Consider the following 143,122-nt stretch of genomic DNA (forward strand, 5'->3'; position numbering starts at 1 on the left):
TGACCTGAGAGCTGTCCCTTCAGCAGCATCACAGTGCTACTGTTACTCTCTCTCTGCTACCCAGCTCCCGTCTTAGTAGGAGATGGCCTCTGCCACCCTCTGTGCTTCAGTGAACTCTCTGAAAGAGGAACTAAAATCTGTCCCATGTGAGGGCATGAAACCTAGAACCGTCTCTATTTTACCGTGACATCGGGATCTTCAGTAACCAGGCGGGGGCACTGTGGGATTTGCATCCACTGTGAACACGGTCCCGCTCCTGCGGAGTTACCGAGAATGCACGAAGATAGATCACGAACCACTTTTATCCTATTCAAAGTGTTTGAGTGAGTTCACACCAGATCAGTGTTTCGTGTCTTGGTGGCCATCACATTTTCATCTGACAGCAGAAGTTCTAAAGCCAGATTTACTGAGGTGTCCAGTCCTGGCTCTAGCTACAAGTGATTCTTTTCAAATTTGGGGACAAGTGGGGTAAGAGGAGGGGAAAGTCATTTATCTGCGAGTTTCATTATGGGTTTTGCCTTTTTTTGAATACAATTTGTCTTTATTGTCTGGCAATAATCTCTAAAAGTGGAATCCACTTTACTGAATGAATGAGGAAAAGCTGAAAGAAGCTGCATGCTCCTTTACAAGATCCCCAAGAGATGAAACCTTTGCTACTGTCTCACCTGATTTCTCTTTCACAGTGCACTCTTTGAATGTAATCAGCTTTTGGGGCATGCTCTGCCTCCAACTGTGCCTACAATGCTCACATTGAAATTATCAGAAGCATGATGATACTTTTGAAGTGAAGATCTTGGAAATAAAAGTTCAATTCTTGCTGGTAAAATCAATGGCAGAAGTTTCTTTGACTTTAGTTCTCACTTTAGAGACATATATATGTCTAAGGATGGAAAGAATTAAATTTTATGGGTATATGTGTCTTAGCAACATCCTAAGAATTAAAAAAAAAAAAAAAAAAAACAACAAAACCCAAACCAAATCAAAAAACAAACAAACAAACAAAAACCCCCCATGAACTTGGAAACATTTTATACAAGGATTTTAGAAACATGTCTTTGTGGCCTCCCTCTTAGCAGATATGTGTTGCTGTGTTTAACCCCACTGCCCCAACCCCAGCTCTGCCTGGGGGAATGGGGAATTGTTTGTGTTTGATGGGATCATCATAATACATATGGGCAAGGTGCTGGTCACCAATTTGCATTGGTGACCTCAGATCTGCTATTTAGAAATTTTCCTATTTTGTTCTTGATTTTTCTTTTGAATTGCTAAGAGTCCTTCAGGAGGTCTTTCACATGCTTATCCTTCCATCATACTAGCATGATGGGGCAATGATACTTCCTACACTCATGGTAGAAGCTCAAGGTCAAACTTCCACCATGCCTAGGTGATTGCTCACCCACACACCCAGGTGAATTGGTCTGTGTCATTCAGAAAAGAAATTCAAACCTGGGCTGCTTCCAGTCACTATCCCTGGAAGTGCTCAAAAAAGGAGTAGAGGTGGCACTTCACAATATGGTTTAGTGGGCATGGTGGTATTCAGTCGAAGGTTGAACTTGATGATCTCAGATCCAACATATATGATTCTATGATACTGTGCTCTCCATTCTCTCCCTTTAATGGAGGTGATTTCTGGATAATCACATGTGTCTGCAGTCCTCTAGCTTGACTCAGAGGTGACTGCAGGGGAGCTGGAGGCTGACACACACCAGCTTCTGCAAACACACATCATCTCACACACAAACAGGCTGGGTCCACAGCTGAGACAGTGGCTTACTGTTACCCAGGCAGTCAGGGACACCAGTCCTAAACCAGAAAATAGATTGTCTAACCTGGGAACAGAGGCTAATCACAGCATGGAATTTCTGGATAGTTTTCCAATTTCCTGAGGAATAACTCTTGTCATTGTGTATCAATGAGGTGAAGCTAAGCAGCAAAAGATCTCACACCTGAAACCATCCTAATCTCTTTAAAGGTGGAAGGAAGAGGGAGCCATTTGACTGGTGGGTGCTGAGCAAGGAGATTTTGTGTCCCCTCTTGACTTACCCTTCCAGGGTAGTGAGCAACACAAATCCCAAGGGATCACAGCAGTCAGATGTGGTCCCTGTGGGTGCAGTGCCATCTTTTCCACTGGTCCATGCAGTTGCTATGACCACTCTTATAGAAGGGGAGTATTGATCCTTGACATGCCCCATCCTCGCAAATTTCTCTGCATGTGGAGAACTGAATAATTTCTCACATAATTGGCCTCTCCATCTATTAGAACAGCCTGAGCCCCAACAAAGCTCCCAACAACAGCTGGTTTACAGGACAGAGAAGACCGAACAGACAGGACAACTCTTCTGATAAGCAGCCTTATTCAGAAGGGATGCTATTATCAAGTGTAAGGTTTAAAATCCCTTCCTGGAGGAAGATCCCTTCTCTGTAGGGAGAAATGTGGAGGATCAAAACACCTGGATGCTCTCAAGGCATGAAGTAAGGGGGTGCTTGGGATAGATCTCCACATCAGACTGTCCTGTGCTTCCTGGCACTGACTGAATTGCAACCCAAGCACAGAAGCTGGGTACAGCCCATGCTGGCAGCTAGAGTCCAGGGTCTCTGTGGACTCTCCTCTCCTGTGTTAATAATTTGCCCTGTCATGTCCTACTAGCTAAATGAAGCAAGTGTAGGTTTCCAGGAACAAGCTGCATGCCTGCCACTTCTGCTTTGTAAAATCAGCCAGCAGCAGCTTGCTGCAGAGATTTCATAAGAGGAAGGAAATCATGGGTTAGAGGCACCTGGTCAAGGGTTTCCCTGGCTGCAACTATGCCTGGGAGAAGCTCCCAATCCTTGTCTTATGAGCTGGACCAGATCTGCAATCATGAACTGACAGCAGGGGGAATGGGAGCATGTCCCAGTCAGGCAGAATGACCTTCTGTCTCCATGGGAAGGACAGCTGAGATGCAGCTCCCTGCACCCAAACCATTTATCCTCCCATTACACCATGGCCTCCTACTTAGCCTCCAGCTGTTATCCTGGCCAAAGGGAAGAGAAAAGCAGGAGTGGGATGTAATCCTGTCACGTTGTGCTGACAGTGAGTATTCATACTTTGCAGCTTCCTCTGAACATCTGTAGAACTGATTCCCCTGTCTCTGCTCTGTCCAGCTCTGCAGGTGAATTCCTGAAAGCGCTGTGAACTAACTGTGCTTTCTAAAGGCCTGAAGAATGAGGACATTATTTACTTTGGTTGTCGATGGGCATCAAATGGTGTGAAAGAAATGTATGCTGTAACTCCATTGCTATCTGGGACCAAAATAACAGATAAAAGGAGAAAATCTGTGGGAGTTATCATTATATGGAGTTGCCATGGAAATAGCATGAGAGAACTTGGAGGAGAGCTATCACACCGTGTCTCCAGGAGGGCATAAATCTCCTGCTAACCACACTCCTTTTTATCACATTAACAGGCAATATTTTTTGCTTTAGTAAGAGTTGGGAAAACATCAAAGCACAGTTCTGACATTTTTGTCTATCCCTTAATTTCTCTGACCAAGACCTCTCTGACCCCTCAAGAGGTAGAAAAGTGGACCCTAATGCTATTGGTTAATTGCCCTAGAAACCATTTGATAATTTCGGTAAAATGAAAGAAGGATGTCATTTTCCCCAGAAAATATTACTGACTTTCTGAAATCATGTGAGGAAAAAAATGAAAAAAACCCATCCTTTTAAAAAATGTACTATTCTAAGACTTATTTTCAAATTAAAAAACTACATATTTCATTAAAAAGTTTTTTTAAATGCTGATTTCTAAGGAAAAGTGTTACAATTTGAAGGATCTCAGAATTTCAGTGAAGTTGCTGTCCTGCACCACTGCATTGTTCTGGGAAGCCCATTTTCTTCTCCTCTCTCAGTTGCCAAACTCCACTTTTAATCTATCTCATCCCCTTTGATTAGGACAGGACAACCAAGTCTGCTCATACAGTATAACTTGAGACCTCACAAACACAGCTCCAAGGCATGATGTTGTATAGGGGTGGCATCCTCCAGCACACATGTCCAGCTCTCCACCCTGCTCTTCCTGGCAGGCCATGGGTCACTCCTCTGGTGGGCAGTCCCCACTCGGGACTATCAGTGATGGCTGTGGCAATCTGACCCAGAGTAAACTACCACTTGGATCCATCTGTTTCTGAGTACAGACATGCAAATGTGAGTGAATGAAACTAGTTCTGTTCTTTACCAAAATTGTTGTCCACTCCTATAAGGCCTCACATTTTGTTTTGCTATGTTATTGCTCCAATGCTGCAATATTTTTTCCCACCCCTTCTCCTACCCTTTTTCAGGGCTTTGGGCACTACAGACTGTATCTGAGACAAAGAGGACCCTCAGCCTGCAGCCAGGCTCCACAGGGTAGAGAGCAGACAGGAAAGCCTGGAGCAGGGCAGCAGCAAAGCCTTCATATTTGCACCTGCTCCATTTCAGCAGAGCCAATAAGTGGGAAAGGAAAGATGCCCAGGAACCTCCAATGAGACCTTATCTTCTCCACCCACCAGTACCAATGCTTTGGCCCTGCATCAGTACTACAAGGGCAAGTGAGACGAAAGGAAGCAGAATAACGAGAGAGGAAGCCAAAGAGCATGGTCCCCAAACACCCCTTTAGGAGTCAATTCAAGTTATGTTCCAGTTATTGACCCCAATTCTGGCTCAGACCACCAATCTCAACAACTTAATTTCTATCACAGTTGTGACTCCACCTGCAAAAGCTGGGACCTCAAGTGATATAAAGGTCTGCATTTCTAAATGTCTCTCCTATAGAATAGCTGAAGCCATGGAATTAATTTGCATGGGGTGACAACTTTGGCCCAGGCTTCTTCTTTGCTTATAGCTATCAGGTTTGCCGTTATGGCAGTAATTTCAACTTTTTTCCCTAAAGCTGTCTTAAAGAGAGAAAAGAAGAGAGGAGAGGACAGGAAGGTCTCTTTTGATATCTTCATTTCTCAGGCAGAAGTCTTACAATTAGCTAAGAAAGAAAACTTTTGTGTTAAGTTCTTGTAGATTGTTTTGTCTTTTTGCTCAGTGGCAATTTAAGATAAAATTATATACATAATTTCATAAATGCTATTTATAAAGTTGTGGATACATATTATGCATATTTTGTGCCAAAATGAATCCATTTTTACCCCTGGGAAATGACAAGTCCCAAACACTGAATAAGGGGCTATTTTTAAGGCATTTGTTGCTGAGTAGCATCTCTCTGTCTATAGCCATGGGAATAGACACCATTTTTAGCTTCTCATAGTTCTGGAGCTGGATTTGTTCCAGAACAGTTTGTCACAACAGAGGACCATTGGATGTCTATTTATGATAAATGGATTTGTGGATTATGAGATCAAACATTTTAGAAAACAACTGTGCTTACCTTCACATCAGGACTGTTTGGGGAGCTTCTATTCATACCCTTGCTGCATCTCCCAGGAGCAGGAACTGAAGTCACTGAGAAACACTCTGTCCAGGTGACAGTTCTCAGGACAGTTTCCTCATCTCCCGGTGTGCCTGCTTGTATCTTAGTGCTTTTAACAGAGTTATCTGGAAGCAGCTGCCTCCAGCATTGCTTCAGGATTGTTACTTTCACATGTTTCATTCCAAGGAAAGGGAAAACATCCAGAGCCTTTTCAAATGATACTGCCTTAGCATCAGGAGTGGGAGTAACTTGAAAGGTGAAACAAAAATCCCTGTCTGTATCTGCAATTTTTGCTACATTCTGTGCATTCTGGGCTTTCATTCAAAATAAACAAATTTTTAAAGGCCAAAAATTAAATCATATGCTAAGAAAAAAACTTTATTTTTTTTCTCTTATTCAGAAATAGCATCATTGCAATGAAAAATAAATGAACTCTTGTTGCCTGTTAACAAACCAGCTCTGTGGAGAGCTGTCTCCAGCCAAACAACTCCCCTGGCTCAAGATCTGGCCTTTATTCCTGGATTCAGAGAGAAGTCCTGTGCAGCCATTTAAAAGCTGATACCAACCATGCCTGGAGCATGCATCTGAGAAGCAAAGTGGGGAACAAGGCACTGCTGGCCCCACAGGTGAGCAGTGCCACTGCCATGCCCAGTGGGATGGAAGAGGTGAGGCATGAAGCTACATAGAGTCACAGACAAAACAACAAATGCACCTGGGAGGAACGAAGCCACCCTTGGGCACCCTGTGTGCTTGAAACTGTACCCATTTTTTCCTTCTCTATTTGCTCCAGACCCTGTTTCCCCATTTGGATCAAGCAAGCACTCCAAAACCTACAGGACTGCTTTCACAGTTTTGAAATCGACTGGGCAGGTTGATTCACACTGGAGGGTGTTTTAGACCAGGTTCCCAAGATGCTGTCTCTCATAAAATTGTCATTTCTGTTTCACTCCCTGCCTCGTGACAGGGAGGGGTGCTCAGAGCAGTCTCAACTGCTCTTTACAGCTCAGGATTTCACCCCTCCTGGGAAGCAGCGCCAAAGATGTCCTCAGAGGAAGAGCCTTGCTTTCCACAAAGGCGTATCCCAGAGGCTTGTGCAAAGCAGATGGCAACACAGCAGGAGGAGAGTCATGTAGGGGATTTCCAGGGAGATCTTTGTTCCCTGGGGCCTGCTGTAGGGAGGAGACACAGTCTTTCTAAGGCAGGGCTGGAGAAGCTGGAAAGAATCTCTGGTTCCTTTTCTGTCTTTAACTTTGCTGCAGCCATCAGGGCATAAGCCCTATTGAAAGGGATTTTTCTGTCTCCCCTGCCAACCTCTGCCAAGGTGAAGGGCCAGTGTGTAAGTCATGGGGTACCCAAGACATTATGTTCAACCAACCCACCCTCACACCACTCTCCCCTGAGTCAGCACAACCAAGACATCAACCTTCTCCTTCCTACACCTCCACAGGATTTTTTTCCTCTAGCCTGGGTTTCCCATGCATAGGTATTAGTGTGCAGATGTGCCATGGTTTAACCCCAGCCAGCAATGAAGTACCACACAGCTGCTCACTCTTCCACCCACCCTGACGAGATGGGGAAGAGAATCAGAAGAGTAGAAGTGAGAAAACTTGTGGGTTGAGATAGAGACAGTTTAATAGGTAAGGCAAAAGCCATGCATGCAAGCAAAGCAAAACAAGGAATTCATTCACTGCTTCCCATGGGCAGGTAGGAATTGCTTTTATCACAGAATATTCTGAATTGGAAGGCACCCATACTTCAGTGAGCCAGCACATGTTGATTTGGAAAGATGTTCCTTTGCAAAGCTGAGTCATAAAGAGTATTGAGAAACTCTGCAATCAGTGATTAAACAAGAAGAAACATCCACCAGCAGGGAAGTGCCCCAAACTGTCATGCTGAACTCTACTTTTTATTTCAGTGCTTTGCTTTGGGTAAAAGGTTTCGTTTGTTTCATTTGTCTGAGCATGATGCATTTCAAATTTCAGATCCTCTCCTCTTATCTTACTCACAGCAACATTCAATTATGTTGATCTTGTACTTCTACAGTTGCGTGGGAAGGTGTCTGAACTTTTTGTTTAATGGTAGAAGATATTTCAATCGCTTTTTTGGACTCCAATTAGGAAAGATCTTAAATTAGACACTGGGGATATAAAAAAAAAATTGAACAAAACTGGAAAACAAGGGAGAATATTTGCCATGGCAATCCTTCTCTATTTTCTTTTGGGACATAAAAAGTATGTGCTGAAGAAGACACATCCCCAACACACACATCTCCTAGACTCAAATTCACCTAGCTTCCCAATCCAGACACGGGTGGGGTGGGTGGTGCAGCCATCCACACAGCACAGGTATGGGCTCTGCTATCCCACCACAAGGAGCCCCAGAGTCCTATCACACTGTCAGTGTCACACTGCACACCCAATGCCAGACTGTCACTCAAGTCACAATGCAGGTCAAAGTGCTGCAGCACGTGGTATCTTTCAGGATGTGGTTTCTGGGATATTTTACTTCCACTGGTACTTTTAAAAATCTGCACATTAGATTCAGGCTCCTCAACCCAGTCTTCTCACAGGGATTGCACAAAAGATACGCCTGAGACTTGCCTGGAACCTTGAACTGCTGATCAATCAGACCTCACACTCTAAAAACATGCAGCCAACTCTCACCTAGGCATAGGGTCTGGATGTGGAATTTAGCAGACAGATCCTCAGGAATCAAGCAGTATTTGCACTGACCCATCTGCTGCTGCAGCAACTCCCACAAAGGACTAGAAAAAAAGCATTTGCCATTGTTGAAATCTGTCTTGTGCAACGGATTCCGCTGAGAGCAAAGCAGATATTATGAACGAGCTGACAAAACCAGCCTGCTGTTGGCATAGGCACCAAGCAGAGGCAGAGTAGCTACACTGGAAGTGTTTCATCCATTACTGTCAGAGAAGTCCTTTTACCACTGATCTTGCTCAAATAAATCATGTTGCCAAGCAGTTTTATAGAGGCGTTATACATCCAAAGCTACTTATGGTCCTGTTAAAAGAGATGCATTTCTTTTTTAGCTCAATGTGGCTGAAATGCTGCCACAGAAGAAAGAGTTGTTGCTCAGAGTGCTATTGTAAAAGAGGTATTTTTGTAATTACAATAGGGAGGGACCATGTGAGCTAAGGAACCACTCTCTTCTTCCCCTGACCCATCGCCTCCGGGTAGCATTGTAAAGCTGAAAATTTGCTACCACAAGCACAATAGCTGCTCACACAGTCTTTGCCATGGGGATTGATGAAAATGGGGAAATAATGATGTTACTTCCTCATTCACCATAAATCACCCATCCCCTCAAAGTGACTGGAGCATTATAAGTCTGGTCAGATTTATACGGACAACTTAACCAATTAGCTCTTTTATAAAGGCTGTCATCTTCTTAATGCAGTGTTAGATACATTTAGGCATATATCTACAAAAGAAAGTATTTCTTTCTGAAGCTAACAAAGCTCTCATTCTAGCAAACTTGAAATTTTGGTCTGCAAATGTTCACCCTGTGGCTGTGTTCGCACTAGCGAGTTATTCAGTGACTCCAGAAGCCAACCAATAGATCAAAGTAGCTGGTCTAGATGCACACTACATATACACATATTTATACACATAACACATGTACATATATATACATGGATATGGTTTGCCACCATTAATGCCAGCAGGAAAATTCCTTACTAACGAGTAGAGCAGCTTAGGAAGACAGCATATCCAGCACAGCTAAATCTACATGGCACATGTATAATTTCCATCAAGATTATGCTTTTGAAAATGTAGCCCTTCCCATGGCCAGTCGTATTGCTGTCATACTGCTGCTTTGCATAGCACCGGGAGGGATCTGCCCATCTGCTAATAAGCATCAAGGGCACTCCTGTCTCTGGAACGCAGAGATAATTCCCAAAGCCATTACCCTGCTGAGCCTGTCCAGCCCAGCAGGCAGCACAGGCAGCTGTGGAGCTGCTCCACTGCACTGACAAGTGAGGCAATGGGAACGGGGCCACAGACAGCGATGTGGTCTGTGACACACAAACCCACTGCATCCCAACAACTCAGCAAGGCATCCTCCAGCAGTGCTGAGGTACCTTAGCAAGAAGAAACATCCATCTTCATTTCCCCAGCACTGTTTTTTTAAATCCACACACAACAGGTAATGTCACGCTGCCCTGTCAAACAAAAGTACCAAAATCTCTTCATTTCAGCATTTGCTTGAGGCAGAAAAGGGCACTGGACAGGCACAGAAGAGAAGTAAGGAGGTCTCTAGGCAATCTGCAGTGCTATTATCTCTTGGAGAACAAATATAGGAGGGAACAGAGAAAAACTTTTTTTTTTTTAATTTAACATCAGTTCAGGAGTCAATTGTGTGTAACACAGTGCCTGTGGCCACACTGGCTTCAGGTCAAAATCCAGAACACACCTCTGGCTTCTGGCCCCAGCACAAAGAGGTTTCTGGAAATCCTCCAATGTCAACAGTGAGTCTGGCTGTCCAAACAAACATGCACTTGCAGTGGCAGAGGTGTATCAAAAAGATGGCTGATGCAGCTGCCTAAGGAGCAACCTGCTGGAAACCATCCGCCAAAGTGTATTTCTATCCTTCCATATGTAAGGAATTCCTTCCCATAGGACAAAAGAATGCCATGGATAGTAACTGTAAGTCTAGAAAGCAACTGGACAAATGCAGGGGATAAAGTCTACCTGAGTCCATCAAGCACAACAACAAAAATCCCTCAGCCATGTTGTACTAGAGATAGAAATATTTAGAGGAGGTATCAGCCCACAGTTGCACTGATTCTGTAATCTGTCTCAGGTGTCCACTACTGTCCATCACTGGCAGCAGGGCACTGACCTACACAGGCCTCAATGGCACAAAATGTGTAACATTTCTGGATTGTAGATCATGTTGAAAATCAGTCATGAGTATTTGCTTGAACACTCGTGTTCACTGTCTGTGAACCGCAGCCCCAGACACACACCATTTTCCTCAGGTGAGCAGGCCCCTAGTTTCTACATTAACACAAATGCATCACTCAAAGCCTCTCAGAGGAAAAAATGAAGATTATTTCATCAACTCCCATCTTGCACAGTCAAATAATGCAGGGCCACACCAGGATACCTAAAATAGCAATTTATTGGAAAAAGCATTATGACTATTTATAGATGCTGTGACATGATTAGTGCCTGAAAAAGAAGAATAAACTGGCAACCTACAGTCTAGCAAATCAACAATTCCCACTGAGCTCACAAAGTCAATGATCAACACAGAAGTTGTAAATTACAATATTATATTTATTTCAAAACTCCAGAAAATGCAGACAAAACACAGGCATCTTTGCATACAGGAAAGGCAATTCAGTTTGCTTAAGGCTTTGATATAATTTAACACTGTTTATGAAACTCTATTCTGCCTGCCACATGCAAAAGGCCAGTAGCAGGGCTGCCGTAGGCAAAGCCTACAGACGTGATTACTCTTATAGTTTGTTCAGAAGCTCTCGCTCTCTGTTTAGAGTGTATGCATGTTATGGAAAAACCCACCATGCTGCTGAGATGCACAGTTCTCTTCAAGGTTTATAACTGGCCTTCCTAATATCTGAGATTTCACAGGATAAATTTTGAGAAATGTCAAGGTATCATTGCAGGACATTCACCACTGGTAGCCAGAAAGGACTGTATCCACAGTCTAAACACAAATTCCAAAATGAACCTGGGAACACATAAATCAGACAGCACTGTGCTCTTCCATTCCTTACCCACACAGGTAAAAATAATGCAGGACATGAATAGGTCCCTTTGGATTTAGGAATGGGCTTAAAAGGGCATTTGCTGCTTTAAAAATTCCTTCAAAAGCTAATCCTTTGTCTGTCTTGATTTCTCTTTTGATTCTCACTCCTCTGCATTGCAATCATTAACTGCAGCCAATAGCTTTTCCCTTGTTGTTTGTTTTTAATTAAATGATATCTGCTCTTTTTACCCATCATGAACTAGCTGCTCTTGCACAGTCCCCTCAGGTGACTGAAACTCTCTCATGAGGTCCACAGCAAAGCTCTTTTATGGCAAGAGAGAAAAGGAAAGCACATCAGAAACTCAGGTTTTCTCCTTTCACTCCTGAGATTTGTTCTCTGTAAGCAAACAGCTTGATCAGCCAGAAGCCAAGATACCATCTGACAAATGTCTCTTTCAGCTCCAGGGGAAAATGGCCTTTGGAAAGCACCTGAGCTTTCGGGCACTTAATCATCAGAGGACCACACCTCTTTTAGTAGAGGTAATGAATTATACAGGCACCCACAGCAGCATGGTGTGGGAGTGCGCTCCCACTGAGGGCATTCTGCTGCGTCCCTGGCAGAGCCCACAGCTAAAATGCTGGTTTGATGCCTGACAGTTCAATATTGTTGGTCTTCTTGAAACAAGACCCACACTTGGTATTGTATTTGAAGTTTCCAAAAGGCTATTATTCATCATTTTATATAAGTCCCAGTTTTCAAGAACAGTCATGTTCTCCTTCTCCTCTAAAGAAAACAGCTGCTCTGAGTAGCCCTTCAAAAACAGACACCACTTAAGAAAAGTTTTTTTAAAGATTGGCACCCACAGTAGTTTCACTATATGTTCACTATTCTTCAAATGCACCCTCAGATCACAAATGATAAGCATCTGCTTTCTTCCCAGCCTGTATTTTTCTAATTCAATTAGATTACCAAACACATTTTAGCTTTGGCCCTTGTATAGGCTGGTTTTAAAGAAATGTTACACAAAAGCAACAGGAAGGTGAGGAAATGATCTTGGGGTCTCCAGGTCACATTGTCCAGCTGCTAGCTGAGATCAAGACATAGCATGCCTCAAAATGTCTCACCTCAAACAGAAGAACAGCTGCAAACAGAAACCTGGATCTTTCTCTAAATGACATTTCTCAGTCAGATGACAGAAGCGTTGATCTCCTGCACACTCTGAATTAAAGGATGTTTATTTTCACTGCGCTGTGCTGGCAGCAATGCCTGTGTCCCTTTAGACTGCTTGTGGAATGGCAAAGATAAAAGCAGCATTTTACAGCTGCAGAAAACTCAAGGAGATAAAAAACTCACTGTATGACTGTATGCACTTTCATCATGTTCCCCTGTCCGTCTCAGGTGAGACTAATAGTCTGCCAACACTTGGACGTGACTCCTGTCAGGCACCAGTCTTGCTAATTAAGTACTTTTGGCTTTCTCAGCATTGAACTATGGGAGCACAAAGGAGATAAAAGCAAGCCACAGAGAGATCAAGAGAGTGTGTAGCTGAGGACCTGGTCTGGAATGAAGGAGCAGGACCATCAGGAGGGTCAGCAAGTGTTCTTCTAAAATGGCTGGTCAATAAAAGACTAAGGCATAGGTGTGGAGAAAGGCAATGATAGTTTTTTGCCTCTGCTGAATTATTAGTTTATTTTAAAGAAAACAGGGACATAGGGTGGGGAGGTTATCAGTGCAAGGCAGCAGCACGGGGAGCCAGATGTTCACTCTTTCACAAACCAGACCTCATTGCGTCGTCCATAAGGCTTCATAGGGGGGTCATAACCATTGCACAAGTAGAAATCCTTGCGGTATGCAGCTTCACTCCCCAGAGCAGCCTTCAACTTGGCAGCATAGTTCACATAATCCGTCTCTTTGGCATAGCCACCAAACTGCCTGTAAAGAAGTCAAACACAGAGAGGTGTTGAGCAGTCCTGGCAAAGCACAGAAAGGGAGAGAGAGAGAACAATATATAACCATGGTATATTTAGACACGCATTTTGGTCCAGGTCCTGCCAATATGTACTCATGCATGCCCTGTTCATTGTGAACCAGCACCACTTCAACTTCATCTGTGATAGATGACGTCTCAACGGTTACACAGCCAGGGTGCAATCATCCACTGGCAGACCCCAAATGGATCCCCCCAAACATCCCCATGTGTATCACTCAGCAGAATGGCCCTGCCCTTTGAATCAACACTGTATCAGAGGAACAACTTTCTAAGACACAAGGTTATGTCCGTCAGCTCAGCCCACAGTCCTAACACCAACGCTATCAACAACCATATTCACTGTGGTGTTAACAATCTGCTGAAAGCCTGATCATAAAGGAAAGCCAAACTCTAGCTAGCCCAAGAAAAAGGGGAGGTTATTGCCTACAACAGAGACATTGGCAATTATAGCATATGATGCTATTTAAAAGGAGTGGGCTGGAATGAGTCTGGTTTATGTCGAACTCCCACCAAGAGGAACTGTTTTCACATCAGCCTGCACCTCACCACCTTGCTTCAGGGCCAAGCTTTGAGACAAAACAGCCTGATATTGCAGAATTGGCCCACGCCCAGAGCAAAGGCCAAGCAGCAATTGCAGGCAAGGGACAAGCCAGTTCAGAGTCAGCCAAAATAGTTCAAGCAAGGAAGCAGAGGAACTTTCAAATGGTTAAAGACAAGGTGAAGATCTTAGTGCTAATGTTATGCTAGTTTTCATCTAGGCTGCCAGTCAAGAGCCAAAGACATCCAAAGGTGATTTGAAGCAATGAAATGGTTGCTTGTTTCCACGGTGAACTCTAGTGTGAGTCCATCTAAATGAGACTTTAGCTGACACCTGTAGTTTGACGTGAGCCACACCAAAGAATGTTCCCCAGTAAGTGGGGAAAATAATAGTTTTTGGATAACAGAAATGACTCAGTATCTTTCAGGGCTAACCTCCACACTTGTTTAACCAGTGGAAAAAAGTACATATTCCAAATCAGTGAAACATGACTAAAGGTAAGAAATTAAATAAAACACCTGTCTTCAGTGTAGACATATCCGTCCATCTCTACCACATGCACCCCTTGTCCAGCAAGTCACTGGTAAAACAAACACTGCACTTCAGAGCATGCTAAAAAGACCTCAGCGCTTGGGACTGGAAATCCCAGGATGCATTTCTTACGTGGAATAAATGGTCATCCCCTGTCTCTCTTCAATCTTAATGCTTTCATCGGTAGGACAAGGAGGGTTGTCTTGAAACTGGCTCGGGATTCGCAGAGACACTTTCACTTTCTGCTGAAAGGAGCCATCTTCAGCAGGAAAAGCAGTGATGGAGACAGGAGCAGTCATGCCCATACCAACCCCTGAAAGAGACCACAGACACTGCTGAAGAAGTCAAGGTTCTCAGGAACTCACAAAATTAACAGGAGATTCACAAAAGCTAATTTTAGTTTAGGAAAACTCCTCATACTGAATTTCTTGTATATTCAATCAGGAGTGGGCCCCTCTGGGGCATGCAGGCAGAACAGTCATATCAGGCTTCTCCTTGGGCCAAGCTCTCTCTCCACACAAGGACCCTGGGAGACAAGGGCCCCAGGTGATCTCCAGAGTGCTTTTTATTAATGGTGCTGGTTTTGTGGCTCTTGGAGACACTCTGTTCTATTGACAAATCACTTCTAACACAACAGGGTCTATAGTTCTGGGGCAGGCCACTGGCACATAGAAATCTAAATCAGCATTTAAATTTATACTATCTGCACTTAGTCATGAACCCATAGCCAATACTGGGCGACAGAAGCTTTCTCTTAAACCCTTCCAAATCCTTCCAGACATCCTACAAGTTCCAGTACCCCAAAACATAGTGCTGTTATGGCTTTAAACAGAACTGACCATGCTGTCCACACTCCAGGAACAGCATGCTTTTTCCCCGCTCATTAGCACCGAGAGGCATCACATGGTACTGAAGACCATTTTTCTTCACTCTACTTGCAGCAGTAAGGAACCTTCAAGCCTCAGGATCAGGCAGCCACAAAAACAGCTGAGATCAAGCCATCTTTCTCATTTATTTTCCTTTGATACCATAGCTGTGTTTGTGTCCCATGTTATAGAAGGCACCTTTTCTGCTACAGCAACAGGGATCATCACCTTTCCAAAACACACTGCTGTAAATGTCATTTCCCACTGCATCCAGCTCCTACTCCCACGGAGACTATACCAGTACCTCTACTAGATGCTGGAGAAAGGTGTGTGAGCACATGTATACACCTCAGAACTACTCTGTAGTCGTCTCCTGCTATAAATGGTTAAAATGCACTTACTTTAGTAAAATGAGAATTAGAAGCAATCACCTGGAAGCACTGTTATAAAACATTATGAAATACCATTAAAAAGGAAGCTTCAATACCCTTTCATGAATAAAAACTGCTAGATAAAATGTCAAGTGCGTAACAGCTATTTCACTGCCTAAAAGGCACATCACAGAACCTGTGTCCCAGATACCCTGGATTTCATCAGCTACTGCTCACCCAGGGAGCTGTGATAGATACATGTCTGCCTGTCCTCATGTTGTACCAGCTGCAAGGTAACTCATTCCTGCTTAAACAAGTAATTTTTGACATTTTACTCTGAAACAGAGATGGGTTATAAGCGGACTCATAGCATGAGTTGGTTGGGCACGATTTAAACTGGCAAGTTTACTTCTCCCAGTGATGAGCCATGCCCATCACAGACTCCCAGCGCCGGGAGCCACAAGCCAGGCGGACCCGCGGCGCCATCGCCTCCATCCATGCTGCCTTCACCAAGCCTCAACCACAAACATCCGCCAAGCCCCCTGGGGCAGGCAGCATCTCTCACCCTTGTCGTTGCTCCCTCCGACGTACTTGAGGAGCTTGACTGCCCCTTCCTTCGAGGCTTCGTCGAACGGCTTCCCCACCACCTCCACCGCCGCAAACCGCCCGCCCTCGCACGCTCTCTCCTCGTAGCTGACCTGCTCCTGGGGAAGGAGGTGGGGGATGGAGACGCTGCCAGGAAGAATGCGCTGCCCGGAGGTGATACTCTCTTCCCCGCACAGCGCCTCATCAGTCCCCGCTGGCGCAGAACCCCCGCAGGGAACAGCGCCGGCCGCCCGCCCCGCCACAGACCTTCTCGCCCTTGCTCAGCACCCGGCAGGGCCATGCCTCCACCGTGCTCAGCAGGGAGTTCTTCACCATGCCCAGCATGGTGCCGCGCCGCTCGCTCCGGTGCCGCTCGGGTCGGCTCTGCCCCGCTCGGCTCGGGTCGGCCCCGCTCGGCCGTGGTGGGAGGGCCCGGGGGACGCCCCGCCGCCTGGAGCGCGGCCATCGCCCCGGGCCGCGCCTGGGGCCGCCTGAGCCGCGGGAGCGGCAGGGAGCGGGCACGGCGGGGCTGGGGCAGCGGGAGGCGGCCCCCGAGGGGGAGGTGATGGAGGGCGCCGAGAAGTGTGAGGAGTAACGAAGTGCGGGAGCAGATGGTACTCATCTGGAGGAGAGAGATAGAGGGGAGAGGAAGTACTGGCGAAGCTCGTAGGGTGGCACAGTGCTCCTGCAACTGCAAAATCATAACCTTTTTTTTTTTTTTTTAAATTTAATAAAAAGAACTAAAGGGGAACACAGGCGGTTTTTAGGTTTTTAAGACAGTGAATTTGAGGCAGTGCTCTCTGTCTCTGGATGTTGTAAGGTTTAGGAGAAGGGTAGATCTTAGAAGCCCCTAATGATACTTGGTCTCCCTTGACTGACCACCCAGCCACCTCTGCTTAAAATTCCGTCCAAATCCCTTCCCAGAAATACACGTAAATGAACACAACAGGGAGCTTAGATGGCTTATGTAGCTGGATATATTTATATGCATAGAAGACTTAGACACTTCATGACCACAAGTGGTTTTTGTTGTGTAAGCCATGTCAAAGGACAAGTACTACCTAGAGAAAGTGTCTTGCACAGGATCTTTTAAGAAGAGCTTAGCAAAGGCAGAAATCAAATACCGGTCTCTGGGAATCAGTCCCATGGATCAGACCAGCTTCCCCAGGCAGATGAGACAGTCACCTCGAGATCGTTGCTCAGCTGGACTCCTGCCTACTCAAATAGAAGGTGAGAGGTGCAGAAGTAGGCTGACACATAACTTTCCTATACTCTTAAAGAGCAAAAAAGAAAATTGCAAAAGAAATATGACATTAAAGCTTTTCCATCTAAAGAGAGAGGGCCATGCAAAGGCAAAGAAGTTACAGAAGCTGGCTGTGATCATCAGATTGAACAGGCCGTGTTCGGGTCAGGGAGCTGGGCTGGAGCCTGGCATGAACTTTCACAGAGTGAATGATGGGCTGCTATCAATGGTGACAAGGCCACAGACCTGGTAATTTATTAACCATTTATATTTTTTTGTTTATTCACCATTATGCAAGAAATTGCAGAATTGTAGTATACGTACATTGTATACTGCAACTTATTTTTTCTCTTTTAAAGCAAATGGTGAGTTTCTCCATTGTGCTCAGAAGTTTTTGCCAAGAGTACCAACTTGCACATATAGGTAGGAACACATGGACTCCTTTGTCTCTGGCAGAAGCTGGTGGTAAAATGGTAAAAAGTAAAAGCATACAGTGATCTGGTCTGGCCTCCCATCTCCAGCCATCTGTGACTGAGGGAAGTCTCATCTTTCTGTTTCAAGTAGTCCTCAATTAATTTTATACAAATTCAGGTTGCCTGATAGAATGCTCATGTCTAAGATATATCATGAAAGCTGACATTTATGTTGTATTCTTCCTCCAGATAGGCCAAAATAACTAGCAGTCCCTACAGTCCCAAACAAAGCATCCCCTGGAGGGACCAGCAGTGTGTGCAAGCATGCAGCTGATTCTACAGCACAGCCTAGTAGCTCTAAGTGCAGAATAACAAGAAGTTAGGAGCCTTTCTCTCCTGTTATTCCTTGTAATTTATGTAAATATATTCTGGGATCAAAATACTGTACATTTCCTGAGAAATTATGATGACAACTTCAACAAAGGCACAATTGTATCCTTTTATCTGCCTTTTCACAGTCTTGATTTTTCCCTTCTTTAGCTAAGCTGTGTTTCAAATTGTCAAGCAAAAGCCAAGGAGAGAGTTTCCAAGTTAGAGTTTTGTTATTTTTTGAGAACTTGAACTCGGAGAATTTACATCCGGGAAATATTTATCAGATTGTCTCATACACTCCTCATACCTGCCCACTCAACTAACTCCCAGGTTGCAGCCAAAATTCTTACTGTGTTATTTTTTCTGGTTCATTCTAAAGATTTCATATGAAACTAGTTTTTTCCCCTTTCCCTCTGGAGGTTATTGTAATGTCACCGAATTTCCTTCCATTAACTCAGGCTTTGGGAATCCTTAAATAGCTTGTCTGCATCCTCAGTGCTTATGACTGGATAGTGTTTGCGAAACAACTGTCATGCCAGCCACCCCCACAATCACTTAGACATAATCCATTCTTTATTTCTGTTCTCATAAATTGCTTCATCCAGACCTTAAAAAAAATAGTTTCTTTTCCTCCCTGCCTCTCCTGTCTATGTTTCAACAGATTTCACGTACACAGTTGACTGCTGTGTGGAAATCTCTGTATTGGTTTTATCTTCAGAGACCTGAAGGGCAAGCCCACTCTATCCTCTGTTCAGTGCATAATTTGATTTCTGCACTCTTTTATATCACCAGCTTTATTGTCAGGAAGCCACAGGCAAGGACAAGCTGAAGTCAGTGTATTCTGGGTAATCCCCGAGGGACCAAAGTCTTTGGGGTGCGTAGTTGTTAATTTTCTACAGATCTTAATTGTGCTAAAGGGTGTTGGGAAATGTCTGGAGGTCAGTGCTTGCATGTGGAGAAAATACTCTGTGAGTTAGATACATTGAAATCTGTGATTTTGGGGATTGAACAATCTCTTAAGCTATTTTGGAAAATCCTTCTAGACACCTATCTATGCCATTTGATGTCTAGATAGTTTTGAAAAAAAAAATCCTGTGGTTCCATGGGTCTTGGCAGAAGTCAATTCAAAGTCTTTCAGAGTGCTGGAAATTCTGAACATATCTGCTGAATAACATGGTTCTGAGTGCACAGTTTCAGGTAGCTAAAAAAACCACTTTTGCAGAAGGCGGATGTTCAAATTTGGTCCCTAGCAACTAACATATCTTCAGTCTTGAAGGATGATGCACAGACCGAGGTTATCCAACCCTACCCACCCTCTGAACATGTGAACACGGAGAATAGGTTAAGGCTATATTTTGAAACAAAGCTTCCTCTCCCTCTCCCTGCCCAGCTGGAAGTGCCAAGTACTAATCCATCTTTCTGCATTCATCAGTTGTTCAACTCTTTTGAAGTTCAAAGTCCCCAGCTGTTTCAGATGGAGTGCTTTAAAAATAGGATAGAAAGAAATTCACCTGATCTTTATAGAAAGAGCTTCCTCTGGTAAGCAGAAAGAATGACTGTATAGCCTAAAGGTATTCATGCACAAGTGGACTGAGCTTGTCAACTCTTTTTGCTTGGGACACAAACAGCCATCTCTGAAGAACAGGGTCAAGTCTCACCTACTGACCTAGGTTTGGAAGGCAGCAGCAAAATGCAGAAATTCTGGTCTCCTTCGAGAAGCTGACTTGCGTGTGCTTTGCTTTATTCTCTCCAACAGCATTCCATTGAGAAAGGCTTAAGCAGATGAAAAAATTAAAGACTTGCCCTTTTTTTCAGGTAGACAATTAATTAACTGCTCTGAGGTCTCCTGCGAACATATAACCTTCTCCTATGCATCGGAAGTCTCCGCAGCTGAGTATTTCCACGCCTTTGGCTCTGCAGAGCATTCAGTCGAAGGGGAAGGATGGTTTTGCTGATGACATTGAGGCGTTCATTCAGTTCTTCCAGCCTTTTCCTTATCGACTGGACTTCCCTCACAAGATTGTCCACAGCCGCAGAGACAGGGCGGAGACTACAGATAGAGTAATACAGGAGAGTAACTCAGTTTAGGGAGTGTTCCTGAGCATGAAATGTAATTTACCATGACCTTGTGTTTCTTAACAGGTAAGGGCCCTTAATGAGGAAAGAGCTGCAAACAACCATTAAAAGATGCTTCCAAAACTACCCTTCCCCTTGGGTATTGGGAATTCATCTGAACCCAGGAAACCACAAGCTTCAGGATCAGCATGGGCAACATGGTCTTTCTACCATCTGATTTTAATTAGTATTATTTAACTAGGAGTAGACATGTAGTCTGGGCCAGAGATACCCATGCAGTACTGTTAGTCTTCTACATTTCCAATGAACCAGTCTGTGTCCTTGCCAGCAAACTCTTAATTGTAAACCCAATGCAGGAAAAATGGCTGGATAGTCTCATTACATCTTCCTGGACTAGAGTTAGAGCTTTCCAAATACAGGATTTAATATCATCCCTGTTAATCTTAGGCACCAATGAATTTCAGCGCTGTCAGTGTAAAAGCTGTGATGAATTCTGTACTAGAATCAACGGCCATCATGCAACTAGGGAGAAATCCACTTGATGTCAAAGGCAACATATAATCTATGAACTATATCCTCCTGAAACCCTAATTTGTACAGATATTGTGTGACCTTTTGACTAGTGCCTTTTGTATTCTTCTAGCCTTTTCAACTGGTTCAATGGGTAGCAACTGCAAACAGATTTTTTTTTATTGTTCCTAAAGAGAAAGATGAATTATGGAAGATGACCACTTGCTTTATGAACAATTCTGATTTAAGTTATATTAGGTTTCTAGTAATTCCCACTATTACCCTCTCCTCTCTCTCTTTCGTTGCCTTTCCCACTCTGTTTCCAGAAATATGAGATTGAAGTAAATTTTGTGAATGTGCTCAACAGTTAATATTTTCTGCAATGCAAAGGGGGAATATGATGACATGAACTAGTGAATGGCTTTCTCAGACCTGTGTGTTAGAGACTGAAATAAAAAAAATCACAGGCCAAATTAGCTTCTTCTCCCTGCCTTGTGGCCAAATCCATGTCTGGGTTTGTAGCACAATTCATTTTTTCCAGCCTGTTCTCACAGGCGTAAGGTGCCAATGACATTTTCTTTAGGATAATTCTTGTTATACAGTGATGGCAATTGAGAACATTTCACAATAAATAGTCAGCAGAATATTCAGTTTACTAATCTGACCAGCTAGCACAACAGATACCAAGACAGTGGGTTTCATTTCCCCCCAGCTGAGCAATATGAAAATTCATCTTAAAGCAGATGAATCCTGCTCAAGGAAGAACACCCAGGAGAGGACTGAATCCCACCTCCAGATCAAGGCAATTACCTGGAGAACTCAGGCAGTAGAGCATTTGGGTTGTTCAGCAGGTTATGCTTCATTTGCCAGAAGATGTCATTTCCCCATTTCTCAAGGGTTTGAGTAATGCTGTTAATACCTTCTATGTTGACCTTGTCAGCTAGGTTAGCAGGATGTCCATGGAAGAGAGGAAATAAATGTGACAGAACAAGAAAACATGAGCCAGTGCTCTGAGTTTGATTCCATTCCCCATCACAACTCAGTTGCAATGAAATGCCAAATATTAAACATATGGAGGATCTAAATTAAAGAGCATAATTCTCTGCCTCCAGGTGCCCAAATTTTCTGCTGTCACTGGTTACCCCAGCTGATTATTTCTAAAACCATTTTTTTCACCAGAAGCCTCAGCAGCTACCCAGGAATCAAAAAAGAGCAGTCATGAATAGGCACTGTGTATCTCACTCCAAGGACAAAGTAGGAAAATCTGCAGCTCTGAGTTACTAAATGCCTCCCATGCTGACCCACCACCATCCTACCGCCTTCTCTGTAGTCCCATTTCTGATGCTGGTCCAGAAAGTCCTCCTGGGATTTACTGCAGGGCAAAAGGATGAAGAGGAGGAAAAGAGTAAGAGTCGCCATGATGGTTGTTGCAGGATCTTGACTTCCCTCTGCTCTGTGGAAACAAAAAGTCTTGCTTACTGCTTTATTTCTTTTTTTCCTCTCTTTCACCACTTCCCATCTGCCACCACAACACCAAATTTCTCTCTGATGATGTTTAAAGGATCTCTCTGATTCTTTAAAATGTTGTTCAAGTTGCTCAGTATAGCTTTTACAGAAGCACAGGGACTTTTCTTTTTCACACAAGTACAAACCCTACTTTCTTTTCAAGCAATCAAGTGCTACAGAGATGCTTCATCATCTGGCAGCAGCTGTGAAGATAGTTTTGCTTCATATGTAGCCGTGTTGGGATAGCACCTTATAGCTGTAATTGTTCTATCAATGTCAGGAGTAGGCAGTGCCAGGTATAAAAAAAGCCACATCCCCACTTTTTGGGGAAACAAGGTAAAATACAATGAAACAATTTATCAAGTGTTTCATAGTGGACAGGATAAAAAAAATTATCTTTTTGATCTGATCCATTAATCAGTGGCAACATCTTAGATGCTGCCCAGTAATGGAGCCTCAAAGGCAACCCCACCCTCATGTACTATCTGCACCTTGCCCTGGTGTCAGGGGGTCAGTTCGTCCTGAGCGAAGTTGCAGAGTAGGCAAGACAGGTAAATGAACTGATCTGAGCACTTACCTAAGCTTCTTGTTTTCTTTCAAGTTTACCATCATTCTCAAGCCAATGGAAGTCAAACCCTAACCTACAAGCCCTCCTGGACAAGTACGATCTCTAAACGTAAGAGGACAAATCAGTCTCTCCACAGCTTATTCATGCTGATTAGTTACTCTGTCCTAGTTAAATCGTCCCTCAGTGTTGAATCTGGTATTTTTATTTAAAAAAAAAAGTAATGAACAGCTGTTCTGGTAGAAATTGGCTGGAAATATCAATTATGCACATATTGCACATAGCAAACAGAAAAAATGCATTGCCAAGTTCATGTGTTTTAGTGATGATTTCAGTCATCTGTAGTCACAGTGATAGAGGGGATCATGTGAGAAGTAGGCACATTCAGAAAATCCAAATTATTCCCCTGTTTAGGTACATGCATCAAAAGCCTAAGGCCTCACTGCAAACTATGAGGATATTAAATTGCTTTTTGAATATCATATAATCCTCGTCTAGCAATCTGGGAAGAATTCAGTCACGTCAAAGCCTACCAGGAGCTGTAGCAGATAAAGCAGTAACTATATAATTCCTTTCACTCTGTCCCTTTCTTACATTCGATCACTAGTGTATTCTAATTGCAACTCCATTTATTTTCCCACTATTTAAAACAGCAATATGAATATAGCCATACATCATGATACTTAAAAAATATTATGTTTCGCCTGTTGGGATGTAATTTGTACTTAGTATTCTTCTAATTGAAGTATTCATTTAAGGGGAGAAAAATTACCTTCTTCCTATCTCACACATACACACACCTCTTCTTTGGCTCAACTCAGAGCTGTTAAAATGAAAATCTCTAAGAAGGTCTGATGATATCACCAAGGCTCATAATGAAAAGGTCCTCATGGACCTTCTTCAAACTATTTGCATTGACACCATAGCTCCTCTGCCTCTCAGCTTTTCCAGATAAATACTCCAGCCTTTACACCTTTTTTTTTTCCTCTCTTTCTTTGAATGACTATGCACTGCACATGCCTTTTTAATCTTCCCTGATGGGAAAGGACTTAACAGACACCAATGTGTCCAATTACAAATTATTTGAAAATGCTGCTAACATCAAGGAGGCACTGTGGCTTCCAGGCTAATTTTAAAACTTCACGAAGAGATTGTCCATTCCTTACTCTTTCCACCTCCCACTTGTTTCAATACCCCACAGCTGAGATACTTTGATCTTTCTCTATTTGTTAAAAGAAGGGTGATAATAAATTCCACCTACATCTGATACTGAAAATCCAGCCTACTTGAGCTCAAACTTTTTAAAACATCAGGTGCCCAAACGAATCACAATACCCACATGTTCTATTTGCAGGGCCCTTCACAGACCAGTTTCCTTGTAGTTTTGTTCCCTGCATTCCTGAGGGCCTACTGGATTTTATTATCACAGTAAACATCAGGTTATAATCATCTTTGAAATAGATTCTCATACCTCAGACACACAGAAAATGAGCACTCTTCCCTCTGTTAGGTGGAACTGTAGAAGGCAAATGGATATTCACTAATAAGTTTCTAGCTGAAAAGGTCTGCAGGGTCATCTGTAATAGGAACCAGATCCTAAGCCCATTCAAATATGTCTTCTGATCTGTTGCAGAGTTGAACTTTAAAGTACTATCAGGGTAGAACACATTGATAAGCAGGGAGAACTCTCTCACAGCCTCAGATGGAAACTTTTTCCTAAATGCAGAGGATAACAATAACAACATATTAGCTTTGTCATTGTTACTATTAATTACAGTAATATGGAGAGCTGTCAGAAAATTACATCACATTCTGCCCTTGAAGCTGGGTAGGCTCAGTGATTCACTGGACAATTCCTTCATCTGCAAGCAATGAAGACAGATGCATTTGTCTCATTATTACCCAATATTTTTTTTCAGCTTTTAACCTTTTGATTCCTCGCTTCAACACAATTAAAGAGCTCAGCTAGCTCAATACCCTGAGCACAGCCCTGCTTGGATCAGCAGCTGTGCCATCCAAGCCAGAATCCCTACCCCAAAGCAAAGCAGTATTGGCAGTATCTGAGCTCCCATAGCTATCCTTCTCCTGTTAACCCCTACAGTTTCTTGTCGACCTAGTATACTCCGTTTCCGATGCTCCTCCCTCCTTACACGTAGTGGGTAATCACAACAGAGCACTGAGATTTCACTGGTATCTGCCCCAGACTTTGGTACACCGAGTTCAAACGAAATGACTGAAGTTCGCTGCTCACGGGTTGTGCTGCCTGCTAGGATACAGGGAAATTGCCTAGGTTATCCATTCCTGGTACCAAACACAGCTTCAGTGAGAGAGCCCTCTCTCCCACGAAGCCTGAGGAGAACATACTCATCCTGTTGCAGACGTGAGTTGTTGCATTACAATGCAAAGCTTGCCTACCCCTTGTATATCAGGAGGGCTTGAAACCTTCCCCTGTACTTCTGACTGCTCTAAACACATACACTCTCTTGATGTCATGCATGAGCATCCCAAGGTTGTTAGCTCAAGCCCATGCTTGCTTTGAGAAGAGGGGTTTGTTGATTAGTGTTAGCAATCACTGTGATGATATCTAAAATGAAGGATTCTTTTTTCTGCAGCATTGAACTGAAAGTGAATTACATTTGTGCTTTTCATTTGAGGTTCATTCTCCTCTCATAGCTTTCCCAAGTTCCTTTCAAACTACTTTCAAACTAGAGCTGAAGAGTGATACTCGATTTTGGGTTGTTTGCAGAGAAATAAAATATACTTTTAAGTGAATCGGAGTTTGATCTCAAGTAAATAATAAATAAAAAAAATGTATCTCTCACTACAACAGTAATGGATATTTAAACATCAAAGTAAGTTTAAGATTCTCTCTTTCATAAAGGATCTTAATAGATAATAAAGCTATTTTTGCAGACTACTGGAATTTCTCTATCTTTATTTCCATATGCAGCATTTTAAGAATATGATAAGGTTATATTACTTACACACACCCAACTAAAATGTTCTGGTTTATGTATTAAGTTCATGAAGGTTTAAGAGATATAAAACAAACAGCTTCATGTTTAAAAAAAGCATATTGTAGCTGCACACAATTTATAAGTTAATGCCAGTTCTGCAAGAGCTCCCAGCCTGGGATCCTGAAAAGCCTCTGAGCTTTTAGAGGAGAAAGCTGCCAAGACTATGAGTCCAGAACAATTAAAGTATTTGCAAGCTCTGCTTGCAAAGCGGATGGCATTTTCTAGCTCTCCAAGCAAAAAAAACCAAAACAAAACCAACAACAAAAAAGCATATGCTTATAGTATTATGTAATGATGGAAATATAATGAAAAATGCCAAAAATAATTTTGAAAAATTGGGTCTTACAATATTAACCCACCCACAGTAGTACAGCTAGAATATCACCTATTTCAAAAGTCTTTATTATAAGTCCATTGTAATGTATTATTCTTCAATTTATGTGTGTGTGTGTATAATGCTGTATGTTGGCACATGGACACACTCAGCTTTGGTTTGGAATAACAATATGTAGGAATAACAATATCTTGGATTTTTCAAGTTTGGCAACATATTTGAGTTAAATAGCGCCTTTTCATATAATTAAGAGCTACACTGCTCATTTTCTACCCGTATGTTGTGGGAAAGCAAAGAGCATCTGAATTCCTTGAATAGTCTGACCATCCTGCTAAACAAAAAGATCTGATTGACAACCCTGATGACAGAGAGGTAGGGTGATGCTGTTCTCAGCAGCCAGCCATACCAATGATAAAGAAGAAAAAAAGTTAACCAGGTGCAAAGCACACATCTACTGCAATTTGTAACATTAGTAAAGGACTGTTGGTTTTAAGGAGGTAATATGCACCTTTTGCCTCTTCTCCAGGTGCACCTGCTTTTTCAGGATATGTCTTCAACTCTCTTGTTTAGTGCTTGGTGCTTCCTCTTAAGAAATTTCCTCTCTCTCCTTGGATAGGCATCCACAGACCTTGCACTCTCTGTGTCTGCCTGTCTGCCTGACTCTAAAGATTTGCTTGCTCTTTCTTTCTACCTCCTTCTCTCACTCTGAACACTCCTATTCTCTGGAAACATAAGTAACAATCCTCCAACTTCCACATCCATGCTAGTCTGCACATGAACTCTCCTCTCCTGGCTCTTCCCACTGGTGCCTTTAGAGTCCCTCAACTCAATAAGCTCTTTCCGAGGTGCATGAATGTGTCTCCTCTGGAGGAAGAAACAAAACATTCCTGGGAAAGAAGGCAGAGAATTGCATACAGACATTACCTTTGCTCTTGAGGTCAGTCCTTCTGTGACGAGGCTTCCAAATCTCTGCCTCCCTGCTCCTTTCTTCTCCTTACTACCCCCTCTGCATTTCAGCTTGCAACGAGTGACGTGTCCCTCTTCATTTCCCTGCTTTCCACATTTCCAAAGTCTTTCCATGGAGCCTCCTCCAGCTGTACCTCTCTTACCCCTCCCTCCCACTCCTGTGAACTAGCCTTCTCCCCCCACACATGGGAGCCTTATGGGAAGGAAAGCCTGGGCGATGGAGCCCTTCTCAAAAACAGCTCCATCTGCAAGGACACCCGTGTATTTTTGCCCCCGGTTCTTTTGGGCAGCTCTCAACTGCTGGCTCCTCGGCACAGCTGTATGACTTCTCTTACTAGTCACAGTTTCCACTATGCAGTGCTTCTCTCTGGCTGCTTGAACCCTCCAGTCATCCAGTCATGAATTTGTTCACCACGTTGTTCCTGCCTTTTAACTAACATGCCAATTAATTCCCTGCTGATTAGTTCATTCCTGATGCACTCTGCCAAATCTATTTCTAGTGGAATAAACAAGGAGGGATGAATCGGCTGCAGTGTTGTTGTTTTTTTCCCTGACCCCCTCCCCCGGATCTGCGCCTGCCAAATCAAACAGGCTCAGGTCTGGTCGGTACTCAATAAAGATATTTCCAAAGAAATGCAAGGTGTTAAAGTGATGTTTTTTGTGAAGCAGGAGGTGGACCCCTGACTCTGGTCCTATGTCTTTGTCAAACTGACATTTCGCTGTGATTTGAGAGGATGTGCAGCCCCCACAGCCCAAAGCTGCAGAATTGCTGCACACACAGGCTCATGACTAGACCCATGGCACTACTTGTGAGTACCTTGGCCAAATCTGCATTCTTTTTGATATTACTTCTCCAGTATCAACTGGCAAGAACACCCGCTCTGTTTCCTGACCAGCCTATTCTTACTTAACTCAATGTTCCACAGCCAAGATGCTGCACTCTACAGTGAGAAAAAAAGATGCTTTTCTCACAGGGTGAAAGCCTGTCCAGTCACTCGGAACAAAAGCAAACACCCAGAAGCAAGCAGCCAGGGGATACGTGCAAATGTTACAGACAGAGCAGTTACAAACACAGCATCGTGATTGAAACAGAGTGATGCTGGTTTAAAGCAGGTGAGGAGCTGATTGTGAGGAAAGCTGAGTGGCATCCTTCTAATCACAGTCCATAAACATCAGCCAGCACTATCATTTAGTCAGCCATTTAAATGCACTCAAGAACAGAGAGGTTCCACTGGAACCAGACTCAGGGGTATCTGCTTCACTGACACCAGAAGCATGTGGTTTTGGCTGCTTCTGCTCCCCCAGTCCCACTGGCTCTGTGGCAGGGAGATTTCTGAGAAGACTGCGTTGTTTATGGAGCCTTGCCATTGAAACGGCAGGACACTCATTTGCGAAGTTATAAAACACTAGTTTTTAAAAGCAGCCTGTAATATACAGGCGTAATACAGACCAACCTCCGGAGGACCTATTTTTTCAGGGCTGGAGCAAGCAAACAAAACGTCCAGGCAACAGGCAAATAACCCAAACAATCATCTGCCTCCAGCTGTTCCCCATTCAGCATGTGGCAAACACAGTCCTGTTATGCCTTTGCAACTCCCTGCTAAGAGGAAGCGAACTGCTGATGGTCAGTGTGAGATGAGGACACCAGACTGAGGAATGCTCTGAGCAAGAATCCCTCCATGGGGGCATGGCACAGAGACCCCGGCTGAGCAAACCTGATGGAGAAACACACACACTCCCAAAATCCTCGTCCAAATCCAAACTGTGAAGGGTTGCAGTGTGTACCCAATGTCCTAGCCCTGTGCTGGCAGCCTGCTAGCTCAGGACAGCTCTCAGCAGGCAGGAGTGTGTATCAGCAAAATTGCCCATTCTGTGTGCCTCCTTGGGAATTGACAGGACAAGAGGGAGCTGTATCTTTTCCCTTCCCTGTCTCCTTTCTGCTACTATCCACATTTCCACTGCCCAGCCCACTGTCACCACCATGGCTGCATTCAAATACTGATACCCAGCACCCACGTGCCATCGCTACCACAGCAAGCATAGACTAGGGAACTTTAACACAACCAACTAACAAGAAACTCTCTTTTTTTGTTGTTGACAAATTTATGTAACTGTATTGTAAGCAACAGCAGGGTGTTCCATTTGCTGTCCCGAATGAGGACTGCTGCTTCCAGTCAGTTTTTTAAACTTGAGTAGCCTAGCATGAAGCTTGGTTGTGACATGTGTGTGTCTATCTGTGGCTCTCTCAGGACACACAAGAGCTCTGAGACAGCAAAACCCTCCTGGAAAGAACAACATCTACAGAAACGTTTGTGGTCATCTCCCCAGAAGCTGGTTCAGCCCATGGCCTTTGGGCAGGTGCAGATTTAACAAGCTAAGAGCAAAACAAAAGGGACACAAACCTTCCCTTGTGCCTGGTAGGGTGTTTCTGCTCTGGACTATGTGGGAAAGCAATATCTGTGAGGGTCTCCTCAAGACTGCTGCTTGTGTCCTGCCCTGGCTGCCACACACACACTGAGCCAAAATACTCTGAGTGCAAAAACTGGGCACCCCGAGTGAGATGAAATCACAGAAGAATTCCTAACACAACACGAGGAACAGATGGCAGGCTGGCTCTGAGATGTTAAAAGGCTGGACGCCTTTTAGAAGTCCACACACGACCCACCAGGGATTTCAATAAAGGTCTGAAGGGACACAGATGCTCCTGTGCAATTTCTAGGAGCATCCATCTTTGGAGCTGCCCGAGGGGCCAGCTGGCCAGCAACTGCTGGACTCTGACTTGTTTCAGCACTCCATGCAAGCCAGAAAGCAGCCTATCTGAAACAGCTCCTCTCTTCCCAGCCTTTATTGTGCTGGTCACCTCCACCACTGCTGTGCCCATTCACCTGCCTGTCCCTGCACAAACCACCACTGCTTTGTCTTACTTACTCAGCTGCAGCCATTTCTCTCTCACTTTAAATCGAGACAAGTGCTGAGCATCTGTGAAGTGTTGCACTCTTCCCCTGGTACCATTTCACACCTGCTTTGGACCACTGCAAATCAGTAAACAAAATGTCTCTGATGCATGATGCCTCCTCCCTTCCCTAACTGAGATGACTGCATGTCACTGCTCCAGGTACAAGCACCTGCAACTGGACTCAGACTGCCCGTGACATCACCATGGGCTCATGCAGGGAGGCCAGGCAGTCAGAGGAAGCCACACAGAACAACAGGGAACACAGATCTGGCACTGAGAGCCTACACAACACTTCACAGCATGCTTTGACCCAGTGTTGTCAGACCCAACGGGTTAGAAGGAACATGGCAATTCCCAAGGGTGCATCAAGATATATGCTTGCTTCTGAGCAGTTTGCAGGATTTTGTAGCAGATGCTGCCTCCCCTTTTGCATAACATGTCCCTTTATTATCTACCATCTACTCTTACTTTATTGCTTCTCCAGTTCACACACCACTGGGCACTTCCCTCTGGGCTCTCAGCCACAAGACTCCCAGCAATGGCAGAACAACAGTGGGACTAGAGATGGACCCATCAGGAGTTTGGTTGGGGCAGCTGTCCATAGTAACTCCCTCAACTAACACACCCTATGCCTGCCCCTGTGAAGGCAGGATGTGGGCACACTCCACAGCCTCAGGTGTTGCAAGGCTTAAACTTTTGCACAGTTCTGAGCATCTGTTGGCCTTTTCTCATGCTGGGGTGAACACAGGGCTGCCACTGGTTTTACTGCCTGGGTTCATTAGAAACTATGATCATCCACTCAAAATTGCCTGAAGTGTGTCTGCTGTTTTGCACCTGCTAGAAATGTTATTGCCATTTTTCCTGGTTTTACTCGCTTTCAGTGTTGCCTCCTGTTAGCCTTCACTGCTTGACTGTATTTGTTTGCTGCATTTCCTGTTTATTGCAATGTCTGCTCCTGTGTGACTCCTCTGTGATAGAAGAACTCAGCTAGGCATAGGAGGGAAGAGGATGGTGCTCCTGGCTTGTCCATGTAGGCATGCAGAGGAGAAGGGTGAGACAAACAGAACAGGCAAAAGCATTAGCTTAATGCTAATAGGAGTGCCAGGATACAGGTTATTTCTTCCCTCTGGACACATGGAGAAAGGGACAGCTGAGAATAATTCCCATACCAGCAGCTCTTCAGGAGGCAATTGCCCCTCTGTTCTTACAGCAGAACTGTGTGTGCAATCACTCCACTGTGCAGCTCTGCACAAGTGACCTTCTCTAGGTTAAGGACCTTAAATAGCAGTGTATAATGTGGGTCCTTTCAGTGTCAAGGAGCAACCAGAGCTTCTTGTGCTGGCAAGCTGGAAAAGGCTACAATTTCTGGCAGACAGGTGTCAAGAAGCAAGTCAGTGAGGTGTGTCCCAGTTAAACGTGCCCCACTGCAATCCAACCCAAACCTCATTCTCCATTTGTTTGGATTAGCCCCATCCTTTACTAAGTGATTGGCAGGAAATCACTGCACAAAAAGGGCAATGCATTTGCCTTGTGGGAACGTCAGGGTAGGCTGGTCTAGTGGCTAAAGCAGAATAGTACTGAACAAACTAATTGTGGGGCAGGAGAGGAAATATGCATGGCCTGTCCCAGAAGGAAATCAGGGAGGGGAAAAAGAGAAGACAGCTGCAGCCTTGATGCAGAGCTAGAGTGTGTTATCTGGGATTGCTGGACAAGGCAGCTGTCCCTACGTAGTGTTCTTGCTGCTGTTCTAGGACTTCACCCCTCTCCTTTTGTGTGGAGTGATGGTGAGAAGTTACTGGAAGAGGTGACACTGAAAAGGTTTCCTTATGGTGTTTCCCACCAATTTTGAGCCCAATGCAATGTCTTCTGAACTGGTCCTATTAGGTGGACCCTGGATATCACTACAGTTTGTGTAGGTTGGGTGAATATTGTATACCTGCACAAAGATTCCAACACATCGGCATTGCAAAGGGCATGGGTCAGGTCAGAAATCAGGCATCCAGCAAGGCACAGCAAATTTACCGCAGGCAGAGTATTCAGGACAGCAGGTGTCAGAGTGGGCAGAGAGGGCTTGCACAGGCTTAACACTGGTAAGGGGCTGGTAACTGTATTTTCATGCTTTTTGGCTTGTAACATTTTTCTGAATGACCACATTGTATACCCAAAGCTCTCAGACTTCCAAACTTAAGCCCAAGGATCTCATTTTTCAACATCTGGCTTTTTCAAACTGCTTTGGAAAAAAAATAAATAAAATGAACATTCACATAAACAAATTATTTATTTGCAACTTTTTGATTGATATTAGTACACTTGACAGGTCCAATGTATATGCGAATCAGCTTACATTCACAGCATAAAGAAGGAAAACTTAATTTCTCATGCTTTGCAAATCATTAAACCCTCTGTACTCTTTGCTTAGTCATATGTTCCTCAAAAGCATCAGTTTAATCACAAATCACTTGTCCTTGCAATCCATTAGCCTCACATAGAACTCTGGGCTTGGAGAACAAGCCATTTTTGTGGGAATGCATGAAATTAAGAGTGGGCTATGCTGTACCACAAATGTAAAAGCTTTGCAAATTATGGGCTTTTGCAGTGTATGTGTGTGTACCAGATGTTAGAAGACCACAAATGAGGACACCAGATTTCCCAGTTCCTGCTTCTGGCTGTTTTCTGCTGTTCCTTTGCTCCCAGCTCTAATTGGTACCAGAAGCATTTTCTTAGAAGGAATCACTCTGCTGGACAGCTCTTGCTCTGTGTATCATGGGCTTTGCTAACTGAGACTTGGAAAGGATCCAGGACCTATCCTGTAAATATTTACATAGATACAGGACTGTCACTGCTCTTAAATCAAAGAGTAGAGGACAGGAAATGGCATACAGAACAGAAGGACTCTGTATTCAGAAAGACCTGGAAGGGAAAGAACAATAACTACTGTGATGGCTTCTCCAGAGTTTGCCACCTGGGAGTGCCCCCACAAGTGCTGTGTTCTCAGGAAAGTCCTGGTCTGAAGCCTGTTGACATCAATAGGAAAAAAAAATTCCTCTGGTACCAAAAGGTTTTGGATCAGAACTACTCTTTCGCATTCATATCTGAAAAAAAAAAAATATCTTCACCAGCTAGACCACTTGGTGTCTCTCTTCTGCTCCTAATTTATTATTACTATTTAAGGACAGACCCAGACAGGAAAGGCTAAGTACATTATTTGCAGAAAGAGCACCTGAAACAGGAAAGCAAGAGCAGCGGCAGATGCTGAGGAAACATGATGTGTCCTTTAGTTGGTCGGACTGTCTTTTAATGTATTTAGCCAATACTCCTTTCTCTCAATCTGTGACAAAGGACATTGCCTCGTAAGTTCTCATACAAGTCATGACTTGAAGAAGGGGCGGTGTTAGGTGGCCTGTGCATGATCCTGAGAATCAGGAAGCTGGATTCTTGTGGCTTTGCAGAAGCCACAAAACCGTCCTTGCTCAGTTTCCCCATCATGGGAAAGGGAGAGTTCACTTGTTCACTTACCTCGGAAGGCTGCAGTGATGATGGAGGACAGCTTTGGAAAACGCCCTGGCTATCTTTTGTGGTTAAACAACAACAACAACAAAAACCCCATTGCAATATCAAACAAAATCAACAAGATTTCTTCCAACCAAAACCTTCCCAAGAATGAATATATATATATATATATATATATATATATATATATATATATATATAAAGAACAATTTAAAGGACTGGCATTTTCTCTGTAAACCACTTAGGATAACGAACCTTTTTTCCATCTGTCTGTGCCTGCACAGTCGTGCAGCCTGTGGAAATATGATCTGTCCTTGGCCAGGGCTCGCTGCCACCAGGCCCCTCCGCCCTGCGCATCCCTGCCCCTTCAAAACCGCACGGAGGGCACACAGGGCGGCGGAGCTTTTCGCGGCTCGGAACTACAGTTCCCAGCAGGCTGCGGGAAGGCGCGGGGCGGGAGACGCGCACGCGCACTGCTCTCTCAAGCATGGCTACGGTGCTGTCCCGGGCGCTGAAGCTGCCGGGTAAGGGCTCCGCGCCCGCGGCAGGGAGGGAAGCAGCGCCGACCGGGCAGGACCGGGCAGGGCCGGGCAGCCGCGCCCGGGGTGGCGCCCTGGGCCGAGAGGCGCGGGTGGCGCTGGCTGGGGCGGCGGGGCGCGTTGCCATGGTGATGTGGCGGTGCGGGTCTCGGCCCCGGGGCGCGGGCCGAGCGGAGCGGGGCCGCAGGGGACGGGGCAGCGGCGCGGGGCGCTGGAGGAGTCGTGTGTGACGGCGGGGGGCCTGGGCCGCGGCCCGGTGAGGGGGCTGCGCGGGAGGAAAGACAGAGCTAGTCCCTCTCGGACACGCTCCTGCCGGGTTTTGCCCGCAGTAGCCAGGGCAGGAGTTCGGTGAGTGCCACTGCAATTAGCCAGGTAAATGTTTAAAGCCTGCCTGCCGCCTCTGCACCTTCGAGCCAGAGATCTTCAGCGAGATGAAAGGACATACAAGCATAAGGGACTATTGTGTGCGGTGAGCAGCAGTCCAACAGCCGTTCTCTTCAGCGAGGAGATTAAAGGGGAATTAAAATACCTTGTGAAACCAGATCTTGAGCAAACTAGTTGCTTTTAGATTGAATGGAGACGTTGCCAATGCACCTGGCTGCATTAACTTCGATGGAAAAGTACCTCGTTGCCCTTCCTAACTGTGTCTGGCCTCTGGGACAGCCATGGGGCAGAGACAGGGCCCAGTTGTGTGCTGCTGGGGTGGGCTCCTCCCTGGCACTACACACCACTGTGGTCCTGCAGTGCTCCAGTCTGTGAAGCTGCACTCAGTGGACCAATGATACTTTCTTCTTCCCTTGGTCCATGAAGTTATGTCTTCAAGGTCTTTCCTGCCATCTTTTAGTAACCCATACCAGGAGTCATTACTTTTAGTGTATGTGCTGCCTGTTAGATCTCATTCAAAGATATTTTGTTTGAAAATCGGTTTCTTCCTGGTTATATATATATATATATGTCTAAATGGGAAGGAATGCATTTTACCTGAAGTTTGTTTAGGAAAAGGGCAAACTGGTGGGTATAAATGTGTTCATTAGGACGAGACCAGCGGGGAACTGTGCAATAAAAGTACACTTCTGTTACCTTTAGAACCAGAATGATCTATTTGATATCTGTTGTTAGGAGACACTGCTTTGGAAAGATCACAACAGACCTTGCACTTGCCCTTAAGAAAAAGCTTCTTGCATCAGTCCTTAGGTTAGATTGCAGAAATCATACCCTTTTTGTGTGTTTTATTCTTGAACAATGCAGCTTCCAACAGCAATGAGAAAGCAGAAAGCCTACTGCTATATCTGTTTTTCCTGCTGCATCTCATTAAATTAATTAAAAATCAGTATGTAGCGACTTATCTCCCTGTGCACTGGGAGATATGTCTGCAGTACCTGCTGACTGGTGCCTGCCAACTGCCAGAAAAATAAACAGAACATGAAGTGAGTACAAAGGATACTAGAACCAGTCATCATTGGAATAGTGCACTGAGAATTGCACTCCAAAAATCTACTCATTCACTCCAGAGTGAGTGCAAAGAAAAGCCTTTCCAGTCAGTCAAAACCAGAAAAAAAAAGATTACAGTTAATATCTTTCAAGCCATCAGCTCTAGAAATGAATATTTCATTATGAGTGGGACCTAATTTCAACACAGATCACCTCACAGATGCCTCCTTTTGAAATCACGATAACATGATTCACATATTCTTCATTGAGGGGTCTCATTCTTCTATTGCAATAGTTGCAAGAGCTGCCTGTGCAAAAATAGCATTAGGCAAATACACAGGGGATTTTCAGAGTCGTAAAGTGCAGTTTAGAAACTTACTCCACTTGAAAGTTGATAAGTTTGGGGCATTTTCTGTCTGTTCTGCCTTTGAAAACCTCCATCTTCAGTTTTTGCCTTTTCTTCCAGTGGCTTAAAAAAAAAAAAAAAAAAGAAAATTCGGAGTGATGTGACCAGTAACTTAGCCACAGACCACAAGCCTCTGGTTGTAACCACAGGCCACTGAATGGGAACCTCTCTTTTATCACTGGTGCCATGGAAAAAATGGAATACAATTTACAGCAGGTCAGAACAGAAGGTGCTTTATTCACTATACCTCTAGGAGGGAGGGAACACAGAGCAGTAGGGAAAACTGACTTAGCTGATACTAACTCCGTAACTGCAAAGTGGATGCAAGGTTTATATACAGTCACTATGGAAAAGACAGATAACAAAGTGTCAGTTATACAGATCTGGTACATACATAAGGCCACAGAACTGCTGCTTGCTTTAGTACAGAGTCTAATTTATCGTGAAGGCTACACAGTGATTATTGTTTCAGGAGATATGGTGAGAGTTTGACCAAGAAACTGGCTCAGATCTTAGCATATCTGCTTCCACGATGGAAACCTGAAAACTGCATGTATTTTCTGACAGGTGATCGCTTGCAACAGAGGCAGTTTTAGCTTTCTCTTAATGGACAAACGTTTTTCCCCCAGCCTGAGCCTTGTTGTTGACCAGAAAGGGAAGAACTTGACTTCTGGAGCACTTACAAATAAATTGTAGTTCCCTAAATGATGTGAGACTGCCCCTGTTTTCTCATATCCTTTACTGGGTTTTATGTTTATCTATGCTTTTCTGTTGAAAAATCATTTGGGAGTGATTAAGGGAAGCCAGGTGTGATATCCCATTTTCCCACAGCAAGTGATCTAAAATTTGGATGAAGAGTCATGTTCCTTCTGGTCTCTCTCCAGCCAGGTGAATCATGAGTTATGTGTTCTCTGCACCACAGGACAGCCTTGGGAGTCTGGGCTGAGCACGTCCCTGCCAGCTCTCCATATGCATTCCCAAAACACCTAGAGGTTGGTTGGTAGGGTTCTCTCTGAACAGTGGGAGATAAGCGTTTGAAGCCTCTGAGATTAGATTTACAGTTGTGTTTTACACGTGCTAGGTGAGTGCTCCAACAACCGTTGTTAAAGGGCAGCGTCTTCCCTCCTTTTGCCTTAAAAAATCAGCAGGGCATTTTATTATTGAGTGGTTGTGCCTTGTGGGAGTGCTAGATAACCTTTTGAGGAAAGGTAGGGTGAACGAGTGCCAGTTTCTGATTCCTAGTCAGGCTTAGACATGAATTAAGACTTATCAGCATCCTGTTGTATAGTTCTCCTATAATTCAGTAGATTCTTTCTTATGTGGATCATCAAAAGCTGTCATTACTGTGTTGTAGCTGTTTTATAGCGGATGATCAATGGTTCTCAGCAGGACAGGTGTTCCTATTACAGATTGTCTGTGCTTGACACCATTGTCAATGGTCTCAATCCCTGCCATTCCAGGAGTGGGTGAGCCATAGTTTTGAGGTCCTTTCTGTCTCCTAAAGATCCAGTACAGAACTGTTCTAGATAAAGTTCATTGTTACCAATGCTTTTAGTTGCTCCAAGGGTGAACAGCAGGTTTCAGTCTTCTGGGTTGCCTGTCTGGAGTTAAAATAATTTACCAAATCACTGTATATGTGCAGTGTAAGTATGGTATGAGTTGTTTTACTCAAAGCTCACCAGTTTCCAAAATCAGGAGCAGTCTAGTTAACGTAACCGTCCAACTTTGACTTCTCAGGCTGAATACCATTTACTGCAGGGCCAGCCACATTTGTTTTTCATACTATTCTGACCTGGCTTGAACTGGCACATCTGGATCTGTAGTAAGAAGCTGCAAATATCCTGGCAGCAAGACCTCTCTGGAATTTTTTGTTTTCACTGAGTAGTCTTTCAGTCACTGTCAGCACAACCTACTGTATAGACATCTGTGAAATTTATGCTGCAATCCCTGAGCAGAGACCTGTGTGCCACCGAGGTCAGTGGCCTTATGTGCACTCTCAAGATGGAGCCCAGATTATCCAGACTTCCTGAAAAGCCCACACTTTGAACACCTGTTTAGAGCAGACTTGTGTGAAACAATGCGGTGTGTCAGACCAGACCGAACCACAGGAATGCAGTATTTTTTGGCTGGGTGTGCTGCCTCTACAAGGAACAGATTTCTGGAGTATGTATGTGCACCAGATTATTTTGACGTGAGTCTTTTGTAGAAGCCCCTAGTTCAAAACGAAGAGTCTAACTTAGACATGTGATCTTGTTGGATATTTTTGCTTCCTTCTGTTCAGTGTAGGTGGGTTGTCCTGGCTGTTCCATTTAGTATGGAGCATTTGACTTTTAGTGAGATTGACAGTTTTTCTTAAATCCTAAAACTGACACTGAATACCATTTATAAGTGGTACAGGAAGGGGAAGCAAAGGTCCTTTTGTGGGGTGAGAAATGAGAAAGAACTGAGATACACGTGCTTCAAAATACATTCTAGATTATGCAAAATGAGTGTGTTGCACTAACTAGATACTACAGTACATCTGTAACTGTTCAGTCTGTCTAACAAGAAAACCAGAAGTAAGGTATATTACCTTATTCAAGAAGAATAATCATGAAAGTCCTTACATTTCTGCTCTATAAAGCCTTCCAGTCATCTTAGTGTCAGAGAGAGGTTACAGTGTGTATATTTTTGGTTATTATTTATACCTTGCATGTATCACTTCAGGCATCTTCGCTGCAAGTTAGTTCCTGTCTCAGATCAGCTTTAAGCAAAGGGAAATGAGGCAGATATCTGGGATAGCAAAGTCCCACCTTGGAACAGGAGAGAGAGAGAGAAATATTCTGAGACTCTGCAATCATTGGAGCAGTAGCCATGGCTCCATGCCCAGCCTGGTGGCACAGGGCAGCTCCCTGAGACGTGACCCTCCACTCGTAGCTCAGGGCAGCAAGTCTGCGTGATCTTGCCTGTCCTCATAAACAGATGGCGCTGGGTTTATGCCGCTGTGTATGACTGGACTCTGTACCTGCCCTCACCACGCTCCCTGTGGCTGTCTAGGACTCAGGGGAGAAGTCGTCCATGTGCCAGGCATCTGTGGAGGAGACACCTAAAGCTAAGCTGCTTTCTTTTACCACCACCTGAAGGGATCAATACTGTTATCTATCTCAGCCAGGCCAAGTACAAGCTGTTGGCTCTGCTGGGATCAGGAACAGAGCAGGTGCGCTGTGGTTGCCTACTGCAGGGGCTGGAGCATTCTCTCTTGCAGAGCTGAGCCGTACAGAGAAGCAGGTGTCTTAGAGGGGCAGCCTGATTCCTCCAGACACCAGCATGTTACTGGCCCAAAAGGGCAAAATCACTTTCCCCTCATTTTCAGGGAGTCGATACATATTTTTACCAGCACTTCAAAGAAACCATACCCAGTGCTCTATCCCTTTTATCCCTCATGAAACAGGACAGGAGATGTGGCACACTGGAAGACAGCAGTGCTGCTTGGACCAGGCAGGAGGAGGAAGTGAAAAATGAGTTACAGAGGGAGGCCCCCTCAGAGAACATAGACTACAAGTGAAGAGGGGCTGTGTTGGGATTAGAGGCTGGCAGATGCTAAAGCAGTTCAGACCCTGAAGTTAAGACAATGCTGCAGTTTAGGTACTCATGTTCTTTAGGTACTCGTGTTCGTGTATCTCATCACCAATCAGGAAAGTATTAGAATTAGATCAGCCATGAATTCCGTATATATACACATATGTGTGTGTGTGTGTATACAGGTATATTGATATTATATATATACATTTATCTGAGGGAAGTAAACTGAAAGCACCTTTTTTCCTGCAGCTGCTACTCTGAAACATAGAGAGACCCTGTCTTTTCCCTCACACTTCTTACTTGGATCCATGTAAAATGCGGACTGCTCTGTCATCCCTTCGGTATCACTTTCCACTGCAACCTTTTCTCCACTGAGATCCTGAAAAAGTGAGGAACTTATGCTTTATTTTCTCTCTCCATCTCTTTTCTCAGGAAAGAAGAGCCCAGACCTTGGGGAATATGATCCCCTCACTCAGGCTGACAGTGATGAAAGTGAAGATGACCTTGTACTCAACATCCAGAAGAATGGGGGGGTCAAGAATGGGAAGAGCCCCCCTGAAGAGATACAGGACCCTGATTCTGATGTGGAGGTTGGGATGACAAAGCAGCACACGTCAGAGAGTGCGCCTGAGGGTTATCCTGCAGAGACAGCTGGGAGTTTGGAGCAGAAGGCTGCTCCCTCCCTCATGCCGTACCTGCGCACAGCAATCTTTTTGCTCACTGTGGTGATCTCGATGATTCTGGTGTTGGTGTGTGCGTTTCTAATTCCCTGTCCCCCTAGAGACTTGCATAACACCTGGAACCGCAACCTAGGTCAGGGAGCAGGTGAGGAAGCCCCAGGAATGGCGTCTGGCGTGGGGGAGGTGGCAGTTCCCAGGCTGAGTATCAGTGGGAGAGACCTATCTGGCAGAGCCAGGTCACAGCAGAGACCCTTCCTTATCACTACAGATGCTCTGAGATAATAGACAGGTGGGCATGTCCTGCTTACTCTTCAAGCTGAAGCCTGTGAAATCTGGCATCAGTAGATAATAGTGCCACAAAATTTTATTTCTACCAACACCAAAAATTATTTTGACTCTTCCCCCATCCTGCCTTTTTGTCTGGATGGTGTGTTCTGTTCCAGATGGGGATGGCCCAGCCCTCTTTAAAATACAGTGCCTCCCTTTCTACAACCTGGATTTTACCAGCACCTCTACACTGAAGTGTGTGAGTGTGTTTGGGTGGAGAGGGATAGAAGTCTTTGTGTCTTCTAACTAGTTTAACCTTATTTAATTGTCTTTTTATCCTGCTTGAATCCATAAATCAACATTTGAGACCTTTTGTTATCCTGTACAGGCCACTGATAACATTTCCAAACTATCTCCCATTCTGACTTCTTCAGTAAAGTAACAGTGGTTTGTGAACTAACTTCTACCAAGTCTAGATATGTCTCTCCCTCCTTGCTTTCTGCCCCAGCTTCCAAATCTAAGCCTTTCATAAGATACGTAGCTCCTACATCACCTCAGAAATTGAAGTGGGAAACATAACTCTTTTTCTGTTAGCTCCTCCATTTTTCCTTTTTTGACCCAGATGCTACATGTCTGCCTTTCCATGCAGTGTGAGCTGCCTGGCATTGGTGGTTCCCTAGCAGACTTTGTGAGGCTTGACTGTCCATGAACCTCTTTTCTGGACCAGCCCTCCTCTCCCAGTGTGGAAAATGAACCAGGTGGCCTTTTTTGACAACAGTGCAGTGATTCTCTGTAACTGTTGCAGGTGGCGTATTATCTCCGCTGGAACTGTGTGATGTGAACGGCGATGGGCTCCCTGACATCCTCATTGTCTTCACTGCCTTGATGAATGCCAGTGTCATGGGTAAGCACCACACCTCCTTTCCAGTCCTAATTTTTATGTGTCAGTATGGACCTTTGTATGTTTGTCTTATGCTGGAGGAGTTCCTGCTGCTGCAAATCCACTGCACCGCTCTTTTCAGAGTTCCTTAAAAATTGCTGGTGTACTGTGCCCATGGTTGGTCACGCTTATAATTTTCATTGCAAGCCTGTGCTCCCATACCTTTTGGGTCAACATCATCTGCTTGCCTTTATTTCGGGGCAGTTTCATCTTTTTGTCCTGGATTTGTGCACACTTGACTTGGGAACAGAGATAGAATGATCAGAAAGCACTGCTGCACAAATAGCAAATGGAAATAAGGTGTATTTTTTCCCACCTTGTTATCTCAAACTCTTTCACAAAAGAGCTTGGTCCAACTGCTTCCATTTTAAAGGCACAGAAGTGGAAGCACAGAGAAGGGAAACGGCTTGATGGAGGTCACAAATGAGATTCAGTGGTAGGGTCTTGACTCTTTCCTGATCAGTGGTCCCGTGTCCTGGTCATTACCAAGGGTAGTTGGCAAAAGGAACAGTGGTGGCCAAGCTGACTGTAGGAGTGATCTAGTTCTTCTGAACTAAAGAGTGGCTTGCCAACAGGGAGCAGTACAGATTTTTTTTAGAGCAGCTGTAGGTCAGTGTTGCAGGAAACACCTTAATTTTTCTGCCCTTTTTTTAGGTCAGTCCATACACTTGCCAGGCTCCAAATCATTGTCAATTCACAGATAATAGACTGATGATGGGGAAGCTGCGATTCCTGGCTGTTTAGCAGGTATCACCCTGCTTCCTCCTCCTGGCTGCTTTGCTTTCTCTTTTAATCCTCACACCCCTCAGGTAACATAGCAGCAGCCTGCTGATACTGGCCACTGTTACACAGGGGCTGCCAAGTCCAGTGATATCCTATTGCACTGGGCTTCTGAAGTCCTGGAGGTTACCAGCTGTCTGATACACTGTGTCTGCCCATTGCCTGATATTAGCTGAATCTGAAAATTCTTAGGGGAGCAAAATGCCATGGCTCTTCAAAGAGTAGGGTCATAAAAATATTGTTAGAAGATCGGGAAAATGCCTTTCTCCATGGCACAAGCAAGGCCCTTGGTATTTCACAGCAAGTCCTATAGAAAGAAAACCTAGGAACAGAAAGAAAACTGTAAAGTAATTTAAAAAATAAGTGAGAGACGGAGATACTGTTGGCATAAAGGCGGCATTCAGTTCATGTAGGTTGTCCTTGCATTCAGTATTTTTGCCATTGCATTGTATTTATCTTTCATTACAGATATATGTATGTGCAGTTCTCAGCATGCTCTCAGTGGAACTAGTCATACCTCATTGCCTCCTGGGCTATAGCTATGCTGAAGGACAAAAACCAAATGCTAAAACAGGTATAAGCACATCACAATCCTAAAGCCACATAGCTGGACATCAACCCACCTGTGGCTTGTGCTCAGAGCATTCACACAGTGTCAAGTAGAGATAAGCTTGGGATAGGTACCGGATGGAGTAAGCTATGACTTGTTAGCTGTTTCTCCAGCTTGTACACAGAAAAGCTGTGAGCTGCACTGTTAACTGGCAACCCAGCTTGTCTGGAGATTACTGCTAGTTTCTGCAGGCAGAAAGACTCAACCATGGGGTGAGGTTTGACCTTTGCTTTCAGGCAGTGTGGATTTGGCTGTTTTGAGGCACTCAGCTCCAGGAGCTAGCGCTGGAACCAAACACACGGACCAAAGGCAGCATGGTCACAGCCTCTGATACCAAAGGATTACACTCTCTCTTTCCTGCCTCTTCTAGGTGTCTCTAGACCCTCTGTAACTGTGGTGGCACTTTCTGGTATGAATGGCAGCACCTTATGGTCCATCCAGCTTCCAGAGGACACCCGGAGTGTGCAGTGCAATGGGCTATCACTTGGGGCATCTGCAGAGCCTGTCTGCCTTGTTACAGGAACATCAAAATTCCTCAGCCTTCTCAGCGCCCCCACAGGTACAGTCGACTGCCAGCATATTAGAAATATGCTACTGCTTTTTTGTTTTCTTTAGAGGACCAATAAACATGTTTCGGCACATCATGGTGGTTGTTACTTAGTGGCATACAGGAAGAAATCAAAACACTAATGAGTTTTTAGTTACATGTGATAAGGGAGTCCAAACCGTAGTAGCTCTGTGGCAACATCTTCCTCCTGCCATCTCAGAATATTTCAAAGGGTTAGTCTTACCCTGTAGCATTCCCATGTCATAAAGAATATGTAAAGTCTGTTCTCATCAGCATTGAGCTGTTAGTACAAGCCATCACTTACCTCTCAGCACTACAAAGCTCAACAACGTTCTTGGGTAAGTTATATAAGGATATGCACAACAGCCAGGAAATCATACAGAGAAATTAGGACCATAGAAGAATTGATTAGATGTGAATGAATATTGCATTTTTAATCACTGGATCATGTGCATCTTCATTCTCTGATTGCTGTTTGTTCTACCACATGAATTCACTGGCAGAAATAGGTAGGTATAGGAATGTTTTTCGAATCTGAACAGAGAATGGAGACATATAAGAAACCTTGGGTTTAAGTGATAGATCCAGTCAATGAGCAGTGGCATCTACCTTTCAAATGCTTTTAGGGACCAGATTACTTGTACAGTGTTTGCACGGTCAGGACCATGAGCTGTCTCCTTTACCAGCAGTAGTTAATGTTATTAATGTACAGGTTTGGCCTTTAGTTTGTCATGCAGGGTCAAACCCTATCCTACAGAGAAGCAGCAGCAGAAAAGCATTTTTAAGATTGAAAAAGCAGAAGTGTTAGCAAAAGACTGATGGAAAAGTAAAAGCATTGAATTTTATTTTTGCCCTTTTCTAGGGGTGTTTATTTGCAAGTTTGCAAATCTGGTTTTCCTGAGTTTCCAGCTGGGTCCATGCTGGACTGCTGAGCCATTTGACATCATGTCTGCTAACATGCTTTCACCCTGAGGTGGAGTGAGCTTGCCATACTGGAATGGTAATTTGCTGCTGGGAATTTAACTGAGACACAGATTTGCACTTTGAATATCAGAACTGCCCATCTGTTCCCTTTCCTCGCATCTACCTAGCCTTTACTGCTGGCTGAGGCAAACAACTGCTGTCCTGCAGAGCAGCACTCTCATTTAGGTTCTCCTTCCAAAATTGCCCCTGAAATATTCTCTGATATTTCGGGAATTGTTTAGGGCTCGGGTCTTTCTAGAGAGATGCTAAGAAGGATGCACAGCAGGACTTGAGGCCTGACTCAAAGACAATCTGAAGAAATGCTGGGAGAAGAATATTGCTTCCCACTGCAGCTTGCCCCAGTTTGTAGATTTGTCTTTCCTCTTCTCAGAGAATATGGGAAATAAGCTCTCTTGCTGCCTCCTTCAAGAAGGTTTTGTGCAACCTTCTAGGGATGCCCTTTGTTTCCACAAGTGCTGCAGGTCTCTTTCCCCTCCTGTTCTTACTGCAGGCAAGACCATCTGGACGCTGAACTCTATCCACCTTTCAAGTGGGATCCTGGCTGCACCGGCTGCAACTCTTCCAGATGTAGATGGAGATGGGATTAGGGATATTGTTGTTCTGGCTCTCAAAGAGATACAGGTACAGCATATCCCTACTCAAGGTTTGGAGAGACCTTGACTATCTATCTGGAGGAAGAACAGGGAGCCTGATGTGGAAGGACTGTAACAGGAGCTGCAAGAGCCCCTAATTTTCATTTCTTTGCTGAAAAGCACACTTTTTTCTTCCAATAGGTCAGAGCAGTTAGATTTAACAATAGTAGTGACACTACATGCATTTCTTGACAGCTGGGAATGAACAGAAGGGTCATTATTTATCCCTGACTGAGATTTGAGAATTATCTGTTTCTGTTCAATGAATGCGTGGTTTGAAGTGAGTGTTTAGCAGCAGTGTAGGGATGGATCTCTGGAGAAAGGAGCATTTAGTTTACCCAAAAGAAAGAAAAATACTTGTGTGATTAATTCAGATGCACATTTTCTTTATGCTCATTCCTCCCCACGATTCTAACATTGATGTTGTTAGAGGAGCTCAGGTTTTTTAAGTCCCTTCCATATTTGATGCATTTATATCGAGAGAAAAACCTGAATGTAAGATGTCCAGGAAACCAGACTGAGCAAAGAGAAAGTGAACGCTAGCTAGACCTTGTTGAGAGGGAAAAAATTCAGTGGAGCTTCATGCTGTGGGGTTGGGGGAAGATTCAGTGCATAGGTGCATGAAAGCACTGATAAAAACCTCTACATCTCTCTCTTTGCAGCCTGATATGTTTTTCCTCTTGGTATCAGGAAAGACTGGGACTGCTTTGGGTGGGCCTGTGAAGTACAGCACCAATGGAGAAGGGAAAGTGATTGGCCCCCAAGTCCACATCACCAGCCGGGGAGCCATCTACATCCTGTTTGGTTTTGGTAAGATGCGCCTTCACCTTACTGAGAAAACATTAGTTTTTATCTAAAATGGTCACTGTGCCTTGGATATTTCTACCATACCTTCTGCTGTACAAGCTAGGAGGGCATAGGAATAAGTCTCACTGCCATGGTGTGGAAAAGTACGGGAACACCAATACCTGTTAGCCTGGAATACCTTGAAGTTTCCCAAAAGGCACATCATGCCAGGGAGGTTCCAGCTCTGGGCATTTTGTTGCCTTCTATGACAACTGCAGTGGTCCCAATCACCCCCTGTTCTACTAGGTTAGCTTTTACAGTCAGGGCTCTTCATCTTTACTCTTCCTGGCAGGTAATGTTCAAGCAGTTGCCCTGAAGGATATCTTTACTCAAGCCAGAAACCGGGACAGTTTTCCTGCAATGCTGCAGCAGGAGGAGCCAGAGTGGGAAAAGCGCAGATCTGTCAACCTGTCAGAGCTCATTGACATTTACAGGTAGAAGATGGATTTGTCATCTTGCTCCTTCTGGGAGAGGAATGGGAGGGTAGGCGCTTCTTAGTGCTCCTAGAAATGGTCCCTTCTACTTCAGTACTGTCCTTCTGTTCATTGTCCAGTTGATAACGGGGGAATACTGTCAGGAACTGATCATTTCCCCCCTGTCCTGTGGTTGTCCTATCAAAAGAAGAGCAGAGTATGATAAAAGGGACTCCTTAGCTTCTCCTGCTCCTTGTTCCTTTCTTCAATCCTATAAGTGTAGCTGAAGGGAAAAAAAAAGGTGCTCCCAGCTAATGGAGTCTCTTTGGGAAGCTCAGCCTGTGTGGACCTGAATTTCTCAGCTTGTTCTTTACTGCCAAATTCTGGTGCAGGTCAGCCTGGATAGGAACAAAGGGTGGGAACAAATGTGAACTCACAAACTCTATGCTGTTTATAGTAAATCATAATGTTCAGAAGGCCCCACACTTGAATTAAGCTCACTTAACTGAGGAACACCCATCACTGAGGAAAAGATAGACTTCTCCAAGAATAGTTCAAATCTTAAGTAAGATGAATTGCTATGTGGACAGGCAGCTCGTGCTGAGATGTGCAGATACAAGCCTTGGTTTCCTCTCTGCTTTCCATTTGTCCCAGTGGAGGTGTTGACTTCCTGCAGACAATGAAGACACCTGACACAAACTGCAGCAACCTGCTCATCACAACCAAAGAGGGCTTGATTCTACTGGGGGGACAGGACCTGGAGCCCCGCTGGACCCTGGAGCTGCGGAATATCAGCAGGTTACTTACTGGGAATGTTTTTCTGTCCTATTTCTTCCTGTACCTTTTCCTGCCTTCTAGTTGTAAACACATGTCCTGCTTAGAAAGCAATTGACAGGAATCCTCCAAGTCTGCAGAGGAATCTAAGAACTGGAGGTGTGCATCGTTTATCAAGTGAGGAAGGCAGGGGGAGCAAGGAACAAGAAGACTGGAAACTTGAGCTGTGTGCTTGTGAGTGATCACAAATAAGGGGCTCGATTCAGGTACCCAACACTGATGTCATGGGAACGATGTGGCATTGGAATTCAGGAGATTACTGATGTGTGATTCAGCCCGTCTGCTGTCCAGGGCTGCCACATCCCAGCTCAGTAGAGAGGAGCAGTTACATTAGTGACGTTAAGTATTTAGAGAAGATGTCTGAGGATGGCCCAGGGATCTTAATGTTCCTTGAAAGTTGAAAATGAGCACTCTGTTGGCAATCAGCACACCATCTGTATTAAATGTAAACCTTGAAATAATACTGCTCATTCTCTAATATCACACATGGAAATTAAGTAATTTTCCAGATCCTGTGGCTTGATAATAACCAGCAATTTCAGCTTGCCCAGGATTAAATATTTGCAAAGGGCAGTTGGGCACAATTGAGGGAAATTATGTGGGAAACAAATTATTTGCACTGCTATCTAGAATAAAGAAAGCAGCTCTCAGCTGAGTGTTACCTGACTGTCAAGAGCATAAATAGGAAGAAGGCATTAGAACTTCATTAAGAAAAAAAAATCTATGTTCAACTATGTTTGATATTCAGGTAGTGTCCACATTCTTGAGGGCTGATAGGCGACATAAGCAACAAGTTTAAGAGTGGCTTATGGCTAGTTGATCACGCTATGGGGAAAGGAAATGGACTAAAACTGTTTGGGGCCCAGAATCTGCAGGTTTCTGGATGTGTGTGGAGTCTGGTTTAAAGGGTAAGTGTGTACTGACTAAGCAAAGCCACTTCACAGATGCCATAGAATCAGTTATATACAAGAAATTTCTCAGTGGACCCACTAATACATTGGAAAATTTTTATGAGTATAAATCAAGAAGGGTTGAAAACTTCTTTACTAGTATCATTAAGGTTGGAAGGCTCCTCTGGAAGGCTCCTCTGCTTAAACCACCTACCTGCTCAAGCAAGCTCAGCTAGAGCAAGTTACTGAGGGCTGTGTGCTGACAGGTTACATATATGTCTCTAAGGATGGAAACTTCACAACATCTCTGAGTAACTCACAACATCTCTAAGTAACTAGTGTTCCAGGTTGCTGCTCTCTAGCTCTGTTCTTCCTGGTTCTGTGACCTCCCAAGGGACAGAGTACAACACATGTAGAGGAGCTGCCAGAAAGACATTGAAAAATAATGCAAGCAATTCTTGTTCAAGGCCACTGTGCTAAAGCCCTGGACTGCCTGTTTTCTCAGAATTAAAAAAGACAAAATCTTCTAGAGTGAATATATTGTGGACAAGCATTTATTTAAGAGATTTGTTTGGGGTTTTTTAGAACTTAGAAAGGTTCTGCTTAAGCAACACAGGCTGGGGGACAAATTCAGCTCAGGGATGTTACCACAGAGTCAGACTGAAATCCTTGTCAGACAAAGCATACAGAGCCAGCTGTGAGCCCCCCTTTCCCTGGGTATACCTGCCCCAAGCACACTGAGCCAGGCAGACCTTTGGGAACAATCTCAGAGAAAAAAAAAACATGGCTGCTGCAGATGTGCTGCACTTCCAGATAGCTTTTGACAAGATCCATGGAAAACCATAAAGGAGAATCAGTAGTCATAAAACAAGAGTGAAGTTCAGAGACCATGAAATTGAGTAAGCAGTTGCAAATTGTGTTGTAAATGGATGTTTCAGATGAGAGAGGATTAATAGCAGATTTCTGTGGGGATTACGGTTGGGCAGGAATAATTACTAGCCTTCTGGTTCATTTGAGAAAGTGCCCAGGGGATTTTTCACTTGATTGGTAGCATCTGATATACATATGTCTATCTGCATTCACTTTGTGGGATCTGCCACTGACTGTAACCCATAAGGGACATGAGAAGAGGCACCTTAGGAGATGTTTTGAGTTAATACCCGTAGGATAGAATTACTTACTACTTCCTTCTGCTACTGGAGAGCTTTCAAGCTATATGAGTGTCTCATGATACTGCCTTGAAAGCATTCATTCTGGTTGCCAAAGGTAAAGCAAATTACATTGTTTGATGCCATTAGTAAAAAGTCAAGCCACTGCTGTACTGTGGCATTGCTGTTCAGGAACCATTCTGTCAAGCGCATTTTAAAGGGGAAGCTGGAAAAAAAATTGAGAAAAGGTCTGGAAAAAAATGCTTTAGCATGGAAGATTGAAGTCAGTGAGTTTATATGATCAAAGAGAAGCCTGAGAGGTGAGTTTATAAGCATGTGTAAGAAATAGGAGCTAGCAGGCATTTTAGTCATGCCATAGCAAGAAAAAGTGCCTTGAAGCAAAAGCTGTTCATGTTCAAGAAAATGAAGATGCGAGTATGTTTCTTTGGGTGAAATTAATCATTAGAACTGAGATGCGATGAGAAGCGATGAATTCATCTCATCTTTTTATTTCTGTAGCAAGCCTCATGGCTGGTAGATCTAGGCAAAGTTGACCTACTGATACTTGGTTAATTGGGTGAAATACAGTAATCCATCATAAACAAGATCCTGCCTTGCCATAAAATCTCTGATTCAGTGAATTTTGAGGAATTGTTTATGCTTATTTAGAATCTTGTGTCTAGCTGTGGTGAACTGAAGGAAGACAGAGGCAAGACTCAGAAAACCAAAGGGAAGAAAGATGGTTAAAAACCACTTATAATGAGAGATATTAATAAGTTATGTCACCCAGAAGGGAGAGGATGAGAGGGCACTTCATTTAACCTGCTGAAGGTCATAAAAAGGCTTGTAAAACTGCCAGCAACAAGAAAACAAAGAATCATGGGCTGGCATTATTGGTGAGTATATTAAGATCTACTTCACACAGCTAAGACAGCCTGGGAAATCCACTTGCAGCAGCAGGTCAAATGTGCCAATGCATTTTGGAAGGGCTGGGTAATATTTTTATAATCATAGCAAAACTGTACATGTTCTCATGCTAAGGAAAGAATAAAAGAGTCATGTCACAGGGTGGGCAGCCTGTCAAGGGATGCCCCCAACACAGACAACTCTGAAGAATGGCTAACAAGCACCATGGTCTGCTTGACCATTTTTCACTTTTCTGATCCACCGACAAACAGTTCTTGACAGTCAGAACAGCTCTGAGTGGATAAAAGATCTTCTTTAGCATGGCAAATTCTGCCATTTTAAGAGGCAAAAGGGAGGATGAAAGCAATTGTTCTGCCTCCATCTGATATGCCTTTTTTCCTACCATGGGGCTTAGTGTTTCTTTTTCCAAATTTACAGCCAGCCTGTACCAGGTTACTTCAGTGCTGACCAAACTCTGGACTTCATGCTGCAAGCACAGACTGGAGATGGAAGCAAAAAGGTAAAACAGGTGAAGGCAAGGAGGCCAGTGGTAGCATAGGGGTGGGGGAGGTTGGGTAGAAAGAGACAAGCATTCTTTGCCCCTCGCTGTTCCCATTTCTGTGGCTGGCAGTCATCACTGTGTGGCCACAGGCATGAAAGGGAACAGCACAAGTCATGCCACTGCAAAGGCACGCTATATATCCACACCTGGACACCCCATTAATGCTTGATCTCTTTCCTGCCTTGAGGTGGTGGTGGTAGATGGCAAATCCGGCCTCCCTCTTTGGAACCAGGAACTCCCGTGGCAGAGGCAACAACTTGATGCACTCTCAGTCATGACTTTGGACAAGAAGTCTGTTTTTCTCTTCTGGGCTGATGAAACACAGCCTGTGTTACAAAGTTTGGTGAGCAAGCATCCTTTCCTCACTTTGAAGTTTCTCTGTGAAGTGCATGCAGTCTCTGTCTTTTATTCCTGTTATCACTGAATTTTAAACCTAACATATAAGAAGGCTGTCAGGGACATCTCTTACTTTGACGTGAGCCTAAACACAGGAGTTTTTGTGCACAAATTCTTCATAGAGCTTTATCAAGAGAAATTTCACATCCACAAAACCAAAAATTTCTGTATGAATTTCATTCTTTTATGCAACACTGAGGTGTTCTGGCTGCAGATTTGTTCCCAGTTCCAGAGCACTTCTCTGCATGCAGGCACAGAATTCAGCATGGAGACTCAAACTTCCAGACTGTAGCTCTGCTCATCAAGCTGGATATGACAGAGCCAGATTTCAGTCTTACCAAGAGTTTTTGATTCTCTGATCCATGAAAGACAACACAGTGTCAGAAAACTTTATTTTTTTGGCAATGCTAGAGTCCTCTTTGCTAGCCAGTTGTTATGTTTTTGTCTGTCTTTCGATCTAACAGCAACCTGGTCCCAGACCTGAGCGCCCAGGGCTGCACCACCTCTATCTCCTCCATCCTGTTTTTCCTACAGTCCTTTTGGACCTCAGTAATGCAACAGACAAAGTCATTGCTTCAGCAGGTGGGTACAAATGGAGGAGAAACTACCTAGACTAAAAGAACTATGGAGAGAGAAGTAGCTGTGAGAAACAGTGGGATGTAGTTGTGCCTCTAAAGGTAGCACCCGATGTCCACAACACATAGACCTACAATGGGAAATAAGATCCATCTTCCTCCCGAAGATGGGAGGAACTACTTTGGAAATAAACTCCTACTTTGGAAATAAAAGACCCACAAAGTTTCTTGCACATGTTTAAGCAAGAAAAGGTCCAGGTTTGATTTCATGCATGTTTTACACCAGAGAAGTTGCCTTGATTTCCATGGAGCTGTTTACGATTTAATGCAGTGCATGAAAAACCACTATGAAACTTTGTCATCTCAGATACACTTTGTTGGCCATCTCTTTGGGATATCAGCCATGCTGCTTCTTCATCTTTCTTTTTGTAATGGAGAATTCAGAATATTTAAACTTGTGTTTTTAGGGAAAAGTAGATATGGATTTAACATCTATACAGGACTGTACAGTCCCTGTTGGATTGCCTTGCTCTTTCTAAAGCAGTTTGACCAATAGCCAGCCTCTTGTGCAGGGCAGTGTGGGATAAAAGAGGGGTTCATCCAACACTGGGACCAGTAGTCCAGGAAGCATTGGAAAAGCTGCCACATAGTGATAACATGTAATCGGGTTTGTATCAAAAACACAGTTCAGTCAAGAACAAATATAATATAATTTTTAGAGGGATTTTTTAGAAACTGGGATTTCTGAGGTCTGTACAGATCATTCTACAGTGAATGGAGTGAACTGACTTGCCCGTGTTTTACAGATTTCCCCTTCTATAGAGGAAAACAATACCTTCTAACAGGTGTGGGAAAAAAAGCTCTGAGAGTGAATTGCATTCTTGAAATATGTGCATTTCCTATGTCAAGCTCAAAACCATAACCTGGAACCAGTCCCTTCCATTTCTGGTCTAAATTTCAGTTTCTTTCCATGGAAAAAAAATTAACTTAAAATTATTTTCCTTTATCAACTATGGTACGTGAAAGTGTAAAGTCAGACTGAACATACCCTCAGTCCGGTGGACATTTTTACTGACTAAAGGCTGTAAGATTTCTTTTGGAAGAAATGTAATAATTTACTCCTCACCACTATTTTCTCGCCCTTTTCTGATGGACTAGTTGGAATTAACGATCTCCAGAAGGATGCATTTCACATCACTGTGACAACAACTGCAACCTCTGAGAAACAGCCAGGATTTCTTTCAGTCAACAAGCTGGGCCTGAAGTGGGCCATGATGAGTCAAGGTCGAATGGTGTGGTTAAAAGACACCACCACTCCGAAAATCAGCCGTGGAGAAGTGAGGCGATTCCTTGCCCGGATGAAATTTGTTGACTTTCCTCAGAAGGTGAGATTGTGCAGGAATCCATGCACAATGAAATCCAAGCCCTTGAAAACATCTGATCTCTTCCCTGAGAACAGACACAGTTAAGGTGCTCTTTGGGATGCAAAGAGACTGGTGGGATGCAAAGAGATGGTAATAGGTTTTGGCTTTAATGTTTGTTTGCCTTTCCTTCTCCAGCTCTAGCCTGGTGGTTCCTCCGATTTTGGCTGGACCTGTGGCCTGTATGGGGAATACAGGAAGCTGCTCTGTGGATCTTCAGGAAAATTGCTGTGTAGAGGGAATGGGGGCTAAAAGCTCTTTCCCTTTCTTCAGCTATCTGGGGAGTGCTGGTGGAGGCAGGTTTGTCCCAGGCAGACCTGCCAGGTACCAGAGGAAGCTTGTTCAGCTACTCCCCCTCCATATGCTGTTCTTGCATGCTTCCTTCCAGGTAGCACAGAAATGTGAATTTAGAATTTGTATACATATATATATAAAACCAGGCTTTATATATATATGTGTGTTAATTTATACCATATATGTATATTTTTTGTATGTTTAATTTATGAATGAGATTTAGGACACACCTTTTTATGTCCAAACAGTATTCCCAGGCAGTCAAACAAGCTGTAGGCCTAAAGAGGGCCACGATGAGTCAAGGCAAATGATGTGGCTAAAGCACACTACCTGCTTTAATATTTGTATTTTTAGAGTGAAGCCTCTGTCTGGCTCCTGCAGGGTTAGTCTTGTCTACAGCCTCTTCTGTGCTCTCAGCCCTCTTCCTCATGCTGTCCCCAAACTCACCCACAAACTAGCTCTCTAGCTGAATTACCTGATCTAGAGAAAGATGGTCTCCACAGCATTTGCCAGCCCTTGCACTTGTGTATTTCTGTCCCAGTTCCAAGTTCAGGACAGGTGCATGTGGGTGATGTAGAAGTGCAAGATCAACATCTTATTTCTATCCATCCTTGAGCTTTGTAAGAACCCCAAGTGTCACTGTAATATCACACTGCAGTCCAATGGGCTGAATTTCCCTTTGCAAATATAACACAGCCCTTTTGGGATAGATTCCCAGCAGATCCCAACTGTCACTGTAAAGGTCACTCAATCTAGTCACAGAAAAGCTGATTCTTACGCCACTGCTTCAGGGTTTACAGGCTCAGACAGAGACAGAACTGGAAAGATTTTCTGTGCATTTTAACCCTATTCTGAGCTCAGTATTGCCATTCCCTTGCCAGCCCAGCCCTGTGTGCAGCTCCAGGAGGAACAGACTACCCCTGGGAGACATTTGCTCACAGTGTGTTTAGTGTTTTGAACTGTGCCCCAGAATGTGTTAGTAGTCTCCTGTGTTGCAGTTACAGAGCATCTGTACAAATTTTCTTGTGATAGAAATGACTGTATAAACAGGAACCACTTTGGTGCCCCAGCAGTTCCCCACAGTTCAGGGCAACAATGTAGGGACTGTTTTCCCAGTATGCCTTTCCAGGTCTGACCTTTGACATTAGGCAGAGCTAGGCTGAGATGAAGATTGCAAAGATTCTTCTGTCCTCCTGTTGGCATGTGCCCTTCTAGCCTCCCTGCACTTCCCTGCGAGTGGTGGTTATGGCAGACTGACCCTCCTTCCAGATGGGCACATCTACCATTGATTTGCTCTCCTGGCCTCTTGAGACCTCTCCTTGCTGTATCACCCTCTCTATCGTCCCTGCATCTCCATATAAAGCTTCCAGGATAGCCCTTCAAGATTAGCTGCAAGCCCCAAGGCTGGTCCTTGGGCTCTGCTCTCTTAATGTCAGAGCCTGTGAACAGTTTGTATATGTTTCATGGTATTTTTGTGTAAATAGCTTTGTATATATTTAGCACAATTGTAGCAACTGCTCTAGGCCTGGCATTTTCCTTCAGACAGGTTTTAGTGTTTATAATACACAGTCAGTTAATACAGCTGCATAATAGGACTGAAAGTGTGAGGACTAGTAACATAAGAGGGATTAATTAAACAGGAGTGCCTCTTCCCTCCTGTCCAGCCACCACCTTGCTGGGAAAGGTGAAGCAGCTGTTACCTAAGTAGTTATTCTTCTGAGGTTCTTCCTGAGAGAACCGTTATTCCAATGCAGCGGCATTAGCTCCTCCTTAATGTGAATTCACCTGCCCGCATTCTCCCTCCCCCCCGTGAATAAAGAGTCTGTCTGTATATTGTTGGGAAAATGTATTTGAACTGTGAACTGCAGTGGAGCAAATAAATACTGTGTACAGCATCATGTATCATGTGAACCAATATTTCACCTTTGAGAGATAATGAGTTTACTTTGGGGTTTGTTTTGGGGGTTGCAATATTTTTATGATAGGGAAGAAGGAACAGATGAATAGAAACAAGAAAAAAGCAAAAGGACAGCCAAAGATTCTTAAAGGTTGTGGAGAAACAGTAAAAAGAGGCAGACAGTAAAGTACCTCAGAATGAGAAATTTCTGGGGAAAAAGCAAGAGGGGAGCATGTGGGAGTCATTACAGAGAGGAAAGTGGAGGAGAGAGATGTCTGAAAGCTACCCCCCATTCCTACTGCAGCAGGACTTTTAATCTGGGGGCAGGGAGAAGAGGAGTCTGGGCCTGGAAATTAAGAATAAATAGGGTGTTCAGAGAGGATGACAACTGATCAGTACAAACACTGATGCTTTTAACCATAGCACTGAACTGAGGTCAGTGTGACCCACTCAAAGAGTGCAATTTGCCATCTGGATGGTGCTGACTGTCTATTCCCAAGTGCAGTACTGGGGTTAGGATATTTGCCTCAACTCTGCCTGAAAGTACTTGAGACAGCTGGCACCAAAATGTCCCTCCAGTTTCACCCTTCTCAGCAGAGGACACCCGTAAAACTGTGATCAGGGAGGACCCCCAGCCTGCTACTGTTAGCACTGTAGGTTGCCCTAACCCAGTGCCCACCTTCTCTTCTCAATCCCTGAACTGTAGAGGAAGGAAGAGTCCCCCAAGAGCTTGCTAACAGTGATGCCAGTGTTTGTTGCAGAGCTCTTGTGCCTCCCAAACCCCACTGCTCTGTCCCTGTATGCTCATCAGCCCTAACAACGATCCTCCCCAATTGTCTGGCCCAAGACTTCATCCAGCTCCAGCTCTGGTTCCCGCTGTAGCATTTTCTGCTGCAGATCAGTGTAGAAGTCAACTCCCTCAGAGACTGAAAGGAAGGCCTTGCCTCTGGGCTCATAGTAGCTGCTTATTTGCTGTAGGAAGCACTGGTGGTGCTGAGGCTGATCCTTGAAGCTCCCATCATAGCCCTTGATGTGGTTCCTTTTGAACTCCAGTATTGTCTTGGTGTAGGTGTTGAGAGTGGTGACAGCAGAGGCCATGCAGCAGGTAAAGGAGGCCCAGGCCATGCTACCAGAGAGACACAAAAGAAGCACATGCTGTGAGAAGCCAGGTAGGGTAAGGAATTGAACACTGTAACACACCCTGATCTTGAACACTGTAACACACCCTGATCTTCAAGGCAGAAGCTGCTGGTCATGGACATGAACTAGAATGACTAAGGCTCATAGAATTACAGTTCTTGGGGGTCATCTCACCACAAGATCCTTCTTAGATCAGTGGGTTAAATACTGGTCATCCCTGTCACAGGGAAGGGAGGGATAGAGGGCAGAGGAAAAGGGCAGCAGGGACATCTGTAATTGGTCAGAGCAGGACAGCACAGCTTGGAAGCAAGTTCTGTATTACAGGGCTGCTCAGTGTCTTCCTGCACATGAGGCTTGTCTACTTGAGTGTAATCAGATCGCCATGCTGACATTTGATGTCCATGGGTGGTACATGGCACTGGAGTGTTTAAGTCTTAAGAATCAGTGTGGTTATCATCAGTACAGCATTGCAAATCGAACCTACACTTTCTATGGACACTTGGAAGGCTCATCCAACTGTTTTTCAAGTCAGATATGTCATATCAGCTGTTGTTGGCTACTTTATCCTTTAGAGAAAGGCACCCTGAGCCACCTGCTTTTTGCAGCTGCTCTTCCTGGCTCATAAGTGACACCGTGGTCTATCACCCCCTTTCACTCCTTCCTGCATGTAGTATCATCTTAAGATGATCTTGGCCTCCAGTGCAGCTACCATTGCACAGCTGGGCCAGCACTGGAGAAGATGGTGTGACTGCTGGTTGTGGGCTGGGCTGTGTCCACATCTTTAAGCATATGTCTAGATTTGGTGTTGCAGGAATAGGCCCTTTGGACATTGCTTAGTGAAGATGCCAAACCAGCATGCAACTTACTAAAACTGCAGAGAAACAAGGCATGTTTGAGAGCATCGTCACAAGTGTGACACTGCCCTCTGCACACAGGGAAGAGCTGAGACCAAACAGGGAAAAACAGCAGAGGGGCAAACCTGATTAGTCAGTAGGGTTGAAGGAAATTGTTTAGGTGTGACCCCATTGTTTTGCCAGTCCTTTGGTAGCTACTCATTTAAGTAACTCAGCAACTGCTTATTAAAACAGGGGCTAAGGCAAAGACAAGAGATTAGTAGTAGGAGAACCATTTCTTTGGAAACACAGAAGGTCAAGAAAGGAGGAGGAAGCAGGTGGCATGGCTGAAGCCCAGAAGGCTGGGGAGGTCAAGATGGCTTCAGAGTTCACGTACTAGAACGCCCAGCCATAGTCCCATGAGTGCGGTCTCCAGTCCTCTGGTCCCAGATTAACAGTTGCCTGGAAGACTTGAGTGTACATCATGTGGGCCACCATCCCAAGGAGACCTGGACACAAAAGACAAAACAAATAAGTTACAGCAGGAGCCAGAGCAGCATACTTCAGCCTTGCGTGGAAGAGGAGGCTCTCCTGCTTCTGTGATTCCAAGCCTACAGTAATAAGCTTACCTGACAGCACTGAGGAGACAGCAGCAAAGGCATTGAGCTTCATCCCACAGACAGGATTGCCAGTATGCAGCATTTCCACTGTCAGGAGGATGAAGCTGATGAGCAGCAAGCTGATGTACAGCATCTCTGATCCCAGCGACAGCCACAGGATTCCTGCCAGGAATACAGGATGAAACCATGTTCAAGGGAAAGTACCCCCCTTTCCCAACTCAATCCTTAAAGGAGGTACTTTGGGAAGAAGGGAACAAAGACAAACAACAAAGACCCAAAAGCAATTGCCCCAACCTGTGAGTGAGGACTCAAAGAGTGTTGAATGGGACAGTGTTTATCACAGAAGATGGCTTGGCTAGTCTAGCATGGCAAAGCTGAAAAGAACTAAAATGCCGTCTGTGAACAAGTCAACATTATTCATAAAGAGCAAAGAGGAAAACAGGGGGGAAAAGACAGGGGAAGCTGTTGAGTATTAGCATAAAACCTAGTGATCATAAATTGGCCACGAACACATCTGAACTCTAATCACAGCAATGTAAGCAAACAATTTTTAACCTGGGACTCAGCTAGTTAAGAACTATATGGTACATCCACAGCTTTGTCAGGACCTGGCCTCTGGAATTCAGGAAACCCCTTGCAAGCCAAATCCCCAATTAAAATGAAACACATTCTTTGGGGTCGATAGCCAGCTAGGGCAGTAACATTCACCACTCACCCTGCTTCTTGAACAGAGTGCAGGTACTTTCATGCTGGGATTTTGAGTGGGATTTAAGTGATACCACAGTGCACAGCTGAGCTCAGTTCTACAGCTGTGCAGTAGAACTTGGAGGAGAATGAGAAAAGGCATTCTGTAATGTAGGGCTGTGGAAAAGCACAGGATTCACTGAGGAAGAAACATTATTCTGACAAATGAAGCAGCACTGTGAACACTACTGTTAGCAACTATTAATGGTTGTAGAGGAGACATTCAGCTGGGGAAAAGGAGTGTGAAGAAAACCCTCATTAATGTGGCACTGACTTGAATGCTCAACATCATTAGTGCCATAGAGTCACCTAGCTCTTTAGCAGAAATTGATGAGCTGCATTCCCTGTTTAAAGGAGCTGGCTTACTTGCTGCAGCACCATAGTTCATTAGAGGTCAGACTGCCAAAAGTATTCTGGAGGTTTCAGGCACCACACATGCACAGAGACCTCTGCATCTGGCCTTTCGTTGTGAGGCCAGGCTCTCCACAGATGCTTTGTAGTTTGGTCTTGTAATGTCGCCTATGATTTGTGGAGTTGCTCTGCACACACTCAGCTTGGCCAGCCAAGCCCAGCCCACAATCAGCAGTCACACCACCTTCTCCAGTGCTGACCCAGCTATACAATGGCAGCTGCACTGGTCATCTTAAGATGATACTACGTGAAATGATGATGATAATACATTCTTACAATTCCTCAGCATTTGTTCCAGCCCTTGCTCTCATGGCTTGAACGCTGACACTGGCTCTGCACCCCAGACCTTTCCCTTCACATACGAACATCCTCTGAAATGACTTGCCTTCAGCCTCCGTCTCAGGGAACAGTTAGCAAGCCCACACCAGTTGAAATGCTTTCATTAAAATCTCCATAGCATATGTACACATACACTGATGTATACTGAGGTCATCCACAGGATAATTCGAAACATGTGACAGTGACAGGAAGGATGATCTCTCCTACTCAAATGATGTTTTGTACTGATGAGGCAAGGACTTTACCCTAAAAGGGTAACTTTCAGGTGTCCTGTTCACTTACCACAAAGTAAGAGGTGATTCAGCTTCTAGACTCACCACACTAGACTTCACCCAAACTGAAGCACTGAGTTAACATGCAGCCTATGTGGGAGGGACTGCCCTCAGGTAGCATCCACCTCTTCTCCCGGACTACAGCAAGATGACAAGCTCTGACTGGGAAACCTCCTAGATGAGAAAAATCCCACTTCATATGGGAGGTTTCCAGCACTGATTTCACAAATGGCAATGGTTTATGCAGATATATGGGTCAAAATCTTTGCTCTTTTAGCAACCATAAGGTCAGGATTTCATGCCTGGCTCTTTGGGAACCTGCTGTCCTCACACAGGCAAAATGTTGCGGGTCCCCCATCTCAAGTAGGCACACTGGGCAGCTACAGTGAGATATGGGGATTTGCTCTTACCTCTCTCTGCTGGTGGTGAAAGCTCAATAAAGCTGCGGCATTTCTCTTCTGAAACACAAAATCAAAGCTATTAGTTTACAAAACAATGCAGAGCACATAAGGGAAAAAAAATATCTTCATCTCACTTTCTTTTCAGTGCATAGATCCAATCATCCCTGAGTCCAGCCATCAGATCTTCTCACCTCTGGTCTTTTTCTAACTGTCTTTCCAGATTTTCACTGAGGCAAAGTAGGGAAAGGCAGAGTCTGCCTGGAAAACTAGAAATTGCCTTTCCAGAAAAAAACCTTCAGCAATTCATAAACCTTATGAGCCTCTGCTGAATATAAAAATTTGTTGCTACTCATTGACAACATTACTGATGGTCAGGTCTATTAGGAGTGTAGCTTATAACAGATTGCAGACCCACCACTTCTGATGAGGATGTGAATTCCCACTCACCCCAATCTCAGAAGAGCAGTTCTAGCACCGCTTCTCAAAGAACAAAGAAAAAAAATTAAAAACAAAAACCAAGCTTCCCACATAAAGTACTTCATGACAGAGATATAAGTCCCTCTTCTGTGGCAGAGATCATACAGAAATATGATCCTCTGTCCTCACATATTAGGCATGCTATTTCGACAAACTGTGTTCATATTTGCTTTGTTTTTTATGTTGGCCAGGCACAAACTACTGTCTTAGCTGAGGGTCTGTCATTATTATCTGTAAGTTTCTCTTCTTGCATACTGCATTACTGCATTTGAGGGTCCTCTCCTCTACTTGGCACAATATTTTCTCCCAGACATTTCCGGTTCATGTAAGAATCTCATTTTCCTAATTTCTATCCCCAGTTCTAATCTTTCCAAATCTCCTGTGTTACTTCTGTCATCCACAGCTCTCAGAATGCTACCCAGTTTAGTGCCATCTGCAGTTCTCATTAACTTGCAGTTTGCTACTTCACCTAGAACTTTAATGAGGATATTCAGTAATGGCTCATCTAAATTGATCCTGAGATTAGCCTCAATAATGAAATCCTTTCTGCCGCTCAGCTCAAACTCCTTTTGTTCTCAGTAGCCCCTTTTATATTGTTGTTGTTGTCTATGCACTTGCTTCAAAGATGTGCCATAGTGGTTGGGTTGTACTTGATTTACAGGAAGCAGGAGACCGAGACTGACTGTGTTCTACCCCATGCTCTACCCCATGCTCTGCTGTGATCCAGATGTAACATGCTCTCTGTGTTCCTTCAGGCATTGGGGTTATCCCAGGACTGCCCAGTGGCCAGATAAGTCTTTTAGAGAAATCAGTCAAGGGATGTACTTCCATTCCCACAAGCACCATGGAAACACACCTCAACCCAAATACCCAAACCAGTCCCAAATAAACACATCTCCTTCTGCAGCCTGTCTAGAAACCCTCACAACAATTAGCAGCCTGCCCGTTAGGACACGAGAATTTCAAGCACATTCCCTTCTGCTCCAACCCCCGCTTCTGTCTGCTTTTATTCACCAGTTATTTATTTTCAAACTCTGACAGCAACAGATAAGAAAATTAGAAATGTTCTACTGGAACTGTGGCTTGCTTAAAGATGAGACGTTTGTCCTTGGAGAGAGCTGAAGAGAGGGCAATGGGCTCAGGGGAATGGGCCTGATGAAAGTGACTTTCATCACTATATCCTTAGATGCATATCTCTCCACTGGCCACCTTCTGGGTCAGTTCCAATCCTTGATGTGTGTGCCAGGCCGTAAAGAGCATCTGTGCCCTGCAGAGCATCCACCTGTGAGGGTGTAGCACAGGTTCCAGCAGAAGGACTTCAGTAGATCTGGACAGGAACAAGTCAAGGGTGAAGGGAAGCACTAAAGGGTTCTCATATGGGTTGCACAACCAGTCTTTGGCACTTCAGGATTTACAGTGGCAGTCCCAGGTGGTGAAAAATCACAAATGAAACCTGTCACAACATCACAAGAACATCTAAAACCAATTAGAATATTGCTGCTCTAATCCTCAGGTCAATTTGCCTCCTAGCTTCAGTTTCTCTGGGTTCAAATCCTCCAGGTTTTCTCTGTATCTATAAGTAGTAATTCTCTTTCTCTCTTTTATTTTTTTTTTTTTTTAAGAAAAGCCCAATCTCTGTTTAATAAAACAAAACCTCTCTGTTTGGTGTTTTAAGGACAACACCAACTAATGCAGTCCTCACAGTGATAGCTAAAAATTGACAACTCTGCATAAAATCACTGTACTTAAATTTTTGAGAGGACATGCACAAATTTACCCCGGAGAGCATGAAGTAAGCTATGTATAGGAATGGAAACATGGGGAAAGGGAAAGGAGGGTCACTGAAGTTCCCATCAGGATGGACAATGCCATCACAAAGTCACTGCCATCACCACAACCATTTGCATTCCACAGCCCTTGTTGCAGACTGAAGGGCACGCTAGAGACAACCATTCTCCTTTTCCCCGCTCTGTGAGCATTCCAGTGAAGAACAGAAATATATCAAGCACGGCAGTGCACAGGGCTGATGCCATCTAGGAAAATGAAGAAGACTTTTCTCCCAAGTGTTGTCAGCCTGCCACCTCTCAGTTTGAAACTCCTATGGAATAAATACAAGGGAATAAATTGTGGTTGCCTGAGCAAGACACTACCTGGCCCTTCCATGCTCTCTTCACAGGAAAGCCACATCCCTGTGTGGAAGTATCTGAAGGCAAAACGGTCATCTCCAGTCTCCCAGCTGTAGTGCACCACATCCTCAGATGAAACATTGCTCGTATCTGCATCAGATGGCATGGGGACACCGATGCACTGGGTGGCTTTGCTCTTCCCACACAAAGGTTTGGGCACTTTCTGGGTCCCGGTGCACCAGTAGCTGCCAAGCAAGGCAGTGGTGGAGAGGGTGAGAGCCAGCAGGTTCAGGATGACAGCCAGGAAAGTACGGTGTAATGGCAATCGCTTCAGCAGCTCCATCTACAACACACAAATGGGAGGGACCGTCACACCAGCCACTTGTCCCACCTAGCCTTACAAGTCCCAGCTTTTCCCAGCATGCATCTGTGGGGAGGGGTTATGAGGACTCTGTCCTCCTCACAACGTCGCAACAGCTCACTCATCATGGCAGAACCATTTCTTGAAAGCCAGGGCAATGGATCAATATGTAAGCTTCGACCATTTCAAAGTATGCTGAATATCTGCACTGGGTAAGAGAGGGTCATCCAGCAAACATAGCAGCGCTGAGTGCATTGAGGTATCTGAGGTATCTGAGCACATGAGCAAAATGAAAGAACATCATATTTACTGCATCTCAGAGATGATAGAAAAAAACTGTTAACCAGCTTCCTCAAACACCACAAGTTGCTCTGTCCAGCTAAATGAGAAATCTTGCTGCCAAGTGTCCCAAAACACTTCTTCAAGCAGTTAATTACTGACCCTATGGAGGTAGAGAGTATAGTGATTTCACAGTGGGGAAAGGCAGGAAAATGTTCCTACATTGCTGAGGGTCGTAGGACACACATGAAAGCAGTGGCCTGCTCAGAGGAGACACCCAGCTATCCAGACCTGGCAGCTCGAGTTCAAACCCCAGAGCAGCACCTCCCACCTGAGCCCTGACTGGCACATCAGAAATCTGGTAGGGTGGTGGGACGACAGCATCTCTGCTCTCACACAAAGTGCCAAAGGTTGGGGATTTTTTATAAGAGCAACCATTATCACAAACATTCTTCCCAGTTTCATCTCATCATTAAAAGTAATTCAGAGTGCAGTTTGGGAACCAGGGTCATGTGGACTTTCCCACTCAGAGGAAAGCTCAAGACCTTAGGATTCTTGCAAAACCCTTCACTGACTTCTAAGAACCCCAACCTATCACTTCATGGATTGATTAGATATCATCTACCTACACATCAACTTTCATGTAATCAACGCATGTCTCTTCCCACATGGCACTCCCTATGTTTGGCACAGCTTCATCCAGATACTCCCACTCTTTCCTATTTATGACTCAAAATCTATTTGTCCACGAATAGATTCAGTTTGTACAGACATTGCCTGCTGCTGGTCCTCTTCACTTAACTCCGGCTGACTCACCCAACGTCGAACGTGTGAGAAAGACCCAGCATTCTGCGGACACCACTATAAATAAATGATACAAGAGCAAGCTTTGCATTGTTTGTGACTGCACCACAGCTGAAAGTGGTGCAGTTAGAACCGTATTTTCTGCTAACCAGCAAGCTTGGAAATGTGGTCAATAAAGATGGTGCTGAAGCTCCTCTTGACAAGCAGGACTTCATTAGCATGTCATCACACTGAGAAAGCAGTACCTGACCCAGAACAGCCTCACTGAAAGCAAGAAAATACTCAGCTCCTGAAAATTTCCTGTGTTGTTTTATGCTCTGGCTTCTTTTTTCTCTTTGCCAGGGCATTTCTTTCTTGCAGCAATGGAAAAGCTGCACCCTGGAGATGGTAACATCTCAGTGATTCCATAGCTAATGACTTCTGTGATCTGAAAGCGTGTTGGATATCACCATTTTTGCAGAGCAGATACCTACTAGGACCAGTTTTTGGCTAAGGTTCGTGGCAAATTTCTCATTGAAAGTTTTTTTCAGTGGAAAATTTGGCTTATGACCGAAAAGGAAATTATAGATAAAATTGTTCTCCTCAAAAACATGATTTTCCACCTGAAAATAGAAACCTTCAGCACACAAAGTTTTTCAGATTTTCATCAATGCTTGATTATAAGAATTTCTGTCATGAGGTTTTGTGCTGTTTATGCTTTTATTTAAAAAAAAATCCACTCACAATATTGACAAAAATTATCTTTATAATTTAAATCGTCAATAGTGGAAAAAATGTTCTCTCCAGTTGATTTATGACAGTAGTTGAAAGGCCATATAATTTCAAGAAAAGTGTTAAGGAAAAGAAAAAAAAATACAAGAAACAAATAAGTCAGAAGAAGAAAGTGGAACAAGAATGCAGAGGACATAGGGAATGAGAAGCAAATCTGAACTACTTCCTGAAAACATTGTCAGAAAAGCTTCCCTCCACAAAAGCTAAGCACTCACTGACAATAACTGACTATTAATACCTAGATAGCCCCAAAAGGAAATAGAGCTGAATTTACCTTAGCAGCAAGTCTTCAAAGTCCTGTTAATTTGATGATGAGCAGTATAGAAATGGGACTCACGCCTTGTCTGCTGTTTTGCTCATCTCTACATCCTCCAAGAAACCCAATTGCTGCAAAACCCCTTTCTCTTTTGTCTTGTCCCCTCCTCCCTTGCCTCCTCAGTGATTATTAAATGCTATCCCTCTGATCAGCAGCTGTTTTGAGGAAAATGGTCATTTTGTAATCCACAATGCAATCACAGCACAGCTGTTCCGGGAGATTATATGGGAGGCGATTGATGCTGTGGGTTGGGATTAAGTGGAGAACAGTGACCCGCACTGACTGAGTAGAAAGTTTCTTTAAAACACAGAAATATTCCAGACATCCCCATGCGGTGGCTGTTTGGGAGCTTGTATGGAGCAAGCTGGCTTCAAGATCTTTGGCTTCAGGGAATAAGTGACCTTGGCTTGGAAACCCACAGCAGCCTTGTCATCAGGTCACTCCTGTCTCAGAAGAATGGCAAAGTCTACAAGCCTCCCAGCCCTGGGATATCTTTCTGGCCAGACCTGGCAGTTGCAGAAAGGGGAGAAGATAAAAATGAGGAGAAGGAAGTTTATGCAATTCCATCTGCTCTGAGGATTGAGGATTTCAGTCACTGAAGAGATGCCAATGCAGCTCTCCCCATAGGCACTGGAAATTCTGATGCCAAAAGGAGCCCCTTAGCAGAAGAGCTACTGAGTGGCAGACTGGCACCATGGCTTCACCACCACGATGGTGTTGTGAAACAGTGACAAGTCAAGTCCAGTACTCAAAGGATGGGAGAATGAGGTAGACTGTCCGTGTCCCTTGTAGTCTCAGTTTTACCAAAATGTGAAGTTCACCAGGAATCCTAGCTCCCAATGGGTTAACATTGGATGAATTTGGGAACCTAATAAGGAGAGACAGAGATTCACACTCATCCAAAGTCCCCTCTGAGCTCTTGTCCTGAAAGTTTAAAGGCTCCCACAGTACCTGAAGGTGTTGATACCTTTCAGGTATCAAAACTGTGAAAAGTAAGAATGACATCACCTCTCATGAGAATACACTGTCACTAGAGGGCATGGAGCAGAGCTGCATTGAATCAAACTGCAAGGGAGAGGAGCATCCCAAAGGTACACATCCTGTCTTCCCCACAAAGGTTTTGCCCAGTGCTAAGTGGGCAAGACTACCACCATCACTGGGAGGGAGCAAGGCAGATTCCCTGCATACCTGCCATGGTGCTCTGCTGGGACAGAGGAAACCAGTGGTCCATCTGCTCTCATCGTCCCACTTCCAACACCAGAGCTCAGAGGCTGGAGGTAAGTGTAGGAATAGTTTTGGGTGACAGCACAGTCTGTGACAGCCCCATACAGCATAGACAGCAGACAGAGCCCACATGTTCATGGTCCAGTATGTGGGCTGTGCTATCCCAGGCTCCTGACCCTTCCTGCCCTGAGCAGAGTGGGCAGTAGCTCTGTGGTTAGTGTAATCCCAGTCACTGCATAAACTCCTCTAATTCAGATAATCATTTTTAAGACGGACTAACTGAAAGCAATGCTAAATGTCTCTGTGCTCCGTGGACTGCCTGCAGGTTTTTGATTAATAAAAGGTTTTGTTGAAACAGATGTACTTAGTTTATTGAAGTAGGTAGAATAACAGCTGATGCTATTTAAAAGGAGAGTGCATTTTTTTTTCTTTAATTGTTCAGTCTGCATCTGGGTACCCTAAGTTTGACTTCTAAATGCTTAGTAAAAAAAAAAGCCTGGTTTACAGGCTCAAGAATAAATAAAGTCCATCTCTCTACTGATAATCCTTAATGTTAACACCTTCGTAATTTTAAGCTCGATGAGAATATCATTAAAATCCAGGAGTCTATGTCAGTTTCTAAAGCTGGGATCATGTCATATATACTGATGAAATGAGACTGAGTTAGTTTTATATGGATAAGAATTCAGGTAGGTAAATAAATTTATCGGAAATATACTATGGTTTCAAAATATGCATATAGCAGATTGAGTATTCTGAATAATGGCAGATATTTATCCTTCCAGAAGATGGCAGTCTTTCTCTGGTCTTCTTTTTGTGAGTCCCAACTGCTCGTGTGTGTAATGGGGGGAAGCAACACCAAAGTTTAGACTACTATTCCTTCCCTTGAAATTTCCCCCCCCCCCTTTTTTTTACATTTTTATAAACACAAACTCTTTACCTTGACTGTGATATGGGAGGTAGGTCCTTCTCTTGGAGTTATCTGAGCCTGGGAACACTTGAAATCACTGAGGAAAGCAAAAAAAGATGAATGAATGCAAGAGCTTAACAGGTCATTTGCTCCACCTTCTGCCCTGCATGGAACTATTCTTTCTAATACTTTTCCCAATATTTTGTCAAGTACCATATTAACTTTCCCCAGATCATTGCACACAGCTCATAGAACACCAACACCAGAACATATTTCCTAACGTTCAACAATCTTCCTTTTGTTTGGGTTTGGTTTGCATTTTGATTGATTCTTTTTAAAATGTCTATTCAAACCTCATTCTAATCTGACCACTTGTGGACAGGAAAATCAAGCTGTATCTGTCTTTCACTCTACTGTGTGCATTACAGTTTTCTCATCTTTGTATCTGATATTTTCCACCATAACTTGGCTTGGCTAGAGTTTCTGGATGTCTCTTTCTCTTTGAACTCAGTAGTAGCCAGTCCCTGGTGACTTGTTTAAAACTTGCCTATTGAAGTGAATGCCCATAGCAGTTGACTTCCTGTGCAATCAGCCAAGCCCTTGGCTTATAGAAACAAAATAAGGAAACAAAATGCAGAGCACAAGCTTAGCACAGCACCTCTGTGGCAACTGCCAACTCTAAAAAAGCCCATGCGCTTACAAGTGATGCATTTTTGTCCTGGCTCTATCACTACCTACACCCTGGCTTTGGGGGTATCCTGTCCCAAAGTGATACACTCATCTCCCAGGGGTGTTGGTGGAAAAGAAGGGCAAGAAGACCTTACCAGATAAGGCCCAAAAGTTGCAATACTTAACTGGCAGGTCTCAAGAGGCACACAACTCTTCATAGGCCCTCATGCAGCAATCCTCCAGGGATATCAGGGATCATATGCTGTCCTGACATTGGCTCTTCAGCTGACCTGAAGAGGAAAAGAGAGGAGGAAGAGTGACTAGTTACACCCATAAAGTCTCTCTGTGAAAACTGGACAAAGACGGGCTAATACTCACCCCTCATTCCACACATTCTTCACACATGACACTTCCCACTGCTCCTGTTTTTGCTGTTTTTACAGGAAGATCATTCAGTACTGCAGTCCCCTCCCTCACTACCACATAGAAAGCAGGATGTCTCCCGAGTGACAGTGACTGGAGAGAGCCAGACTTCTCAAACCCAGTGACAGACTGCAAATGCCAGATTTTTCCCTGAGCTCTGAATAATTCCACTCAGATTGTAACCTTTATTTAGCTGTTTGCATGATGCATTAACTCTTGCTCTAAAAATGACCTCAACAGGCATATTTTTTTTCTAGTCTAAACACATTTAAAGGTGAATTCCATTTTTAAATATTAAGAGCTTACATTGCTAGACATCAAGACTGTGGCAGAACAGAAATAAAGATTGAATTGGAATAAGTAAATCCATCTTAAAGATGGACAAACAAGTCCATGAGTTCGGACCTAACTACTTTCTGTTTTTCTTCTACTATTTTTTTTCTTAAAACAAGACTTACTTGGCTGAATTTTTTTTCCTAATCTTCATTTTTTTTCCTAACCATTCAAAAACCACACAGAAAGCAGACATAAAAAAAAAAAAATTCAGATGCAGCAACACAGACTTTGAGGTCTCAGTAGAAATTCCAGGTGTTTCAATTTCCGAATAAGAATTATAAGACTATATATTATATATAAGGCTAGGGGGTTGCTTTTCACAGAGTACTTAAACTCTAGCATCTCTAGGATGTGTTCATCTGAGCATACAAAAAAAAAAGGTATGTAATTTAGCTAATCATAAACTGTAAGCAGACAAGAAAGCCCACATAATTTTACATAGATCTGTGAGAACATTAAAGAGGAACCAGTCCGAAAAGGGTCCATACAAACCCCCAAGTAGATAACCACTTACCTTATCCACTGCTCACTACCCTCATCTGCTCTTCTGAGGCATCCAGTGAAAATACCACAAGGTGATTATGGACTACCCCACTGTTTCTTTCTCTCTGACTGAACAGGTAGCAGCCAAGAAATTCCATGAGATCTGACCAGATGCTTTGAAATGTACCAAGTCTGTCATTTTATTGATGGTTTAATTCCTTCTGAGCTCACTAAATCATCACTGCACCTTATATCAGCTGCAGGATTGGCAGGGTGTCCACTTCTGCAGAATGCATCTTTGTAATTTGGTAGTCCTGTTTGTGAAAATTGTTTCTAGTTAAAATCTACCACTTATGGTATCTCAGTCTGTTACTATACAGAATCACTAACACCCAGACTCAATGACTATCACAGGCTCACAGAATTTTTATCATCAAGAGGAACCATTATAACAACATTGTCTTATCTCAGGGGTGAGAAACCCACAGAACTTTGGATAATCATTTCTAGTGGTACACAGAACTCCTACAGCATGTATTTTATACAACTAAGTGGTATTGACTGTGCATCAGGATATGATGGAGAACCCATCACATCCTTAGAAAAGTTATTCCAATGGTTAATTAAGCTAATTTTTAAATTTTGTTCTTGGCCTATGAGCACAGTGTCTCCTTTAGTTTTCCAACCTCATCAGGCTGCTCCAACACAGAAATAAATAGCCACTGAAATGATTTCCTAAAAACGTTATTGTAAGAGTCACAAATCAATGCATTTCATTACAGGCACTCAGTGTGATTTAACCAGCTGGCTGATGGCCCAAATTCCTGGTTCTGTACTTGGCTCTGACACATAATTTTCCCCTCCCATGGGCCAAGTCATTAGTGGTGCGTTTACACTGCAGTCAAAGCAGTGGCAGTGATGGGGAGTAAACACTCAGTGTTTGTTTCAATTGGGTCTTGCTAGGAATTTCACTCCAGCAAAATGGAGCACAATGCAGGGTACAAACCTCAGCCCAGAAATCGAGTAAACTGTGCTGAACTCCGCATTGCCGTAGCTGGACTGATATTTCAAAAATAGTTCTTCTTTCCATACACTATAAAATGGGGTGTTTGTAGTCATTCCCACAGATACAAATCTACAACACAGCTGATCCTTGTTGATGCTGGAATCAGCGCAAAGACAGTAAGAGACATTCTGTTTTTATAATGACAAAATTCAAGGATCTAAAATTAATCTGTGCAAGCAGTACATCACATGTGCAGGTGATCTTGCAGTCAAATAAACGTTTTGTATGTTTTAAAGCAAAAAAAAAAAAACCAAACAACACAGTTGAACCACACTGCACTTTAGTTTCACTTATGGAAATGAGAAAGCCAAGCAATTGTTCTTTACTTCAATTTACCTTTTCCTCCATTTCACCATGGTGAATCAGAATAAGCAGAGTTAGAGGAAGTCTCCAAAGATTATCTAGTCAATCCATCTGCATCAGTATGACCTAAGCACCCTGAAGAACTTCAAACCTACTGTTAAAATTTTCTTCAAGGGAGTTACTGCTCCATCCTGGATTGAAGTCCCTTGTAATAACGTCTTTCCAATCAAATCACAACATAGAACAGAAAAGTTTTCCATCTCTGCTAAAGGCCATGGTCTCCATTCCACAGCTGATATATTTATTCACATGGATCATCCTCTCAAGGCCATTGGAACTACATGGTTTACTAAAGTTATACTCACGTGCTAGTATTTGAGGAACCAGTGCCTCAAAGGAAGCCTCTAAGCTAGCAGGAGAGGTTTGGAAATCTAGAAGGGTGAGTAAGACAGAGTTAGCTTTTTTGAGGCGAGACGTGGGAGGTGTTTTCGTTCTTTAGCTATTAAAAACTCCCTGCTTTGGGAAGCAAAAAATAAGAGGGGAGAAAAAACTGGGAGGGGAAGGATTAATGAATAAAGAGACAGCAAGGCAAGAGATGCAGCAAGTAGAGTGACTAGAAGGCACAAGCGAGTTTCTAATGGGGCACACAAGCTTCCCTGATGTGGCAGAGATGGTAGCAAAACAGATCAGAGGAGTCAAGGTCTAATACGCTGTCTAAAGGGAATAATGAAACCACTTTTCCTTACAGTGCTGAGCAGAGGAGTTTTGTTACAGTGGGTGCTTTGAAAACCATGGTGCTAGATATTACAATTGCACCTTTTATATTTCTAGATGTCCTGGTGATTATTCAGGATTGAGGGCATCTCCTCTTTTTCTCAGATTTAATGAGGATTTTGGATTCCTTTCAATTCCTTTGTGGCATTTTGGAGCTGTGGCTTCACAGACAATCCTGCTGTCGAGTGCCATCTCCAGTGCTCATGAATCCCATGCCCTTCCACGCTGTGGTAGGCAGGATGCCGAAGCTGCCTGTTCCCCTGGGAGGAGACAGGTCAGGACAGAACAGCAGTGACACAAGTCTGGGGCCCTGGCCACATGCCTTGGACGCCCAGTGGGAGTAGGCAGTGCCAAGAGCAGGTGGTGTCACTGCCCTGGGTGTGGGATCGATGCAGCACGTGTGTGTTGTAGCCAGGGAGTTCCAGGGCACCCAGGTTTCCCTACATGTCCTGAGGGAAAGGAGTGCCCAGGTTGGTAAAAACACAAACACAAAATATTTTGGAGACAGCTAGCAGAGAAAATGGGTGTCTGCCTCTCTTCTGCTTTATTTCTTTGGTTGGCTTTTTTTCAGTTGTGGTTTGGTTTTTTTCCTTTTCTCTCTCCTCCTCCTGTCTCTGTACCTCCCTGTTTCCTCACAGCCAGGTTTCCGCATGCCTGGGCAAGCCCAGTTCCATGCATGGACCGAGGATGTCAGTTCCCAAGGGTAACCCTGGCCATGGACAGGAGGGGTCCATCAGCAGTGACAGCAACCCGGGCCAGGGGAGGCTGGAACAAGGTGACCCTGCAGCCACAGTCAGGGGTCTTTGTGCAAGTACATTGTAATCTGGGTCTTAAATCTTGTGCTGTTATTTCCATCAGGCCCACAGCAAAAAAAAAAAAAAGATTCTAGCCCCCATTATTTTTTCTGAGCAGGCTCAAGCTGCAATAACTCAAAAGTTCATTATTTAGCCAACTTTGGGTGGGACTTGGTCAGAGATGACAAAAAATATGTTCCTGACAGAAAAAAAATGTGGTTTATTTTAAAGCAAGACATTATTCAAAAGGTGGTTTGTTGGATTTTTTTTTTAAAGAAAAAGTAATTAATTTTTTTTAAAAAATGCATATAAAACAGAGTATTCCCTTTCAGCCTTGTTCTCAGAAATAGCTAAGTGTTTTTGACCAAAATTAAAAACAAAACCAAAAAGAACCCAATAAAACTACTGAAGCAGACATGAGCTAGAAGATGTTAGCTCCAAGTCTGGCAAAGACAAAAGCAACCAAAGCCAGACCTTGTGATGGAATGTGTCAAATTACTGTTATAACAAAGAGGCAACCCTACTAGCACTGTCTTCTACATTCTGTGCACCCATTAACATGCTAACCTCAACATTAGTCTTTCCCAGGTAGCCAAGGACTATAATTGTTGAGCTTTACAACGCAGTATTAAGCATTGTGGCTAAACAGCTTGACTGAACAAGAATTATTTGCCATCACCTGAACAAGGTAAGCATGAAGGAAGGAGAACATTTGGCTAGCGTGCTACCACAGGCAGAACTTAAAGAAATTAGGTCAGACAAAATGGAAAGAAAACTTCAGAAACCTCTTCCAAACACTGAAAAGCAATCCTCTATGGAACACTTTCTCATGGGAAGTAAAGGATGCCAGACTGGATAATGCACCAGAAAATGTATTGCAGGCAAGAATCTTGCAGGAATTGGGCTAGGCAGGAATGAGATGATGGACCGGATGAGCTAGAAAGACTTTCCCATCTCTAATTTCTATGATTTTTTTTTTTTTAAATTTGCTGTAGTTTGCATTGCTTGAAATTCCTTCACACAAACTACAGAATCTCTGAGCGAGGCAGATTATGAGGCTGGGGCAAGAGAGGTGGGTGTGTTTCCTGGATGACACAAAGAAAAAAAAAAGAAGGCTGCAGCCTGGAAGAGGCTGTGAAACTAGAAAGACTGGATGGAGAGAAGAGGAGGGAACACAGCTCAAAGGGGCTGTGTTCATGGGTGAGACTCACTGAGGACACCAGGGGTGAGGATTAAGGATTAGGTCAATGTTAAAGAGGGTGGCTTTGAGAGAGCTGTGGCACTGCTTAAGCATGCTGCAGTCATTCAGCACTGGGTAAGAAGAAAAGCTCAGTTCCAGCTCTCTGCATGACTCTTCCCAATGGATTTTTGAGTTATCAGAAAATTTTGATTAGGGTCTTCTCTCTCCCCCTCCTTCTCTTTAAAACAAGAATTTTCTGTTTTGCTTTGGTTTGAACTCGGCTTTCAGAGGGTTGGATTAAAACAGGGATTGCAGAACTGATCTTTCACTCCAATCCAGTGCTGGACAATAAATACCCTTAATTACTGCCATCAGTCCTGAAGACTCACACACAGCTTTACCAATGCATTGCAATCCTGACTTCCAAAATCCCTAGCATTTCAGTTCATGACTGGATGCTGTCACAGGTCAGCCACTCCCCTTTCAAAGCAGGTCACTGGCCCGTGCTACTGCCCTTTAATATTTCTGGTAAATCCATCTGTGTTGCAGTCTTAAGGATGCCCTAGAGTTCTGCTAATGAGTATCTGAAGTATAACATGTATTGAGCAATTTTCAGTCAGCCCAAGGAAAGTTCATCTGTCCTACTGTACCACATTTATTATTCCAGTCTTGGAACACCTCTTGGTCTGGGCTAATACAGCAGTCCAGGATAACACCTCCCCCTGCAATCATCATGCTCCAGGTTTGGTACAAAGGTGATGTGTGAAGTACAATATTACTAAGATTCTCAACGAAACCATTCTGGAACTTCCTGGTATTTCTTTCCACCCACAGTCTATTACAGACCTTAAATGTGTGCTTCACAGCTTTGCTGGAGCAGATCTGCTGTCTCCTTCTCCTCATATTAAAATTCATTTTATAATTATTAAATGAAAATTAAAATCCATAGTGATTGAACTTCCCCATAGTCTTTCATGGCCATTTTTACATCTGGTTTAACCTCTGGACTGAAGATGTGGAGAGACTGTTCTTTCAAAAGCTGTAATGAGGTCCTCAAGAGGCTTTGAGATCCTCCAGAAGAGAAGAGCCACTGATGTCTTCTTGTTGTTGCTAAAGAAAAAATCTGTGGGTCACAGACCAAATCCGGTAAGGTACAAGGTGTCCCAGACACCTTGCTTCCTTGGGGATGTATCTGGGGAGTGTAGGCAGGCGTGTCAGAGGAGCCATACATCCAATCTGGTTTTGTTTATATTATTTCCTAATGGGAAGATTCCTCTACTATCCCTTCTCCACCTCCTCACTCCCAGGCTTTCACTGGGGTCCTGACTCACACTCGGCTCACTAGTCCAAAATGTACAGGCAGGGAAAGTGACTTGATGCCTGCAGGATCTTATCCAGCTTATTGCATCACTGCTTGGAAAATAGCCACGGCTTGGAATGCCTATGTCCACCCCCAAAAAGCTTCTCTCTCTTTTTCTGAGCCCCCATAGCCCGTCTCAGCTACTCAGTTATGTGTTGGTGCTGAGACTTTCCACAGAAGAGAGCAGAGCAGCAGGGAGTGCAGGGAGTGCCACTTCAATCTCCTATCCCAGAGGCAGAGATTTAATCAAGTGCTTTCCACAGAGCTTAGGGCTCCTAGCAGTGATGACAGAGAATAATTTTCTTTATGATCATTAGGAGGTTCTCATAGAGGCTTTCCCTGTAGTGAACACACCCTTCAGGGATACAGGTGCATCTGCTGGACATGGCAGATACCTGCTCTGACCCCGTGCACAGCATGCACCCTAGGGCTCTCTCCTGCCCACACTGTGGCCATGGTTTCTCTTAAGTCTCTATCTTTTTAGGGTGACATCCAAGCTGGACTGAAAGACTTCAAATGACAAGGAATTTATTGTCCCTAAACTGTTCCACTGGCTAACCAACCTCACAGTTTGGAGACCACACCCTATTTCTAGACGGCATTCAACCACCAGCCATTGAGGTAACTTCTCTATTACAAGCTGAGCAGTTCAAGCCATGCACAAGCCCTGACAGGCAATTTTCTGTGTTGTTAAACTGTTAGCATGCTTCATGGCAAGATTTGGCTTGTGGCAGCTAGTACTCTGAACAACAGGAGGGTACTCTCCTAACAGCAGGGCTGAGTCTGACAACATGGGTCAGGGCATCATTCCTAATGGATTACTTGGGCAATCTTCTTTAGGGCAGAAGAAGTTTTATTCAGACAGATGCTGTGCCATTTGCCCTGAGGTTCAGAGAACTAGCTCCGGATCGCTTTATTTACAAGTGTAGGTGTAACCTAGATTTCAACAAGACCTTTTCTGCCAGCATTGTTTACTATTAGAAATCTATCTCCCAAGTGAAATATTTGTAGAGTTTGATTAAGTAAATTCTTAACTTTCTCTTATATAAACTACATTTCGAGTCCTTTCCACTTTTTAGCATCCTTTGAGAAATTCAAACAGGAAAACAGAAGACAGTACTCCAGCATGATCTCACCAGTCATGCCTATATTTCAGGCCCTTCCCAGCTTGCCTTCCTCTTAGGAGTGTAGCACAAAGCACAAGCCCTTCTAGCCTGACCTGTGTACCTCATTTCCAGTGCCAGGAATCTTACAGATGTGGGCTAACTGGATAATATCTCCAATCTACCTGTTACATCCAAAACTACACTTTGCTGTAAGAAGGTAGCCATGGCTTTTTGTTGTTTAAATGCACCTGAGATCCATCTGTGCAGTTTGAGCTGACCTTACTGTTGTTATCTTCCTCCCTATTATGCATGTGACATGCAAATTATGCCAGAAATTAAATTTTCCTGATAAATTAGTCCAGTACTATCAGGTTAAAAGTTTACATCCATAGGAACCCCACTAGAAGCACTTGCTGATAACAGAATCTCCCCTTGGCAGGTGCTTTCTGAGGTCTAATCAGTGATACTCTTTCCAGCGATGCAACAGAGGTGGTGGTGGGGTTTTGCCTCTCACTCTGCTATCCACATGAAGGTTTCTGCATCATAGCCCATGGACTCTTACATACCACAGTCTTGATCATTACATCATAACACAAAAAATAACTACAACTCAGTCTCTACCTCTTGTCTCTATGATCACAGCAAGGCTCAGTTATTTCTTCACAGGGGTGTTGGTAAGGCCAAATCAGGGAGCCACTGCAGGACACTTGGTGATATAAGTTAGGTGAGCACATAGACAGAGCCGCTCTGTCACTACACCTGCACTCATTGACTTGGGGATACACTGATGCAAGCTTTGATCTGTTGCAAAACAAATACTACAGAGTTTCAGCCTCAGGTGTGACACAGCTGTCACTGTGCCTCAGCTCACTTGTCACTACTTTGCTAGGCAACCATCACAACATGGTAATGGCCTGTCAGTATACCGCAGGAAGGTCACAAGGCCGAATCTTCAGCAGCAGTCTCCAGGACTTCCTTTGTCGAGCTCCCCTTGGCCAAGCAGCCAAGGAAAAATTCTCTTCAGCAAGCAGTATTTGCCTGAAAAATAATTAAAAAAAAAAAAAAGCCAAAAGGGACAATAAAAGCCTCAGCCTGCTTTGCAAGCACAGGTGCAGTTTGCAACCGTGAGCCTAATTTCCCAGCCATTAGTGTGTTTTTCTCCATATCTGTCCTTTTTTCCCCCAGACAAATACTGCACTCTCTGTAACATGGGCAAAGTTTTAGGGCCTAAATCCAGTCCCCTTGGAAAACACTGTACTTGCCACACTGGAAACTTATTGTCAGTGCAACTCTTCTCCCTGAAGTCTTACCCCTGACTGGTAACCTTTACTGGGGCACTGCCTTCAGCAGAGAGCGAGGTGGTGTTAAGTGCTGAGCACTAGATAAAGCCAAGAAAGCAGGAGTCTTATTGTGCTAACCCTTATCTCCAGAAACACCTTTGACATGTAGAATGTTTGTTCTAAGTGATTACCTGGGTGGAGAGGTTATTGTTGCATAAATTATTTACTTTTAAAACCACAGTTATTTGCCTCCGCCCTTCTCACCACTGCCCTGTGTACCCCAGCACCAACACACCTTAGCATTTGGGAACACTGGAAAGGACTATAAAGAGCACTAGGAGTATGGCTGCTCTAGGATGCATCTGGCAAGGAACACAGATGTTCACTGGAATCAGTCATCAGCACAAGAGCAAAAAAGTCACCTGCCTCTGCTGTAAGGGCTACTGGGCAAAGTAGCCTCAGGGGAGCAGGGGGCACCAGTGAAACGATGTGAAGTAAGACCAAGCCCAGTAGAAAGACATCAATTCCTTTACCTTTGCCTTTCTCTGCCTTTGGCAGATCAGAGGCCAGGGTGAGTGTCAGTTAATTAATTGCCCTTGAGGACACGTTTTTGTAGTGAATATGGTAGTAGCGCTAGGTTGACAGTTGGACTTGACGATCTTAGAGGTCTTTTCCAACCTTAATGATTCTGTGATCTATGAAATAAATACAGTCTTAGTCTTACAGAGACCTCATGCACACTGGGGATGTATTCCCTCCCATCCCTGCAGGTGAGAAGTAGATCTGGCTCTCTTCTCCTAATGCTCTGTGCATCTGAGACACTCAGAACCGTTCCTTAACAGCTGCCTGAAAGGAGCAAGGAGCAGAATTGAATGGAAAGGAATGGGTTTAGATATACTGGTGACATTGCCACCACTGCACTGATAAGAAACATCTCACAGTGTATAGGAGAGATGGAAAATCAGCACTGGATTACTGCTTAGAAGGAGCCTATGTTCCCTGAGATCATTGGCAACACTTGCATTGTTTTTTTCATGTTGCAGGGTCACACCCATAGTATTCATCCCAGACAAAGTAAATTCATTTCCTGGCCTGCAGTGTGTTCTGCTGTGTCCAGTCTAGTTTTGGAGATCAGAATTGACAGGTTTCCAGTACTGGGTTTCCCTTAGGAAGCTATTCCACGCACCAACAAAAGTCAGTTGCTAGCAAAGATTTCCTGATATTCAACCAAAAATTTCCTTTCTTTCCATTACAACAGCTATTTTCTTTTGGATCTTCTCCCTTAAGCAGTGTATTCCACTTGCCTCTGTCCTTTCAAGACAAAGTTTCATCACCATGTATGTGTAGTGGGTTGACCCTGGCCAGACACCAGGTACCCACTACTAAAGCCGCTCTCTCACTCTCCCTCTGCAACTGGACAGAGGAGAGAGAAAAAAAGAAACAGCTCAGGATTCATGAGTAGAGATAAGAGCTGGGAGAGGTCAGTGACTGATCACCTTCACAGGCAAAACAAGACTCAAAGTGGGGATAGTACTTATATTTATGACTAACAGGATAAGAGCCAAAGAGTGAGAAATAAAACAGTCTTAAAAACACCTTCCCTCCACCCCTCCTTCCTTCCATGTTCTCCCTCCTCCCCCCCAGTGGTGCAGGGGGATGGGGAATGGGGGTTATGGTCAGTTGTTGTTTCTGGCGCTGCTCAGAGAGAGGAGTCCTTCCCCTGCTCCCGTGGGGTCCCTCCCACGGGAGACAGTCCTTGATGGATCTCTCCAGTATGAGTCCGTCCCTTGGGCAGGAGCTCTTCCCAACCTGCTGTCCCGTGGGTCACTCCTCCATGGGGTGCAGTCCTTCATGAATGAGCTGTACTGACGTGGGTCCCCCACAGGGGCCACAAGTCCCACCTGGGAAAAACCTGCTCCAGCCTGGGCTTCCCTCTCCATGGGCTGCAGGTCTCCGGCAGGACCCCGCTCCATCCTGGGCCTCCTACGGGGTCACAGCCTCCTTCCTGCATCCACCTGCTCCAGCATGGGCTCCTCCATGGGCTGCAGGTGGGTCTTTGCACCCCAATGGTCCTCCATGAGCTGCAGGGGCACAGCTGCTCCACCATGGTCTGCACCACGGGCTGCAGGGGCCACAGCTCCTGTGCCTGGAGCACCTCCTGCCCCTCCTTCTGCACTGACCTTGGTGTCTACATTGTTATTCCCATGTTCTCACTCTGCTCTTCCCTGGCTGGAATTTCTTCTGCGTAACGATCTTCTTTTCTTAAATATGTTATCACAGAGGCATTACTGTTACTCCTAATTGGCTCAGCCTTGGCCAGCGGCAGGAAGTCTCCTGGAGCCGGCTGGCATTGGCTCCATGGAACAGGGGAAGCTTCCAGCAGCTTCTAACAGAAGCCACCCCTGTAGCCCCCCCCCCCCCCAAAACCCAGCCACAGAAACCCACTACAGTATGCAAGTCCAGCTTCTCAGAAGAACTACCAGTCCCACTGCTGCTCTACCCTGGTTCACTGCCCTCTCAAAAGGAAGCACACTGTTTATAGTGCTGGGAGCAAGAGCCAGATTTTCAGCATTATTAAGAAACCACAGTTCCAGAGCAATCTGTAGGAGTTACAGCTGTGACCATCTCCAGCTGCCCACAGCAGGCAAAGAGGCTGCAATCCCAATGGGACAGAACAGGTTGCCTCCAAAGGCAGGTCTTGCTGCTTCTGATGACAACCTTGTTATCACCAGAAACAGAATAATTGAGGTGTGAAGGTCAGCATCAAATGTCTAGAACTATTCCCCAAAGTATCCAAACTGAAGAGAAACAACAAAAGAAAATGTTTTTCTGTCAGGCAAATCACTGTACTCTGAAACAGGGACCCGGATCTCTGTGATAGCCACACTAGTGATGACTATTGCATTTCAGCATCACACTGATCTCTAAGGTCAGTGATGGCTGCTTAGATTTCTGATCAGAACCTTGTATGTTGGGGCACTAGCTTCTCAGCACTGCCAAAGGGCAGATAACAATAATAATCATTAGTAATAATATGGTTTGGTTTGTTTCCTCAGACTGTTAGAATAAGATGTCAGTAAGAATAATGAGCATTTTGCTTGCCCTTTATACCAGTGCAAATTTAATCACAGTGCTACAAAGGTATTAATTTGGGTATATGAAGCCATAGAGTCACTAGCTTTAGGCACAAGCAGCCATATTCCCCAAAATACGAGTCTATTCCAGATGTTCTGGTGACCGTATCACACAAAGAACAATACTAACTTCAGAAAAGAAAAAAATTAGTCACTTACTCGTCAGGCTATTAACCCCTTGTTTCCTCAGCAGACTTATCAGGGAAATAGTCATAATATGTGAATCAAACTGAGGTAGCATGTAGGCCAAATATGGCCCAGATATGTGCAGACCATTAAATTACATTACATTTATGGGGCAGCCTAGAAAGCTAAATTGAGTCAAACAAGTACCTATAAAACATGTCATGGTTTAAGTTACTCTTGTCCAGTACTTTACTACTACCCTCTCCACTATGACACATGAGCTGAACAGTGCCTGTAGTAGCATGACGTGAAACAGAACAGCTTAAATCATACCCTGCAACAGTTAACTTTTCAAAAGGGGAATGAAAGGATGCCTTTAATCTCTCAGGGGTTGAGGATTAGAAAACTGATACAGCTCTACTAAAATATATTCTTTCAACTCTTGAGTGCATGGATATACACAATACATCTATTCTTTTCAGAATAAGGCTCGCTCACTTTAAGAGTAAAAATTCAACAGCCAGCCATGAATGGTTCCCAAATTATACTAACATAGAATACAGCCTCTCTAGTCTGTTCAGATTTGCAATGCAAGGAGGAACATCAAGGCGGATGTTTCCAGGCAAGCAGGCACACAAAGAGAGTGGAACAGTACCTTAGTGTGATGCCAGAAGATAAGGTATTTGGACCCATTCATGTCCCAGAGATCCAATACAGGGTGAAAAACTTGAGGCTATTGCGTAGTCAAACCAGTGGATTCCCACAGAAAAGGCACAGGAAGCTGCTGGCCCTTATCAGAACATAAAAGTAGACAGAAACCCATTGGGAAACAAACGTGACATCTCCCTAACTTTTTTTTTTTATTATTATTATTATTATTTTTATTTTTATTTTTATTTTTATTATTTTAAGAAAAAGACACACCTGTTTCCTCTGTGCCAAGCCTTAAATTCCAGACCACCAGCTCAATGAACTTTGTCCTATTAGTCATGACAGGGGCATTTATGACAATGATGAGTGTGGTTGTAAGCATTGTAAAGCACTCCATAATGCTGCCATAGAAGAAATGCTATACAGGCTAAACAAACCCAGCAATAACAACTAAAGCTCTGTTCCAAGGTATTTAAAATGGAATTACAAATTATTCACCTTCCTGGTAAGCAGGAGGTCACATTAAAGCAATTTATTCTAACTCAGCAAGGAGGATGCAAGAAACATAAAGTTTTATTCTTCAGTGGTGGAAAAGTTACCAGGAGCCTGGGTGAACTGCTCTACAGACAAAATGCAGCCCAAAGGCCACTGGCTGAACTGTTTGGACAAAATCAGTTGTGGATGTTGGAACCTATGTAATGCTTCAGCAACTTCATTTAACTGTTGCTGGGTATATGACCTGGACCTTAAATCTAGCAAATCCAGGCATGAAAGAAACTGAACACAGATACTTGCTGGTTTGTGTGTTGTTGAGTTTCAGGGGATTTGAGGGCTGCATAGGAGAAACAGAGTTACTGCATGGGAAAGGTTGAGGCTATTCACACCAGTGGAGGATAGTGTGCAGAAGAATAAACACCCCTTTCTGAATTGCTTTCAGTGTGCATATTTGGAGACCTCAAAATTAGAAGCCCTAAACCCAAATCTGGCAGTCTTGCAATTGAAAAAGGATATAGAGTCACGGGTTTCTTCACAGGCTCCCCTCACAAAGCCTCTTTCTACCATGTATTTACACAGAAGGTTACACGGATTGGATTTCAAAGCAAGGAACGTCAGCAGAGATCTTCCAGCTGTGAATGGCCTCCAGATGTGGGCTTTTCTTCTCCAGTCCTGGGGGAGGGGATATAATGAAATGGAAAAATGGGCAGGCAGGCAGAGAAGGTGGAGTCAGAAACTGGGCAGAACAGAACAGGGGAAAAAAGCAGGACCATAGCTGAATGGTTCAGGACATGTACCATGTCCTGTAGTCTCTGAGAAGAAATTGGCCATCAGATGACTTGACAGGCACCAGCAATCAAGGCATTTGAAATGGAAAAGGCCAAATAAACCAAAACATAGCTTTGTTTGCAGAGAGAATATTCTCCCACTCCCAGAGCTGTGACAGGATCTTACATTGTGAAACACCTCCAGAGAGGCTGAGGCTAGGACAGCTTGCTGGTTGAAACTGTGCTAAGCCATAACCAACATGTTTTTCTTACCAGCACCCCAGAGTCCTGGACTTGTAGCTAGTTATCTTTTCCTCCACAAAGATTGTCTGTGGACAGCTGATATCTCCTTTCAGCTTATTCATGCAAAATTATTCTCCTCTATTGAAATTTGTCCCCAAGAAGTGAATCTGTGCAAGCTGGAAAGACCAACACCCCTGGGGAGAAATTTTACTCTGTTATTTCTGCAAATATTCTACTCATGGCTGCAAATACACAGAATCCAAATTTCATTACTGATACAAAGCTTGGCATTTCCTGCTTGGACAGGTGTAACTGTTTGGATCAGACAGCTAGGGCATATTTACTGCTCATTCAGCAAGGGAAGATTACGTCTCTTCTATCTCCTAAATGTCTAATGACATCCACTGCCCTCGCCAAGCTAACAGGAAAAACAATGTTTTCTTCATTTTAAGAAAATTACCACAATCTTTGCTTACTTTTACTCAAAAATCCCTATTTCTGGTTTATGGTATGTCCTAACACACCAGTGCAAAAAACATTAAGAATTTCTATAAGATATTTTGGCTCTCCATCTGGAAGTTTGTGCTCTTCTCCAGCTCACTGGTTCACTTTCCACTTCTCCCGTGATATATCATCAGTGGTCAGATGACAATTTAGGAAAATAGTGTAGGAAAAAAACCAAACTAAAAATGTAAGACAACCTGTGGTAGCCCAGGTTAAATAAGCAGTGTGTCTTCTCTAGCAGTCACTAGGTATTTAGGAAAGAAGTATAAGAAACAGAGGAAACAAGCTATATCCCAGTTCTCCTGCTCTCCTCCAATCAGCCTGCTGTTTAGGACACTTCTGATGCAGAGGTAACATCTATGCTGCTGCATCCAACAGTCTCCAAAGGAAATATACTGTATAGATGTGCCCAAACCCTTCATGGATTGTTTTTCACCAACACTCTGTGGCAGAGTTCCATTATTCCTAGATGCCTACGTGGAAAAGCTTGTTTATTTTAAACCTGTTGCCTAACCAGTTTATCAGGTGCCATTAGTTTTTGTGATATGGAACTGCATGAATGTTATTTCTCTGTTGACATTCTCCATATCATTTGTGATTCCCTTTCAGGAATCTCTTCTTCAAGATTAGCAATCTATGTTTCCCCAGAAACTATCTCCTACTTCTGATCATTGTCCTTTCTTCTCTTACTAATGTGTCTTTATGCTCTTCAAAGTAGTAACCAGAAGCACTCACAACTTTCAAACTTTCAGCAGACCGTGAAGTACACAGAAGCATAATCATGTTCTTTGTTTCTTCTGTACTCATTCCTAACATTTCTCTTTGGCTTTTTGACCTCAACAGAGCCTTGAGAGAGTGTTTTCAGCAGCCCATACTCAATGTATCCAAGAATCTTGCCATTCAGTATATCTGTACAGCTAGACTGTTTTCTTCCCAGTGGAATTGCCTTGCATTTGCTGCCACTGAATTTCATCTGCCAGGGAGTGTCCAGCCACTCAGAGCCAGGAGATTTTCTGCAACCCTTTGCAGTCAGCCTTATTCTGCCTCTCTGGAATAATTCTGGGACACAAGTAAACTGTTAACTTGCTGTTAGTGTTCCTCTCCAGACTGTAACAAGTGTGCTGAATAGCACTAGTGCTAGCACAGAGCCTTGTGAGGTCCTTCTGATGAGCTCTTTGTCGAGACTGACTATTTGAAGTGCTCAGGTTGACTCTTGTTTTCTTACTTATGATCCCATTTACAGAGCTCTCCACAGCCAGAGCTCGTCTTTGAGACTGGTCCAGTGCACAGGACTGCCTGGCACCAGCCCTTATAGAAGCAGTGTGCTCAGAAAACAGGTATGTGAGGACAGTCTTTGTGATAACTAGATTTAGTTGCTTTAATGACCTGGACCTTAAATACAGCAAATACAGGGATGCAAGAAACTGAACACAGATGCTTACTGGTTTCTATGGTTTTGAGTTCCAGGGGATCTGAAGGTTGCATAGGGAAAACAGAGTTACTGCACTGTGGAGAGACTGGGGCTATCCATAGCAGTGGAGGATAGGGTGCAGATCTGCACCATCCCACTGCAACTCCTCACCTCCATTGAGTTGAAACATTCCTGATGTGTCCCTTCCCTTCATCTATGGGGCCAGTGATGGCAAGCCAGGATGCCTTGGGCAAGTTTCCATCAGCTGCGAACAAGTCTGTACACAGAAGGATCCTCCTTGAGCCATCTACAAAGAGTAGGATGGATCAGAAACATACCAGTGGGCCAAGTGTGGGCACAGCACACCCTCCACTTTCCTCTGCCAAACCACAGGCTCTCTGAACAAGGATGTCACCCTGCTATCTTATTTGGATTCACCCCAGCTCCTCCATATTCTGCCCCTCAGAATCCCCCAGCCTAGATTCTGAACTGCAAAATAGGCCTTCTGCTCCTGAACTGGAGCTATCAATAACTGCATGGTCATGTGCCCCATGGTTTCAGGTGCCACACTGTCTCCAAGGCGAGAGGGGCCACCTTGGGGGAAAGCAAATAGGAAAGTATCCCAGGCATGAAAATGCCTCTGTGGTTCTTGAGACAGGAATTTGTCTCACACCCATCCCCTCCCTCTATTCCGCCACACTGCTTGGTGCAGCTGCAATGGCAGCAGCAACAGCGGGCAAGTTTAGTCACTCCAGCACCTGAGTATCGATTACACCTGCAGGTGGAAAACAAGCCATCAAAAACAAGGTGTCAGCTTTGCCAGAGGATTCTCCTTGTCTCCCAGTTTGGGCCTTATGCCAGTCCTCACCCTGCTGTATTTCAGCATTGCAGCTCTTCCCATGACAGTCTGGCAGGTGTTTATTCAGGCAGAGGCGTTTCACTTCACGTCTTCAGCTTTCATGGAAGGAAGAGAATTTCCAGAGCTGCTTTCTCAAGTAGCACTGAGCAACCTAACACTGCTGACAGCAAGGACAGGCAGAAAACAGCAGCTTCTTTGTGTTTGGGTCAAGCCCTCCCATTGCTTGTTTCTGCCTGCTGACATTTCCCTAGACGGCAAAAGGATTTTTAAATTACAGTGACAAGCTGGCCTTTCTTGTATTAAAAACTCAGCTCTACAAGTAGCTCATGGTACACAGCAAGAGCCTGCCTTCAGAGATTGCTCTCCTGAGAGGAGAACCCCCCACAAATCTCCAGTAACTCAGAGCCTCTCAGCTTGGCAACTCTTTCCAGGTGTTTTGGGAGGGACAGTGCATACCCAGTGCCCCATGTTGGTGAGCAGCATCAGCTGCTGCTGGGACAAAGTGGGATGGAGAACAGTTAGTTGCCACTTGTATGAGTATTGGGCGTGATCAGTTTCCAGCAAAGAGAAAGGCTGGGAATTCATGTCTCCCATGCAGCCACATATCTTGCTCCCCAAAAAGGGGACAGCAGAGACAACAGTAAAACCCCTGTGAGAGATGAAGATGCGCATCAGCTACCAAAGACTTTGCAGCTTCCATTTGTCATTGCTATTTCCATCCTGCTTTCACTCTGCAATCACTTGTTTTGGTGGCTGTGACATGCAGAGATCTCTGCTAACTTTCAGAGCTCCACCATGCCCACTCTTTGCCCCATGGGATGAATATCACCTCTGCATTAAGCCATGAAGGTAACAGCACTGGATTGAAACAAGTGGATAGGAGGCAGCACAAGGAATCTCCACAAGCAGCAGTGCAGCTCATAAGCATTCATTTACTGATCAGAGCTGGTTTGCCCTGACACACTACTGCTTCTGACTCACAGTGAGCCCATCCTCGCTGTGACATTTGGAGAGTTTAAAAGGCACTATCTTCCTTCCCTCTGCCCTGACCACTTTTCTTATAGAGAAAAGGATTCAATGGCCAGCCAGCTGGAGCTGTGGTGATCTGTGGGAATAGCTGTTCTGCATGTGGTTCACAAGTCAGAAGGGCCTCTTTCGCCATCATCTGTAGGAAATATCACCAGTTTAAGGAGCATAACCATCTGTAAGAGATGTAGGATTTCCTAACATGTGGCCTCACTGCCTCTTTAGCTACAATAATAGAAATAGGACATTGGAGTGGCCCAAACACCTGCCTGCACATTGCTCACCCCAACACACACACTGAGCAGCACTGTGAAGAGGATCAGACCCTCCACTTAGAAGGCTTTTGCCCTGTTCTTCTGGAAGCCATAGAATCACAGAATATTCTGAGTTGGAAGGGGCCCACAAGAATCACTGAGTCCAATTCTTAAGTAAATGGCCTGTACAGGGATCAACCCCATGGCCCTGGTGGTATTAGCACCATACATATAACCAACTGAGCTAATCTCAGAGTGATGAGGATGATGGTGCCCCTTGCTCCTCTGTGTTTCACTTGACCCAGTAAACTCATCATTCATACTGAACCCGGCCACTACAAAGCTATTGTTGCAGGTTATTCAGCCTCTGCCTCATTTTGCTCACTTTCATCCTCTAGTCCAATTTGGGCAATTATTTTAAAGTAGACTCATTCTCTTGCATATCACAAGAGATGTAGCATTTGTTCTCAGCAAGGCAGTACCTACAGTTTTGGGGCAACTCTTAAGCTTCAGTCCAAGGTTCCAAATCCACATTTCTTCAATTCATCTCCAAGAGTCCTTATTCTTCACTTGTAAGCTCTCTTTACCAATCTGCCATGTTCCTTGCTTCAATTCGTTAATTCTCACTTTTTGTCATATATCTTAGAGGGATGGATGTGATAGGTATGAAGACATACCTATCAAATTCAAGCAATCATTTTGTGATATTCAGACGTTCTGCTGACGTTTTGTTCACATTCACAAAGCATCATTCTTTATAGGTACACTTGAAATCAAAAAGCTCATCTATGTAATCACCCTATCTAATTACCCTCAGAACCTGGCAATGTGGTGAGTGCTCCCTTTATCCCCTCTCTTGCTAGCGCATGTCTTCCCGCATATTCCCAGCATGGAGCTGCACAGTGGCATGATGCCTCTGACCTTGACTGGTATGAAGGTATCACAGACCATCCAGGCAATTCCTCAGTCCCACAACACTGTTGTGACTACACTAGAGTGATCCTTTGCCATAACATTTAAGGGAAATCCTCTCAGCAATGAAAACCTTTAGCTTTCACTGTCATTACCTCTGATATGGCATCTCTGAGGGTGAAACATGGCTCTGAGATTTGTAGGTGTGAGAGGGACATCAGCATCTGAAGACCTCTAAATGACATGGTCTGCTAGGTGCTATACCACAGTGCAAGCTCTTCTCCAGCTCTCTGTCTGCTGTCTCTGTTAAGTTCCTTCCAGCTTTATTTCTTTTGCAAGTTCCAAAGGCTCACACTCTGAATAGCTAACTTTGAGTTTATTTTCCCCCAGATAATTGCATTTTTCCAGTTTGAATCTTGTGCTATTATTTCCTGCCCATATCCTGCCTCAAGCATGAGGGAGCCATGCAAGTGGTGACTGTACATTACAAAAGGAGAAGGAATGGAGTTAAGAAAATTTTTGTGCTTATGAATGCATAAGGTACAGACAGGGAGTGGGTGTGTACAAGGGGAAGCAAAGTATAACTTATGTTCCTTCTCAAAAGTCCAGTGGAGAGCTGGCAAGAAGCAGGGAGCAAGGAAGGAGAGAGAGAGCTTAGTTAAATGTTCAGTCTTTGTGCTGAAGTAAGAGGTCTTCCTCTTCATAAATCCTCTCTTTACCACCATCTTCTCAACATGATGTCACTGCTTCAATCCCTGATTCAAAATCAGAAAGACTGCTATGAAGTCGATGCAAGTTGTTCCAGTTCTGTCCTGCTGCAAGTAAACTCAGAAGCTGGCCCACAGTGTGACACAAGTGGATGTTTCCTCTTTTAGAAGGGAACCATTGCTCTGCAGTCACAGGAGTCATTTCCCCCTCCGTCAGGGAATGGAAAAGCAAACCTAGAGATTGTCCCCTCCCTCTGCCATGCAACAGCAACAGGAAGGAGAGGACTTCCCAGCCTCCTGCCAGCACTTGGCTCAGGAACTTGGAGCTTGAAGTTGTTATCCTTACTGGCTGCATCACCCATGACGTTCAGCCCTTTCTGTCCTGCCCTGACCTTGTCAATGTCCAGCCCATCTTTCCATCTCAGCTACATTTCCCTTTTTTATTTCTCCTACCTCCTCACTGTGCACTGAGCTTGGTGCTTTTCCTGCTCCCACTAACCCTTCCCCCCCACGGGGAGACCAGTACAGACACCACTAGCAAGCCTTCCCTGGGCTTTTCTTTCCATTTAGTTGCAAAAGAGATGTGCCTGTTCGGTTTGTTAATATGGCAAGTCCCTTGCAGTCTCTGCCATCTAGCTTCCTAGGCTAGCACTCTCCTTGCATATCTGTAGAGCTTATGACACTACGTTACTTAAATAAATGCATCCTGAAATTCAAAAAATGCAAGATATTGCAAAGAGTGAGAAGCAAGTATGAAGTCTTCATGCCCCTTCCAAGCCTTACCTCTGGCTGGAGAAGGAGATCCTACAACTTTCTCAGGACACCGACATATGGTCTAAGAAGAAAGTCCAGCAAGCCTGGAGTAGAACACATGCAAATAGCTCATAGGAGCAGCAGATAAATAGAAATAAGTCCCATTGTCAAGCCTCAACCACAGTGCAAACGGCCCCGCCCTTGCCTAGGCCTCTTTGCCAAGGTTGGTTTCTACAGCCAATAACAAAACTGCAGTCCAAGACGCAGGATGGTCAAGCAGCTAATTCACTTTGTCAGCACTGAATGAAAGGAGAACAGTAAGACGCCGTCAACCTATGCCAGTTCTTGGTGCTTTTAGGATAGTTGTTGCTCCACTAACATGGTAAAACCTGTTGGTGAAGCAATCGGGACTGTGTACTGAATGGTACAACAGTCACAGAAGACAGAGAAGCAGGAGCAGGAGAAAGCAATAAAGAAAACCTCCTTGGTTGCCAGAATGGAAGAGAGAGATCTTCATGCGCAGGTGGAGAATACCAACAACCACTACTCCTTTGATGTGGAATGGGAGAGGTTCTTGTGGAAAGTGACAGCTCAGATGGGTCTTCTAGGGCAGAGATACCATTTGCACATTATAAGCAAATGCCTTCAGCGGGCTGTTTCCAATGGAAAAAAAGGAAGAGACTGAGATAGAGCCTAAAGTAAGAGAAAATGAGATAGGTACTGCAGTTCCCCTGCTTTTATAAAAGCAGGGGAAGACCACTTAATTTCAGGTGGCTCTCATCTCACCACACCTTCTTTTACACCAGAACTCAGAAAAAAGTTAAATTTTCCCAGGTTCAGGTCTCTGGAGTACCAGCCAGCTCATGCTCCCTCCTCTATGTGTTCAGAACCTCAGCCTGAGGATCACATTCAGCCCATTCAACAACACCTGGAAAGGCAAGGCACCTCTGGGCTTCCTGACCCACTAAGAACTAGTTCAAACCCCTTCACCGGTTACACATCAATTGCCATTGAACAAGTCTGGGAGAATCTTCTGCGGAGACCATAACGTGATTGTCAGACAGTGTGAGATACCAGTCCACTCACTACACAGGAGAATCTTATCTCCCTTTCTAAAACAAAAACAAAGTGTATGGTCCTTTCCACATGGGAGGACAAAAGTAAATTCCAGTCACTATCAAATTATGATAGAAATGGTCTCCTTATCTCTTGCCCATATTAATTTTTTTATTCCTGTTAAGGAACAAGGGAATTTTTGGGTCTTTTATTGTATCCCGTGGATAGCCCCACAATACACACACAAACACATCAGTTACACCACTACAGAGCAGTATGAAACTTGCTGGTTTCTATTTCTTTAAACGCACACATTAGCTCAGGCTCAACTGCACCTTCTCCATGTCATGACAGGCATAGAAGTAGCTAACATCATGGACCACATCACTTCCATTTGTCCTGCAACCAGCCAGCAAGACAATGCACAGAATAAATAGCAGGCATTAAAGAGAGGAAGGAGTATAAGTATCTTTAGGTAGAAAGACATGCTATTTAGGCTGAGGTGCTTACCATGCAATGTGTATTTGCAGATAATTAGCCAGAAAAGCATATCCAAATAGCATGTAGCTAAATTCCTGTTGAAAGCATTCCAGAGAGCATGAGAAGTCAGCTACAGATCTTTCCTAAGCACAGATTCTCGCATCTGCAGAAAGTGCAGAGAGGCCATGGCCTATTTCTCCTGGCACCTCCACTCTCCAGAAACAATCTGTTCTAGGTGCTTCCAGCCAAGCCTGACCATGCCTCCCCCGCTCCTAACTCCACACCCCATGTCCCAGTTATTATTGTCCATTCCTCCTTTGATCTGGGTTTGCTCTGGTCTTGCGAATGCTTAATGTTTTTCTTATCTAATGTCACTGTGGATGCTCATCTTGTTAGCCAAGGGCTACTGTTCACAGACAGTAGTAATGTCTGCAAATGTGTGGAGCATGGCAAAACAAGCAGACTTATGGCAGCTGCAAGCTACTTATTTGGAAGGAACTTTAGCAAAGGCATGGCACGCGTGGGAAAGCTTCACCCTCTCGTTGACTGTGAAAATGCTAACCCAGATTCTCACAGCTTAAATTCTCATGGCTGTGACCTGACCATCTCCTATTAGCAGACTGCAGGCATTCAGAAAAACCTGTGAATTGAGTGGTGCTTAGGTCAAGGGACACCATGGATTATGATTTGGGGATTTGAGGCACTTCAACCTTAGTATGTCAAATCTGCAGTATGCTTTAGACTTTCGATTTCATGATGAGACTTTTCATGTCATAGGTTTTCTATTGCAACCTGCCTTGTGGAAACCACACACCCTAAAGGGAGAAGTTGCTGCAGACACATAGAAAGACCAGCCTCTTCTTTAGGTGAGTAAATAGAGCTGGTTCTCAGCCACACACACATGAAGACTTATTGGGCTAACCCTCCATACACAGACAAACAGCTACAGAAAACCTAACAAATCTTATCAACTTGACACTTTCTCCCACCTTTACCTATTGGTAGGAAGTTCAATCCCTTCTACTCTTTCTCTGTATCCAGATGCAAGGTGAAAATATCCCAAAGAGCTACCAACCTGCTCAGTGGAAGCTGAGCTCTCCCCTGACCTCATTGTTCCTTGACATTAGGGGGGTACCATCTCTTGCTTAAACCATCATCTTGTTGACATGCAGCATTGCTCCCAAACAGGAGCATCTATCCACACCTTTATTCACTGGACACGTGCTGTTACCTCCTGTCATACCTGGTTTGACAGGTCTAACAACAGGGATGAAACCAATTGTTGGCAGGGTACCAGTGCTTTTCCAGGGCCATGGCCACAGCCTATGTGACCTGTGAGGTTACTTTTCTTTACTCTCCTGGCTGGGCACCAACACTTCCAGATGGTGAGCTGGGAAGCAGTGCTCCTGTGGGCAAGCTGACGCTGCAGAACACCGCTGCCTTCCTGCAAAGCCTCTGATATTGGCAATTGCCTGTCACAACCTCCCAGGCTAGAGAGCAGTTTGTACAAAACTAATTTGCTCTCTCTGGACAAAAAACAACGTGCTGCCAGTTACGGCTCACTTCATTCCCAGCCTCTTAGGGGGCTCCACCCCCTCCACGGGGGCTCCACTCTCCATGTGAGTGTCTTTTTGATGTAGGTGTCTTGGCTGCTGGGTCTCAGATAGCAATTCTGTGATTGTGCAGGCAGCTGCTCTCTGGCAGGTGGGCAGTCACTTGTGAAGAGGTCTGCGGCAGAGACACAGCTGAAGTCTGATCCACAGAGTTTGCTTTGAGATGCTGTAATCTAGTATTTTGTGTAGGGCTCCAAATAACTGTGCTGGGGGAACAGAGGAGGGCAAATGGATGGTGCAGCTCAGTGGGAATACCAGCTCCTTCTGCAGGGTAAGCAAATAAACTTTCCTTTCCCTGGTTATTGTATTCATGTATATCACCAAGAAGCACATTCTAATCCATAGGTATTAAACCCAGTTAGGCTTATTCTATCCTTGAGGAAAAAAAGACCCTATGTTTATTTTCCATCACTGGAAAACTTCCCACGGGACTGTCTTTGTCCACCATATGTGTCATCTTTGCTGCTGTTTTATCCGTAGCTCTGTTTATAAGCAGGTTGCTATAGTCTAAAATTAGACCAGACACATATCAATAACACCAGACATAAGGAATAATCTGAAAAACAGCAAGATCTTTTTTAATCTGTGTAGATTTCAAAGAGCACCAGCTTTGTCTTTCAAATAAAGGCAATCCAATGTCATCCCCATTAAAGTGGGAAAGGCCTTTGCCAGGTATTTTTTTTGTATATGCTTATCGCTTGCTGGGCCTCTGCAAGGACACTGTTGATTCACTGCCGTAGCAAACCACCAACTCTATCACAATATGGATCACATTTTAACACGGATGCTTTCTGACAAACTTCTTCCCCTTTCATCCATATCTCAAGCACATCCCCACTCAATCTTGCCTGTAGCATCTACAAGACAACTCCACCAGCCAATTCTCTGCAAACGTAAAGGATCTATTTTTAGAAGTCTTGAAGATGACAAGAAATGCTGACCTCAGAAAACTGTGAATAACAAGCTCTTTATTTCTCCTTCCTTGCCTGCTCTCTCTTTGTGGAAGCAAACTACCAGCATTTGGCCAACTTATTCCAGAGTCACCACAAGGTCAGAGCTGCATTTTGAGCATCTCTGCTCCTTGATATATTCCTGAAAGTCTTGTCCATGCCAGCCCCACAGATCTGATTTGAAACCCCCCATGCTGCCAACCTCAGTGACTTCTCTCCATAGAGCACAGGGAGGGGATGCGGTGACTCACTCAGCCTCATGATCCCCCCTGCCTACCCACTGTTTGTTTGAGTGATTGTATTGTTGAAGTCCTGTTGCCACATTTGTAACTATACATTTTTTTTTTTATGACAACCAGAAGTTCAGTTTTATAAACAGATGTTGTTGTGGGCCTCTCTTACTCAGCTGGATCAGCGTCAGTAGTTTTTCCAGGCTGCGGTCTCTGTACTGCACACTGAGTCAGACACAGCCCTGTACAGATTTCTTTGAATCGCTGGTTTCCTCCCAGAGACTCTTGACTCCCTGCCAACAAAGCAGGGCGTAGCTCATTAATTTTATTTTTTTTTCCTTCTCTTTAAAGGCACACTGATTCATAGTAACTCCTTTAAAACAGAAAAGACACCACCCTCCCACACCACCAGAGGAAACTTAAACCACCACCAGGTCACTCCCCTTCACTCCAGCTCCGCACTCCAGGACATCAGCAGTGCAACCCAGCACTCTCCTTCTTCCACAGGTGCCAGCACCGGCCCCAGCTCACACGGTAAGAGCTGCTCGAAAATCCTCACCAAGTTTCCTCTCTCACTGCTTGTTCCCATTCCCAGCAGCACCAGTCTGCTTTTCTCTTCTGCTCCTTCTCTTCACCTTGGCACTCGAGCCGGCTATGGGACACACCTTAATTTTCATATTTTCCTTTGAAATCCAGCTGCGTTACGGGGCAAAGGGACACTGCAGGGCTCTCTGGTTGCAACCCCAGGGCACTGGCAGCAGCAGTGTTATTTTCACCTCCCAGGCACATGCAGCCAGGGTGCAGACACAGGGTGCCCAAACTGGGCCAGCCCCGGCTCAGGTGCTGTTGTGTGCTTTTGGAGTAGTGTTGTTTACAAATGTGGGAAAATGCCTGCTTGGAATTAGGGCTGCTGGCTCAGTTTTTCTGGCTTTCACATGTTTCTGCTTGTCTCTCTCTCCTCCGTCATTAGTTTGCCAAGCTCTAATTAAAAACAATACCAATCATTCCAAGTGAAGACTGAGAGGCCCCAAAGGTGCAGACTTTGGGGTACAGTGGAGACAGTCTCTTTTTCTGTGGGGGTCCCGACTCCTGAGGCTGAAGCCAAGCCCCAGTTCTTATGAAAAGCCACGTGATGGGTAGAAATGCATGCTGCGCCTTCCTTGGCAGCACAGACCCTGGAGTGGGGAGCACTGCGAGGCGAAGTGAGGGAGCGGGTGGAATTGCTAAGAGCACCAGGGGCTGCATGGTAGGGTGGTGTGTCGAGGGGGTAGAGGCACTGATGGGAAGTGTAAGATTGCAGAGACTGGCAATTTTGCCTCTTCACCTGCCTTTTTCTACACAACCACCCCCTCCTTTTTCCCTCCACTTCTTCACCAGTTCTCTCATTTCATGTATCTGCTATGGTTTGCATCCTGCGGTCAAATCTGAACTATTTTTGAGGTCTGAGAAAGAGAGTGCAGCAGAGCCAGTTTGTTGGCACCGCACTTTGGTTCCTGTTGCAGGAACCCAGCCCACTCCTGCACAGTTTGAAAGAAACTGAAACAGTATTTACCCCAATAGGGCCAGGAATGGGTGGGGCTCAGGCTGGAGCTGTGCACAGTTACTACATCAATGACCAAGAAGCTGAGTTGACCTAACTTCGTGGCAGAGGGATGGATTTTGTGAATTTCGAGGTCCCCTCTGGCCCTATTGCGTGTGGCTCAGTCATGCAGCAGTGCCTCCTGACTGAGAAATAGATCTGTTTGAATGGTGGGAAAGCTGACTGAAGCAGTGTTTCCAGGGCAGTCTGCAACCAGAATGGAGAGAATTTTCAGAAGTTGTCAGTTAATACAATTGACAATTAAATAATTTTTGGAAAAAAAAAAATTAAAAATGCTGTGGTCGTAGAACAACTTTCAGTCAGAAGCTTTGAATTCCTCAAGTCACCTCTGAGAGCAGAGTTGCCCAGGAACTGCCCACTTGACATTTCTGTATGGAGTGGGATTTTTTTCTGAGCAAACACACAGAAGGGAGCTGGACATGAAAAGTGTGAAAACTTGGAGCCCATTAGCTATTGTTCCTGTGATAACAGGGGTTTAATGCCTCCACCCAATCCACCTGAGATAGTGAGGCCTTAAAGGCAGTTTATTTCTATTTGTTCCCTTGGGGATTAGCATAGGAAAAGGATCAAAACTGAGGTATCTTACTAACACTGCAGTACCTGGAAGGACATACTGAAATGCAGCTTCTCCATGCGAGGCCCTGCACACCCACCTAAGGAATTCCTCTCAGTAGGCTTCTGTGGAAGTTCCCCCCAGCTATGACTAACCATCCAAACACATGACACAAAGTCTGAGCCATTCATCCCAGCTACCCTTGTGAACAGGGCATCTCCACTGGGCACATGCCATCCCGAGACAGACATCTGAGAGCTACAGAGCAGAGCCACACCCAAGGATACATTAATGGAGGAGCGACTTGGGATCTTGTGGAGAAGCACCAAGTTTTGGAGTGCATGCCTCAGCTGCAGGGTTGTTAGTGCTTCCCTGGTGCTACCCTGCTGAGGACAGAGATCCCTGGGCTTGGAAAACCAGCCCTTCTGGTCTAGCTGGTGGTCTTTCAATTCTCTAGTGTGGGAGCATGCAGGAATTACTGTTTGGTGCTCTGGGGTGGAGCGCAAATTGTATTTTGAAACAGTTCTGGGAGATACGCTGGTAATAGCCAGCATGGTTTTGCTAAAATACCCACCTCGGGGCCTTGCTTATAATGAAACAAGGGAGATTTGCTGCAAACACTAATCCTTCTCTATATTCATCACCCTCCCAGCCACAAGGCTCACACATTGCACTCAGCCTGTGCCTGCTTAAGTTTCCTCAAAGCAAGCAACAGCAGGAGGGTGGTGGGTTACAGCCTGCTTCCATAGCCCTGCCCACTCCCATGGGGCTTCACAGGCTCCATTAACCCCAGGCGGCAGCCGTGATACCCCTTCCATGGCACGTTTCCACTTGCTTACCCCTCCCAGTTCACTGTGGCTGCTGGATAGGTGCTCCCTTCATTACGTGCTACAAAGGTGGAAAAGGGGGAGGCACCTGATACTGGGCTAGGATTCACCCTCAGATGCTCAAGTGCCCCGTAAGACAAGAACTAGCACTATGAGACCCCTTTGATCTCAAGGGGCTCCTGTGCCTGTACCCTTCAGTAAGGAAATGATAGCACTGCCACCCAACACAAGATAAGGTGGGCTGCAGGGCATGGCACTCCTAATTTTTTTCCACCCTTCTGTTTTCCTACAAAAAAACATAATGAGAAATAACTAAAAGACGAGATTCCTTTACCCTTCCTTCAAGACAGGGAGAAATAATAGGCCTGGAGTTAATATTTTACTCCCCTGAAAAGGAGGGCAAAGAAGAAGATTTCTCATCTTCTCATCTGAAGATGGATGCTTAATAGTTCACAGGTCTTTTCTGCTGAGGCAATACCATGTTCACAGAAAAGGAGGCTCTTCTCCATGGCCCTGCCAGGAGTGATAACTAACTCATAGCCACAAGTGCTGTAAGAGGGGCCCTGAGCAAATGTTTTGAAGCACCATCTCAAATGTGCCTGTATTGATCCTCTGTCAAGGCTAGTCCACACCCAATCATCCCACAGCATGACAGTGGGTCTAGCAGCAATTCTCCCATATAAACTGCTCAGAGGGAAATCTAGAGCGCCTCTTAAACTGCTTTCTGCCATTACACTGTGGGGAGAGCAGCAAAACAGTGCATCTCGGGGCTGCCATCTGGAGTATGATTTCTTCAAACTCTGCTGGGAGAGTTTTGGGAATTACCTCCTTATTTAGCATAGCTGGTCAATGAGCAAAGGAAACTGTAGCCAAATTTGCACCGTCCTTCTGAACTGTTTTCGACAGGGCAGAGAGTATATGGGGACTGCTCTCTTAGTAAGACCAAATATAGCCCATACCTTGTCATGGTAGGGAGGCACAGCTTAGGACAACTGAGCTCCAGAACCCACACTGCCCAAGGGAGTGACCGTTTTGCCAGATCATAATTAAGATCTGTCCCCTTTACCCTGCAAACCAGTCTCTAACACAGGCATGGGGAGACACCCATGACAAGAGCCCAGGGACAGATCCTGGGCTAGGTCATCCCCAATCATGCAGAGAAATGCACTGAACTATGGAGTGGCTGACAACAGGTGAACAGTGACTCATGTGGAAGGCTTAGTTCTTGCGATGTCAGGCCACCTGGCAATATGTTTGTGTTAGAGGAAATCCAGGGTGAGGACCTTTGCTGTCCTTTTGCCCTCACAGGGCAGAGTCTGCTCAAGGAGGGGAATTGTGAAAGCAGATGCCATGACTGGGTCCAATGTCCACATTTTTCTCATTTCAAAAAGACATCTCCCCTTCTTTGGCCCCAGAAGGGCTCTGGGAAGGATAGTGAGAGCCATGGGAGCAAGAGGGGAGAGCTATAAAATGCTCAGAGCTGGGAGCAGGCTTGGTCAAAGGATTGCTGAAGACCAGCTCCAAGAACACGGACCACTGCTGAAGGAAAGCTTAGGCAGCTGGGCCAACCTGCCTACTAGCCAGCCTCCAATGGCTGCAACCTGGCCAGCGTGGTGTACCCTAAATAGGGGAGTTCTTGATGTCTTGTGGAAAGCCATTTCCACATATAACATGAACAAGCTTATACCATTCTCCCAGCCCATACTGATTGCAGGTGTAAGGAGCCTTCTGAGAGCCAGATGAGGTATTTTACATCACAGCCATCACAACCACCTTCATCCCACCCTGCACAGAGTACTGACCAGCTCCAAACTGCACAGCATCCTCTTGTGTCTGCTTTATACACATGCTTCCCCCGTCCATTGCTTGTGCACTGTGGTTGAAAGAGGGAACTACCACACAATTTTGCATTTTAATCCTGTGCAGTCTTTTCCAAGCTGGCTTGCAGGAATAAAGACATCCTGGAAGCAGACTGACCCAAAAGCTCAGACTCTTTAGATGCCTGAGTTACACTGACCTTAGTGTCTCATAAGCTGTATTGGCATGTTCAGAGGTTTTGCAGTTTTGAGAGAGAGACTCTATCTGGTAAGGAATGGCTTCTTTTTCAGAGTTAACCATCTCTTGGAAAAAAAAGGGAAGATCTAGGCAAAACTGTATATGTAAATCACAGGATTGCAGTTTTAATCCAAAAATGCAGCCAAAAACACAGCTAATGTGGGCTACATGGACCTTCCATCTCTATGTAAGGGCTGTTGCAAGGAGGAAGTCCCACCAGAAATGATCTGTGTACTTTTGCTCACACCACACTGTCACTTGAACTTTTCTTTCAAACCTGCCGGTTGGTTTCTCCCATGTGGGCGCTGTCAGTGTCAAAGTCACACAGATAGACAGGTGCACCCTTAAAGAAGCCATTCACAACCACAGACATACACACACACACACACACACAGAGTTCACAGAGAGCCCACGGATGCACATTCCCATTCATAGAGGGAGCCACGCAGAGCTGCAGCTGCACGCCCCTACACACACAACACATCAATGCCCAGTCAGTCCTCTGAGAAATGTTTCTTGTGTGTAGGCATCTTGTCAGAACCCTGCATGTGCCAACAACTCCTGTGTCTAATTAACCCACCCAGGGACGATGCAGTGCACTAAGGGGTGAGGGTACTCCCCATTGCCCTTCTGGATGTGCAGAGGAACACTTCTGTGCTTCTGTTAGCACTGGACTCCCCTTTCCCACCCCTCCCTCTTACTCGCTGCCCATCAGTCTCAGCCCTTCCTTGGCGTTCCTAGCGTGAGGAGTGACAGTGTTTTCCTCCAGCAGCTGCTGCTGGCTGCCTGCCAGGCCCCAGGCAGCTGTCTCTTCCCCTTCCTACTACCAAGCAAGCATTGGAGTTTCAGTTGATGTTGTCACATGGCTGAGTGCTCGAGGGTGGTTTCTTCTGGAGAAAATGCCAATTTCTCACTGTCTGCCCTAGGAGCTCTGCTATTTCCCCACTCTCATATGAATCATGAGCATGAGAGCTGGAAAACCCTTGTGTGTCATCTTTTGTGACTCCCCTCTGCATCTCTCAGCGAGTGGATGTTCATTACCAAGGGTGGATCCTTGAGAAATTTGTCAGATCCCACAAGAAATTTTTCACATGCTGGGGCTTCACCACTCACTTGAGAGGGCAACTCCTCTGATCTCTTGGAGACCATACCACCAGGAAACACTTTGTAAGAACCAGACAAAATCTCCCATTTACTTAAGCTTATTTTCAGCTGTAGCCCCTCAGGCTGGTCTGTACTTTCCTTTTGGCTGACATTCATCTACTACTTTTACAGCCTTGCTATACCCCAAGTGGTCATCACAGCCACCACCCATACATACATGAAATCTCACTGCCATAAACCAGAGGCTCCAAAGGTCTCCGTGTGCCTACGCACACCTCCTGCCCAACCCTTTCCCCACACATGTGAAATCTCTTTCCAGAGGCACCAGCCTACTCATCCACATGTCTATAAAAAGCATCTGACTTGTAAATTGAGTCAGGCTGCTCTGTCAAAACCAGGTTGTCAACAGCAGTGCTGACACACAGTGGTTTGTAGAATTCTGGAGTCAGCAAGGACTCCAGGTTCATCTGGATCTGAAGCAAGAAACAGAACAAAGGAGGAAAGCAAAAAGATCTTTCTCTGTCATTGTTTAAAGTTGTCATGAGCTTTCTAGTAACAATGTGATGTTGTCACACTACTGGAATATCACAGACATCTTCACATCTTTGCATCCTGCCAAATAACCCTGGGCACAAGGAGGACTGGTGCTCATATTGCACACAGTGACAAGGTGTGGAGTTGTAGCAGGGCTGAGATGCAGTGATGGCCTCAGGTCAGTCAAAAGGCAGAATTCTGCAGAAGGTTTTATCCCGTGCTGAGGTTTCCCTTACTGGTAGTAACATGGCAGCAGTGCTCTTTGTGGGTTGGCTTTGCACTGAGAAAGGTACTGGTAACAGAGGTGGCAGTTTGTGGCTGTCTCAAACAGTATCAAACAGTTTTTACTTTCTGTCCATTAGTCTCCAGTTTTCTCCTTCCTTTCCAAGTGGCCTTGGTCCTGATTTGAACCACCAGTATTCCTGGTGTGACTCTGTGCCCCCTAAAACAGTGGTCAGGTTCACATAGTTTCTCTAAATATTGGACCTCCTACTGTCACCATCAGAAACAGTGTACTTGGTTAGACAGACCATTGGTCTGACTTACTACTGCATTCCTCATATTCTGTAGTGGCAGATAAGAAAGGCAGAATTTCTTTTATGTTAGTTGCTTTCAATCTATGGAGATTTTTGTTGATGTTCTGGCCAAAAGCATTTGCTTTTTCCCCAAAATGCCATCTTTCCCTTTTTGAGAAATCTAACATATAAAACTAAAGGGACTTTAGCTGAAAAACTCAGTTTTAGAGGAGTCAGAGGTCACCTAAGTGTGCACAGGCAGTGCGGTTTAGATGTCCTCTGCTCCCTGGACACTATAGGCTGCTCTAGGCTGTTGGCTGCATTCTCACCCCAGCCAGCATCTCTCACAGCACACCTCACCAACTCACCTTGGGAGAGGCAGTCCCAAGCAGGGACCTCAGTTCAGAGAGGAGAATGGGAATGGAAGGTCAGATGAGCTACATCCCTCAGAAACACTTCAGGTGTGAAGTATTTCAGATTGAGAGTGCCCTGATTCTTCACCCCAAACAACCCCATCATTCCTGCAGAAATATCAGGTACACTCCCCCTCTACTCCCTTCACTGCAGTGCCCTTTCTGTCAGAAGCAAAGGACTTCTACCTAATCTGGCCTACACTCTTGAGTAGCCCACTCCCTATATTTGAGAAACTATATCGTTGGCCTTTATCATATCTCCAAGTGGCACTTCTCATTCCATCCTGATGCTTTGTGAAGCAGCAAACCAAGGGCAAGGACTCTCTTCTCTGTATTGCCCTCCAAATAGAAGGATCCAAAGCACTTAAGTAGACAGAGGGGCGATATGGGTGGCACCAATTTGCCTGCATGAGGAGACTTTGTCTTAATTTTTAATTGATAGTGCCAGCCTGCTTGAACTTCAATTAGGGGGCACCAGAGCTGTGTGTTGTTCTCTGGTATGTGTACTCCTGCATGGTCAGAGAAATAGTTTACACAGATAAGAGTCTGTCATGCTTCTCTGTAGGCATTTTTGTACTGAAGGCTGCTAGGGTGATTATTATTCGTGGTTACTGTTGGTGTGGCTTGTTATTTCTCTTCATCCATCATCCAGTGAAAAGGAAACTCAGCCCGCTGTCATCAGTGCAAGGTCTTCTCTTGACTCATGCAGGCTGTTCAGCAGGTGCATGACCTTCACACCTTCTTCCCCACCAGCCTGTCCTACCTCCTACCTCCTACCTGTTATGTCTCACCCGTTTTTTTGGCTTAGTTGGTGTCTCTCTTCTGGAAGATGCATGAGGAGGACTCACAAACTGTTTGTTTGACTGGTTCTTGAGAAGCAGTCCTAAAACTGACAGTGTCCTGAGCACTTAACCTTGTAGGGTTAAATAATTGTGGGTTTTGAGAGCTTTGGGGTGAGTCAGTGGAAAAACTGGCAGCTCTAGGAAGGCTAAAACTGACTCATAGCCCAAGAAGAGCCTGAGGAACTCCAAATGCAGCTGCAGTTTAGGTGGGGGAATGGAAGAAAAGGCATTTACATGCAATTTTGTCCTATTGCTCCAGCAATGTGACCCCACCCTGTAGCGGAGAGAGATGTCTCACACTTAACAAATGGAAACCGTATTCCTGTCAGTCCCTGATGCTCTGCCAGCTTCTCTGTCTAATGGGAGGAAAAGTCCACGCCATAGCATCAGAGACAGAGATGACTCTATTTCACTGCCATTTGTTCACCCCCAGCTCCTTTGGGATTGTTCTCTTGTGTTTTATTTAGCAGGCAGAGAGAGATGAAGAAAGGGCAAAGCAAATGAATAGAGAGGGAGGCTTGTGCTTTAACTCACAAAGAATCAAAACTAAGCTGTGAGCACATATCCCTTGGGGGAGTTTGCATTTGATAGCGTGTGTATTCAGGGAGAGGTGCTGACGTTCTCAGGAAATAGGTGCACTGAAAGCACCTGAACTAACAGTGCTCTCCTGCAGTGCTAGAACAGGCAGAAAAAGCAAAGGGAATAAAGGATTTCTTTTTTTTCATAGAGTATTGGTCAAAGTCTTGGGCGTGGGTTTTTTTGTTGGTTTTTTTCTTTTTACTTTGTAAAGTAACATTTATCTCTCCTTTTCATTTTTGAATGCAAACAAAAAATGCATTTAAAAAGACTGTTCTAGTCCTTTAGGGTGTCATTTAAGTAGGTTTTTAATCTTTCAAGTAGAGAACTTTGTTTGAAGATCCTAAAAAATAATCAGGAAAAAAACCCTGCTGAACGAGTTTTTAAGAAGGCCGTAGCAAAAATCCATCTAAGAAAGAAGAAAAGTTTAGCTACTGTTAAGTAAAGGCAAATTTCAGAGCAGGCAAATTTGCCACAGTTTGGTGAATGCATACCAATAGCCTATGGTGGAAAGAGTAGTTGTGACAGCTTGTGTGAGAACCGAGGTAGTCAAAAATGAATAAGAAGTAGTCAAAAGGACAGGAAGATTTGGCTCAAATCTGCTGCAGATATGTCACTTAGTCATGGCAACAGCAATAGTTTCTTAGTTAAAGGTACAGCGGTGGTACCTGTACCAGTTGCCATCCAGCATTTTGAAACCCTCGTTCCTTTTGCAGTCAAGTGGAAAGAAGGGGTTTAACTCTTAGGTCAGGGATGTTCATGTGGTAGCTTGCATATAGTATTGAGAACCTGAATTTTAATAGTGCTGAACTCATAAATGACTGTCACTACAGTCAGAGAGGAACTCCTAAAAAGGCTGTGCTTTCTCCAAGATCATCACTAAGGGAGGTACTGTCACAAGAGAGGGCACAGTGACCAGGCCATCCAGGCAAATCAAACTTTAGAGCATGAAGTTTGCTAGGACACCCCAAAGCAGACAAGCAAGCCTGGTCCGTGTTCAGCAAGCCAGGACTAAACAGCTCCATAGAGTTCTCCCAGGTGAAGGAAAACTCACAGAAGACAAGTTTTGCCAAGGAGATAGGACCAGTAACTAGACCTAATGTGTTTTACTAAGGACTGACCTTGTTTGGGTGGGAGTAATGACCTACCAGAGCTGGTTCCTTGAGATCTTGAACTCAAGGAATTCCTCATGGTCACCAGCTAATGCTGAACTGGTTGAAGTGCCATTGATGGAGAAGCCTGCCTGCCTACTGTGGTTTGGGAAACTGTATCCAAAGCAGTGCAAGGAATAGCTGCAGCACTTTACAGGAATACACTTCCACTCATGGTCACACTGAAAGGAAAGACAGGAGTGGAGAAGGTGGAGTCATCAAGTAAAAAATTTTACAAAGTTTTTTGTCACAGTTTGTGTGAAAGACATCATAAAGTACAATTGTGTTGTTACATGACAATGTTACCACACCCTACACAAATGGTGACAGCATCAAACCTTGACTGAGTCACCTGGACCAAAATAACTTGACAGTTAACATTAATCACACACTTGATATTGCTTTTCAGTACCAGCACTACCAAAGGAAATAGCAACACAGCCCTGTGAAACTTTCTAGGAAGTTTACTGGCCACAGAGTGGACCCAGTAAGTTCTTCTGCCTGAAATATACTCACATGCTTCGTGTGAGTTGTCTGCACTCATTCTCATGGCTTAGATTTGTTCCTTGTATTTTGCTTTTTCAGGTGAGAAGTCAGCAGCCTTGACAAACAGTGCCATGCAAGCTTTCTAAAGCACATTCCCCTCTCTTTCTAATCACGTGTACATCAACGACAGGAAATGTTACAAAAAATAAAAGCTTGCAGGGTACAGAGGCAAAAAATAACCAAAACAAACCAAAGAGGAATTTGCATTACAAGAGAATCTTATTGCAGTAATAAAGTGATCTGCATGCCTCAAGTTTTAAGAGGGAAACAGGAAGTTTTCATTGCAAACCTAAGCATCTTCCTCAGCTCCAGATAACTTCAGTGGCATTTCTCTTCTACTTCCTCTCCTCTTCACACAATGGAGTAGGGGCTGCTCCCCAGTTTACTCTCCACCACTGCTCAACACCCAGTGCACCCAGGAACATAGTCCTCCACTCCATACCACCTGTCCTTGTCCCAGACCATCTGGAAGAGGCTGTGACACCAGAGGGGAACAGGAAGAGAAAAAACTTTCCTGACCTCTGTGAATGGCGTGGGCAAAAACTCCTCTTCCTAGAGTGTAGGCCTGGAGTATGGCATTTTTTACTTTACGTTAACAACATCAATATACCTGTGTATATAATCATGCTATTTTTAAAATGCCCCCAAGCTATCTACCCCTGTTCTACACCTCCTCCCAAACCAGTTCCTTAGCCTCCAGGCTCTATTTAACCTCTTGAGCAGATTTTGACAAAGGTTTTAGTGATGGGGTTTTTTGTGATTCCATGTTTCCAGAAGGGATTTAAGATCAACATGGTTTTTGCATGTAAATAAATGCTATTCTTCGACTCAGCCCTTCCCTTCACCTCCTCCCTCTGTTCTTGTTCTCCAGATCTCTCTGTTTCAGTGACACCACCTAGAAGGGACTCAAGATGTTGGTGCTACTGGCTGGTATCTTTGTGGTTCACATTGCCACTGTCATCATGCTCTTTGTCTCCACCATTGCCAACGTAAGTAGACTGCCCTGGGTGAGATCTTCTGCAGCAGCAGCCAGCCCTTGATATGGCTGGCAGGTGGACTGGAGGGTGGGTCCTTAGGTATGTGGGTGATGAACATCTGCTCACAGTCACGAGGAGAGATGAAACAGTGATGGGTGCGCTCAGAGAGCAGGAAGGCAGACAGGGTACAGGTACAGGATGCAGCCTCTGTCTGTGATCTCCCCAAATCCCAGAACCAGCAGCACCTCAACACCCTTCACCACGGAGAATGCAAGTCGGAGCTGGGGAGATCAGCAGATGACAGCTCTGATGCGTTGTTGATCCCCCCAGCTGGTGGCCAGGCTGTTGTGCAGTGGGGTGCATCCCAAGCCAAGGGGGGCAGCCGGGCCAGGACCACCTGGCTGCTGGGGAAATCCAGGCCGAGGGGGACCCCTGGCAGCAGGGGGAGGGGGAGGCACTGCCAGGGTCCCCCATGCCCCCACCGGCCATCGGAGAGGATTTCAGTGTCCCCTTGCACCCGCCTGGGCAGCTCGCTTAGCCTACCGTGCCCTCCCACCGCCTCACATGGGGAGAGGGCAAGGATGACCCGGGAGACTTCTCCACATGATTGGAACAAACTTCCTGGTGTTTTGCCTGGACCAAAAACCTCCTGGCTCTGGAAGCCAGCCCCATCTCTCACCAGTCTGGTTGCTCATTGCAATCGATACATGCTGACATTTTCAGGCACTTTGGCTACGCGTGCTCACTTTATGGTTTAGTCTGGCAGAAGAGCAAGAAAGCCTTCCTCCCCCTTGATGCAAGTGTTCTATCCTATTTCAGGTTTGGATGGTGAGTTCCTCCAGCTTTGGAACGGTCTCAACAGGACTCTGGCTGCTGTGCAATAACACTTGCAATCAGCTTTCAGTTAAGAGCGGTGATGAGAGTAAGTTACATCTGCATTTCCATCAGAGTGGTGAATTGCAGGACCTTGGTGCGCAACACCAAGACTGAGTCCTGACCTTCTCCAATCTATTCCCCGTGTTTTGACAGCTTCCCTCAAAGTCGTGCAAGCCTTTATGATCCTCTCGATCATTTTCTCTGTCGTGGCGCTCATCCTGTTCGTTATCCAGCTGTTCACTCTGGAAAAAGGCAAACGTTTCTACGTGACTGGAGCCGTCATGCTGGTTTGCTGTAAGTATGCACATGCACACCTTGCGATGGCCCCGTGTGCATCTCATTGCCTCTGCGAACACAAGTAACCACACGTGTTTGCCACACATGGTCTTCAGGGGACATTGTCAGCCAGCTAAATGTTTCCAGTGGCCCTATTTTGTTACAAAACAAAGCACTGAGAAATTGGAAAGTGTTGGGTCGGGTTTTGTGGGGTTTTTTGGGGTTTTTTTTGCTGTATATAATGAAAATGTTTCAAGATTTTTGTTAGGAAATTCCAGTGGGTTTTGCAAAATACCTTTGAAAGACAACAAAAAGGATTCAAGTGTTTTGAGGGGGCAGGGGAATAAACAGTTAGACAGCTACTGCTCATGGGATTCAACACTACCACCAAACTGTCGTCAGATCTTATTACTGATTTCCTCCTAACAAAGGTTTATTCCTCATGGCACCCACTAAACAAGCCCCAAGTGTCTTATGTCATCACATCTGCAAAAGAAATCCTCCAAAAATAAGCCTAATGGGCAGCAGCTCCTCTCTCATACAGCACAAGACATGCATTACAATCTCAGGGGACAACAGTACTTCAGAAGTCTTGCAGCAGTGCTGGTTTCATTGCATTTTCCAACTCTTCTTTCCTTCTTCCTTCCCACAGGGATGTGCATTCTGATTGCAGTCTCCATTTACACAGCTCGGTTCACAGGCAAGACGCAGTACGTCACAAATCCTCACCATGGCTACTGCTTCATATTGGCCTGGATCTGCTTTTGCTTCAGTTTCATCATCGGCATCCTCTACCTTGTTCTTAGGAAAAAATAAGGCTGATGGGTGTCTAGGGGAGAGGGCTTGCTACTGGGAATGGGGAAGAATTACTCTGGTGGGAGAACTGTTGGGCCAATAGACAGAAACAGCCACCATCATCACCACTGCCACCACCACAGAAAAATCACTAACAAAGCTAGAATCCTGAGAAACTCCTTCACCAAAGAGAGGGAGAAAACCAGCTCCTACTGATCTCGCACTTCTGGGGCTAGAAATCTGCAAGTGACCCAGACAGCTCTTCTGCTTTTCTGCTAAGTCATGTCATACCTTCACAAAGCTTCAAGCTCAGCAGTGATGATTGAAGGGCACCACAAAAACAAAGGCTACATCTTTTTCTCTTCTTAGAGCCCTTCTCACTTACCTTTGAGTTTGCCTTGTGGGTTGGGCAGTGAGGATTATGACCTCTTTATTTGTCCATTGAAACAAATGGAATGGGCCTTTTGTTACATTTTTTAATATATATATATATATGTAAGCATAGGTGAATGCTAAAGACATTAAATTAGAAGCAACCAGAAGAAATCAGATAAATTTTGTATTAAAATACCTACAAAAATAAGGCAGCAGATTTTTTTGCTGTTCTGTTTTCTATTTGACATTTCCATGATTCCCAGGATTGGCAAATATACAGGCATTGATGATGGAGAGAGAGAGAGAGAGAGAGAGACAGAAAGTGTGCAGGTGAAGATACGGGTTTCTAACTACAGAGGATGCAGTTGATCAGTGGTGCACATGCAGGGAGGGAATCGTCTGTGTGTGTGTCTACACAAAAATAATCTTCTGCTCAACTCCAGAACATGGTAGCAGACTGCAATATCACAGATCTTTACTGAGACAAGTTCTCATCTATAGACAGGGGTTTTTTCCCACATCATCACCTGGTACATGGTATTAATTAAGAAGCCCACCTTGTGAGAAAGCTCATCTCAAAAGGAGATAATGGTTAGCAGAGGAAATGTATTCCCTAATGAGAGATTAGAAGAGATGAAGGAGGGCTTGTGAGTTTTGCTCCTTGCTGTACAACCTTAGGCCAGCCACTTAATCTGGTGCTTTTCCATCTGCCAAATTCTTCCATAGAACTAGAGCTACCTCCCAGGGTTGCTGAGAGTTTTTGAGTCCACTCTGTAATACAAGGTTCCCATATGAAAGGCTGGCATAGGAAAGTAAGGCATTGGTACTGCCGCAACCCACAATTTTCTGATAGTTCGAAGAATCTCAGTCACAAGAGGCATTTGCAAGGAATGAGGTCAAAATTCCCTGTGACTCCATTCACAGCTAAAAGGTAGAGAGTATAAAAAACCATGTCGGTGCAGATTGTGCATGGATGCTATTTACCTCTCTCTCTCTTTCTGTTACATTTTCTTCTTATGTAGACTTTATCAATTTGGTGGATATATTCTAGTACTGTATGTTGCTATTTCATTAACAAAGGTTATTTCATATATAGTCATTGTAAATATTTTGAAATACGTATTTTTAACTTTGTGGGTATAAAAATAAAATCTGATTCCCTTTATAAAAAAGAGTTTTGCTGTGGGTTTTTTTTCATTAGTGTTTCAGAAGTGTTAACAGAAGCATTTGCTGTTTTCACTGAATCAAAGCCCACCCCTTTAAGATGATGCAGAACTACCAAGTTCTCTTGCATGTCAGTATATGAGATTTCCTGTTCTGGAGGGAAGGAGGAAGCAGAACAACTCTCAGAGCTCCTTTTTCAGGCTGCCTGCAAGCTCAAGCAGACAGTGTGAGCAATGGTGTTACTCGGTCTCAGCGCCAGGCTTTGCTTCACACCCAGGAGAGCTAGAAATGTACTTTCTCACTCTGGCAGAATCTCATCTGTCCCAAAGTAAAATCACCGAGGTGTTTGCCTGGGTCTCATGAGTTGGTGTAGCTGTTGCCTCTTTGGCATTGTCTGGCCAAACACCTCTGAAGTTTTAGAGCTTGAGCAGAGTCCAAAGCCCAAGATAACGGCAGATCTCAGGAAACTTGGGGCACAGTCTTGTGAGCTGTGAGGTGAGGTAAGACCTAGCAGGAATGAGCTATGTAGGCAATTTTTCTTTTTCAATTAATGCACCTCAGGGTAATGCTAATTAAAGGCAGAACAGTGACATGAATCCTTAGGAGCTGAAGTTTTACCAGAGAGAGACCTCTTACACTGCAGGGTGTGGAAAGGCTCACAGAGTGTCATGGGTGGACACTTGTCTTGGTCTCAGGAGATTCCAGGAGTCATAGAATCATAGAATATGCTGATTTTGAAGGAAGCCATCAGGATTCATCAAGTCCCAACTCCTGGCCCTTCACAGGACACCCCAAGAATCACACCATGGGCCTTAGAGTGATGTCAAAATGTTTCTTGAACTCAGACAGATTTGGTGCTGGGAGCACTGCTTGGTGCTGTGACCACTGAGTCCTGCTGTTCCTCCTGACACTCCTGTAAGTGCAGGGTAACCAAAGACCATTCAGCCACTGGGGAGAAGGCTAACACTGGCAGCTGAGACGTGAGCCAGCTACTGAAGTGGGAATACCCAGGGATGCTAGCCAGTGAGCTTTGCAGGAGCACACTCACTGCTAGGCTGATATCCGTACCCTGTTTCTAGCATGGTACAGATCACATGTGACAATATGATACTTTGCAGGAGGACAAGGAAATGCCAACTTTGTTGAGATGACCAGGACAGGCCACAGGCAATGGTCTCGCTTTTTGAAGGGTAGTCTTCAATGACATTTGCCTCACCACAAATTGTTGTCACTGGTAGCTTAGAAAGGATAAAAAGGTTACTGGACACTCTGGGTAGCTTGTTTTGCCTGAAAAAAATCACTTGAGCTATTAAAGGATCAGTGTCTTAATCTACAAGTGGAAAAAGTCACTGAATCCCCTGGTATCTGACAAACCTAGTTGATCTAAGTCCCTGAAGTATAATTCATTCCAAATGAGACAGTCTTTGCTCCACACCTGGTAACTCCCACCACCATCTTCTGAATCCTGTTACATTAGTGGCTGGCAGGCAGGAATTTACATTTGGCACCATCAGGACAGAACACATCAAACAGAAAAGCAGATGCCAACAAATACAGATCAATTACAAAACATAAGGAAGCAGAAAAGGATAGGAGCAAATAGCACTATTGGTTGTGTCATAAGACAGTTGTTTGCTCAAAAATCATCTTCAACACAGCCTGAAATGGCACTGACCCAGTGCCACATGGACTGTGAGACACAAAATCATGGCACTCCTGCAAGAGCCATTACGTGGATTTCAGGGACCAAACCTCACAAGGCCCAGGACCACAGCTGATTCCAGTACTTCACAGCAGAGTCCTTGGACTAGGAAAAGAAGCCTTTGAGAGAGGAGAAACAGAAGAACAAAACTCCTATGCCTCAGATTTAACTGCAGAGCAAAAGAAGGATTCTCCCCCCTCCCTGGTCCTTTTCTGCAGGTCACTACAAGGAGGAAGGAGTTTTCCATAGACAAACAGCTAATTCAGGGGACTTTTACTACGTAAATCAGCTGCAGAAAGCACTAAACATGAGAGACAGCCAAGGATGCAAGAGCCCCTTGGACAAGAGACCCTTTTGCTCTGACCAGAAAGTTACACTATGCAGGCTGGGAAGAAGCAGTCTAAGTGGTCTAAGAAACTGCTCATATTAAGGGGTTTGAAATTATCTGTACATGCTCATGGGAGTGCTGCAGAAGCTGCTGCAGACAGCTTAGGGAAGAGCTCTGCTCTGTGAATGGCAGAAGCCCAAACCAGCCAAGCAAAGTAACTGACTCCTGGCCTGATCAAAGGGTGATGACAGCACTGTGAACACAAAGGCAGCAGCACCTGCTGCATTTACGGAATGTGGCTGACTGCCAGCACACCCAGATGAGAAGAATGGCTTGATTCCCTTGCAGCAGACAAGAGAGAAAATTCAAACCACCACCACCAATAACAAAATACAAAAAACATAACCAAACAAAGCTAAAATAAAAATCAAGTGTGCAAGGAATGGGGAGCTCATGGGAGGTATAAAAGAGGATGCTAGGAGTGGTGTAAAAGATTACAGGTCACTTCCAGCACTACGATAGCTCTTCACTGCTGGCATCCAGGGAGCAATTAGCCTCAGAATCATTTAACAGAGGAAAGTAAGGTGAAATCAGCATAACATTATCCCACTCAAAATATAGAAATGTATGTTGTGGTTTTACGAGTTGTATTTAGAAGGCTGCCTAGACTTGTGATTACTTACATTTGCAGCTCTGCCTGCTTAGATAACAAGAGCAGTCAGGGTACCAGTTGACTGCTGGAGGAACTGGGGAGGAATATTAATCGCAGACCCTCTGTTCCCGCATTGCACAGTTGGTGAGGTGCATCATTGCAGGCAGCTCAGCTCTCCTGACATTGTCAGAGCCGTAGTATTGGATTAGATACACAGTGATCTGATGCATGATGACAAATCTCATGTTGCACAATTCACTCAAAGTATGTGGGTATCTGGTATAAATATACACCTTGTCATCTGTTACAGTGCTTAGGAAACCTGATTGCCTTTCTGCTCAGCCTAGCATGGAAGGCTGTAGCTGGCAGCCTTCCTACATTCCACCCTCTCTGAGGCTTCTTATGTGGACTTAGGTTAGCCAGAGACCAGAGGAGTCAATCCATAGCAGATGCCTCAAGGCAAGTACAGGAGGCATGCTCCTCAACAGAGATTTATGAGAAGCCAAGATGCTTCAACTGATCTCTTAGGCTAATTCCAGTATCGCGCTTTGGACAACAGAACTGGATCTATCTGCAGTGAGGTCTAGGGGAAGAGGCAGTGCTGTGGAGCTCTGTCCTGTGAGTATGATAACTCTCATACAGATGAACTGGAGAACATAACACAGACAGAGGTATTAAAGATGGGGGTGTTGTGCATGCTCCTGCCTCTCTCAACCTTCCAGTTAAATCTATAGGTGGACAGAAGCCTGGCTTTTGGAGTTCACAGATGGATGGGACTTTTTATCCTGAGTTTTGTGGGGCATCATGGATTATTTCTTTCTCTGGAAGCAACTCCCAGAATAAAAAGTCATTTCATTCATGTGCTCACTGCGGAGCTTTTTGGGCCTTGCTCTGATGATAATACAGAGCTGGAGGAGCTGAGCTGTAATTCAGTGAGTAAAAGCACTTTCTAGGGCTTTGGGAGGGTGGGTGAATCTGTGGTTCTGAGAGACAGGAATATAAAGTGAATGAGGCACTATCTTGTTATCAGAGCCCAGAAACCATACATCCACACACTGAGGCTGCTTAGCCAAGAAAGGAAAAGGTGGTGCTGTAGGCATGGCCTGTGAGGGGTGGCATCAGCATGCAGCAGTGGGACTGTGAAAGAGGCTTCCATGTACTTCTCACACTTAAGCTCTAGTAGGTTTCCCCCATGGTCCTGGGTAATGCAGGGCTCCCTGGAAACTACCGAGATCCCATGAGTCCTAGTGATGTCCCTAAAAGCTGAGACTGCTCAGCATTTTGGAGGCACATTTGGCAGCTTCCAGGACTGGGTCCAAAGCTCTCACCATTTTCATTTACAGACTTGGAGAAGTACAAGACAGTGTCAGCACAGCTTGTATGTATTTTCTTAGGGGATTCTGGTTTTAAGTGGCACTAGAAGCAGGAGATGCTTCATGTACATCACATAGAGGATGATCAACTATGTGGTACAGCAAGCATCTTCTATGTGGTACAGCAAGCAGCTTTGTGGCAAAGAAACCAGAACCCCTGCCCTTAGCGTCCAAGCAGTGGAAAGGACTTTCAGGCTCTGCAAGAGAGCCAGGGTGGAGAGAGGGACACAGAGGTCAAAGGCAGAGATGAAGTACTCAGGATCATCCCAGAAGCCAGGAGCATGGTTGCTACCTAGCCAGGAGGGTAGACTGGCAGCGATCAGAAAGAAATGGGGGATCAGATTTAGGGACAAGAGGGAGAATGAGATAGACAGAAAGAACAAACACTGCAGAAGACCTGAACAGCACCGCAGCGCTGGTGGGTTGGGGAGGACAAGCAGTTTAATGAGGAGGTGCATGGAGTTTGGGACACCTGAGACCCACTGCAGTCACCTACCAAGCAGACAGATCCTCATCAGTCAGTAGGCTTGGCTTGCTTATCCAAGGCAGTAGCAGAGGCTTACATGCACAATTCTGCCAAAAACTGTTGCAAACCATTGTAAACCTTCAAGCACAGATGGATGGACCCACACGTGTCGTCTCAGCCCATTGATGGCTGAAGGCCCTGGTCCCCTGCGTTGTCACTAGAGGTCAGTGCAAGCCCAGCAAATGCCTCTGCTAAATTTGTTTCTATGTGGCACGGGCATTCTCATTCAGGGACAGTGTCTCTTTAACACAGTATAATTCAGAAATGAGTACATGCCCCAGCCCCGCTTGGAAGCCCTCGTATGGGCTCCCTACTGGCCTGTGGCATGTCATGTAAAAGAAAAATGGGGCATCTTGACCCACGTAGGAGGTGACATCATGGGAGTGTTTACCACCTGTGAGAAACCTACAGGGCAAATGGAAATGGAAGAAGGAACTCTACGGGGGAATGACTTTGTAATCATCTGGCCAGAATAGATGACTATGGCTCAATTCCCTTTGGCCACTGAGAGCTTTTTTGATCTCAGGGAGGTAAATGGGTTTGCCCCTTTCTTCTACAGTTAATGCTAACCCCTCTGTTGTGTACTGGCAGAGAAACTGAGGCAGAGAAATTACATCAAGCTGGGGGAAGCAGACTGGAGGCAGAAAATGGAGGAGGTGCTGTGGTGACCTGAAGATGAAAAGACTACAGAGCTTTAGGACCTCCATAGTTCCTGCTTCAGGGGGGCACCTATTCTAGCTAAATCTCCTTCAATTCCAGTGGACCATAAGAAAATATGGTTGTTCTCAATTTTGCAACGAGCAAGCCTTAGGTTCCTAAAGACTGATTGCAGCAGGTTAGTAGCTATTAAGTTAACCAGCCCAAAGGTTTTAATCCTGATGAGTTGCCAGTGAAGTCTGTGGAAGCTGCAGAGGATCAGCAGGGTCCATCAGTTTAAGTATCTGACTTCAAACAAACAAGACAGAAAAAGTGGACACAGGCACCCAGGACAGACCTTGAAACCTCACAGAAGAGAGATAAAGAGAAGTCATTGCTTTTTTTTTGCCATGTGCCTTCCAGAAGATTTGCAATGACCTTACTGCAATAAAGGCAAAGTATTTGCAGTGCAGTAAATCTAGTAGTCCCTGCTGTATAATTGTTTGCCCGTAGAGAGGCACAGCTATATCACAGTGCCACTTAGGCCAACACATATGCTACTTGCTCAGACAACCCACAATCAGGAAAGTTAGCCCATGCCTAACTTTTTGCCGATTCTAGCTATGTTGCACATATATCTAAATATCAGTAAAGCTTTAGTCAGATTTAGATGGAATTCAGGTGGAAAACACTACACAGCCACATCTGTGTCATGCCAGATGGAGCTAAGAGAAGAAATCCATGTCCCTATGTTGTAAACTTACTCTTTTCCCCAGAATCACTGATTTGAGCGGGATCCAAGCAACACAGAGCTCTTCTTTCATCAGAGTACTCTCTCTCTGAGAAGATGCAATGGATGGGAAGCCACAAACCCTGAGCACTTGCTTTTCATCTCTTTCACTATCTGGAATTTCTTTTATAACAGCATCCTTCATATGCATGGATTTACCTCAACTTTCAGAGTTCCACAGGTTGAGATGATGGCTGCAAAGTCACCTCCAGCAGGTCTGGGAAGACAGGCTTCCAATGTGAGAGAGAGAAATTATACTACTTCTGCTTTCTGGGTCTATGAAAACCTTATGCCTGATGGTTTCCAACAAGCAACATAAGACTACAGTGTGGATTCCTACTTTCAAGACAGCCAGATTAACAGGGATAGTATAGGCACCACTTGTCATTATTTAACCAAGAGCACCCATCTCCCAGTCTGCTCCCCAGCCCTTCCAGGGGTGGGCTGGCTGCTGCATGCCATGTCACACCCCCACCACGCTGCTTCCTTGGGGACTGCCTTCCTCTTGCTTCCCAGTGCTGCCAGCTTCCAGAGCTCCCATTGGTAGTCAAAGGGCAGAAGTCTCGCTTTAATCCTCAAAGCCATCAGCAATTATCTTTCATCACATTTGCTGCTCTTCTTGATCACACGTGTGCTCTTAGTTCCCACCAGTGTTGAAAGCTTCCAACAGCCCTTGCCTTTTCAAAGAGCACTGCAGACAGCCATTTACACTTTAAATAGATATTAAAATGAAGCCACCTGCATGCCTTCCAGTTCCCGAACTGCAGAGCAGAGCGATGGATAATGGAAGTGTACCAACACATCCACAGTTTCCACTAGCAACTGCTGCAGAATAACATGATATCAACTTCAAATATGGACAGGAAATGGCTTTCGATATCAAATGTAAGTTTCGACTGCACAAGAGTCTCTAAAAATAAACATTTTGTTCCTACCCACCCTTGATTTAATACCAAATGGATTGTGGAGAAGGACCAAACTCTAGAAACAGAAATAATAAGAGGTACAGATTTAATTAACTGATCCTATATTCTTCTCCTTTGTACTGGACCCCCTGCCTCATTCAGCACACAGGAGTGCTCTATGGATGAGGCTATCTTCGTTATTCACTCTTGTGGCCTTATTTATCTGCACACCAGCAGTGCACTGCAAAGCATACAGAACTCTGCTTCCCTCCTGGGCTTTTCAATTTGCCTCGTTATTATTGCCATTGAGCAGTTCCCAAACTCAAAAGGACTTTTGTTTTCCAGTCACTCATACAAAACCAATTATCACAGATATTTTAGAGATAGGGGAATTGATTCATTGATCACAGCTAAAAATCTGCGATGCTGACCATTAATTTTGGCCACCACAGTGGCTGGCTGCTTCTACATAAAAAAGAAAAAAACTCGTGGCCACTGCTGAAAAGTTGGGTGTATGTGATTTGCTCAGCATCACATTCAGAGTCCAATGGTAAAAGCAGAGAGGGAAGAGCATATTTCTACAACCCACTGTAATGTTCTCAATACAGCTAGCTGTATTCATTTTCTTGTCTGCACATTGAGGTCAAAAGAAGATTGCATGCCTCTCCTTAAGCCACTAGTCACCTCAGGTTCAGGATTCCCAAGATGGGGAACATGAGGCAACTTCCCACCAACGTAAATCCTCTGCAGGGGTAGCACTGGAACACAAAGATAAATGTCAAAAGGATCAAGTAATCTTAGGTACATCTGTCAAGACACCAAGAGCCCATATATAGAAATCTCTATGCGCTCAAAGCACAGCTCCTATAGGTTTCAGCTGTAGTAGAGATTTCTGCAAAGCAGACCCCAAGCGCTCCCATCAGCCCCTTTCCTCCCCTGCAATAAGTCATGTCTGCATAGATCTGCTTTTAAACAATTGAGCACAAGCTCTGTCTTGGCTGAGAACCAAGTACTGCATATTTGCATCCCAACTTTATGCCTTCTTGCACATTGAGCCCATCCAGATGGCAGGTTGTATTTGAGGCTTAATGATCTGCTTTCCCTCCTCCCAGTAAGGGCAAAATAAATCACTGGCAAATCTTCTCGATGGTCTTTTAGAGGGAAGACAGATCAAACACGTATAGTGAGTTTCAAAATACCAAGTCCTCAGGAAAATTATGGTCTGCAACATTGCTGCAGAGCATGGATTCTACTGGATAACTTAAAATGCCTGCAAGTAAGCTTTCCCCTGACGGTCCAATTCCCAAGCCACCATGCCTTGCACTTTCTCCTTCACCAGGCAAAGATTTTGCCATACTTAGCTTGCTTCCTCCTCTCTTGGTCACTGCAGTTCTCTTCCCCCTTCAAAGAAGCGATCTTTTAGCGGTGACAATCAGACCAAAACTTTTGGAACAAACTCGAGAAGCTCAAGTCTGTTTGAAGGCTGGGCACTGCTCACCACAGAGGCTGCTGGAGACATGGCTTTCAGAGAAGAATTTTACACACCCAAGTCATGACCGGGAGATGTATGCATTCATGATATGAGACTGGATGCATCTTCTGCCCATAGAGCACTGTGCAGGGCACAGGGATCTGCTCACAGGTCCAGACCTTAAACACTGGAGAAAGATCTTAAGATATCATTACATGTGGCTGCCTAAGAAGCTTTTCTTATTTGATGGAGGGGTAAAGTGGCACACACAAACTTAGTCTCAGCAAATGGCCACAGTGATCTGACTGGCAGAGACAGGCATTCCTCTGAATTGTCCTGACAACATTAACCAGCCTTAATGTGAAGGTACCTCTGTGTCCAGGCTGGGGACCTCCACTTCATTCTCTTCAAACTTTCCAATAACTGTAGCAATTAAGGCAAGGCTTTGTGCTTTGCAGTACTTAGTGCTACTGAGCTCTGACCTCCCCCAAAAGCTGCTCCCACTCTGAAGGCTCAGTGAGGTATGGTTCTGTGTTGAAGCATCATGTGCGGTTGTATTTAAAGGTTAGTGAATTGTTTGGAAAGCCAAAGCAATTAATTCAGTAATAACAACGAACTTAATTGTGACATTTCCTCGGTACTCAATTAAGTCTTTTTATCATCAAGAGACTGTTTTCCAGTGTGTGAAGCAGACTTTTAAGAAGAAATTCCCTGCTGTAGAGTTCTGTGTTTCTGGCCATTTAAACTGGATCTGACAACTTAGATTATCTGTATGCCTTGAGCTAACCATCTGCATGGGAGTAATCATCATCTATAGCTTACATGTAATATACTGCACAAAATATAAATTTATCTACATGTGCATTCAAACAAAATGTTAATACTATTTCTCAAAGAATATGGGAGCAAGGACCAGGGGTCAGTGAAATAATTTTCAGCTTTTAAGTGACAGACAGTGGAAGCGATCCAGTTTTCCATCTCCTAAGTACTGGCAGATTGGCTGGGATTTGGATGCTAACAAAGAGATTCAGTACATGGGCCTGGTTTCAATTAATGAGCATGTGTCCATATGGCTCTCTGTGTGTATGTGTTTATACTGAGTGTTCTTTCCTGTTAATGGGTGTTGCATAAGTACAAGCGTGCATGTGTGTGCCTGTGAAGACAGATCCAGAGCTAGTTCAAAAATGCCTACCAGCACAGGCAAAGTTTACTGTTGACAACCAGAACAAAAGGTTTCTTCCCCGGCAGAAAATCAGACCCACATGGCAGCAGTGAAAGCACCAGATAAGGTGTGCTGATCATGTGGGATCTGCCACTCTGTTGGGGCAGGGTGACCAGAGTTGCTACTGGGACAAACCTCACCCACGGACACAGAGGGACCAAATAGAATCGAACCTGCTCCTGACAGACACACTAGCCAGGCTGACCCCCTCTGTCTGCTGTGCAAGGAGGCAGAGACTCATAGTGCTTACTGCTCGAGTGGATAGTACCACTGTCTTCTTGCAGTGGTAGATCCTGCAGTGGCAGGTCCTACTCTTCCGTTACTCTGGACAGCCCGACTCCCAAGGAAATGTCCCACTCTGCCTGTGCTTGCAGCTGGCCCGCTGCATTTGTATCAGACCACACACATGCTTAAGATATGTCAGCAAACCACATGGCTGTGTCTTGTCCACAGCACTTGCTTCTCCTTTATCTTTTTGTAAAAAAAACAATGTAGTTCTCAGCTCAGTAGTTGTCAGACAGAGGAAGAGGCAAATGAGATAAAATATTTTGTACTTGATGGGAAATTCAGATCCTGCAATTTTAAAACAATTTGTGCATTTTTAAGCTTAATTTAAGTCTTTACCTCTCCCCTTCCCACCTCAGTGTCTTTAGTTAGAATTGGTTCTGCAAATTATAGGCTAATTGAAAATTAAGATGTACTAATGAGGTTAATGATGACCATACAGGACCACAGACTTTAATAAGGTATTTACCTGTTATTTTAGGGATATCTTGACTTTTCAGCTCAACACTTCTTACCCCCAAGCTGCACTAATTTTGCATTGTTCTAACTAATGCTTACTTTAGGCTGGTGCACTTTTATATCTGTTGATATCAATGCCTAAATTTTTGCTTTAAGCACTTCTTCAAGACCTTACCTCATTTTATTCCCAACAGCCACATGCACAGGGCTCGGGACCTGACAGTCCTGGCTTACCTGAGGATTCTAAAGAACAAGACCTTGGCCTGACATGACCAGGTATTTTGGAAGGAGCGTGTTAGGACAAGATAGATCCAGCTGAGTTCAAGAATAGCTCAACTGCTTGGAAACAAGTCTGGGCCTAGAGATGCTCCACAGCTCTGGGATTATGTGTAAGACACTCATCCTTGCCCTAACAAACCCTTGGTAGCAGTGCAGCCATTGACTAGCCCACTTTTAATCCTACATAGTGAATCTTTTTGTTCCTTTTCTGAGTGGAGACATTCTCCATCTTCTGTACTGTACAATCATTTTGGTGCCTTCTTCCAATGCAGAGATAATCCTCTGTGGAAATCAGCAGTGAAAGCCACAAAGGAGTACACAACTAAACCCTTACTCGAGATTTTTCTCACACAAGTGCTTGCAAGTGTCCAAGCACCTCAGAAATACTCTCTGCACTTTGTGTTAATTTTCCTGCCCAACTCCATGCCCATTTCATTTCCCCACCGGATCAAATATACCTCGTATTATTATTTTCCCCTCACAATAATTCTAATTGTATAATTCATAGTGCTCAAACACAGCTTTAATGATTTTCATAAATCACAGTCTAGAATATCCTGCAGTGCAATGGCAGTGCTAAGTATGAACATAAGCTTTTCAGGGAACTGGTGTTTGAAGATGGGTCTACCCTGCCACAACAAAACCCCCAGCAGCATTTTTGAGGCCAAACCTCAACACCACAAACCTGAAAAGCACACTCTGAGGACTCCCAACTGGAAATAGTGAGAAGTAAAGGTTCTCAAGAGTCTCAGAGCCTTCTGGGACCCACAGGGCATATGTAGTCCAAATGGCTCAAGCATCAAGGTACTGCCCACTCGTCTCTGTGCATTCCTCTTCCTCCACGCTATGAAAACCATCCTGGAGACTCACAGTGATGAGGAAGTCACTGACAGGATGGGTTAACTTCACCAAGCCTATATGGATAAAGATGACCAATTCCCATCTCCTTCCCCAGGGAACCCACCACTCATCAAGCAAAATGCCTTCAAGAGGAGCACTCTCAGATGCAAGGGACTTGGGAGGCTCCCAGTTGGGAGACTATTTCAGAGGTTGTGGAAGGTCATGAGGCTGAATGGAAAGAAGCCTACCAAGTGAGAAAAGGGCAGGAAAGCAGTAGACATCCAGCCATTGACTCTTCAAAAGAAAACTCGTCTGCCAACTTCCTTTCAGCAGAGGCACATCGACAGCTCGAGGAGACCTCCATGAGCAAAAAATCACATCACAGGCCCCTGAGGTCCCAGTTCTGCTCAGGGTCCTCAAGGCGGTGCACAGCCAGTGACATGAGATATGTAGGCTGAGAGGACAGGAGCAGGGTGTTAGGATCGTGGAAAAGTGAAGTGAGAAATGCAGAGAGATGTATCTGTCTGTCAGAGCAGCAAAGCCAGGAGTGGGACTGGAGACCAGAACTGAGGAATGGTAAGAGGTCTGGAGTGTTTTATGGAGGGGGTTAAATTCCAACACTCATTTATTTTAAAAGCCTTTTTATTTCTCTTTGATGATGGGATGCAATTACAAGTCAAAATTAATATGCTAAGACAAGAGACAACAGATGGATACCAACCAGGAGGGGAATAAGAAGAGACAATGAAGCAATTCTGGTCAGTCTGACAGATCTTGAGCTCAGCAGCCTCCTACCCACACGTATCCATTCATAGGCACATCAAATGCTGTCCTTCAGGTTCTGTTTTTACTATTCCCAGGAAAATTTTATTGCTGGTTTTATCCTCATCAGCATTTTTACTATTTATTTACTCCAAGTCTGTTAAGGACCAATTGTCTGAGGTTTCATTATGATGGAATTCCCTTCCAGGAAAGAGGAAGGAAGTTGTAGGTGAACCAAGGGAGAGGTCAGAAAACCAGCTCAGAATTCAAGAATGGCTGTGCTCCTGTATCTACAGCAGCCCACACATGGCATGCCAGGCCTACAGTCTGACCTGCAAGTGAATGGGGAATCCACATGGCATCCAACATATCCACAGCTGGTTTGAAGCTATAAATTTTCAGGTTCCAGCATGACACCATGCTGGGGCTTATCAGCGGGAAAAACAGCAAGCAATTCTTCCACACTGGTGATTCATTCTTCTGTGTCTCAGACATCACAGAGATGAAGCCAACTGTACCATTTCAAGCATTGTTTCCTTCAATTAAATACAGACCTAGGCACCCACACAATGTCTGCTATCCTTTACAAAAGAGCTAACAACAGTAAAAGCAAGCTTTTCATCCTTGCAAAAACTCTGAGGCCAATGCCAAGCATAGGATGGATTTAACTGGACAGTATGAAGGACTTTAGGTCTAAAAAATAGAAATCACTTAACTGAGTTGAAATTATTATCTTTATGAAAAGTAATGCAAGCTGATAATTTTGATAAGGATGACAAATTCACTTCTTCCAGCATAATTCATCCTAGGGAACCTGAGTGCATTTCTGGATGCTAAACAGCAGCTACTATTAAATTTTTTCAAGTATCTTGACAAGAAATTAGTTATCACAGCTCTTATGCATTTCTTCCTCTAAGAGTATGAAATAACTTGAATACCTGGTAGCATCAGTGACATAGGGGGCTGTACCCTCAGAAGACAAAACTGTGCTGCACCTTCACTTGAAACATCACTCTTCTTTCAAGCTTTTAAAGTGAAACCCAGGCACTAATAAACCCATCCACTCATTTTCCCTTCAGCTACAGTAGGACCAAGATATCAAGAAAGACATCACAGAAATTGAACCAGAAACAGAGGGGTAAAAACCTAGAGGAATAAAGAGACTGTGGCATAAAGAGAAATAAGAATGATATCTTTGCTTGGTTTCAAGAGACAATAAATAAGTGTGGGCTGCAATAGATAAAAATATCAAAGGGAGGCAAAGGCAAAATTATTGCTATGTACAGGAAATGGAAGGGGATTCAATTAAGACAAAGGCAGGTACAGTGAAACATTTTCCACGTGGCATCTAAATGACTTGTGGAACTTACTGTTGGAAGATGTCATTCAGGTTAAAAATTCAGAAAAATGTAGAGCAGGATTCATGCATCTTGTAATGGATGGGAATTTTTAGGAGCTTTGTGTGTATTGCAGGGTATAAAAACCAGATTCTAAGTGGCAGGGATTAAGCAAAAGTATCCCTTCAGGAAGGTTATCCCTGAACAATGTATTGTGGGCTGCTCCCATTTACCCTGAATTGCTACATATGAGTCAAAGGTAGCCTATCTCACCCTCATCTCATCTACAGGATAATTCCAGAGAGGTGTTATCACAGCTGAATGGAGAAATTGCATGGTATTCAATCTGAGCCCATTGAAAATGCTTGGCAGCATCTCAGGCTACACTCTTAGGAGATCAATTATTACATCAATAAAAGGAATTAAAAGCTTTGTCAGAAAACCATCAGAAAAGTGATTGCCCTAAAACATACAAAAGCCAAATTTTCTGTTGTTGCTGAGATGGAAGAGGGCACTCCCTCCCATCCCTGCCCCAAATCCGTGCTGCAGAAGGAGGGAAGCAGATTACAAAGAACAATTCCTCGCAGTCCCTCAGGTAAAAGTAGCACTTCCCTGCAGTTCCAAATATGTTAGTGGAAAAGTTCCTCCTGGACTGGTTTACATTGACCTACAGAGACACATATGTGAATAGAGTTAAGTGTTGACCTCAGTGTCACACAATAAGAGTAGCAGTCACAGTGTAATGGCTTAAGGCTATTGCATAGTTTATTGAACACAGAGAGGCTCTGCCTGCCTGGTGGGAGCCAGGCTGGCAGCACTATAGTTGTTCCGGCAGCTCTTGGCCCCACAGCAGCTGGAAAAAGAGAGCATACCTAAGGGAGACAGAGACCACTTTGAAGGTAGGTACCCAGCTTTTCTCATCAGTGTGAGAAAATGAGGACACACTTGGCTATGGGGGAAGAGAGGAAGGGAATGGAACTTTTTTCTTGAGTTGGATCCTGAAGTTTTGGTTCATGGGACAGGAACATACATTCTGGGGATGAGGCTACTATCTCCAAATGTAAGGCAATTTGCCTGTAGGCTGCTAATCACAGTACTTCTGCAAATTCCAATGAAAAACTCAGTGGCACACTAGCCCCTAATTTCAGAGAACAGAGGAATCCAAGATTTTTCCTATTTTAGAGAGAAATATGAAGAATTTATTTTCTTTTTTTTACAGTGTTAGAAAGCAAAAATGCAATCCTATTATTTCACTGCAGAAAAATAACCTCTCTTTCCTCCTATGACTCTTACCATCCCAGAAATCTAAAAGATGACCAGGATGAGGAAAAACAGTGAGCTGCTGTCTGAGAGAATAGACAGTCAGTTAAGCTAGTTATCTGCTAGATGACTTGGACAGCCCTCTTCTGCATCTCATAAGTCAACACAGATCATCTCAGTTGCTGAAAATTGCTTAGCCCAGTGCACTCAGCTCCTGATAGGAGTCTGTGGTGCTACATCAGCCTTGTTCCTCCTTCTCTTTGCCTGCCTCCCTCAGACGTGCATGCACACACAGAGGAGAACAAGTTTCCACCTCTGAGTGAAAGGTGACATCTCTTCTCTTCAGGAGGGTTGTTCAGCAGGTTGGCACTTTAATCCAGGCTTTCAAAGTTCTCATGCTGTCCAATGGCTTAACTTGGCTTCCTACTGCTCTGTAGCACTTCAAAGTTCTTTGTTCTGTAAGGATTTGATTTTTATTCTCTCTCAGATCGGAAAAGAAAGAATCTTTTTTTAGCATATAGCAGGGGCTGGTTTAGGAGACTAAAGAAATTCAAGGTCTTTGGTTCAAATCAAACCATATCATTGTGAAAATGCTAACGAGCCTATGATAAGAAGGGAACTAACTCTCTTGCTCGATACAAATTATTGGATCACAGAAGGGCCATCAAGTCCATCACCTCTTCACTATGTCACAGACAGGATTCTAATGTCATCTACTGTATCACCCATACATCTCTGCCAAAGCTAGATCAGGCCCAGATCTGCTTGCCTTGCAATATCATACCATTATCAAATTGATTAACTATTCAATTTTCTCAGCAGCCTGGCAGAGCAGGTAATGGCTATTATTGCTATTCAATACAGGAGAGAATTGTGGCTGAGAAATTACTTAGACCACAATCAGGATAGTAATCTGAGAACAGCCTGGCTCCTCCAGGTCTCCTCCTGACCCCTACAATTTCCACCCAGTTCAGCAACAAGATGAAGACTCAACCCATGTCATAGGAAAATTTATACAAACTATCTGCCAAAGTGAAATTTCGTAAGTGACCATAATTATTCTTTTACCCACTTATGTGTAAACTGATAGCATTTCAGTAACAAGATTAGGGTGGTGCCTGTCCAGAAAACAAGCAATCCAAATCTGCTACAGTTCTCAACATGATGGCAGGAGCATTAGGTTGATCCCAAGTCTGCAGCAAGTTCTCCTTTCTAGCTGCTCCTTGGCTGGTCTTGGGCACATCACATCATTCATAAGTCTGTCATACAACCACCCAGCAAGGAGCTCACTGCCAGCACCTCACAGGGTCTACATGGCCTCCTTGCCCCGCAAAGATTAGAAGGCAGAGGTTTATCTGAGCCTCCTGGGAATAGGTTTTTAACAATCCCCTGAGTGTGCATGCACATGAACACACACACATAACTAAAGCTTACTGCATGTTAAATACCAAAAAGATCACGTGTGTCCTGTCAAGCAGTATTTACTCTTCTTCTGTTCTGTCAGACTCCTTCTTCCTTTCCAAGGTGACTCTTGCCTCTTCCTCCCAAGGGACAGCTACCTCCGTCCTCAGCTGGCAAAAAAGGAACTCATTGTTCCCTTCTGGATTTACACTGTTTGCTACCTTTCACTGACCAGTCCAACACACAAATTGCAGAGCACCACTCATTCAGAAGAAGACAGTTTCTTCCAGATGTTTCTGGGATGTGCCAGGAACACACAGATGAGGGACCCTGCATGACAGAAATCTTGAGGGAAGTGTTTACATCATAATTGTCTGCATCCTATGATTTCTTAAAGGAGAGCAGATCCTGTTCTCTAGCAAGATCTGCAGAGATGCTATCTATTGTCTCCTTTAGACTGTGGGAGGTTCAAAGTCTGACAAAAGCATGAAGAAGGAGATTTGGGTTTCAGTTCCAAACAGAGAGCAGCTCCATAGCTCGATATTGCAGGGATCAGCATACCAGGAGTGCAAGATGTGAGTCTAACCCAGGGGAACCACCTTCTGATCATGACTTCTTTTGGAGGCACACCACCAGAAGAGATGTCCCTCTAGTTTAACCAAGCACAGACAATGTTATGTTTTTAAGAGTCCAGGGTAACCAGCCAGTGGTGCTGCTACAGGTAAAGTGCTGAAGAAGAGAAGGCTGAAAGAAAGGTGACATCTTGAAAATGCAGCAGCATTGCATGGTTTTTCATCTACCCTTCCTCTTTCCTTCTTTCAACATTCTCCCTGTTCTAGTTCAGAGGATTGGTCACCCTTAGAAAACTGCTAAAAATCTGCTTCTGAGATGGAGGTTTAAAAGGAAGTGTTATGGTGAAGTCAAAGTTTCAGTACTTGGTAATTTGAAATTAATTCTAACTCAAAAAAATACTCCTGAATTTTCTTTAACTGCACAGCAACAGTTTACATCAGTTTCCATTGCCTGCAGAGTAAATATGGCACTTCTCAGGCCAAGCCAGTTTTCCAAGTAAACATTACTGGGCAACTGAACAATACCATTTTTAATAGAAAGAAGTGATGTAAATGTGTGGGAAAACTATTTTTAAAACGTTACACTAATGTTTGCAAAATTCCCCCTTAAAAACACACAAAAAAATAAATCTTACAAATGGCCATATATGTTTGGATAAAACTCAAAAAATGAAAAACAAAACGTTCAGTGACCACCAGAGGGCTTTGTATATGTGTGAGAAACGATCAGCTGAAGTTGACTCCTTAATTCCTACCAAAATTGCTATCTATGCTGAATACAAGGCAAGTTTCCCCTTTTGTTGCATTTTCCCCCATGTAATTAAAAAAAAAAATTGAAAAAATATTCTCTACATTTTTCCTTGGAGAAAATGACCATGAACACTGCCCTGGTAGTATGACTGCTGTCTCCATGCCTCCACAGTCAGGACAAGCCACCTTTCATCTTCACAGCTGAATATTAGAAAAAAAGAGACACTTTGGAAAACATGAAGGGATGGGAGGTGGGAGAAATAAAGCAAGTAAGGGGAAAAGAGAATGTTTCCTTGGGAAAGCATCAGTCATGCAATATCCACAGCATTTGTCAACAGTTCTCAGGGGCACTGCATGTAGACACACCCATTCACAAACTGGCTGGGGGAAGATTGTGATCATAGACCCTCTGAGTCAGGGTGAAGACACAGATCATAGAATTATGGAATCATTTAGCTTTGAAAAAGCCTCAAGGTCTTTCTCCAGCACAACAGCTTTTAGACCCCATGCTGGATGCCAGCAGCAATAATCAAGATGCATAGCACGCAGTTGCACCGGAGACTGTGGAATTGGGCTGGTTTCAGCAGGACCAACAGAAATAGCTCTTTTCTAGACCCAGGGGATACCTGCATTTTGCTGAAGCAAGTAATGCTGTTTGGTATGGTTTGGACCAGCTTTTATTTGTCTTTTGTGTCTTCCAAGGATACAAATTTCCCCCCTGAAAAGTCCAAGGGATGTGTAACTAAATCAACTAATCTGGAGAAATAGACAGTCATGCATTCAATACTACATGCTGCTTGGGAACCATGAGAGGATCAATGAGATGCTCCTAAGGGGTTGTGTCTCTTACCTGCCAGTGATTTTTGTGGTGATTCTGCCACTCACTTAGAGAAGTGGCATTAAATCTTTAAATGGCTGACAGAACTGAGGTCTCAAGGTGAAACTCAGACATATGCTGAACAGCAAATATCCTTACTGGTGCACATCCTACCAGCTGCTATGACTGAGGACGATGAAGAGAGAACAAAACCACTGTGGGAATGGTCAGTAACCAGGAGTGAGTCTCTATATTATCTGATTAGTGAATGGTTAATGCTGTGGTTTCTCTCAGGTTTTCCAAGCAGAGCCATGTCCCTGTATCAGATTGTAGGTGCCAAAATGTGGAAAAGACACAGAGAAAGGGGAGTTAATTTGCATTATCTGTTGTTCACCAGGTTCAGCCTGTAGCACATAAACTGAGACAACAGCAAAGACAATAATTCCTATCATCTGGACTTAGCTGTCCTATCACCTCTCTATGTTAGAAGCAACTCCCAGACAGAATCAAGAGGAACTAGACTAGATGCTTGCTTATGCCAAGTTCAGTTTTTCAAGCTGGAGCTGGAATGATAAAGTTGAGAGATCATATCTACAAAAATATCCAGAAAATGAAAAATGCAGATAAAGGTATTTATTAAGAATAGGGGAAAAAAATGTTTCTAAAAGAGGTAGACACCTCATCAGCCTCCTTTAACTAACTTACCTGGCAGATCACATGAGAATCTAAACGTGGGCACACATATCTTTTCTGGCTCTGATTTGTATCCAAATTACAGATGCTAACCCTTAGATGCCCAGCAGTCTAGGGAAGGTGAGATTATTGCCAATCCATAACCACCATTCATGTGACTTGACCCCACTCTGTCTCAGTTACTACAAACTGTAGTACAGTCATCTAGAAAGCTTTCCAGAACACAGCACTGGGCAAGTTCAAGGTACACACACTGCTACAAGTCTACAACCTGTGGGGCTGCATGAATCAGCCAGCACAGAGGAGTCTTCCAGTTTGATCTGCTTCAAAGAGAGTGTCTACCTATACTTCCAAGAAAGGATCCAAGAGCCCACAAGGCAATAAATCCAGGAGGCATCTTGAACAGATATCCAGCAGATTTCTATTCTTAGAATGATTCTAGCATAAAATGTTCCCCAGTTTGTCTTGCTGATGAAGATAGTTCTTAAAACTGGACATGATGAAAGATGCCATCACAGAAAAAGTGCTATCTAGGATGCCCAGGGGGGGCACAATCAGTATGTGTGAACACAGTCTGTGTCACAGTGTATAAGCAAACAACAGCATTATGCTCATGAGCAGTATCTCTCTAAGAAACCAAGCAATATCTCCTGAAGTAGCCAAGCTTCAATTATGCATATTCAAGGTGAATGGAGCATACTGATGACTGCAGTTGCCAATGAGGACATTCTCAAAATGTGCAAATGACATAAATATCTCATCCCTTTTTCGAATGTGAACTAGACCTGTGAAATAACATTCATCATATTAATTTTAGCTTTCTAACAATTAGACATTTGGGCAAAACTACTCATTTGGGTAAGGGGAGAAACAGAAACATCCAGAGGGCAATTCAATGAGTCTGATCACAAAACAAACAAGATGTGGGCAGTATTACTTGCTAAGTGCTCTGCGAGATGGAGGTATATCTCTTCTAGCTCAAGTTACAGCATGACCTCACTGGGGCGTGTTGTTGATTTATGTTTCTCTCCCTGACTGTGTAAGGACCCCAAAAAACAAGCTGTGCTTAAATGCTTGACTTTTCTGTGAGTAACGTGAAACAAGATGAACCCACCTTCCCTTTCTATCCATGTGTTAAAATATTTTGCTATCAAGAAACAGAAGCAACTATTCTAGAAAAGGGGTTTCAAGATATACTAAGAAAAATCCTCCCTTTAGTGGTTTTGAAAATGAAATCAGAATAATAGACTGTTCTAGCATGAAAAGGTGTTAACAGCATGGCACTTTTAAAGAACTCCGAGATGACAAGACTGATTTTCCAAAAGTGATTCTTTGGTTTCATTTTGAAAATTTCCTGCAGAGGAAAAATCAGAAATACTGCTTTTCATTCCCACTCACTGGGAAAAAATATCGAGAACTCTAGCAACTTTGGTAGAGCCAGAGCTTCTAAGCCCTAGCAAACTAAAAATCTACAGCCAGCACTATCACAGCATGAAGACAGCTCCTTAGGGGGAATTATTCTGAAAATCCCCTCTTGAACTGAGCTATTCATTAACATATGAGACATGGCAAAAACCTTGCAACAAGCAAGAAGATCCAGTGTTAGCTAATCTACACCAAGGAGGCAAGAGTAGTGGTCATCAGGCTGAATTCAACCATATCAGGTGCTGGAGATACCACAAGCAACACTAGCTGAACAGAAGCAGACATGAGATGAATGTATGTCCAAGCAGAACTAGTCTGCAGCTCCTGAGTACTCCTGAGAGCAGCTATCCATCTCCCATAACATTCTTAAGAATATCTTGCTTTGCCTTTATTTTGTAGAAAAAAGGCTTTTTGCTGGGAAGAGCAAATCTGTAATTATGGTAACTAGAAGCAGGGGCAACTTAAAGAATGGCTGCTGGGAAGACTAAGTGAAAAATGCCTCTCAGCAACAAGCAAGATTTATCCTGAAAGAGAAGCACCTTCTCCCTCTGGATGCCCCCCATCCAGCCAAGACTGTATAGCAAGGGGTGAAAGAAAACCAGTTGTTCTGCATGTCATGTATTGCCTTGAGGGCATGGCTGGGAGTCAGAGGGCAAAGGGCAGGTGAAGGGGAGAGCAGCACATTGCTCCTCTGTTGCCACGTGTCCTTAACTCCCAGCAACCTGATCTGAGACCGGGGCTAGTCTGGCTTCTTGCCTCCTATCTGTGCCTCCTGACAGCAAGGTAGCCAAAAAGGCACCTAAAGGCAGTGCTTCAGCTGGCGTTTAAGTCCACCTCATGATATCACCACCTCCTGGTGGTGTGGTAATGTTTGGCTCTCTCCCCAGAGGGATGTACCCAGATATGCAAGCGTAAAAAAATGCCAGCAATAAGGCCTCCCAATATCTCACATTATTGTAATGGGAAAAGAGAGTGATTATAGCTTCCCTTAGTCCTGGGTTTTCTTGTGGTTGACATCAGTTTTTAATGAGAAATGGGTGCTTACAAGCCAATTCACAGTCTTACCCTTACCCTTCCACAACATATCCAGGTGGATCCACATCTCCAGTCAAAACCCACCTTCCCTCCTGTCCCAGGCACCAAGGCAAATAAATGTGCCAGAAATATGGGGCCCCTCCTTTACTTCCTTTCAAAGGAGCATCTTCCCTTAAGAGCCAAAGGGTGAGGTTTCCCTTAAATGTCCCTTTTCCTAGCAGTGCCCAGCACCTTTCCAGTATGATTGCCTATTCACCGCCCACTCTACAACACAGAGCAGCTGAGTGTCCTTCAGAGGGAACACAAAGGATGTGTGAGAACACGTTTCTGGCTTTTGCAGTTCAGCACCAGTCTTCTGCTGGTACCAAAGAGCCTATACTCCTCAATTCTCTCTCTTCCACCTACTTCCTAGAGAAAAATTCCATATATTACTGCAAAGTTAGGACTGATGTTGCATAGAAGGAGGAGTCAGAAGGACAGCACACATGGTGCTGCTTCACTTTTCTAGCAGAGAGTGAGTAAAACCACTACAGAGCAGCCACAGTGGCCAAGACGGGTGTCTCAGAGCACAGACCCATATCACAGGTCTTGCTGCAGCACACTGCTGGCCAGGACAGTGTCTCCAGCCCCCGCCAGCAGAGGTGGCAACAGGTAGGAAATCATGATGGACAACCGTGTCCCTGCTCTGTGCCCGTCCCCTCCTCCCTGAAATCCAGCCTGCTGCATCCTGGGGGAACCCCATCTGCTTCTCATTCCAGACTATGTCATGTCATAATTATTCCTAATTATGCCTCATTTAGCTTGATAGGTACCAGATTGGGAAGGATGCCCTAGTGAGACTGAGCATCTTGGACGGTCGCAGTGGCGACGCACGGCCAGGGAAAGTGTGAAGCAAAAATTAATAAAGGGACAGGATCTGTGCGGCCGGGCAAGGGAGGGAGGGCGGCCGGGGGCACGGCCTGTGAGGGAGCGGCGGGTGGCAGCGGCCCGGGCCCGGCCCAGCGCCGCCCGGCAGGTGGCGCCCGCCGCCCCCGGTGAGCCGTGCGCGGCCCCGGCCCCGCCGCCGGCCCCGGTGGGAGGAGCCGAGGGGGCTCTGTGTGTGGGAGTCTGTGTGTGGGGGAGTCTCTGGAGGGGTGGGTCTGTGTGTGTGTGTGGGCTGGCGGGGAGTTGCGTGTGTGTGTGTGGGCTCTGTGTGTGCTCCCCCTTGCCCCGCGCTGCCCCGGGTGTCTGCTGGCAGACCCTCGGGCACAGAGGCTGCCCCTGTCCCCCTGCCCCTCAGCCACTTGCTGTCCGGCTGTGCTCCTAGGAGAGAGACCTCGGAGGGTCCATCTCCCCTGCACCCCACGAAGGTCCCGCCGAGTCCCAGGCATCTGACTGCAAGTTGGATCTCTCATCCTGGAGGTCCGGTCTGGGAGACCAGTCCTGCACCGCAGGGGGCACTTGCAACTTGTCGCTACAAAAGTGACACTACAAAAATAATGTTACCCTGACACTGGCCGTGGTCACAACACGTTGGGGCACACACCTTCCTCCTTCCTCACTGAAGGCCTACACAACTGGTTTTATAAAGCTGTGCACTTGTTGTCCCGCAGGAAGCTCTGCTCTCTGTTTTTCCACACAGCACCATCACCTGTGAACATCTGGACACGGGCAGCACCATCAGCTGATGAGACAGATGACACACTGAGTGCCAGGCAGCTGATCCTCCGTGATGAGTGCTGCGCATCGCGTGGTTCCACCACAGACCCTGGCTACTGTCTCTCTTTCTCCTCACGCATCAGCCATAGGTCGAGGCTGAAATGTCACCTGCTGATGTGTGAGTCCAGCAACAAGTAAAGCGCAGGAAGGTACAAAAATGTCAGGGCTGTTGACCAACGGAGGCTGGTTTGCAAGGGGCATGTGCTGCTCTGTACCTCTCTGGGGCCCACGCTGCAGTAGTCAGTGAAGAATCCTGCTTCAGTGTGAGGCAATGGAAACTGTCTTAACAGCAGCATCCCTGTACCTGGCAAAAAGACATTTTCACAAAACATTTTGGGTTAGGAGGAAATTAGCCAGCACGGGGACAAAACATGAAGAAGTGGCATCTTCACATGCACTGCTCCCTTGCAGAAAAAAAAAAAAAAAAAAAAAAAAAAAAAAACAGAAAACTTTTTTGCTAGTGTCTGAGCTCCAGCAACTAAAATGGCTGTTGGGTGAGCCAGAGCTCCACTGTAGTCAGCTGCAAGCTGCATCTCTGAGCTGATGCAGGCATTGCATCTGCAAAGCTGCTACCCATCCGCTCTGCCTCTTTTTCCTCCTCAGGAAAAAGTCTACCTCTTTTTCTTCCCAGAAAGCCCACCAGGGAGACTGGCCTTCGTTCTGCCTCCCTGCTCACGGCTGTTCTGCTGCAGGGGAATGGTGTCAAATTCCAGAGAGAGAGAGGGAGGCAAAGCCACTTGCAATGCAATCAAGCAACTGCTGTGGGAAGAAGCCGGGCAGCAAAGAATGATTTACTAACACAAGCTAAGCCAATATAAACACTTATGATACAGGTGCCTGTGCTCTCAGAGATTGCCTGACTTAATTCAATTGTTTTGTAAACCAATTTAGTTAAATCTGTATAAAACTGGTGTTTAAACAAGCCAAAACAGTGTTTAAAATGTCATTAATAAAACATATCACCATAAAACAAATATATATTACCAAGGCTTTTTTTTTTCTTTCTGACAGAACATATCCTTTCTCCCTGTATTTCTTTTTCCCTCTGTCCTTTTCTTTAGAGGTTGCACATTCTGCTGTGCCACGACTGTCTCTTTCTGTACTGTACAAAAATAGGATTGCCTCCATTCAAAAGTCTGCAAGTCCACCTCTAGCGTTTCTTACTGTTGTGTGAAGTAGAGCTGGGGAGGCATTTATTTATTTTTATATAGCCTTCAATAACATTCAACCCATAACAAGATTTTTAAGCAGATTTTAAGCAAAGTAGTTTATTCTGGATCCAGCCTGACCTCTTTCATTCTTTCCAAACTGACCTCTCTTACAGTTCAGAGTTATTTAATCACTTTGGAAAGATGTTCCCATTTTTCTTGTTTTCAGCAAGGTCATTTTTTTTTAGCTATATTTGTATTTTTTTCAGTATTTTTAAGTTATATTACAAAATCACCCAAATCAAATTTCTATCTGTGTCCAAAATTAACTGTTTCAAAATACCAATATCTTCTCTCAAACTTGGCCCAAATGCCTAATTAGTTTGTTCTCCTCTGTCAAAACCCCCTTAGTTTTTAAACAGATTCATGACAGAGTTATAAAAAATAGTAAGACAAAGTTACTGTATCCTTAGTAGAAGTCAACAACAATAGGATTAGCAAAAGTCAAGTTTTCCCTAGATACGTCTTTTTTTGTGATCTTTGATTACTTCAGAGGAGAAATTTTGGCAAGTGCTTCCTGCATCCAGCTGTTTGCACATCTGCATAATGCACTGGAGAAATCATTCCCTTGGGGAGTCAGGTGAGGGGTGGCTGCAGCAGCCACACTAACGAGCAGAAATTACCACTGACAAGAAAGATGAAAAAAGGGATATATTTGAAAAATAGGCACCAGTGGGAGGGGGGTGGCGAACTTCATGTATCGGGTGGGCAGCTCTGAAGGAGTTAGGAGGGGGTTATAGATGCAGGGTGGGCTGGGGATGGTCTGGGGGCGGGATAGGAAGCAGCCTCTGAACACGTATGGAAGCAGGAACCATTTAAGCTCTGAGACAGCAGTGCAATAGCTATGAGCTCTGGAACGAAAGGGGCCAAAATGCTGAAGTGGGATAGAGTGGCTGGAGGATGCACCTCTAACTGGGACTCTGTCTTGGTGGGCATCCACTGTCTGCTACTATCACAATCAAACTGCACCCATAGGCAGCTGCCCTTTTGCCCAGAAAGCAGATTGACCTCCTACCTCGTGCCATGCGGCTCTGCTGATTTATGCCCTAGAAGCCAGGCAGCCATGGAGCACATCCACACAGCATGTCAGTAGCTCAGAAGGAGTCCAGCCAAGCCCCGCAGCCTCACATTGCCGCTGTCTGAAGAGCACAGACCCTCCCCTGGGGAAAATGGTGCGCACACAAAATTTCATGGGAGAGGTTGTCACCCACAATGCTCCCAGCTGTCCCAAATTCTTGCTTTCTATCAGTTCCATAGCCCCTTTCCACTGCAAGACAAAGCTACAGACTGGCTCAGGTGCCAGCACAAGGGTTGGCTCCTAAAAGGCATGTCAGAAAGGGAACTCTGCTCCAAAGGACACATACGGAGTAAGTCCTGTGTATATTTGGCAGGGCCTATAATCCACAATCACCCAGCCTGGCAGCATTGCTGGAGGCCTCAAGAGCAGACAGTCCAAGCCAGGATTTGTGATTGTTTACCTTGGCATCCATTTGGATACACTCCAAGTGTAGACAAGGGATTTAGATGTCCATATTATTTGCCCTCATGGCAGCAACACACAAACACAACGACTAGGAAGATTAAAGATATTCCATCTGCCTAAACTGCTTCCTTTTTCCTGCCAGCACTGATAACCCTGATAATGAGGATTTAAGCCACAGTGCTACTAACTGTGACTGGCACCAGCATGATGATTACATTTCCCGTGGGACCACCCTCCCAGTTCTGTGCAGTCCATCTCAGCTTGTCTCATTACAACTGTAGTCTCATCTCTGCTGGTAGGGCCCCACACAACTCATCCCCCATTAGCAGTCCCCAGCAGCTCTTGTGCAAGGCACTAGATAAAACTGTAGCAGAAAGATGGCTCTTGCCTTTTTATTTGGCTGTTTAACCAAACATGGTACAGCTCATGAGAAAAAACAGCAGACAACAGAAGGAATTAGAGGAAATGTAGATCTTAGTTGTCTTCGCACGATTGCAAGTTGTTATGCTAGTTTTATTCATACTTCGAAATGTCACCTCTTGGGCTGTGGCCAAAAATAATAAGTTTCTAGTCCACAGTGGAAAAATAGGGGCTTCAACTAAAAGTATCTTTACTAAGCTTTAACTAAACCATTTGTTATCAGTAATTGCTACAAAATAAGAGACACTCTGTTCATCCCTGCATCTTTGGAAGGAAATGCTATAAGTAATTTGAGTTTACGGAGCAATTACGTAATGGCTTAATCTCAAGCACTTTCTTGGGTGGTAGACAATTCTGTTGTTAAGCTGTGAACTCAGGGTGGGTTTTAGCACTTTTGCCACCCTGGGTCATTTGTGCCTGGAGGGCAAAGCCTTCCACGACTTCAAGTGCTCAGTGTTATGGTTCTGTTCCCCAGAAAGACAGCACCTTCCAAAGCACACTCTTGCCTTGTGAACATTTTCCATGGACTGGGGGAATTTTGCTGATTCTGAATCCATCAAAACCTTTTTCTAGCCCAAGTTAGGGGTCTCCTAAACAAAGAAAGACTTAGCTCGACCTGACTCCCTTCTGAGAGCACAGATAAGAACAGGCAGAGACTAATCTCCCTGGGAGCATATACTGTGCTACTGCAGTCTTAAGCTTTCCAGCAGTGCACACATTGGGGTCTGGTGATCTTCCCCTCTGATCCTTCTCCAGGAGTGGACCAGTTGCTGTAGATTATGGAGAGTTAGTGATGGTGGTTGATGACTAGTTTTAGAGCGTGTTCCCATATTCCCAAACTACCAAAGCAGTATTGCTTCATAAAAAAACCCTCCTTTTATTTTTCTCTCTTTCTTCAGCAGGCCTAACACTCATTAAGAGTGATTGTTGATTATCTGCTCTCTTGTTATCCCATCTCAGCATCTCAGCTATGAGATGCAGCTCCTGTTCTTATTCCTGGCAGTCAAATTCAGTAACCTTGTGCATTCTCTGGTGCTTTTGGATGTCCTAGCTTATTCTTTTGATGGGTCAGAAGACACCTTCAGTACCATCAAAACCCCTGCTGTATTCAAATAAATTGCTTTTTTTTTTTTTATAATTGTCTAGAAAACACTGTTTGCCCTCTAGGGCTGACAGTTATTCCGACACACTCTGAAGCAACAAAACATAAACACACTACATTCTTTGTAGTCAGCTTTAGCAAGTAAGAGCAGAGGTAACCAAAGCTGTGCTTATGGAGGGAAAGAGTGGAGGGAGGCAGTGACTGGGAAATGTGCTCATAATAATGTTTATCTGAAATACAGCCCATGAATTCTAATGGGATGTAACATGATAGCCACCAGCATAAGACCTTCTCTTGGCTTTTCAAAAGGTTTTCATGAGCTGAGAGTCATCTGCAGACTATAAAGGAGGAGCTACAGTGGGACATGCATTGTTTAGAGTGACTTGCAGGACCCATTAGAGGAATGGACCACGCAAGGAAACAGGCAGCTGTGCAGCATAGTGAGGATCCCTCCTCAGTGCTTAACTGCTCCTAGATCTCTTCTTTAATCTGTTATGCTATTCAACAACCAGGACTTTAATAAGCAAGTGCATCCAGCGCTATGCAAGGAAGCAACAGGCTGTGGTTGTAGGTTTCACACCAGAGACTGCAAGGCATTGAATCTTCGGAGATAGAAATCATTGCTGTGAAAGCACATTTCATCACTTTCTTCCCATGAGTGGAAAAGCTTACGCCTCCTTCCTCCTCACCCCCGATACCCCAAAAGACATTCAAGACATTCAACTGCATTGTGTAACAGGGAAAAACTCCATCTGCAAAACAGGTCCACGGCAGCAGGGCTTCTCCCTTGCCCTTGGGGAGAGCTTTTGGGCATAGGCAAAGGAACTTTGTATCACACAAAGCAAATTCCTGATTTGGAGCTAGTTTGTCATAGAAAGCCATCAAATGACAGAGATGAGGAATAAGAGGGAAGGATGGCAGAGGGTCAGTTCAGATGGAAGAAACAATTTTGTGAGTTTTTTGCTTGGGTTTTAAAGAATAAGAGCGTTGCACTTCCAGCATATGATGCACAGTAAATGCTGAAAGGCCAAGCAGAGCAAAAAAGGGAAAAGGCCTTGAAAACCTTCAACACATTGTTGAAATATGAGAGGGAAAAGGTTTTGTTTCCATGGCAACATATCCTATGGTGCATCTGCTGGAGCAATCTACCAGAGAAAGAGGACTTTCCCTGTTAGGTATTCCAGTGAAGTGAAAGATAATTACCAAGACCCCTTTCCTCAAGTGGCTGCATTTGTAAATATTCCTGTTGATGTATGTAAGTGCTCGGATGTTACACAGCCCCTGGAAACGGATGTCTTCATAGATGACAGAGTGAGCTCCGAGGCAAGCGTAGATGACTTGCAGGCCAAATGTCTCTGAAGATTTGGCTGCATTGTGGTTTTTTGCCCTTCCATGATGCTGCTTTGCTGTATGAGTATGGCACAAGGTGTCAATAGAAACTTAAGAGCTAAAATTGTTCTTGAATGCAGATTTTGGAATAGGAATTTGCAGTTCTCATCCAAGATAAGAGGATTTTGTTCCCAACTGTCACCTCCTATAGCTCACATACATATATGTCAAAGCTGAGGTGCTCCATGGCAGCTGTTTTGCCACAGCAGCATGGCATGAAAGAATTCAAGAAAAAAAAAAGGAAAATGACAGAGGAGAGGAAACCGAAGAGATACAGAAAATACTGATATGAGAAGAGCATCATTAGATCATCACTTACTAAAAATAATGAGGTTTAATACCAACTAAAACTATCTGTCTATGGTATAGTGTTGCTCAGAAGCACAAAGACAGGCACTTACACATGGTGTGGAAAAAAACACCTCTTTGCTCCAAAGAACTTAAAATCCAGGTGGGTAAGAAAAAAAAATTAGATATCTGTATTTTGCAGACAGGAGGCAAGGATGAGGTGCAAAAGGTTAAATCACCTTGTCTAAAGTTGCAATGGAAGTTTGTGATAGAAGTGGTTGAACCTACAGCTCCTGATCTTCATCCAAATGTCTAATGACACAAATATCTCCAGAGTAATATCTCCAGGTGTTCAGTTGAAGAATTCTGCAGATGCAGCTCAGCTGCTGAGACCCAGTATAATCATACAGGTGGAATAAACATAGGCAGCACAACAGCTCCATTGTCATGGCAACATGACAGACACTCCTTTGCCCACTATGGTTTCAGCAAAGATGATTTCTTTCCAAACTAGAAACAGCACCAACTAAACAAAAAAAAAAAAAAAAAATCCAACATCCTTTAGCCATAATAGCCTATTACACAAAGGAACCAGGAGAGAATTTACCAGCTGAAAGGAAGATACCGCTACAGTGATCCGCTGCATATAGTCACTTAAGGCAGCGACAACCACCCTGTCCTGTATTTTAAGGGCCAGACTATGAAAGGACATGTTGGGAAAAAATTCTATTGGGCAGGTCTATCTGGTGTCCTTCCTCCTCATTTTGCCTCTGCCTGACTAACTTCTGGGAAAAGAAATGTGAAGAGGAGGCAAGTGGAGACTGAAGTGTGCCAATAGCTAAGAAAACAAGTAGCTGTGCTCTCAGGTACAGATGCCAGGACCATCAGCAGAACAGGCTACAAAACTGTGCTCCAAGTGAGCAATCTTAGCACCTCTGGATCCCGAAGGCAAAAATGTACTTAATTGTTAGGCCTGGACAGCAGTATCCTTTCTTCCCTCTGGGGAAGGACCTGGCAGTAAATGCCAGTCACAGCCTGAAACTGGTAAAGCAGTTGCAGAGGCAGACCAGGCAGAAACCAATGGCCACAGTCAACATCCTTCCATCATTTTCTGAAGTTTTGCATTGCAATGCTTTCCCTTCTCAGTGCTACAGGCTAGCTTCTAGCCCTTCTTTCATCCCACCTAATCAAGTGCCACTCACTCACTCCTGCCACCCCCACCAGCCTGGCAGTGACAACCACAACTCCAAAACTCCCGCAGCATTTTGTTAATTGGTTTTATGTTTTTATGCTCTGCCTCAGTTGTCTATCATGGATTTCTCTTGTAAACTCTTGGGACACACAAAATCTATACATCTACGTCTGCGTGTTCATGAGGCTCTGTCCTCCCTTAGCCTCATGTCACTAGTCTATTAAGGATAACATCACATTACCCATCACGTTACCAAAGAGGTAGATTTCTTTCTCTGATCAGGCATCAGAACAGCATGGTGGCCATTTGAAAAGATGGGAGTTGGATTTTGAGCCAAGTATGCTTTGTTACTTCTTTTCCTTGCAATACTCTCCATGCAGAGAAAACCTACAGGATTTTTCTACAGGTCTGCTCTGCAGCTATGCAAAGCTGCCAGAAGGTGATCCTGGAGAAGCATTTTCAGCAGCCCTTAGAGGACAACAGGGGGGCTACAGTGACAGAGGGACACTCACAGCAAGTCACAGAGTGCAGGACTCTAGGCATGCAGACTTGACAAGTGCAAGAGGACTGAATATCCCAGAAGCAACATAAAGATCCTGTAAGTGATCTGCCTCATAGCTCACCTCGGATCTCCATAGAATCACAGAATCACCGAATGACAGAATCAATCAGGTTGGAAAAGACCTTTGAGATCATTGAGTCCAACCCATGACTCAACACCACCCTGTTTAGGTATAGGTATCAAATCCCCCTGGGCTTAACTCAGGGAGTTCACATGCTGGAGTTCAACGTGCAGGACTCTGGAGTGGTGAAACAGCAGCTGGAAAAGGCCTGAGGACAGCTGGAACACAGCTTCTCTGTGAACACCCCTAGGGCATGGAGTCTATCCTGGACCAACAATGAGGGCACCCAAACTGAATGGCTTCAAGAAAACATATCACTGTGATTCTCATCTGTCTAGTACTAAATTATCCCTTTCCATTACTCCCATTCCCTGAAAAAGTTAGAGAAACATAGGGGCCATCTGAATATCTGGTGGCTTTATGTAGCCCACAGGCTTCTCTGAATACAGAACTGGTTCTCTGGGTCCATCTCATGCTAGAGATGCCCCTTACACTGGACATTGTATCAGGAGTGGGAGTCAGCATACAGCCTTGCACACTGTCCGCCTCAGAGGAAACAGGGTTTTCATCACCTCCTCTTTGCTAGACTACTTGCACCCAGCCCAACATCATCTCTCCCAATACAAGCTAAAAAGTGGGCAGAGAGCTCAGTGCATTCTCCCATCTGCAGCTGTACACCTAGATAAAGTGCCAATGAATTATGGAGGCAAGGCAGAAAATCATCCCTACAGCTCCTTGTACCTGCAAGATAAATTAGAGTATCTGTTTCTGAATTCAAAAGAGAGCAACACTGCGGCCTTTCTAACCTACTGCTCTTGCTGCATGGTCGTCACCGTCTTCTGGCTGCTCAGGGAGCTTCTGTGAAAGGGAAATGCATTAACAGACCTCAGGCCAGCTATTAGCAGATGCTTTGTCTGGATTGCAATGGAGATCATAACTTGTGTGGTTGCCTGAAGCCTCAGAAGAAGGGTCAAGGACTTAAATAGGGTGACAAAGATGATATACCTACTCTCATCCAGCAGTGCTGGAAGGATCAGCAGTCAGGTGTAGGCAGCAAAATAGGGATTCATAGTCTCACATTAGCAATCATAGTAGAAGTGGTATTAATGTGCCAAGGAAAAGTGACTCAAATGTGTTTTGCCTGTGTCATATTCTCAAGATGGGAAATCCTCTTTGTGTACCTGCCATGCATTGCAGTAGTGCACCAGGCACTTAAGTCTCTTAAATCACAAAACCTTTGTCAAGCCTTAGTGATGTGGGCTGATATTAGACTATGGTTTGCCTATATGTGGCTGACAGAGGCTTAGACTAGCGTATCTCCTTTGCAGCATATGCCTCTCTGTATTGCTGTTCCTCCTGTACACTCCTTCCTCAACAATATCACATCTGTCAACTCGCTGTGAAACCTGAGTTTCTCACATACAGCTACCCCATTCCTATTGGCAAAAAGTAGGGAACAAGATGCTAATCTCCTTCAAAGCAGGATAATAACCCCCATCTGCTTTGTCAGTTGGTCAGCTGATGTCTGCTCAGAAGATAGACAAGTGGAGAATCAATCCAGCCTGCCGCAGTAAACACACTTTCAGAGCGTGACATCTTTGCTCTGACCTGGATATCTTTAAGATTAGGGTGAATTGTCCTTTGGAGGTCTACATGTCTATGTCTTGGCCACTGGAGTTACAGAAGATATGTCCCCCTTTCCTCAGCAAATGGTTGGATTAACCTCCCTGATGCACAAGGGCGATATAAGAACTGCCATGCGGGTTGAGGCATGTTGTGATAAGTTCACACCACGATGTCGGCTGTGCCTGAGCCACTCTGGCAGAGCTGCCCAGTGCTGGCCCTCCCATGGTCAGTGTCTCTGGCCAGGAAGGAGCAGAAAGACAGCAGCAAGTGCTGCCATACTGCAGGGCACTCCTCGTGGGGCTCCTGCTGCCACTAGCCTTCCCTCCAGAACCCACTTGCTCATCTTCCTCCCTCCCTCTCATCTTATGCAAAGCAGCTCATTAGTCCCATTAGCAGCCAAGCACCATCTCTGATTGTTCATCAGTGATTCCTTTGTCCCCCTCCATCACTCCTGTTGAGCCTCATTAGTGCTGCTAGGAAGCAGAGGGAGCTGTTGGGATATTTATAGGAAGGGTGGGGTGTTCTTTACACTTTATTGCTGTCTAATATCCTTTCTCCACTCACCACCTCTCCCCTTACACCAGCCTTCCCCCGAGAGCCTTCTCTTAATATGGGGGTTATCCAGGGGGTATAGTGAGACAGGAAAGGACTAGACTGATGGTTTTGAGCCAGGGAAATGAGAAAGGCAAGCTGGAGGTATGCAGAGACTCAGTCCTTGGTCAGGAGCGTACAAGCCTGTGTAGGGCTGGGTACCTGGACTAGGGGTGGAGTGTTGTGCCCCTGTGCATACACACGTCAGCTGGGATATCTGTAGGAGCCCACAAATGAATGCAAAGAGACCATCCTGTGCACATAGCCATGTTGATGAGGTACATGCCCCAGCTACAAGCACAGCAGCTTGAGCATGCAGTACCTGTGTCAGGGGGTGTGTGTGAATGCATCTCTGTGCAGAACACTCAAACACTCCCCTCTCTGCCTGTAAGCCGATGGAGAGCCTCACTATGCTCCCAACAGCCCCACAGGGAGCAACCACCTTGGTTACTTACAAAAATGTTCTTTCATGCTGCAGTTAATTATGGAGGCAACTAGACAAAGACTAATCATTCATTCTAATGCAGGGAAGAATAGTGGTTCTGACATCAGGAGATACTTGGCTTCTCTGGGAGGGGAAGAGAGAGTGTGGGGTGGAGGAGGCTGAAGAAAAAACACAGAACAGGGAAAGCAAGAGGAAGGAGGAACAAAATCCTAAATCAGTTGCCTTGTGCAGACATCTTTATGACTCCATAAGTGGAATATGCTTAGTGTCAGCAATCTTTCCCAGCATCACGAGGACACTCTCCCTAGTCAAAACCACAGGCCCTGATCATGCCAGGAGTCAAAACAGGTGACATTTTATTATCACTTTTTGTCTCAAGATTGCATCTTCCTTCCAAAGGGTCCCAAGGAGCTTTTATAACATTTCCAGGCACATAATTCATGTCTTGTGGCCCTGAAATGGAATATGTTCCTGAGAAGGATGAGCCAACTCCACCACTGTGCAGGAATTTTGGACAGAAAGCAGTGACAGCTTCTGTTTCCCTCTAAAACCATGGGGTATGCATGTGCATGTGTGTGAGGAGAGGGACTTCAAGGCAGCAGAATGCAATTGCAGAGTATGGAAGCTGGTCAGGAGCTATAGCAAAGGCCTCAGCTAATATGTAGGTTAGCACCAGGAAGCTGTAAGAAAATAGCACTGGTGATCCAGAGTGTGACACTCCTCACTCTGCCTCCCTGAGGGATCATGCCCCTACAGATGGTCAGACCTCTGTGTGGCTGGGGACAGTTCTTGAAAGGCTGCAAGCCAGGGTCCTGGCATGGGTAGTTATACCTCATCAATCACCAAAAAACATGGTATTGATCCAAGAGTCTTGGACAAAATCCAGGTTTGAGAAATGGCATCACACACTTTTACATCCTCCTTTTGGGTTTCAGCCAAGTCCCATTGCTTTCCTTTCCCCTTCAAAGCAGTGCCTTGCTGAGAACAGAAAAGGCTCTTTTCCTACCCTGCTTCTCCCATACTCTCCCTGTCTGCTCCATGCCCACAGCTGGTGTGGTTGAAATGGTCTTCTGTTGGAGATAGTGTACCTACCTGGCTGTGCTATGCCCAGTGCTGTCCTGCACTGTGGCTGCTGAAACACCGCCCTGTACTACCTGCAGTGAAGAGTTTTCCTTACTCTGCACTGAGGATACTGCTGGCTGAGAGACACCAGACAGGGTTGGCCTTCACTCTCTAGGAAATGCTGCTCTGCTTTGTCCAGAAGATCCTCAACAGAACATGACCA

At 44.6% G+C, this 143,122-nt stretch overlaps 4 protein-coding genes and 2 long non-coding RNA genes across 8 annotated transcripts; 3 read left to right on the forward strand and 3 right to left on the reverse strand.

Annotated features, from left to right (window-relative positions):
* Positions 1-10,716: 10,716 nt before the first annotated feature.
* On the reverse strand, positions 10,717-16,471 carry HEBP1 (heme binding protein 1). The gene is made up of 4 exons (XM_032689389.1): positions 16,320-16,471; positions 16,033-16,171; positions 14,363-14,543; positions 10,717-13,103 (listed from the first exon to the last, which is right to left on the reverse strand). The coding sequence occupies exons 1-4, from the start codon at positions 16,395-16,397 to the stop codon at positions 12,932-12,934; spliced, it is 570 nt and encodes a 189-aa protein (XP_032545280.1). The 5' UTR covers positions 16,398-16,471; the 3' UTR covers positions 10,717-12,931.
* A 543-nt stretch (positions 16,472-17,014) lies between these two features.
* On the reverse strand, positions 17,015-27,190 carry LOC116787042. The gene is made up of 5 exons (XR_004357138.1): positions 27,013-27,190; positions 24,209-24,453; positions 21,983-22,119; positions 21,477-21,606; positions 17,015-20,130 (listed from the first exon to the last, which is right to left on the reverse strand). It is a non-coding gene; the product is annotated as an uncharacterized LOC116787042 (long non-coding RNA).
* Positions 27,191-33,967: 6,777 nt separating this feature from the next.
* Positions 33,968-55,103, forward strand: FAM234B (family with sequence similarity 234 member B). The gene is made up of 13 exons (XM_032688659.1): positions 33,968-34,044; positions 39,890-40,282; positions 41,210-41,308; positions 43,105-43,293; positions 44,777-44,907; positions 45,581-45,728; positions 46,057-46,198; positions 46,832-46,975; positions 50,394-50,475; positions 50,705-50,860; positions 51,378-51,495; positions 52,647-52,873; positions 53,048-55,103. The coding sequence occupies exons 1-13, from the start codon at positions 34,008-34,010 to the stop codon at positions 53,051-53,053; spliced, it is 1,872 nt and encodes a 623-aa protein (XP_032544550.1). The 5' UTR covers positions 33,968-34,007; the 3' UTR covers positions 53,054-55,103.
* On the reverse strand, positions 55,047-68,280 carry GSG1 (germ cell associated 1). 2 transcript variants are annotated; one of them, XM_032688660.1, is made up of 8 exons: positions 68,176-68,280; positions 67,984-68,087; positions 67,159-67,225; positions 62,488-62,806; positions 59,870-59,917; positions 57,703-57,855; positions 57,471-57,582; positions 55,047-56,226 (listed from the first exon to the last, which is right to left on the reverse strand). In XM_032688660.1, the coding sequence occupies exons 2-8, from the start codon at positions 68,013-68,015 to the stop codon at positions 55,914-55,916; spliced, it is 1,044 nt and encodes a 347-aa protein (XP_032544551.1). In that variant the 5' UTR covers positions 68,016-68,087; positions 68,176-68,280; the 3' UTR covers positions 55,047-55,913. The 2 variants fall into 2 exon arrangements, with proteins under 2 accessions (XP_032544551.1, XP_032544552.1); XM_032688661.1 differs by lacking the exons at positions 67,159-67,225; positions 67,984-68,087; positions 68,176-68,280 and adding an exon at positions 63,920-63,959.
* A 12,527-nt stretch (positions 68,281-80,807) lies between these two features.
* EMP1 (epithelial membrane protein 1) lies at positions 80,808-108,254 on the forward strand. Of its 2 annotated transcripts, none has more exons than XM_032688242.1 (6): positions 80,808-80,841; positions 93,425-93,607; positions 104,661-104,778; positions 105,586-105,688; positions 105,796-105,936; positions 106,571-108,254. In XM_032688242.1, the coding sequence occupies exons 3-6, from the start codon at positions 104,701-104,703 to the stop codon at positions 106,732-106,734; spliced, it is 486 nt and encodes a 161-aa protein (XP_032544133.1). In that variant the 5' UTR covers positions 80,808-80,841; positions 93,425-93,607; positions 104,661-104,700; the 3' UTR covers positions 106,735-108,254. The 2 variants fall into 2 exon arrangements, with proteins under 2 accessions (XP_032544133.1, XP_032544132.1); XM_032688241.1 differs by lacking the exon at positions 80,808-80,841 and adding an exon at positions 81,223-81,281.
* A 22,526-nt stretch (positions 108,255-130,780) lies between these two features.
* On the forward strand, positions 130,781-132,444 carry LOC116787145. The gene is made up of 2 exons (XR_004357186.1): positions 130,781-130,871; positions 131,365-132,444. It is a non-coding gene; the product is annotated as an uncharacterized LOC116787145 (long non-coding RNA).
* The last annotated feature ends 10,678 nt before the right edge of the window (positions 132,445-143,122 follow it).

Source organism: Chiroxiphia lanceolata, chromosome 5 (assembly GCF_009829145.1).
Source record: "Chiroxiphia lanceolata isolate bChiLan1 chromosome 5, bChiLan1.pri, whole genome shotgun sequence".
Lineage (NCBI taxonomy): Eukaryota > Metazoa > Chordata > Aves > Passeriformes > Pipridae > Chiroxiphia > Chiroxiphia lanceolata.

Coding starts and splice junctions, on each gene's coding strand:
- FAM234B (XM_032688659.1), top strand. CDS start 34,008: ATGGCTACGGTGCTGTCCCGGGCGCTGAAGCTGCCGG. Junction 34,045..39,889: donor CCGGGCGCTGAAGCTGCCGG/GTAAGGGCTCCG, acceptor CTCTTTTCTCAG/GAAAGAAGAGCCCAGACCTT. Junction 41,309..43,104: donor GATGAATGCCAGTGTCATGG/GTAAGCACCACA, acceptor TGCCTCTTCTAG/GTGTCTCTAGACCCTCTGTA.
- GSG1 (XM_032688660.1), bottom strand. CDS start 68,015: ATGAAGAGTTGTGTGCCTCTTGAGACCTGCCA. Junction 62,807..67,158: donor CCTCCCATATCACAGTCAAG/GTAAAGAGTTTG, acceptor TGTGTGTTGTAG/ATGGAGCTGCTGAAGCGATT. Junction 59,918..62,487: donor AGAGAGCATGGAAGGGCCAG/GTAGTGTCTTGC, acceptor TTTGTGTTTCAG/AAGAGAAATGCCGCAGCTTT.
- HEBP1 (XM_032689389.1), bottom strand. CDS start 16,397: ATGCTGGGCATGGTGAAGAACTCCCTGCTGAGCACGGTGGAGGCATGG. Junction 16,172..16,319: donor TGCTGAGCAAGGGCGAGAAG/GTCTGTGGCGGG, acceptor CTCCTTCCCCAG/GAGCAGGTCAGCTACGAGGA. Junction 14,544..16,032: donor CGGAGGGAGCAACGACAAGG/GTGAGAGATGCT, acceptor GGTCTCTTTCAG/GGGTTGGTATGGGCATGACT.
- EMP1 (XM_032688242.1), top strand. CDS start 104,701: ATGTTGGTGCTACTGGCTGGTATCTTTGTGGTTCACATTGCCACTGTC. Junction 104,779..105,585: donor TTGTCTCCACCATTGCCAAC/GTAAGTAGACTG, acceptor ATCCTATTTCAG/GTTTGGATGGTGAGTTCCTC. Junction 105,937..106,570: donor AGCCGTCATGCTGGTTTGCT/GTAAGTATGCAC, acceptor TCCTTCCCACAG/GGATGTGCATTCTGATTGCA.